At 38.3% G+C, this 144,179-nt stretch overlaps 4 protein-coding genes, 1 long non-coding RNA gene and 1 pseudogene across 30 annotated transcripts; 1 reads left to right on the forward strand and 5 right to left on the reverse strand.

The window, feature by feature from the left end:
• Positions 1-4,959: 4,959 nt before the first annotated feature.
• Positions 4,960-6,934, forward strand: LOC136211030 (uncharacterized). Its single transcript, XR_010678286.1, has 3 exons — positions 4,960-5,172; positions 5,262-5,334; positions 6,424-6,934. It is a non-coding gene; the product is annotated as an uncharacterized lncRNA (long non-coding RNA).
• Positions 6,935-14,260: 7,326 nt separating this feature from the next.
• Positions 14,261-22,510, reverse strand: LOC136211031 (uncharacterized). 7 transcript variants are annotated; one of them, XR_010678291.1, is made up of 11 exons: positions 22,355-22,510; positions 21,467-21,557; positions 20,658-21,291; positions 20,256-20,429; positions 19,119-19,160; positions 17,882-17,987; positions 17,696-17,755; positions 17,445-17,550; positions 17,033-17,083; positions 15,099-15,745; positions 14,261-14,995 (listed from the first exon to the last, which is right to left on the reverse strand). XR_010678291.1 is itself a non-coding variant. In XM_066002525.1 (7 exons), exons 3-7 carry the CDS (start codon positions 21,285-21,287, stop codon positions 17,730-17,732), a joined length of 978 nt encoding a protein of 325 aa, XP_065858597.1. In that variant the 5' UTR covers positions 21,288-21,291; positions 21,467-21,557; positions 22,355-22,510; the 3' UTR covers positions 17,695-17,729. The 7 variants fall into 7 exon arrangements, 1 of the variants encoding a protein (XP_065858597.1); XR_010678290.1 differs by having other exon boundaries at positions 15,073-15,745; XR_010678288.1 differs by lacking the exons at positions 14,261-14,995; positions 15,099-15,745; positions 17,033-17,083; positions 17,445-17,550 and adding exons at positions 18,760-18,887; positions 19,720-20,158 and having other exon boundaries at positions 17,695-17,755.
• Positions 22,511-32,037: 9,527 nt separating this feature from the next.
• LOC136211033 (expansin-A23-like) lies at positions 32,038-32,877 on the reverse strand (annotated as a pseudogene).
• Positions 32,878-74,021: 41,144 nt separating this feature from the next.
• On the reverse strand, positions 74,022-76,833 carry LOC136215332 (protein RAE1-like). 4 transcript variants are annotated; one of them, XM_066002926.1, is made up of 7 exons: positions 76,626-76,833; positions 76,407-76,468; positions 76,204-76,303; positions 76,017-76,061; positions 75,364-75,435; positions 74,896-74,976; positions 74,022-74,428 (listed from the first exon to the last, which is right to left on the reverse strand). In XM_066002926.1, the coding sequence occupies exons 2-7, from the start codon at positions 76,421-76,423 to the stop codon at positions 74,357-74,359; spliced, it is 387 nt and encodes a 128-aa protein (XP_065858998.1). In that variant the 5' UTR covers positions 76,424-76,468; positions 76,626-76,833; the 3' UTR covers positions 74,022-74,356. The 4 variants fall into 4 exon arrangements, with proteins under 4 accessions (XP_065858998.1, XP_065858997.1, XP_065859000.1 ...); XM_066002925.1 differs by having other exon boundaries at positions 76,159-76,303; XM_066002927.1 differs by having other exon boundaries at positions 74,348-74,387; positions 76,159-76,303.
• Positions 76,834-81,313: 4,480 nt separating this feature from the next.
• Positions 81,314-84,662, reverse strand: LOC136215378 (BTB/POZ domain-containing protein At2g46260-like). 3 transcript variants are annotated; one of them, XR_010682431.1, is made up of 6 exons: positions 84,401-84,655; positions 83,915-83,982; positions 83,599-83,781; positions 82,698-82,818; positions 82,329-82,545; positions 81,314-81,452 (listed from the first exon to the last, which is right to left on the reverse strand). XR_010682431.1 is itself a non-coding variant. In XM_066002929.1 (6 exons), the coding sequence occupies exons 4-6, from the start codon at positions 82,712-82,714 to the stop codon at positions 81,443-81,445; spliced, it is 267 nt and encodes an 88-aa protein (XP_065859001.1). In that variant the 5' UTR covers positions 82,715-82,818; positions 83,599-83,781; positions 83,915-83,982; positions 84,401-84,662; the 3' UTR covers positions 81,314-81,442. The 3 variants fall into 3 exon arrangements, 1 of the variants encoding a protein (XP_065859001.1); XR_010682425.1 differs by having other exon boundaries at positions 82,329-82,568; positions 84,401-84,653; XM_066002929.1 differs by having other exon boundaries at positions 82,329-82,568; positions 84,401-84,662.
• A 906-nt stretch (positions 84,663-85,568) lies between these two features.
• LOC136211034 (uncharacterized) lies at positions 85,569-108,056 on the reverse strand. Of its 15 annotated transcripts, none has more exons than XM_066002530.1 (14): positions 107,799-108,049; positions 107,357-107,729; positions 107,040-107,087; positions 106,588-106,657; positions 106,398-106,530; positions 106,255-106,313; positions 105,092-105,516; positions 104,534-104,611; positions 104,336-104,404; positions 88,910-88,981; positions 88,752-88,793; positions 88,524-88,593; positions 85,922-86,225; positions 85,569-85,760 (listed from the first exon to the last, which is right to left on the reverse strand). In XM_066002530.1, exons 5-7 carry the CDS (start codon positions 106,495-106,497, stop codon positions 105,295-105,297), a joined length of 381 nt encoding a protein of 126 aa, XP_065858602.1. In that variant the 5' UTR covers positions 106,498-106,530; positions 106,588-106,657; positions 107,040-107,087; positions 107,357-107,729; positions 107,799-108,049; the 3' UTR covers positions 85,569-85,760; positions 85,922-86,225; positions 88,524-88,593; positions 88,752-88,793; positions 88,910-88,981; positions 104,336-104,404; positions 104,534-104,611; positions 105,092-105,294. The 15 variants fall into 15 exon arrangements, with proteins under 15 accessions (XP_065858602.1, XP_065858600.1, XP_065858601.1 ...); XM_066002528.1 differs by having other exon boundaries at positions 88,752-88,796; XM_066002529.1 differs by having other exon boundaries at positions 88,752-88,796; positions 88,888-88,981.
• Between the last annotated feature and the right edge of the window lie 36,123 nt (positions 108,057-144,179).

Below are 144,179 nucleotides of genomic sequence, written 5' to 3' on the forward strand. Positions count from 1 at the left end.
ACTTGTTCTCTGAAGATTCTTTTGGTCTTATTTTTCCTTTAGACGTATGCTTGTACCGACATGAGTCAAGGTCTGAAATCGTCTTCATTATCAAGTGTGCCAGAACAATGAACATCTTACCTTTATTCATAAACACTAAATTTCTCAAATTATTTATGGTCACTTTGTAAATAAGCATGTGGTGAATATTATGATATATCAAAGAAAGAGATATGATACCGAGGCATGACATGAAAATGATAATGTGCATTCATTAAAAAAATGATAATCCTGAGAACATTTGTAATAAATATATTTTTTTACAATTTCTTTCCCAAATTTGGGCAAAATTCTAGTAACAATGCTAACGATTTACCCCTTTTTTTTTGAACAAAAAATGTACAGGTTATAAACCAAATTTCTACGGCTAAAGAGAAACATCTTCTATCTTCTATCTTGTCTATCAAACATCTTGGTTCTTCAGTTTCATTCGGCCGTCATTTCGAGTATGGTAGTAATAAAGCTTCGGAAGGTTGACATACCCCATTCCGCTCTTCAACCAAGCTCGTCATCATTTTTGTATTTTTCTCTTATGGATCCGGCATCTGAGTTACATGTTCAATATCCATGCTTACTTCTTCTAGTAACTGTTTGCCAATGATCTTCGATTTTCCTTGAATTCTATGAATGAGCCAAATAATAACCATGTGTTTTTCTTTGTTTTTTTTTCTCTCGATAAAATAGATGAAAAAAGGATTAAGAAAAACTGAACATTTATTTAAGTATTGAGTAAAAATGAAAATAATAAAAAATGAAAATGTTAAAAGAAATGTCAACGATTTATTTTTTTGAAAAATTCCTTAAGAGTTTTTTTTTTAAAATAATAGTTGCAAAAATATTGGAGTTTTAGGCCGCTTTTTATTAGAGATCTAAAGTAAATTAACAGAAAATAATTTATCCGTCAAAACTTGACCGGTAATAAACATGCATTTATTATATAGTTTATTCGTTACTATGAAATTAAGATAAACTACAACTACGAACTGACTTTCAATTTAGATAATATAAAACCGACTATCATGAATGAATAGACATATATAAATGAATCGAGGATCGATGGGTTGATATTATTAAAATATTTTTTTCATTTTTTAAGGAAAGAAAAAAAATGGTATGGCAAATAAAATTAAATTCTGAAAAGAATTTTCACTTGACATAAAGAATTCTGTTACAAAAGAAAAAGATGTCTATTTAATAAAAAAAATTCAAGTTATACTTAAAACTTTATTAAAAGGAAAATGTACTAATTATAAAAAAAATTGATTTTTTTCTTTTCTGTATATTTTATTTTAATAACCTAACATTTAAGGAAACAAATTTTACATATATCCACACCTTTGAAAAAAAAAATCTGTGTATATAAATATTTAATTCACTTAATATACTATAGTTTATTAAAAAAAATCGATTTACCTGGGGATGGGAGAAAGGTTCACCTGGTCCCGTGGAAGGAAGCTTGCCAGCCTAAAAACAGGGGGGTCTTGGTATTAGGCAGGCAAAGGACAATAATAAAGTCCTGTTAATGAAACTTCTTTGGAGAATGTGGCAATGCCCCTCCTCTCTTTGGGTCCGTCTCTTGTGCGGGAAGTATCGGAAAGATAGAATCTTTGGTGGCCCGAAGGAGAGGGTTGTTAGCTGTTCCTTCCTCTGGAAAGGGCTCAGTGCCGTGTTTGCTGAATTCTGTACGGGGATTGGCCTGGAGGTGGGTAATGGTAGATCTATTAGCTTCTGGTATGACACCTGGATTGGTGATAAACCGCTGATTGATGTGTGTAATGCCCCTCCGTCGGCTGATCTCCTTTCCTGGAAAATTGCTGATGTGGTGGACTCGGAGGGAGACTGGATCTGGTCAAAGTTCGACTCTTTCTTTAGTCTGGAGACCCTTCTTAACATTAGAGGAGTGAAGATTAGCAATCAAGAGGAGGATAAGGATAGGCATTGTTGGGCCTTGACGAATAATGGTACTTATTCTTGTAAATCGGCCTATGAAGCTTTTACCCCTAATAGGGCTGATCCTCCCTTGGAGATTTGGAAGTCCATATGGTCCCTCAAGATCCCTTACCGTATCAGGAGCTTCCTTTGGCTGGGTATCAAAGACAGGCTCCTTACGAATGCGGATAGGCACAGAAGGCACTTGACTGAGTCTAGTGCCTGTAGTAGATGCAGAGGCAATGTGGAAACCTTGTGCCATGCCTTGAGGGATTGCCCAAATAGTAAGAAGATCTGGGAAGGGATCCTCCCTCATCACATCCTCCCTTCCTTCATGGCCTTTTCTGAAGGGGACTGGTTCTCTCAAGGAGCCAAGGGGAACTTGCTGGCCAACATGGAGCACGGTGCCATCCTCTTTGCTATTACTTGTCACCAAATCTGGAAGTGGAGGAATGAAGAATTATTTGCGGGTAAGGCTGTCCTTATTCCTGATTTACTGTTTTTCTTCTCGAAGAAGCTCTTTGTTATTACTAAAAGCTTTGAAAGAGATTCCCTTGTTCGCCCCTCCCCGGATAAAGAGATCCTGCTAGTTGGCTAGAGTAAGCCTAGAGAAGGGTTTGCTAAGTTGAATACTGATGGCTCCTGCCTTAGCAATGACAGAATTGCTGCTGGAGGAGTTCTTCGGGATGCTGGTGGCAATTGGATGGCGGGGTTTACCCATAACTTGGGGACGGGCTCCTCCTTTTCTACGGAGCTCTGGGGTATCTTGTCAGGTATTAAACTCGTCATTCGTATGGGTGTTAAAAAGCTCTCGGTGGAATCTGATAATCTGGAGGCTATTAACAGGATTTCAGATAGCCAGGCTGTTTGTCTGAAGAGCCAGAATCTCATCAAAGCTATTTTGAGGCTTCGTCCTGCCTTTGAGTATCTTAATTTCTCCCATATTTTTAGGGAGCAAAACCGCGTGGTGGATCGCTTAGCAGCTGCTGGGCATGGGAGAATGTTAGGTGTTTCTACCCTATCTGTTCCTCCTTCTTTTCTTTTGCCTTCTCTCCTAGAGGATAGGATTGGAGTCAGCTTTCCTAGACTGATCCCGGTGTAGGTTTTTTGTTGTTTTTTTCCTTTCCTTTCTTACCCAAAAAAAAAAAACCGATTTACAAATTAAATAATTCTTCAAGAGAAAAGGAAACAAAAATTAATTCTTCCTTAAGAATATGATTTCAAAGCACGTGTTTAGTACAAAAAAAATTTAAAATTAATTTTTAATTTTTTTTTTAATTTTCTAAATTTTCTCTTTTTTTTTAATCATTCTAAATTTTCTTTTAAAATATTTAATAAGCCGGATTGAAAAATCAAAGAGATCAAAGGAATGTGAAATAAAAGTGGAAAGCTACTCTATATCTTTTATGATTTAGGAAAATAAATAACACATTTACATTAAAAATATTTATATTAAATTAAACGAGCTAGTATTTACATAAATAAGTAGACAACTATCGTATCTACGAGATAACAACAATCACAGTGTAAATCCTGGTTTAAAATAAAATCGTGACAGAATGATTTATTCGTAGATAGTACCATTGTATAAAAATAGGTAGCTTCTACGAGGTGGCTTTTGGTCTAATTCTAACGGGTGGATATAAGAGTTTGTTTGGGGTCTCAAGCCATTTTTGATACTAAACCCTTGAACCAAGGTTTTAGCAAAATCCTTCCAACCCAAAACCTGGCTGAAAGGCAGCTTGAGTTGAGAACGTTTCACGGGCCTAACCAGGTTCCCCATGGCGGCACCCTTACTTTGTTCTCGTCCTAAGATCCTAAAAAGGTAAGACTATAGCAGCCTTTAAGTGCTCGTGTGACAGTGGCGTTGATGATATGAAATGTACGGTGTGATAAATATTAATACATAAAATAAAAATAAATATCACACATATTAAGAAAACAACTAAAATAAAGCAAATAAGTAAATTAAAAAAACACATCTTAAATTAGCCTGACAAGTCCCCAGCAGAGTCGCCAACTGTCGCAACCGGGATTTCTCCGGGCGCGGACGCCGGGCGTTGAAATTTAACTTAATTAATAGTTTTGTCGTTTTCAAACTATTTTTTTAGAGTCGCCACCAATCAAAATTAAGGCGTGATTGGACACCGAAATTGGGTAAATTTTAATGGATAAGAAGGTCTGCGAAATAGAGATTTTAAGTTCGTTTGTCGGTTACGTGTAGGGAAGAAAACTTCAAGTAATCACCCGATCCCGCCCAAAATTGGTACTAAAAGATGTGATTTTTATATTAAACTTACTTGATTTATCTGATTCATTTCTTTTTATTTTATATATTTTTTATAATAAAAGCATATAGGTTTGAACCATTTAATTTAACCGAATTCATACCCTTATAACATAGACGTATAAATTGGAGCCGTTTTATTTCGATTAATTTGATTTTGACCGCTTTCATACCCCTATAACATAGACGTATGAATTGAGTCGTTCGTGTTATTTTAATTAATTTTATTTTGACCGACTTCGTACCCCTATGACATAGACGTATAAAGTAAGTCGTTTTCTGTCGGTTAATTTTATTTTGGCGCTTTCATACCCCTATAGCATAGACGTATGAATTGGACCAATTAATTTATATTCTTTTATTTTGACCGACTTCATACCTCTATAACATAAACGTATAAAGTAAGTCGCTTGTTTATTAATTTACGTTTGGCCGTCTATAAGGTGGGCATATATGTTGGGTTAATGGTCTATACATTTTCGCACTAATAGTTTTATAAATAAAATTACCAGAAAAAAAAACAATTATAATGCAATATAATGTTTATACTTACAAATTGATTATCAAATTTTAATTGTTACCATCATAATATAACCATAAAGAAGGGAAATATAATTTGGATTGGGCTTTTCTTTAAATTTAGCCCATGGTCTATTACATGTATTTTTTTTTTTTGCCTAAAACCCTTTATATTCCGTTCCCTAATTTCCATTCTCTGTACAAATTTTGAGAAAAAGAAAGACCACCTAACTCTTCTATACTTGTGGTGAAAATGGCGAATTTCATTCTATAAAGCTCCTCCGGCGTCGCCTTTTAGCTCCGGCGATAACTCCCTAATGATGGCTAATCTCGACGGTGATGGAGACCAACGGCGCCGTTGTCTCTTGGTCATCGCTGATCTACTCTTTCTCTCTCTGGTAGGTTTTATTTTTACTCGGATTATTTCCTTTTCTGCTTTCCGATTTCGTGGTTTAACATTTTCAATTTTCGTTCTCTGTTAGTATAGAGTAGACACCAAGACTGATATGTAATCAGTGAATGGACTCAAAGAGATGAAGGATGGGGGAGAAGTCCGTTAGGTAATTTCAATCTCTTCATCTGATTTTTCTCTGTTTTTTTCTAATCTCTCCTGTTATGCTTAATAAATCAGTAGCATGTTCGATCAAAATTAATCACTTGCATGTTCTGATTTGTGGAAGAGGTTTCGCCCTGTTTGAGTTTCTCTGAGTTTTCATGATTTTACTGTTTTATGCTATGCCTATGGGAGTTGAAGTCACATGACCGTGAACCTTAATTTCTTCTTAGCTCTCTTATCTGTTTCCACTCTAATATATAAAAGAATGATTTGATCTATGAGGATATAAGAGAATGATTTGATCTATGAGGATGAGTTTGTTCTTTGATATTTCTGTTTCATCTGTTTCATCTTACTGGTTCTAAGAACAACGAAACCTAAAAAGTTACACGGAGCTAATTTTTATTATGTGTGTGTGTGGGATTGTTGGTCCGTCTATATTGTGTTCATTTGGGCATATGGAAATGTCAACACCTCTGTTTAGCTTATTTTGATTATTGAAAGATTTTAAGGGAGTCCTGCTTTATTGTCTATTAAACTCCATATTTGTTTAATTAGTGTTAGATAAATAATTGAAAGGATTCAGAGCTTAAGGATTATATCTTTCATTGCCCGAGAGTTTAGGAACCAGCCAACTATTTTCACTCGTGTAAAATAGAAATAAATCTATGGAAATAGCCAAATGTTTCCATTTATTCATGCTTTCATTACAAATGCTTAGAAGGCACAATTGGAGGACTTTAAATGATGTGAAAGAATATAGCATATCCTTCCATTCATTTACAGTCCTCCTAAAAGAGAAAATTCAGTTTGTCCCTAATAGCATAGGAACTCCCCAAAAGTCCCCTACACTGTGTCTTCTTGAAAATAGGTGATGAACAAATGATACAGAGAATTGAAAATAGAGTTGTATATTAGGAAGAAATTCTACCTGAGGAGACGTTTTTCTGTGCTTTCAACCTTCTTTTCTATTCTTTGTCTGTACCCTAGCTTGCTTCTGTCTATTATTTTCTGTTTGATGCCTCTGGTTGGATTTTCTACTTTATTATCGTTGATTTTGTTTGTTGATACTACAAATGGCTTCCTTCAACAGGACTTTGAAGTTTGATAGTGATAAAAAGGTTTAATGAGGATGGAAAGGGTGTGAGAGGGAGAGAAAGAGGAGTCCAGTCTTAAGATGAAGAAGGTGAAGATGAAAAGAAGTGCAGATGGTGAGGTCTACATTGGAGAAATGGAGAAGTGTCCAAAATCCTGAAGAAGTGAGAGGTAAAGGTTCCGAGGAAAGAACATGAAGTTCCCCCTGGAAGTCCCCTCAGTTGTCTGCTTTTTGGCTCTCTAAATAGAGAGCCAACAGCCTTAGTGGAACTTTGGTGGCTACCTAAATAGAGAGCCAACAAATGTGTTTGTTGGTGGCCAAGCAATGGGACGTGGACACTGCTTTGGCCACCAGGAAATTATGAATTTACATATAATTTTGTATTTTGTGTGTATTTATTTGGTATTTGTCTTTGAGTGGACTTGTTGGAATTGGTTTGCACCTCAAGACCCTTTTTTTTTTGTAAATCCTGAAATTCTATAATAAAAATAATAATAAATCTTTTTTTTATCTTAACAAACTCAATTAGAATAATTAATGCTTATTATAAACATAAAGTATTAACAAGGTTTTTATTATTTGTAAATGTAAACATTAATTTGTACGTTGACGTCATTTCACACATTAGTATTTTTCTATTTTTCTTTTTGTAAGACGTAATTAAGAATAGTCTATAACAAAATATAAGTATATCTACTAAATATAGCAAAATATTGATATATTTAGTAAACACGGCAATGTAAGTATTTTATGAAATAAATTGGCTAAAAAGGTAAATTTAAGAAAAGATGAAAATTTATCCCGGACAAAATGGGTATCTACAGAACTAATAAAAAAAATTAAATATATCCTATTACGTGTTAGGCTTGTACAAAATTCAAAATTTTAATATTTTGGACCTATTAAGTACTTCCTAAATCCAAATTTCTAAACTTTTTAGCTACTTAGGCCTCCTTAAATCCAAATTATTAATTTTTTTTGGCGTGGTAGGCAATCTGAAACCAAATTTTTTAATTTTTTTACATGTTCAGCCCTCCCGAAATCTATTTTTTTACATGTTAGGACTATTAAACGCAATCTAGCTTAATTTTGAGAAATTATATATTAATACTTAAAATTGGTTCTTGACCATTCAAATTATAATATGTATATATATAAAAAAAATTAAACAAGTTCGATTTAGCAATTTTTTTTCCCAAACGCATGTGTAAAATCGGTCCCTCCAGCCGATTAATTCTGTATTCGCAATTGCTTTCGCCATTCCACTTTTGGTTTGCTTACCGTTCGACGCCGAGCTTCAGGCCATGATTTTGGGGATCAGATTGGCATGCGTCTGCTCTAGTTGGAGTCTAACTCAATCTATATGGTACATTTGGTTTCAAGTCGCTCGTCCGGAGTTCCTTGGCATATCTGGCATGCAACTGCTGGTTTCTCATATAACAAGGCCCCAGACTCGTTACCCAGCTTCGGTAAGCTTGCCCCCATTTTGCTAGTTTGTCTATTATTCTTTCATTCGTTTCTGTCGGAGATTAATATAAGATTTATGATTGGGCCTTAACCATAAGCTCGAGCTTTTAGTTCAATCGGTTCCATAATATGGTATCAGAGCCTCTAGGACCAAAAGGTCGAGGGTTCAAGTCCCGACAACCTCATTAATTTGTGGAATTAAAACACATTCATCCAAGATGGACCTGTGTTGTGCACGCTGCAAGCTCGCCTTAACTATAAGCTTGAGCTTTTAGTTCAATTGGTTCCATGACAAATTTTTGTATTCCTTTCATTTATTTTAGTAATATTTTGGACCTGCCTGTTTTTGGTTATGGGGTGGTGACCTAGTTAGTCGATTGATGGCTTCCAACCTTTTAATGAAATATATAATTACTTATTCTCTATCATACAAGTGGATGATCCAAATCTCGAAGAATTGAAAAGGGGAAGAAAAGAAGATATAGTAACTCAGTTAGTATTATATTTTTCTAATGGTGTTATACAATTTTTGTTTTAATTACACTAAAGAAAATGTTACTTAGAATTTGAGTAATTGAGAATGGGATCCTCAAAGAGATGAATCCACGAAAATGAGAATATGAATTTTTTTTTTTTATCCATTTCATCAATGGTGATAGAGAAGGGAATCCCAATAGGACCCGAATCCCCACTAGGATGGAGATTGGGACGGTTTTCCTTATTTCATTAATGGTGACGAGGACGGGAATTCCCATCTAGACGGGGATGGAGTGAGTGGTGATTGCAACTCTATGTATGTGTGATATTTTATCCAAATTGATATCGCGTGTTCTGCTCATTTTAAACAAATAAAATTAAAGAATTCCAACATTCAATTAAGCTGAAAGATATCTCATCCTTGAATATATTATGAAATCCAAAATAAAATAAATCTTTTGCTTTTTAAATCAACTCCCATTTAACTGATACAGAACATGAATAAAATATTTAAATATTTTCATAATATGTAAAATTCATTTAATTAGATCCCTCCCTAATTATATTGGTTATGACTTTAGATAGTCAAATTGTTTTTAGCTTACAAGTAAAATTGTTCTTTGCATTGGACTATTTTCATATATTTTCTTTAATCTTAACCTTTGCTTCAAAATCCAAGGTTTAATATTTAATTTTCTCCCTGAATTTGTTTAAAAACTTTTGATTGTTCAATAAAAAAAAAATACTTTTGATTGGCTTCTAAACTTTTGAAGAGTTCTAATAGCCTCCTCAACTTGCTTAAATGTCGATAGCCTCATAAACTTCCTTAAAATATAGTCAATTAATCACTCGGTTTATAAAGAAGTAAGTTGCCTATAAGTCGTCTTAAACATTTTTAGAGCCTTGTATTAAATGAAAAAATTAGACTTATTAATAAAAAAATGCTTAATACATCACCAGCTCTCTGAACTTGTCCATAATAATAGATTGACTCTCTAAACTTTACAAGTATCTTACCAGCTCTCTAAACTTACTTATTTCGTATAATCAGCTCTCTAAATTTAACGGCATTCTTTCTCCAAAAAAAGAAAAAAGAAAAAAAAAGAGGGTGGAGCACTTAAATATATTGAATAGTTTTTGGAATATTATAATAAGATCAGGTGTTATCCGCATAATATATTTAAATCTATAAAAAGAAATTCTCACAAAAATCTATAATTTTTAAATGTTTTAAATTGAATGTGTATTTTTTTTTTTTTTTTAAAAATGCTTGTATTTCATTAGATAAAAAATGGAGTACAACAAATAAAATTTAAGGAATAAAACCTCACATGATTACAGACTAGCAAATACAACATCCACAGAGGGATGAAAATGATTACAAAGAGCAAACAGAACCCATAAAAGGCACAAAAAACACAAAACAACAATATATTCTTTATTAATCCAAATCTTTAGAAAGACATCTGCAATCCAAACTTCATCTTTTAGACCAGAGTCCTTTTTTGTTGCAACCACGCAGATTTATTGATCTACGGATAAGATAAACCATTTTCGCTCTTGCTAAATCCAAAAAAAAGTATAAACGACAGAATAATAGAGAGCAGATACAATCAGACGGATAAAGAGTTCCGAAGAAATATATGAACACAGACTAAAAAAACAATAAAAATTTACAGAAATCTAACCCGGTGTGAGGAGGAAGAAGGAAGATCCTTCGTCCTCCTCGAAGTAGATCAACAAAATAGGAAGATTGATAGAAAAAAAAGGAATGAAAAAGGAAGAAGAAATAAGTTTTTTTTCAGTTTCTGAAGAGCATTTGAGCAGTTGGCAAACGTAAGACTTTTGTTGGAGTAGGCACTTCCTAAATAATTAAGTCGGTTATCAATAAATTGAATGTGTATTATAATAGGGAGTTATAACGATAAAAAGAAATACATGGAACAAAAAGTCCTATCAACGTTACAATTATAATTATTACTATAATTTGTATAATTAATATTAATTTATATCATTGCTTTGTTTTGTATAATATTCCCATCCGACCTTCTCTTCGCGCATTTGGCCGAGCTACAAGCAGCGATCGCAACAATAAAACATGCAACAATAAAACATCTGGTTAGAAAGCGACTCCGCTTATGTGGTTGCGGTTTTCCGCACTCGGACGAAGCTGATACCCTGGCAACTCTTATTAGATTGGCAAGACTGTCTGCGAGTTCTCCCTTTCATGAGGTTCACGGTCTCTCACATATACCGAGAAGGTAACCAAGTGGCGGACAGGCTAGCTTCATTCGGACGAATAAGCCCGACCCCCAGCTGGTGGTCAACGGGACCTGATTTCTGTAACGATTTAATTTTTGCAAATGCTAGTGGCTCTATGAGCTATAGGTTTTCTTAGATTGGCTTTCATTTGCTCTTGTACAAATATTTTCATTTATCTTTTAATATATTTAGGTTGAGGGCATGTTACAGGGAGTGCCAACTTGGCTGGGATGTCCTGCTCATGCCCTCCTCCTCATTTTAATAAAAAAAAAAACTTATATTTACCTCTTTAATGTCACTTTTCTTATCAATAGTTTATGTATCAAAACAAAATTACCTTATCTATTTTCTTTCCCTATTATACAATATATTCTTTCCGTGGCCAGCAGTCCCATCCATAGAGGTGCAAACCATTTGCGAAAGTGAATAGCCACTGCTGCCGGCGGTGGATACACTTACGAACAAAAAAAAAGAAAATACCATTTTTTCTTAAAAAAAATACCATTTTTTAAACAAAATAATAAAAGTTAAAATAATAGACAATCCCATTTTTGCAGCAAAAAGAAAATAATAGACAAGAAATAATTAATTGAAAACTGGTCAATGTTTATTTCATCATTATTATAATTTGATAAACAGCTAATCAAAAAAACATAAAATGATAAAATTCAACCACCAACACTAACTATTCAAACCCTAATCCTAAAAATTGAATTTCCCGTCATAAGAAAGTCCAAATTGCCAATTAGAATCAGCAACATTATCAAACTCAGGTTTTTCCATCACTAACAGTGACTTGGAAAGACAAACTTTGACCTACCAAATTACTTCAAATCTGCCAATTTTGGCCCCAATTTTTTGACATTTGAAGCCATTCATTAGTGTTTGAACCTCTAATTTTGACATTAGTAACATCTCCAGCCCCTCCAACATTATACAATAACACAAGAATCCAGTAAAGATTACCCTTAATCTCAAATTTAACTCCACCTTCTTTGGAACACGAAATTCTGCGATATTTGACAAGTATAATTCCAGCTCTGTAGATAGCAATTTTGGTGAACATATGTTTGGATAAATCAAAATGTTCTTGGGGTGGATTGCACCAATTCCCATCTGGGGAATATGATTTAAAATATTTTAGTTGACAAAAAAAATATAAGGCAAAACCTCATTTGTGTTCGCTCCACTCTGATTCTCACTTTCAAAACCAGTATCATGAGTGCCTTCTGAAATAAAAAGACCAACAGTTTAGGAAACCAAATAAGCTTTATGCCTTTTAAAAATGAAATAAATGGAAGAAAATTTGCATAAAATAGAAGAAACAAATGGAAGAAAGTTTAAAACCAAATTACTTGGATGGTCATTCACAGAGCTGTCTCCGTTGCTGAGGCTACAGTTGGGACCATTGGAGGTATATGATCCTCTCCCATTCTGATTATCTCCTGAGGCATTTTCTTCCTGCCAAATATTTTCAGAAAGATAATAAGCATCTTGATACTATAAATATTTAGATTTCAACATTAATCAATGAGGCAAATGGATCAGTTTGACAGAGTTATCAGAGCCCTCACAAATAAAATTCAGTTGTACTAAAGTTCATACCAATAGGAACAGACATTAACAGTTACTAAACAAGCATAGATTCTGATAGAAAATTCAATCCACTCATTCAATTTACAGAGTCAGTGGTCATCTGGAAAATCAGCACGGGCTTTAAGCGCAAAATCAATTACTAAACAACAATGAAACATATATTTCTCGTAAATCGGAATCTGCAGAAAAGTAGATGCAATCCAAATTTCACCATTTAGGCCACTCCGAACATTTGGATTTGAGTCCTTTCTTTTGTTGCAACCACGTAGATTTATTGATCCACGGATAAGATAAACCGTTTCCGCTCTTGCTAAATCGGAAAATAGCATAAACGACAGAATAGTAGAAAGCAGATACAATTCAGATGGATAAAGAGATTCGACGAAATATATGAACACAGACTAAAAAAACAATAATAAAAAATACAAAATCCTAACCCGGTGGGAGGAGGAAGAAGGAAGACAGACTTCTTTCGTCCTCTCAAAGTAGATCAACAAAATAAAAACCTTTGATAGAAAATGGGAAGAGAAAGGAAGAAGAACAGGATCACAGTTTCTTTTTTGTTGGTTTTTTCAAATCCATAGGACTTTGAAAACTTCCCATTTTTAATTTATATTTACCTTTTCGATGTCACTTTTCTTATCAATAGTTTCCATATTAAAAAATATTACCTTATCTATTTTCTTTCCCTATCATAGATTATATTCTTATATCTTATATATAGCAAGTAAGAAAATACCAGTTTTTCTTCAAAAAGAAAAAAAAACCATTTTTTAAACAAAATAATAATAGTTAAAATAATAGACAATCCCATTTTTGCAGCAAAAAGAAAATAATAGACAAGAACTAATTAAGTGAAAACTGGTTAATGTTTACTTCATCATTATTATAATTTGATAAACAGCTAATCAAAAAACATAAAATGATAAAATTCAACCCCCAACACAAATTATTCAAACCCTAATCCTAAAAATTGAATTTCCCATCATAAGAATGTCCAAATTGCCAACTAGAATCAGCAACATTATCAAACTCCAAGGTTTTTCCATCACTAACAGTGACTTGGAAAGACAAGCTTTGGCCTACCAAATTACTTCCAATCTGCCAATTTTGGCCCCAATTTCTTGACATTTGAAGCCATTCATTAGTGTTTGAACCTCTAATTTTGACATTAGTAACATCTCCAGCCCCTCCAACATTATACAATAACACAAGAATCCAGTAAGGATTACCCTTAATCTCAAATTTAACTCCACCTTCTTTGGAACACGAAATTCTGCGATATTTGACAGGTATAATTCCAGCTCTGTAGATAGCAATTTTGGTGAACATAGGCATGGATTTGAGTAATTTGGTGGACAAAAATTTGTGGCAGTAATTTTAATAGTCCCAGCATTTGGTATGCACCATTGTGGATCATTTACACACATTATCTCAAAACAGGCTCCACAAATTCCACCTTTGTTGAAAAGTGCTGTGCTTAAGGCTGCTGTTTCTAATCCATATCCTTGTTTGAACAGATCTCCATACCCACAAGCTCCTTCTACAGAAGATTATTCAGTAATATAAATTTACATCAGTAATTTCTTTTAATAAATATCTGTCCCAAATTTTACAGCAATGACTTGTTGATAGTCCCAAAAAAAAAGTCAGTAATTAGTAACAGATTTTCGTTTATTAGGGCATATGATTATTGTTTTTTTTGAAGGAAATAAAATGGTAGAGATAAAGTAAATCAACTTAGAGACTAATTAGTGGACTCAGAGTAGAAAAGATAATGGAACTACAGTAGATACAGTGGCGAATACATGATTGCTCGGTTGGGGGGCCAATTTTATAAGCGGTGTGTAAATTTTTTTTTTTTTGTTGTTAAATTGGTGTCGAATAGAAAAAAATCGGATTTAAAAAGTGATGAAGTGGAGCGGGCCTTGAACTATTTGGAGAAAGCGGACTCGAAACTGAGATTTTTAAGTTAAAACGGGGTTGTTGAAATTTAGTGATTTCGGACCCTAATACACTGACAGACAAGACAAGTCAAGGAAGAGTAAACTTCGTTCAAAAAAGCAAATCATTACAAAGTATTGTCAAAAGATCCTACATCAAATCGATAAAGATCACAAAATACAAAAAGGCGCTCACTGAACTCCCCTAACCAACTAGGCCTGACCACTTTTCTTCAGCGAAGTGCAGAACTGAACGGCCCTCTGCTGCTCGTCCTTATCATAAATTTTGGGAGAGAACACCACTTCGACCGGCACAGCATAACCAGCTGCATGCGAGGCAGTCAGCACCATCATACGATCCATCTTTACAAGGCGTTCATCGCGCTCTTTCGCCAGGGCACGCAGATCGGCCACCTCCTTCCGTGCAACTGCTAAGTTTTTCTCTAGCTCGATCTTCTCTTGACGCCACTCTTCCCCTTGAATCGCAGCGGCCTCCAAAGCGCGCTTTTGCTTCGCCACGGTGTCCTTCGCTCGACGAGCCCATGCGACAGCCATGCGCATGATGAGGCCGCGTCTATGTCCATCCGACCGAGCCGCCTCCAACTTGCATGCAACTTCAGTACGCTGGCTGTGCGAAACGTTCAACTCAACACGGAGCCTCTCGTTTTCGACCCGCTGAGCTTCATGAATCGCATTCGCAGTAAGGATCTTCTGTTCGAACCCTCTAGGTCCTTCACAGCATTTTCCAGCGCGCGACGCAGTGACTCGATGGTCTTTTCATCCTGACCACACAGCGTCGTGAAGCGGTGGCAATCCATCAAACCCTGGGACAACGTGAACACACATAAGAAAACAACAACAAATTAATAATTATATCAAGCTTTGTGAAAATTGACAGTACCACACCAATCACCGCCATCATCTCACCCAACAGCTCCATCTTGGTCATAGAGCGATGTCTCTGAATTTCCCCAGGAACGGCACCTAGTCTCGCGATATGACGGGAGAGCTCGGAATTCATCATATGAGAATCATGAGGCATCCCCCGAACGGCCTTCAAATAGCGCTGGATTTTGGACTCGATTCGAGCCATTATCTCGGGGTCCTTGCCTATAGGGTCACTCAGCAGGCCAAAATCGACGGCGACACTATCTTCCACACGAGCCTTCTTAGACACCTCTGGTTGGCTCTCAACCTCTTTCTCGCCCTCGACAGGTTGATCGACCTGCTTTCCTTTCTCCAAGTCGTGAGCCGCCTTCCGCTTGCTCCGATGCTCTAATTTCTCACCCTCATCTTCAAGAACGATGAGCTCAATGTTCTCAGGTTCTTTCGACACCGAGTTCACAATGGGAAAACCCTCAGGAATATCGGCTGCCGCATAGGCACCATCAGCCACACTTAACACGCCACACTTAACACGCCACCCATACTCATGGCCACCTGACTCGCATCCTCTAGTGATCCGAGTGATGCAAGTGAGCCGGAAGCAACCTGGAATGCCACTTCGGGCTCCAATATACCAGCTGAGAACTCCGCAGTGTTGAAATCTATGCTCACTCGTGGATCGCCTTCACCTGCACAATACAAAACAAAACTGCATTAACACAAAGGAATAGCGAAAACTACATTACCTCTCCCTACCTCGACGACAATCGTTTGCAAAAGCAACTATGGAGGTCGTTCTTCAACCTCGCGTCTCACATATAAAGATCGCCGGACTTACGGTTCCAGGTGGGAGGAGACTACTTAATTAGGTATATAGGAGATGCCCATTAGAAGTCCTAATCACCCAGGACGGGCCCAACACCAGAAGCGCAATGGCACCCTCTATAAATAGGTACCAAAGGAACCCACAGGGTATGCTCTCTCTCTCTCTCTGACTCATTGTCTTATACACCTCGCCGATACTCTTTCTAACTTGATAGTCGAAGTGTTCCCAGGGTCCGAACCCCAGACAAGGACGTCAGCGTTGGAGACGACACATCGCAACTGACCCCAACATTTCACAGAGCACTAAAAAGTCCATACCTAACTCCTATATATAAAGAGCCACATAGAATAAAATCCTTACTCACTGAAAAAGATACCTAAAAGGAGAAGCATTGGTTAACATATACGGGGAACTATATAGATTTTCAAGTAAGCATTATGAGACCTCTAATCTAATAAAAAGGTTCAGGTTAAACAAAATAATGAAAGGTGAAATTATAGATATGTTTGAAAACTGTTTCTTGTTTTGGGGGTAGTAGCAGCAAACAATTATTGTATAAGACTGGTAACTAATGAATCTTTTATATTAAGAAAAGTTGTGGACATTTACAAAAGCAATTACAATAAATACTTGGCTAGCTTACGTATCAGTAGAAGTTAGAACAGGAACTAAACGTAGTGAAAGGGTACCAATGATAGTAAGGCCGCAAATTTCTACCACACTCCTGGAATTATACATCCGACGACCAATCAAAAGATAGACTCATAATGAATAAACCAAATCATTTTGGTAATCCTTAGTTGCATTAAATCTTCTTGTAATTACCTAAGGAAAAGGACTTTATCTACGCCTACTAAAATCTAACTAGGACATAACTAATTAAGGTATTAGTTACCTTATTAAAGGCCAGACCTAGAAAATTAACCGTTTTGAATCCAAAGAAAATTTTCCAACTGATTAGTTTTTGTATTGAAATATAACATATCAGTTATAGTAAATATCCTCTACGTATCTACATGTGCAATTTGGATTATCGAATCGTGTCAAAATGTAAGAAAAGTGATAATTGTGCCAATCATATCTTGTCAAAAATTAGGACCCTTATTAATAAGCCTTCCAACAAAGTAAAGAGATATGAACTTTGACTCACTTGTTCCTTCTCCACCACTTGGATTTGAGTTTGTTGCCAAGAGGAGTTTCCCTAAATTCAATCAAAAACATAATAAAAATATTAGTCTAACCCATACCATTCACGCCCATAACAAAAACATACCTTAAAAGCAGAATTTGCTCATGTTAAGCAGTATTATGTGAGACATTTAATGCGTACCAGTCACCCCCATAGCCATCTAAAATGTGAACAAATATTTAAGGAAACTAACAATGAAAACAAAGATCTATACTATGTAAATATTAGCCTAACTAACCCCTGGATGCTGAAACAAAAAGACCAATAGTTTAGCGGGCCAAATAAGTTTTATGCTTTTTAAAAATGAAATAAATGGAAGAAAATTTGCATAAAATAGAAGAAACAAATGGAAGAAAGTTTAAAACCAAATTACTTGGATGGTCGTTCACAGGGCTGTCTCCGTTGTTGAGGCTACAGTTGGGACCTTTGGAGGTATATGATCCTCCCCCATTCTGATTATCCCCTAAGGCATTTTCTTCCTGCCAAATATTTTCAACAAAATAATAAGCATCTTGATACTATAAAAAAAGGGTAGCCAGGTGCACATTGGCATCCCCGCAAGGCGAGGGTCTGGGGAATATGATTTAAAATATTTTAGTTGACAAAAAAAATATAAGGCAAAACCTCATTTGTGTTCGCTCCACTCTGATTCTCACTTTCAAAAACCAGTATCATGAGTGCCTTCTGAAATAAAAAGACCAACAGTTTAGGAAACCAAATAAGCTTTATGCCTTTTAAAAATGAAATAAATGGAAGAAAATTTGCATAAAATAGAAGAAACAAATGGAAGAAAGTTTAAAACCAAATTACTTGGATGGTCATTCACAGAGCTGTCTCCGTTGCTGAGGCTACAGTTGGGACCATTGGAGGTATATGATCCTCCCCCATTCTGATTATCTCCTGAGGCATTTTCTTCCTGCCAAATATTTTCAACAAAATAATAAGCATCTTGATACTATAAATATTTAGATTTCAATATTAATCAATGGGGCAAATGGATCAGTTTGACAGAGTTATCAGAGCCCTCACAAATAAAATTCAGTTGTACTAAAGTTCATACCAATAGGAACAGACATTAACAGTTACTAAACAAGCATAGATTCTGATAGAAAATTCAATCCACTCATTCAATTTACAGAGTCAGTGGTCATCTGGAAAATCAGCACGGGCTTTAAGCGCAAAATCAATTACTAAACAAGCAGAGATTTTGGCAGAAAATCAATCAACGAAAAAAGAAAATGGAAAGACACTTGTATTTATTTCTCGTGAAAAACAATGCATTTAAAACATTGTATCTCCAAGTATAGTAAACCCATAACATGAGACAAGGCATGTTCAGTGCACATAATTAAGAATTTGCCAAATAAAAAGTAAAAACACTTGTTTCACTCCCAGGAAAGGGACTTCTAAACAATATGCCCTCTTGTGAATCCTATGGACATTTATAATATTAGGGTTCTTCTGAGTCATATGTCCTCCGACAAGTTAGAGAAACAAACAAACATCATAGTGCCTCTAGTGGATACCGTATATGACACTGGACCATTTGTATACCGTATATGGTGGTTTGATAGGAAATACATGGATGGAGAGGCACTTGCCTCTGTTAAAGAGGTCTATTCCTGTTGATGAACATTTGTTTCTGAAGTAGCATTTTGGTGGTCTGACATGGATGGTGAGGTATTTACCTCTCTTGAAAAGATCCCTTCCAATTGATGAACCTCTGTTTCTAGGTCTGGTAGCAAATACGTGGCTGCAGAGGCATTTTTCTCTCTTAAAGAGGTCTCTTCTGATTGATGAACCTCTGTTACTGGTTCTGGTGGAATAAAAACTAGATTTTATTACACAAAGCCAAGCTTCAGCTAAACTATAAAAACAGTCTGGACTGTCTGGCATAAAAGACTGAACCATAAGTAAACTATATTTTAACCTTCTATGACACAATCTCCAAAAATATTAGTTGTTCAGCCAAGCATTAACTAAACTATAAAAACAGTTTAGATAGACAGATACAAAAGACTGAACAGTAAGTAAACTATAATCTCACCTTCTCGGGCACGAACTTTAGGAATTTTTGGAAGGCTAAAATCTGCAAGAAAACATAATTTGGCATATTAAGTTTAACTATAATCACAACAGCAAAGCAAAAGATTACTGCTATGGTTAAGAGTTTGAGAGGGTTCCTTGGGTTGATTGGGTACTATAGAAGGTTTGTGAAAGGGTATGGGGCTGTTAGCAAACCATTAACTAAATTGCTTAAAAAAGATCAATTTCAGTGGTCATTGGCAGCAACTGAACCTTTCAATCAACTCAAATTACTCATGACACAAGCCCCTGCTCTAGCCCTGCCAGATTTCAGCCAATATTTTACCCTAGAGTGTGATGCAAGTGGTACTGGGATAGAAGCAGTGCTCATGCAAAATCAGAGAGTTACTTGTCAAAATCTCTATGTCCTAGAAATTAAAACAAAATTATTCTATCAATGAAATTAAAACAGAATTATCCTAGAAACCAAAAGTGAGATCTATCAATGAAATGAAATCAGAATTATTCTTTGTACTTATATCTTCTAATATGTCATTTCTCTTATAAATTCTAAACACTAGATAAACACTGAATAATGCTGGAGAAGTTTTGATTTTACTTACTAGCTCCACTTGGTTTTTTTCCATTCAAAACAGAATCGTATCTATTTTCCCAGAGCTTCAAACCTGCTTTATAAAATCTTCCTTTTTCACTCCCTTTATACGTTAAATCCATGAATTTACTTGTGCCCTTCTCCGAAATTCCCAATTGCAGAGTAGACATTTCCGGTCGATGAAAATTACAAACAGAAAGGTCGAAGATAACACAATAAAGGGCGGCCCGGTCGCATTACGCGTCCCCGCTGAGCGAGGGTCCGGGGAGGGGTCCCACCACAAGGGTGTATTGGGGGCAAGCCTTCCCTTGCCAATTTAATTGGCAAGAGGCCGCTCCTAAGACTCGAACCCGTGACCTCTGGTCACATTTCCGGTCGAAGATAACACAATGAGAATAAAAAATTCTTTGTCGCTTAAGGTGAAATCTTTTATAGGGTTTCCATTCGAACTACAAAAATATTAAAAATCAATGAGAACAAAATATTATTAAAAAGAACTACAAGTAAAAACCACAAGCAAACTAGAAAATGATTTTTTTTTCCTACCTTATCTCCTATGGCATTCAACGATGTCTCCCAATCTATCTTGGAGTGTGAAGTATGTGAGTTATCCTTCATAAACTTACTCCACATCAAGCAAGACGGATGCTCATCCGTGGAAGTGGGTCTACGATACAGATAAGCATCCCGAATGGAGGGAATACGCTCCAGGATAAACATCTGCAAAAAAAAAAAAGATTAGTTTTCAGTTAAACCATGTTGAAAATAATGACTAAAACCCTATATCTGTAGCAGATTTTACTTATATTGTGTTTTAGTTTTTGTAGTATGAATATTTTATGCCTCTGATCAATAAAAGACATAGTTTTCCCTTTTATTCTTTCATGCTTATGCTCTATATCCAACAAACCAAATTTAAAAACAATTGAGATTGGTTTCGGAATATACCTCCAAAATCCAAGTCGCTCCGCTTGTGCATTTTCCATTCTTAAATGATCCCTGAAGCTTTGCAAGGACAGCAGCACCCCATGCAATCTTGTTTAGAGAATCTACACTCAAATCCTCTAAATGATGCAAATAGACCATAGAGACTGTACCCTTTTGGTTTGAAGGCAACAAAATTGTCCCAATCGTAAAAAGAATGTATGCCCTCACATACCACTTTAATTTCTCATCTACAGATGTAATATCATCTAGGACTTTCTTGAACGTATCCAACAACCATTTTTTAGTAACAAGTGGCGAATTTTCTGTTCTTTCAGGATCATCACTCCCTAACAATCTAGTGCTAAACTTTTCATAATCATCAATCTTTTTTACGACAACCGGGCAACCATCAACTGGAAGACCAGTGATGTGGAATACATCTTCCAAGCCTAAGTACAAACTCTTTTCACCAAAAGTGAACTTGAACTCATTTTCATCAAAATGGGACATAATGGCTCCCTCAAATCTGTTGTTGCATTTGAATTCAGCCATACCTCTCAACTTTATAAAGCACGTGTTATTAAGCTTCTCTTCAACTCTAGAGTCAAGCACCCAACTCAAAAATTGACGTATGGATACACTAGCTTTCATTCTCCTGCATTGTAAGAAATAAGCCATAGTCATTAAAAAAATCAAACAATGTTGGTCGAATTTTGAAGCAATTAAGTCATGTCATTACCTAGTTTAAGAAATTAAACAATCAACATTGATACAGAAACCACGGGACTAAATTTTAAGAAATTAAGCCAATGATACAGAAACCAACTAACCTTGAAAGAGAAGCGAAATCACTGATGCTCCGATTGAGATTATCCTTCAGAACCACAGAGCCCACTTGGAAACGTCAAATTTATCTTGATACTACAACGAATTAACCAAAAATCACTTGAAATTGAAACTTAAAACGGAATTAGGTAGAATCTAGGGATTGAAAGAGAAGCGCAATCAGTACTGATGCTCAGATTGAGGTTAGAAATCGAATTTGAAGAGAATTCGGGAGAGGGGTTTTACAGCTCCTAAGTGGTGCTCCCTTCAAATTCTTGTATTATTAGATTTCTTTCTTTTTCATTACTGATTCAAATTCCCTTTTACCTACTAACATTTGTTTTTCTCATCTTGAAGGATTATGAAATGTTTCCTATATGATGAATTTCACTATGACTCCCTCATACAAAAGACAGAATTCTCAGCAACAAAAATTGCATAACTATTAAATTCGAGCACAGATTAGAGATAAGAGAGAGTTAGAAACTTTCACCTAACTGAAACTGATATTATACTCACCTAATTTAATTCAACCCTATAAAAGTACTTGCCACTGATGAAATACTACAAGCCAATTGAAACTGAAATATCGAGTACAATATCAATTAAATTACATACTAAACTGCATATCCTGTCAAAGCTCAAGAATTCGGTTCCTTTCTCTTTAATGATTTTAAACTTGAGATCCTAATTATGAGACAATTTAAGTATTTAAATGCTAATAATGCAAACATTCAAATGGTCCAGTGTCATATACGGTATACAAAAGTTGGAGCATGAAAGGTTAAGCACTATGAATCCGTGTCAGTAAAGTTGGTGAACACTGAGATACCGTAAGTCAGAGAAGTGAGAAAGTGAAAGCAGAGGAGGGGAAAAAAGGTGAGATTTCTTACCAAATTCGCTCCACACAGAGTTGAGACGAGTTTATTGCTTGAATTTGCAGTGATCGTCAAGGAGAAGAGATAAAGACAGAGAAGACGATGAGCAGCACACAAAAAGAAAAAAAGTGATGAGAAGAATTTGAAGAGTTGTGAACATTCACAGTCTATTAAAATATTTTTTATATCTTTAGAAAAAAAGAAAATATATTGATTGCTCCAACATATATTGATTGCTATTTTGGGAATAAAAAACAGTCAGACTGCCCAAAAAAAACCTAATTACTCCAACATTAACTGCTCCAACATTATATATTTTTGTGAATATATATATATAAATTTTAATTCGGGTATCACCGTACCGAGTCCAGATTTAGGATGGTGTCGTCGTGTCCAAAATTTTCAAACTTGCGATACTAGATACTCGGATCTACACCAGTATCAGTATCAGACACTCGTATCCGAGTCCATGTAACATAGGTTAAGCATTAGGCATTGCAATTAATATATACCAAAATAGATAAGGCAAGAATAAAACTAGAACATGGCCAATAAGTAGGAAGTATGACATTTAGACACCTAAAACAAGAGATAACAAAGAGAGGGGTAAATTTCATCTATGGTGTACAACTTTTGCCTTATTTCACAATTTGGTATACAACCTTCATTTTGTCTTACTAATATGTACGACCTTATGGATGACCTCCCAATATGGTGTATAGCAGGTAAAAATGACCGGTCAACGCAAAAACAACTTGCCATGTCAGCAGTTTGACCAGTTAAAAAGTCAAAACTTGACCCACCATATATATAATTATTAAAATAACTTCATTTTTATTTTACAAATTACATTTCTTAAAGTGTTTATATTTTCAAATATTATTATCCATTTTGTAAAGTATTATTTGTTTTAGAAAAAAACTTCCACTTCCCGTTTTCAATTTTTTTTTTTTTGGATTTATGTCACTTTTTTGCAAATTACATTTAATTTTATAAATTACAATTTTTGCCAAATATTTTTAATTTTACAAATTACACTGTTGAAGGCTTCCAGGTTGAAATGCTACTGGATCCATCTATGTTTTTTTTTGGCAAAGCAAGAACTTCTAAAACCTGCAACTACTCTCTCTCTCATTTTCCTTTTCTCTCTCTAAAACCTCTCTCTCTAAGCTCACACCCCTAACTCCGGCTAATTACTGATCGGTTCTCGTCATCTCCGACTGCATTCTTCACCTTCTCTCAATTGCGGCTCTCTTTTTCTCCGTCGCCGGGATCTTGTCATTCGGAGCTTGAAGCAAATCTCCTCCTCCACCATTTCCTCTCGCTTCCTCTCCTCCACAATATCTGCCACTTCTCCAAGCACCGGTGACTGTTTAAAAGTTTCAGATCTCTCATATAAGCTGGGGATTTTTTTTAGGACTGTTTAGAAGTTGCAGATCCATATCTCGTGGAAGCTGTTCTTAACAGTTTGTGATGTTTTTTTTATTTGGATTTTGAAAATAGGGATTCATTTGTATTAATTTATTTGGGTTCCATTTTACATGAGTTTTTATTTTGTGGATTTAATTTTTTGAAATTCAATAAATTTGTTCATCAATTAAAAGAGAGAGAGAGAAGTGAATAAATGAAAGAAATGAAGGAGAGAGGAAGTAAGAGGATGAAGTAAGGAGAGAAGATAGGAGGTAAAAACAAAGAGAGATAAGAGTATTTTAGATATTTTAATTTTAGGGTTCCACATTTTAAAATGGGAAAGATGAAAAAAAGATGATGTGGTGCGTTGACTGATGTTGACCTGTTATTTTAACCGGTCATACACTAAAGTCGGAGGTCACCTATAAGTTCGTATACATTAGTGTGGCAAATTAAAGGTTATACACCAAAGTGTGAAATTGGTCAAAGGTTGTACACCATGGATGAAATTTACCCCAAAGAGAGTAAACAACCAAGAGAAGAGTCATTAAGGCTCAATATCCAATTAATATATCCTATCATTTTGAGCAGCAAGTTTTATAAATTGTGGTATTATAATATAATGTAGTTGTGGAAATGTGATCAGTATATGACTTGGGTTTCGTATTTAAGTTACATCTTAATCTAAAAATATCAATTCACTATATTTAAATTCAATCCCTGTGAAAATATAGGATCATTAGTCTAAAATGAACCTAACATTCAAAAACGTCTAATGTCTCCAAACAAAATCAATATTAAAATCATGTTGAATCTGCTAATTAATTCCAAAATAATAAAGGAAGGGTTGAATTGACATCTTTAATAAGTTTTGGAGTAAATTTGGGATGAATTGAACTTCCAAAATACCAAACCAAGTTTTATGTTCTTCAGCATTATCATGGCTAGGAATTTAAAATAAGGTAATCAAGAAGAAAAACAGATAACATGCGGCCGGTAGTCGCCGTCGACCCGGCTAGACAGTGGAGGTGGTGGGGAGAAGAATACGACGAGAGCGGTTTGAGGTCCAAATAATATGTACTTGAACAGAGGCGGTTCAAATGTAATATGTATTTGAATTTTGAACGGTTATTCGACTAGTTATTTGATTGTTTTTTTTTTAATTGATGGAAAAACCTTGGAGTTTGATAATGTTGCTGATTCTAATTGGCAATTTGGACATTCTTATGATGGGAAATTCAATTTTTAGGATTAGGGTTTGAATAATTTGTGTTGGGGGTTGAATTTTATCATTTTATGTTTTTTGATTACCTATTTATCAAATTATAATAAGGATGAAATAAACATTAATCAGTTTTCACTTAATTATTTCTTGTCTATTATTTTCTTGCTGCTACAAAAATGGGATTGTCTATTATTTTAACTATTATTATTTTATTTAAAAAATGGTATTTTCTTTCTTCTTCATTACTGATTCAAATTCTCTTTTAACTACTAACATTTGTTTTTCTCATCTTGAAGAATTATGAAATGTTTCCTGACAAATTCGTTTTAATAAGTGATCAATTACCGTTTGATCACCAGAAGCTATGAGCATATTAGTATCTTTATCTTCCTAAAAAAAGTAGAGGAAATTTTTTTATAAGCATCGTATGAAGATCAAAATCATTATCTTGAATCCATGTTTCTATTTCTAACATTGATCATCAAAAACTAAATCCTAACCTCTATTCTCACAATTGATCAGGGACGGAGTCAAAGGGGACGGGAAGAGTCGGTGGATCCTCCAGCCGCCGGGAAAGCCCTGAGGCTATCGAGACACTTCGAAAGTTCAGGAGGCTATCGAGACACTTCGAAAGTTCAAGGGACCAATCAAGCTTTTTCGACAAGTTCAGGGGCAAATGATGTATTAATCCACTAAAAAAGCACACTTTCTCTCAGGGACCAATCAAGATTTTTGGACAAGTTCGGGGGTAAAAAACAACTAACATGTAACAATTGTAGTGCACCATTTCCCCTGTAAGTGCCGATTTTATCAGAGTCAGTCGGCATGCCATTGAGAGCGACAAGCCTTTCCAGTTGTTGAATTGAGCGATGAACCGATCAGTCATGCGCATCAAAAATCTCGACTTTGGAGATCCATTAAATAGCGGAACCCCAGATACTGAAAAGGGACAGCAGCTTGCTGAATACCTAGGGGCGGAACCAAGGGGGGTTGGGGTGGGCTCGAGCCCTGGCAGGTCGTCGGAGAATTGAGAAAAAAAAATTTAGTAATAGTGTCTGATAATATTTTAGACAGAATTATATTGACTCTATGTAATATTATTTCAATGTTTAAAGATAGATGAGATGGTTAAAAATGTTTACTTCTATTTGAGAGGTTTATGTTCAACTCCCTCCAATCTCATTTTCTTTTAAAAAGTTTTATTTATTTTAATTTTATTTTTCAATAATTATAAAAACATATTAGCATTATTAATTAATTTAAATGGATAACACTTATTAATTAATTAAAAAGTTTTAATTGATAACACTTTTGAATTCATTTTTTTAAGGCACTTTTGAATTCATTTTTAATATGTCTTTACCATTAAAAAAGTAAACATGTTTAATTTTCTATTAGTTCAATGCTAGTTTCTAAAAAATGATAGCATTTTTACAGTTTTAACGTGTTGGACGCTAAAAAAATTTTGCCCAGCCCTTACGGTCTGGACTTTGAAAATTTACCATCAACCGCACGGTTAAAATTAGCCCCCCAGATTATTGTGTTAAAAATTATTGAATTTTACGTGATATAATATTTTTAACGTTATAAAAATTTATTATTAAATATTTAAGCCACCGCTTAGTTTGGGTTCTAGTTCCGCCACTGTGAATACCCAATATACCTGCTAACCTCGTGCGTCTTCTAGCCATGACATTTTGACCAAAATAAGCAAAGGATTTGTCCCAATTGACGAGTTGTCCGGAAAGGTTACCATAAAATTGGAAAAAATTCCCAATGGCCCTCATATTAACAATAGAAGCTTTAGCAAATAGCAACATATCGTCTGCATATAGAAAGTGTCAGGGGAAGGATAAGCCCCTAGTGTAGGTCATAGGAGTAAAGAGCCCCTCTGATTCAAATTTACACATCCACCTGCTGAAAAAATCCTCAGCAATAATAAATAAAATAGGGGTGAGAGGATCACCATGTCTTACCCCTTAGAGAAACTGAAAAACCTTTTTGCTTCCCCATTGATCAGAACTGAAATCCGGGAGGAAGAGAGAATGTTAAGTATCCAGTCCTAAAACTATAGAGAGAAACCAAAAGATTCCATAACCGTGAGGAGAAAGTTCCAATCCAGAGTGTCAAAGGCTTTCCTGATGTTTATTTTGAGGGCCATATTACCACCAAAACAGTCTTTACTCAATAAGTTAACCCCTTTAGAAACTGCAACAATACAGTGATGGATGCTACAGACTTTAATAAAGCCAAACTGATTGTTAAAGACAATCCGAGCAGAACCTCTACCAACCTGTCTGCCAGAATTTTAGTAATAATTTTGTAACTGAAATTACTCATGACGATTGGTCGAAAGTTGTCAATTCGATTAGCCATAGGGATTTTTGTTAAGAGAGCCATCAAATTGAAGTTAAGGTCGGGGAGAGTGTGTCCCGTCCTAAAGAAATCTTGTACAATGTTGTAGACATCAAGACCAACGACATCCCAGAAGGCCTGATAAAAAGAACCTCCAAAGCCATCTGGGCCTAGGGCACTATCCTTATCAATGCTGAATACAATTCTTCTGATTTCATTTGAAGACGGGGCAACAATTAGGTTTAAATTCTCCTTATCTGAAACCATACTAGGAATGACAGCTCTAACCTCGTCCAGATTTACATTAACCACAGTGCTAGTGAACAAATTGGAGAAATAGGCAATGGCATATTGCGAGATTGCAACCGAGTTCAAAGTGAGACTGTCATTAATAATCAAAGATTGCATATTTGAATAAGTTTTTCTCATTTTCGCCACCCGATGAAAAAGGGTTGTGTTTCTATCCCCAACAGCAAGCCATTTATTACGGCTTTTGTCCCGAAAAAGTAGCTCCTGATGGAGCAATTAAAGCTCAAGGTCACCTTGAGCAGTAAGTTCCCTAGCATGAGTGGCTTCCGATAAACCCATACTAGATATCTCTTATTGAATACCCGCAAGTCGGTCAATGACCTTTTTAATATTGTCATTTACCTTGACAAAAACCTCTCGGTTCAAAGTGGCCACTGCAGGAGCCGCTCCAGTTTTCTCATGAGCCTCGGTTACAGAATTGGAATCCCCAATTACTAGCCATGATTTAATGTTGTTATGTGAATAGTCCTTTAGTTGATCCCACATAGCCCTTTTACCATAGACTGATGTAGACCCATATACCATTGAAATCAGGAACCGATTATTCGCTCTACAAACTTTCATCGTCACATGCTGATCATGAGTAGAGATGTTTGAAATTACCACGTCGGGTTTAGTCAAGACCCAAATAGAAGGACAGTCCCGCCTATTGGTAGCAACCAGAGAAAGACCAAGCAAAAACCAGAGGTTAGCCGAAATATCATCAAAGTTGACCATGGGTTCCCGTGAGGTAGACGATTTCAGCCCTATAAATTTGACAAAGCATCTTTAATGTCTTTTGTGTTTTGGGGTTACTGATGCCCTTGCAATTCAAGAATAAAACAATCGTTGATACATCTTCAGAGGCTGGCTGATATGCTTGACTCGAGTATCCACTAATTGTACTGCCCGTTTATGCTTCTTTTGTCTTATTTCGGTCCATTCCTTATCAGAGCCCAATTCCACAGCCTGCTCCATAGGTCCAGGATCCACAGGGACCAAATCCAGTTGTTGAACATGTTTTCAGACAATTTGTTCAGTAGGTGTAACTGAATTACAGTTCCAATTAAGGGGCAAGTTCGAGACAATATTTGAATACCTGGTAAATTCAAGGCCTCCAAAGGCCCTTTATAAACCTGAATTGCCATCGCATTGTTGGAGGCTTCAGGTTCAGAACCTGCTTCACACAAATTACCTAACTCAGGCTCACTAGAATCCGCCCTTCTCACCTAGCCCGATTATTCAAATTGGAACCCTTAGTGTGTTGTTCATTATCAGGTCGAAACACCTTTTCGATTTCTACAGTGTGGATGCGACTGCCTGTTGGGACCCTAGAGAATCTTTTTTCTTGACCGTCTGATGCTCCTTTCCTTCTCCCGCAACACTTTTTTTTACCTCTGTACGACCTGGATTGCTTCTGCATTGTATGATGGAGTCTCCAATTGTTTTGCATATCAATCACATGGCGAGCAATTTCTCATATTCGAGGTATACCTATTGCATCCTTAAGTTCGTGTCAACCCTTAGTTTATATTGCAGTTTCTGAGCTAAATAAACATTGATGAGAACCCGAGCATAGTGACCAAATTCTCCTTCAATTGTATTCCTGTCAAACCAAAAAGGTATACCTAATATTCTCGAGGCAAGTTATAAAATCAGACCCACATTTGAGTAGTGGTGGGTTTATATGATTCCAGATTAAATCCAGGTGACCAGTGGAAGAAGCACATAATACCTGGTTTTAGATGAATGGCTCCTCGCCCCCAGACGGTTTGCAACGCTTCTACTGAAGGCATGATAATATGATACAAGCCCTTCCCCAGTTAAATTAATTTTCAATCTGATTTGACGGTTTGCAACGCTTCTACTGAAGGCATGATAATATGATACAAGCCCTTCCCTAGTTAAATTAATTTTCAATCTGATTTGCGGTTCCAAATTGAACCCAACTATAATTTCAATTCTGAATGTTTCCATTGGGATTCCCTTTTGAGAGAGTGGTTCGCCCGATTATGGAGTTTTGACATACCTACAGTCATTCCTGATATATCGATTGTGGGATTATGATAGCACATAATCCACCCTCTTTAGAGATTTTGGGTTTATCAAAATCATTAATCAACACAGATTTTGTGTTTCTAGCCAGCGTCGGTGCAAAGGTGCGAGTCTCGGCAGTTGGATCTGCAGTTTTTTCCTAGGGAGAGGTTCGAGACCAAAGGCCTTGGAGAACCCCTCATGACTAAACAGGTGAGCAATGTTGGGATCTGATAGAGTTGGTGTTGAATCGCAGGTATGGAGAGAATTAGTCGATGGAGGAGAGGCATGGGTGTTTTGTGTGTAAATTTTCTGGTGCAATCATAAAGGAGGTGTCAAGGGAGTCAGACAGAGGAGACGGTTCCGTCGTAGGTGGCGATTGAGAATGAGCAAGTATATTGAATAGTTTTTGTAATATTATAACAAAGTGAGATGTTATCTCTATAATAGATTTAAATCTGTAGAAAACATTTCTCAAAAAAAAAAACTATAATTTTTAAATGTTTAAATTGAATTTGTATTATAATAGGGAGTTATAAAGATAAAAGAAATACCGGGAAGAAAAGTCCTATCAATATTACAATTATAATTATGACTAATTTATGTAATTTTTTTTTTTGGTAGGAAAGGAAAGGAAAACAAACAAACAAAACAAAAACCTAACCCGGGATCAGTCTAGGAAGGCTGACCCCAACCCTATCCTCTAGGAGAGTAGACAACAGAAAATGAGGAACAGAAAGGGTAGAAACGCCTAACATCCCCCATGCCCAGCAGCTGCCAAGCGATCCGCCATGCGGTTTTGTTCCCTATAAATATGGGAGAAACTAAGAGTCTCAAAGGCAGGACGAAGCCTCAAAATAGCTTTGATGAGATTCTGGCTCTTAAGACAAGCAGCCTGGCTATCCGAAATCCTGTTGATTGCCTCCAAATTATCAGACTCCACCGAAAGCCTTTTAACACCCATGCGAATGGCAAGTTTAATACCCGACAGAATACCCAAGAGCTCTGCAGAAAAGGAGGAGCCCATCCCCAAGTTATGGGTAAACCCAGCCAGCCAAGCGCCACCAACATCCCGAAGAAACTCCTCCAGCAGCAATTCTGCCATTGCTAAGGCAGGAGCCATCCGTATTCAACTTGACAACCCCTTCTCTAGGCTTACTCCAACCAACTAAATGGACCACTTTATCCGGGGAAGGGCGAACAAGGGGCTCTCCTTCAAAGCTTTTTGTAATAACAGAGAGCTTTTTCGAGAAGTAAAACAGTAAGTCAGGAATAAGGACAGTCTTCTCATCAAATAACTCTTCATTCCTCCATCTCCAAATTTGGTGACATATAATAGCGAAGAAAATGTCACCGTGCTCCATATTGGCCAACAAATTTCCATTGGCTCCTTCAGAGAACCAGTCAACTTCAGAATGAGCCATGAAAGAAGGAAGGGTGTGGTGAGGGAGGATCCCCTCCCAAATCTTTTTACTATTCGGGCGATCCCTCAAAGCATGGCACAAGGTTTCCACATGGCCGCTGCATCTACTACAGGCACCAGACTCAGCCAAGTGCCTTCTGTGCCTATCCGCATTCGTGAGGAGCCTGTCTTTGACTCCCAGCCACAGGAAACTTCTAATGCGAGAAGGGATTTTGAGGTCCCAAATGGACTTCCAAATCTCCAAAGGAGGATCAGCCCTATTAGGGGTAAAAGCTTCATAGGCCGATTTACAAGAATAAATACCATTATTCTAAAGCTTCCAAATAAGTACCATTTATGTAATTAATATTAATTTATATATTCCATCAAAAAATATTAATTTATATCATTTCTTTTTTTTTTTTGAATAAAGGCTGGGTAATACCCAATATTATTAAAAGCGAAAGCAAAAATCAACAACAGAGCATCCAGAGAACAACAACTAAACAAAACGGAAAGAATCTCTATCTAAAGCATTATCGCGAAGGAGAAAATAACAAAAATCCGAAATTCCATCCCACCAACAAAAACCTGAACTCACTCTACCAAAATCAGCCAGCTTATCTGCAACTTGATTACCTCTTGATTTCACTTTTCTTATCAATAGTTTCTATATTAAAATAAAATTACCTTATCTATTTTCTTTCCCTATCAGACAATATATTCTTATATCTTATATATATAAGAATATATATATAGCAAGTAAGAAAATACCAGTTTTTCTTCAAAAAAAAAAAAAGAAAAAAAAAAGAAAATACCATTTTTTTAAAAGAAATAATAATAGTTAAAATAATAGACAATAAATAATTAAGTGAAAACTGTTTAATGTTTATTTAATCATTATTATAATTTGATAAACACCTATTCAAAAAAACATCAAATGATAAAATTCAACCCCCAACACTAATTATTCAAACCCTAATTCTAAAAATTGAATTTCCCATCATAAGAATGTCCAAATTGCCAATTAGAATCAGCAACATTATCAAACTCCAAGGTTTTTCCTGACTTGGAAAGACAAACTTTGGCCTACCAAATTACTTCCAATCTGCCAATTTTGGCCCCAATTTCTTGACATTTGAAGCCATTCATTAGTGTTTGAACCTCTAATTTTGACATTAGTAACATCTCCAGCCCCTCCAACATTATACAATAACACAAGAATCCAGTAAGGATTACCCTTAATCTCAAATTTAACTCCACCTTCTTTGGAACACGAAATTCTGCGATATTTAACAGGTATAATTCCAGCTCTGTAGATAGCAATTTTGGTGAACATAGGCATGGATAAATCAAAATGTTCTTGGGGTGGATTGCACCAATTCCCATCTGGTTTTGAGTAATTTGGTGGACAAAAATTTGTGGCAGTAATTTTAATAGTCCCAGCATTTGGTATGCACCATTGTGGATCATTTACACACATTATCTCAAAACAGGCTCCACAAATTCCACCTTTGTTGAAAAGTGCTGTGCTTAAGGCTTCTGTTTCTAATCCATATCCTTGTTTGAACAGATCTCCATACCCACAAGCTCCTTCTGCACTCTAATTTTTTATTAATGTGAAAATGGAAAAAAAAAAATTACTACAGAATTAACAGTAGAACATTGATATGTACTTACGCATTGTTTCAGATCCATTCATGTCACCGTAGAATGTTGCATGTGCATCATGCCATTGATCTGCTGATGTTTGAGTAATAATTGTACCCAAAAATGAAATGAAAAATATTGATATGATTGCACGAAATTTCATGATGCTGGGAATTTTTTGAGAATGGTGGAGATAGGCAAGATTTAGTTCTTGCTCTATATATATAAATTTATGAACCGTAATTAGTAGGCAAGATTTTCGAATTATGGAAATAAAACAAATACATTTAATCAGCAATTACTTCTCTAATTAGTGGGCAAGATTTTCGAATTGGTGCTAACTATGGAAATAAAACAAATCATATATATTTTAATTTAATCATCAATTATTTCTATATCTGAAAGATTCCTGCTACCATTTTAGGGAATGATCTAAATGGATTGATTTCCTTGTACTTGGTCCAAAAATGGATTGGCTTAGTACATATATTGTCTTCTGTACTTAGCCAAAAATGGATTGGTAAAAAAAAATGGATTGACTTAATACATATGTTGTCCTCTATCCAAATGCATCTAATAACCCTTCATTTCTTAATAGAATTTGTTGGATGTGAAAAATGGAAGACACGCTCCCCACGTGTCAAAGTTCTTGCAAGATTTCACGAAAAAGTGCAAATTAGGAACTCTTGAAAGTTCATGGGTAAATTAAAGATTTTTGGATTATTTAATGGAATTGGAAAAAAATATGGAGTTATTGAATGTAATTGGACATAGGGTTATTGCGTATAATTGGAGAAGAATAGGGACTTGTTGAATACAATTGGACAAAAATATAAAGTTATTTGGCAGCTGAAGTTTTGAGCCAAATACAAGCGGAAAAAAATGTATTACTAGACATCCATCCGTTTATATTACGTAAAAAGTCAAATTTAACCCTAACATTTAAAAAAAAGTGCAAATTAGTCCTAACGTACTAGATTGTGTAAATTTAACCCTAATGAGTTTTAGGCTTTGTTCTATATGGCTGAAAAAAACTTAACGGAACTGAATTGAACTGAACTTAACTGAACTTAACAATAATGATGATATTAAACTTTAAAATAATTTTAATGATAATATGGGACATTAATAAGCTTATAATAATAATAGTTCTAATAATAATAATAATAATAATATCAATAATAAATAAATATATTATTAAGGATAAAACTATAGCTAGCTTAATGTATCCAAATAAAAGATCAATGGCTTAATGAACAAAAACAAATGAAAAATCAAGAGTCTAATGATGGTTTTTGTTGGAATTTTTTTTAAATAAAATGATATATTAATTTAAATACCAACATACACATCGTTTCGTGAATAGTCATGTCCGTCGTGAACAGTTATGTTCGTACATAAACAGTCGTGTCTGTCCGTGTGTAGTCGTATTCGTTCGTGGGAAAAGACATATCCTTTCAAGTTCTATTTTTATAGAATGGATTGTCAAATTCATAAGCTGTTATTGAAGTTTTTCATAATATGCTTTGTCTGTTCACGTTGTTCTTGTTTTCCTACTCCAGTGATAACTAGCCTACACACTGTTTGAGTTCGCTTTTCGTAATCTACTGTATCCTGGGAGACGATCGTTAATAGCGACGATATCTGTCTTAAGGAAACTGCTAATACAGGCCTCAGATTTATCTATCTCTTTCCTTTTAATTTCCGGTTTTACTGTTTATATTTTTTTTTTTTTCGTTTTGTTTTTTGGTTAATCACATCCAATATTTTTAAGACAGACGTAATTGTTTGTCTAACATTCTTAAGACAGATTTATTGTTTGCTGATTTTCCAAAAAAACATCTACAGAAGTATTGTGCTTACTCATACGTAAAGGAGGTTTGAGTTTTTGAATTATGTTCAAATAATTATGCAAGCAGAGAAAAAACCATGTGCAATTTAAGAGTTTGTTTTTATGAGGTTTACTAGTTCAAAATACCTTTGAGTTGAATCATAAAAGGAAAAGAAGGCTTGAATTTGGAAGATGTTATTATATAATGAAAGCCTTTGTTCATTATTTAGAAGGAATTCTATAACTAAGAACAATGTATATAACTGATACCGATTGAAAGCGATAAATGGAGGTTTTAATCGTAAACCACAACAAAGAGTTTCTTCTCTAGCTAAACTAGAAGGAGTGAATCCCAATAACAAGGTATAAACCTCGGTTCTCAAAGAGAATAATGTTTGATTGATAAAAGTTGTCGTCATTCTTACAAAATGAGGGTTTAAATACTTCCCCTTAATGATAACAAAAGACAAGGATTACCCCTACTAGGGTTACAATAAGGCTATCCCTAAAAGGGTAAAATAGGTGATACGCCCCAACAAACAGTACATTGGTACAGGTACGGATTGTCAGGGTTATTGGTGAAGTACTTCGGGAGGAAGTAAGCCTAGAGATCCGTTCAGGGTAGATGTTGGTATGCCTCTTCGCGTACTCCTAGATTCGCCCAGCTTGCTTGTCTTGGGGATCCGCCCCATCCTAGGTATAACCTCCGCGGGTCTGATGTCTGTGGATTCGCCAGAGCGCCTGTGATCAGTGATCTCAGTTAGGATGTCCGCATCATTCTCTCCTTCTTTAAAAGAACTCGGCACCGATTCACCCTGTTTGAACTCCAAAGGACCATCCGGCTTCCATGGGCTAAGGTCACGGATGTTGAATCCTGGTGAGATTTTACCAAGCCAGTTCGGCAATGCTATATGATAGGCATTGGCATTGACCTTCTTGGTGATCTTATATGGCCCGTATTTCTTAGGCTGAAGTTTGCTACTTGCGGCGTTGGCGAGTCTCTCTTTGCCCAAATATACCATAACCTCATCCCCGACTTCAAACTGTAGGTCCCTGCAGTGCTCATCTGCCTTAGCCTTTAATTTCTGATTTCTCTTCTCAAGAGTCTCTCTCACCTCTTGGTGCATCTGTACATAATCCTTGGCCAGCTGGTTGGCAGTCACGTTTCCTCTAGGAAGATGGGCTATATCAAGGACGTGATTCGGGGTCTTTGTGTATACCACCTCAAATGGAGATCTCCCGGTTCCCGAATGTACAGAGCCGTTGTAGGCGAACTCAGCTTGGGCTAGAACCACATCCCACATCCTGGGCTTATCCTTACACTTGCTGCGCAGTAAGTTTCCCAAGGTTCTATTGACCACTTCTGTCTGTCCGTCTGTTTGAGGGTGGGCGGTGGTACTAAACTTCAGAGACGTATCGAACAAAGCCCACAATGTCCGCCAGAAGTGACTGAGGAACTTCGTATCACGATCCGAGATGATGCTCTTAGGTACGCCATGTAGCCTGACAATCTCTTTGAAGAATAGCTTAGCAGTCGCTGAGGCATCATTAGTCTTGCGACATGGTATGAAGTGAGCCATCTTTGAAAACCGATCAACCACGACAAAGATGGAATCCATGCCCCTCTGAGTTCTGGGTAATCCTAGGACAAAGTCCATGGATAGATCCTCCCATATGGTCTCTGGCACAGGCAAAGGTAACTGCAAGCCCGCATTTGTAGTGCGTCCCTTAGCGGTCTGGCAAACATAGCATCGTTCTACTAAGTAGGCAACATCTCTCCTCATCTTAGGCCATAAATAGCGGGAACTCACTGCTTCATATGTCTTATCTCGCCCAAAATGCCCTCCCAGGGATCCGCCATGTAGATCCCGAACAACCTTCTCGCGAATGGAAGTGCAAGGTAGGCAAAGTTGGTTGCCCCTCATGAGATACTCATCCATCAGGTGATACGCTCCATCTCCATGCTGGTTCTTACATTTTTCCCAGATACTACCAAAATCAGGATCCGCCAAGTATTCTCCTCGGATGTGTTCAAAACAATCGGTCTCCAGGTTTACTATCTTGATTAGTGACACCCTTCGACTCAAGGCGTCCGCCACCTTGTTCTGTTTTCCAGCCTTATGGATAAGCTTATAGGGGTACTTATCTATGAAGGCGGACCACCGGGCATGCATGGATCTTCGAAGTTGTTTCTGACTTCCCAGGTACTTGAGAGCTTGATGGTCAGTGTAGAGGATGAATTCTTTTCCCACCAAGTAATGCTCCCATACTTTCAACGCCCTCACTACAGCATAAAACTCTTGATCATAAGTTGCCCACTTTTACCGTGCTTCACAGAGCTTCTCACTGAAGTATGCAATGGGCCTCTTTTCTTGCATCAAGACACCACCAATCCCAACTCCACTGGCATCACACTCAACTTCGAACAGCTTATCAAAATTGGGATAGGCCAGCACTGGCGCTATACTCAGTTTTTCCTTGATCAAGGCGAAGCTCTCTTCTTGGGCGTCCGCCCACTCGAACCCCCTTCCCTTCTTCAAACATTCCGTCAACGGGGCCACTATGGAACTGAAGTTCTTAATGAATCGGCGATAAAACATTGCTAGCCCATGAAAACTCCTGATAATCCCCCACGTTCCTCGGAGTGGACCATTCTCGGATGGCTCTTAGCTTCTCCCCATCAACTTGGACCCCATCGCCACTAACCACGAACCCGAGGAAAACCAGACTTTCCATGACGAAATCACACTTCTTAATAGGTGGTATTTCCTTAATAGGTCAAACACTATCCGTAAGTGCTCCACATGCTCCACCAAGGTCTCGCTATGAATCAGGATGTCATCAAAATACACAACTACAAATTTTCCAATCACGGGGCGAAGCACCTGATTCATCAACCTCATAAAAGTACTGGGGACGTTGGTCATCCCAAATGGCATAACTAACCATTCATACAATCCATCTCTCGTCTTGAAGGCGGTCTTCCACTCATCCCCAGATCGGATTCGTATCTGATGATAACCACTCCTGAGATCAATCTTGGAGAAGACTCGAGATCCGCCAAGTTGGTCCAGCATGTCATCCAACCTTGGAATCGGGAACTTGTACTTGATGGTGATCTTGTTAATAGCCCTACTATCAACACACATCCGCCAAGACCCATCCTTCTTCGGTGTAAGTAAAGCTGGAATGGCGCAAGGACTCATACTCTCCCTAACGTATCCCATCTCGATGAGTTCCTCCACTTTCTGTCTCATGATGTCATTCTACTTTGGGCTCATTCGATAATGTGGGAGGCTTGGTAAACTAGCCCCAGGCACAAGATCAATATGATGTTGGATGTCCCTCAAAGGTGGTAACCCACTTGGCAATTCGTTAGGGAACAGATCCTGATATTCGCCAAGTAGGCGGGTCACTTCATTCGGTATCTCCCTTTCGTCCCTTTGGGCGGATTCGTGATTCGCCTTAACCATTACCACATACACCATTTGGCTCTCTTCACATTCGCTGACAAACGATTTGTGTGTAGGACAGACTACCAAAGTAGATTTCTCGTCGGCCTTTGGCTCTCTCATCATTGGCGTAAGGACGAACTTCACCCCATTCTTCACAAATCTGTAAGTGTTCTCTCTTCCTGCATGGATGGCATCATTATCAAACTGCCAGGGTCGGCCCAATAATAGGTGGCAGGCATCCATATCGACCACATCACAACAGACTTCATCACTGTAATCACCAATCACAATAGGTACCCTGCATCTCTGAGTCACCCTAAGCTCACCCACGTTTTTGATCCATCCCACCCTATAAGGGTCGGGATGCGCCTCCGCCAACAACCCGAACTTCTGAACGGCGTTGCTGCTCACAATGTTCTCTTGGCTCCCACTATCTATTATCACATTGCATCGCCCCCCTTTCACAAGACAGCGGGTCCTGAATAGGCGGTGCCTCTGATCTCCCTCTACCCGGCTGGAGACTAACAAACGCCATACCACATGAATGGTGTATCTCCCTCCATCCGCCTCATCATCATCTTCTCCTAAGGGTTCGCAAAATACTTCATCCCCTTCGTCATAGTCATCCTCATATCTCTCCACCATGTTGGCACTCTTCCTCCTAGGACATTCGTTGGATCTATGGCCTGGCTCATTGCACCGAAAACATTTGAAAGGTGCTGGCCTCGCATACGGATTGTTGCTCTTAGGTGGTATAGGTGTTTCCTTGTATGGCCTAGTATCTCCAACAGATCCCCTTCCCACACTATTAACCTTGGCCCCACTGGCACTCGCCACCTGCTTGCCTTTGTCATAAGACCTCACGTTATCTCTTCCTCCAGGCGTATACTCAGTAGTGGCGGATCTCCTGGATCTCCCGGTCAGTTGGGATTCAGCCTTGAGGGCTAAATTCCTAGCATCTTGTACTCGAACCACCATCTGTGTGCCAATACGATCCTGGATGTTGTATCTCAATCCTTCTAGATACCTAGAGGTCTTTTGGCTTTCAGTTTCAGACAAGTTGGCTCTCACCGAAAGCCTTAAGAACTCAGAAGTATACTCATGGACACTTCGGGTCCCTTGAGAGCATCCCCTGTAGGAGCTGTAAATATACTGCTCATAATCCGGCGGTAAGAACCGCTCCCTCAACATCGCCTTCATCCGTAGCCAAGATCGAATCGGATCTCTGCCCCCTCTTCTTCTTTCTTCCTTCATCTGATCCCACCAAACTGATGCGCCACCCTTCAGGCAATACGCCACCAGCCTTACTTCCCTCTCATCAGGAATCACAGCATACTCAAAGAAACGTTCAACTTCCGATAACCAGTCTAAGAACCCTTCTATATCCAGTTCGCCTCCAAAAGATGGTAAGTCTATTTTTAGCTTAAAGGCATCATCTCTATCAAAGTTCCCTAGACCTGGGTATCCCCTAGCAACCTCCACACGTCGGTTGTCAACAGGCCCAACATCCCTCATAGTTCTAACGGTATCATCATTTCCGATACCCTCAAAGTCATCACTATCACTATCAGCGTTATGCACAATGATAAAGTTGGGTCTTCTTACCTCAGGATCCCTAGGACCCATTTGTGGAAGCGGTTGTTCAAGGGCTCCTTCCTTTCTCTGGGTCGATCCTCCCGCGGTTGGTCGGATTAGCGCCAGAACCTCCAGCTTGAAGTTTTCTAAGGAGGTGGTTAGCTCCAGGAACCGTTGATCGGTCTGCCTCTGCCGTTCATAGCTGGCTTGGATTTGCTCCGCGAGGTGCTCCCTCAGCTCCTCATACCTCCGGTCACTGGTTTCCATGGAATCTTACGGTTGTCGGGGTTGAACCATTTCCAAAAGAAGTTTCGGGTCAGGAAACGATCGACTCTGATACCCAGATTGAAAGCGATAAATGGAGGTTTTAATCGTAAACCAACAAAGAGTTTCTTCTCTAGCTAAACTAGGAGTGAATCCCAATAACAAGGTATAAACCTCGGTTCTCAAAGAGAATAATGTTTGATTGATAAAAGTTGTCGTCATTCTTACAAAATGAGGGTTTAAATACTTCCCCTTAATGATAACAAAAGACAAGGATTACCCCTACTAGGGTTACAATAAGGCTATCCCTAAAAGGGTAAAATAGGTGATACGCCCCAACAAACAGTACATTGGTACATATGCAGATTGTCAGGGTTATTGGTGAATTACTTCGGGAGGAAGTAAGCCTAGAGATCCGCCCAGGTTAGATGTTGGTATGCCTCTTCGCGTACTCCTAGATTCGCCCAGCTTGCTTGTCTTGGGGATCCGCCATCCTAGGTATAAGCTCCACGGGTCTGATGTCCGGGGATTCGCCAGAGCGCCTGTGATCAGTGATCTCAGTTAGGATGTCCGCATCAATAACCTTCTGGAATCACATTTTATTAAATGGATCCATGAACTATATCTTCCATATTTTATGATATGTGCTTTCCTAACCACAAAATTTATTGCTTTAATAAGTTTTTTTTTTGTTTCTTTTAATTAAATTCCAAATCTGCTAATAGTTTATTAAATTCATTGTTCAACAGTTTTATATGATTAGAAATCTATATTTATATATAGATTGAACCAAGTAGAACAGTTCGTGATACACTTGGATATTGCTGGAATCAATAGTTTTTCGTACACAGAGAATTAAATTGCTGATTTGTTTTATTAATTGTTTCAGTCGAAAAGGCAAAGCAAATTTATGTTAGAATGATACATGGTAAGTGTCAAATTAATCTGTCCATTTTTTTCATTTGTTAGTTCGCAGACGTACAAAAATATCTTAATTTTTTTTTTTTTTTTGTTAGAACAAAAATATCTTAATGGATTGTCTTGACAGATATAATATATAATTTCATATTTTTTAAATGGAAATTATATTGGGACAGATTGGACAATATAAAAATATATAAACAATATATTGTTTTGTTGTTAATTCTTGTTTAGTTTCTGTTTGTTTAAACAGATTAATTACTTTTGGCATGTGTTGGTACATGTACGTGAATTGAAGATGGATCGGTTTTAAGAACACGGCCACTTTAGAGGTTTTAGGCCTACTTGTACCAGTGACAACGTTTGTAAGCCACAACGAAAGTCTAGGAAAATTTATTGGTATAAATTTTAAAGACTTGGTGATAAAAAAAATAGTTTTCTTTAGAGATGATGATAATATGCACAAATTCCATATTTGATATTCTCGCGCGTAAGGGTGTGGATTTACATTAGAAATGTGAAATGTCATAAACTGACAAATCTAAGCAGTATTATCTAGCCGAGTTAAAAGTCACTAAAAATATAAAAATCAAATCGCCATACATTGTGCGTCAGTATGCTAAGCAAATAAATCACCTATGTCAGAGTGAAGTGGGATCGCTTCGATGGAGACTAGTGGGACCTAGTTATCTTAAACTCTCGCAGAACCAGGCGATGTTCATGACCATGAGAACCATACCGTGTCATGTTGGTATCTGTGTGGGGTATATCATCGTTTACACAAACGGCAGAATAGTTCAAAGACATCGCGTCAGCCAGTAAAGTAAATATACTTTCACAAAGGAAGGTTCAAGGCACATTAGTTACCTATCCTATGCAGATATCTTCTATAGAAAGTTATCACCACATCGTAATCGTTTCGTTTCTAATTTTATTCATGTGGGGGATTGTTAGAAAAAAATTGAATAAAATTATATATTAATTTAAATACCAACAAACACATCCTTTTGTGAATAGTCGTGTCCGTCGTGAACAATCTTGTTCGTACATAACAGTTGTGTCTGTCAGTGTTCCTTCGTGAAAAGACATATCCTTTCTAGTTCTATTTATATAGAATGTATTGTCAAATTCATAAGTTGTTGTTGAAGTTTTTCATAATACGCTTTGTCTCCGGTGATAACTAGGCTACACACGGTTTGAGTTTGCTTGCGTAATCTGTTGTAAGATGTAAACCATGTTATAAAATGTATTAATAAGATCTTCTGTCCCCTCAAGTTGTATGAACATTTAAACTTTAAAATTAACTTTTTGCCCTTTTATTAATATAGAAAAAATGTAATTAAGCCTATAAACTTTACATGTTATAACAATCAAACTTTTGATCAATTATTTTTCCATATTGAGCCATTAATTATTGATTTTTTTTATGGATCTGGTCCTTATTGAACTTTTCTGTCGAGTTTGAGAAATGAAAAGATAGATTTGGTGATTTTAATGCTGAAAATCGCAAAATAGGAAAGGAGAAGATCGAGTTTGGAAGAACCTACTATAAATTGATTTCTGTAATTTCTTTATACTTTTTATTCTTTATCTAACCTAGTCAATAAACTCTTAGTTTTATTTGTCCACATCAATAGGTCGATCTTCCTAAGCATATGTGTCACCCAAACTCGACAGAAAAGTTCAATAAGGACCGAATCCATAACAGAATCAATGATCAATGACTCAACGTAGAAAAATAATTGATCAAGAGTTTGATCCTTAAAAAAAAGGTAAAGTTCAGAGGTTTAATTATACTTTTTTTTCCATTAATATATTAGTAGAGTAATTAGTTGTAGTAATCAATATTTTCGACATTTTATGTAATATTATGTTAAATATTTTTTTTTTGATTTAGTTATAAAGTCTTGAAGTTCAGTTGCAACTTTTGAACAATGTGGGAAGTTAGTAATTAGGTTTAAAATAGACGCGTCTACGCTTAATCTTAGAGATGTATTAAGCCATTCTCTTATTTCCTCTTATATTCTCAATTTTATATACAAGAGATAAGGTGTAAAATAATTGACACTTATAAATATAGGGGAAACTGAACTGCAGATGTGTAAAATGAACTTTAATATCAATTTTAGTTCATAAATCGTGAAATTAGTAAAAAACATAAAATTTATACCATATGATATATGATTTCGATTTAGGGAGCTGCGTTTTGGAGGAAGCACTGTGTTTTGTCGATATGCAAGAACAATTTTTTTTCAAGATAAAAATGTCATGGGTTGTAATCAGAACATAATAGTCGAATCTGAAATACCTTATTTTGTAAATTAAATTATACCACATACCTCTATTTGCAATCTTTTAAACCAAATACCTCTGTTTGCAAATAAAGCAAACCTCAAGCATTATTTTTGTACTTTTTCTATAAATATATGTGAGAAAAATCAAATAATTATATTGTGTTCCGTACGAGTTGGGTAAATAAAATATAAATATTTCATCGAATTTGAAAATGTTAATCTCTATTTATGTCATGAAATTACAAAGACGTAAAAAAATAGAATTAATATGCAACTGATGCTGAATATGAGAATAAAACACTAGTATTTTTTTAATGATATCTGAAACTGATCCAATTTGTCAATGTTAGTATAGTAAAATTACTCTTGATATCATATATTACAAGGAGTTGAGATTATTCCCGTTGCATCTAAAAAATATTAAAATGTACTAATTTTTTTTATAAAACATCAAAATAGTTTTATCGCTAGCATTTTTTTTGAATAAAGATTGGGACGAATCAGCCACTTGAAATCGACATCCCAACTATGTTGGCATCCCGACACAAGAAATGAAAAACCTGAATATGAGTAATGCAGATTTGCATCCTTGAGCATTGTTCTAGACAACGAAGCCAAGATTGCCGAACCAACCATGGCACCAAAATAGGAGGTATCGAGAAAGCAAAATAGCCTCTAGGGAACACCCGGTCAGTTTTGAAAATTCCACCAGCACCTGCCAAACCCGGAGCTCCCAGCGCGGAGCCGTTGACATTGGCTTTAATCCAACCCTTAGCAGGCCGAACCCAGCGGACTAATTTAATATTCGGAGCAGGAGGAGGTCGGACAGCAACCCTGATGCGGCTTAAAATCCTCTGATCTCGATGGAAGGAGCACTAACCACGCTTCGAGTAGCAGCTTTCCTGAATGAGCGAACGAAGAGGGCAGATATAGAATTTTGGATTAAAGGCCGCTCCAATTCAAAAACAGCAGCATTCTCGCTAGCATTATAAATGCCATATCATATAAATTAATATTTGCAAATTGAATCAATTTTATCCTTAATTACAATTAAACATTATGGAGTCATAAATCTCAGTGTCTTCATTTCGGAAAATTATTAGAAACACCCGGTTCTCCACGTTAAATGGAGGACCTTCCATACATATTTTTGCTATGTGTAACATGGACACACATATTATAAAAGGTCATACTATTTTAATTATTAAATGGTATTATAATATACGTGTCCAAATATGAATTGAGAGTCCTTCAAATGACGTGGATGATCAAGTGCTTAATATAATGTGCAAAAAAAAAATATTCTTATAGTCAGGAGAAACTTTACCCTTAACGTTTAAATGATGCAATTTTACCCATAATGTTGACAAGTTTGGTCGATTTTAGATATTATTATAATATATATATATTTTATTTCTTATTCCGCGCCAATTACATATCAGTTTATTTAAAAAAAGATTTCATATTTTCTGTAATTTAATAATAGAATTGAAGAATAATCTTTATAAATTCAGCGATGTTTTTGAATTTTTCTTGCCAATCTTTGTACAATAGACTATATTTTTTATTTTTTATTTTAAAAAAATTTCACCTCTAATTATAAGTTTATGATTTGTTACTAATGCGTGATAAAAATGACTCACATATGAAGTGTAGATAATAAGATTTATTAGTTTGAAATTAGGGGTAACGTTGCTCCTGGTTGTAAGTGTTAGTGTATTTTTGCATTTTATCCGCAAAATAAATATTTATATTTATAAGGGGTAGCTTGAATAAACTCTGAATTACTTTCACTTTAGCCCTTTATTTATAATTGAGATAAGGTGCCAAAATACCCCTAATGTTTATAGTTAGGAACAATTTTACCCTTAACGTCTAAAATAGTGCAATTTTATCCTTTAACGTTTTCAAACATTATTATCAAACACAGATGTTTTGTTCCTTATTATGCACCAATTTGATGCGGACATCCGAACTGGCCACACTGATCGCGCGGACTCTAGCGGGTCTTCAAGAATCAAGCTCACAGAGGATGCACCTGGAAGGGCGGATCCCCAAGACATGCGAGCAAGGCGGATTTAGGAGTACGCCAGAAGGCGTATCCACATATGAGCATGGGCGGATCGCCAAGATTACTTCCTCAGGAAGTCGACCAACAGACAGTCTGACATTCCGTACCTGCGCCGTCGTACTCCTTGTCTGAGCAGACTATCCATTTTGCCCTTTGTCTTATGCCTTTTTGTAACCCTAATAAGGGTAGCGTCGGTCATTAGGGGATGTATTTATACCCTCATTTTGTAAGGATGGAACAACTTTTATCAATCAAAAATATCATTTCTCTTTGAGAATTAAGGTTTATACCTTGTTATCGGGATTCACTTCTTCAAGTTAAGCTTGAGAAGAACATCTTTGTTGGTTTACGACTAAAACCTTCATTTCTCGCTTTCAATCCGTATCAGTTGGTATCAGAGCCAATCGTTTCCTGACCCGAAACTTCTTTTGGCAATGGTTCAACCCCGACAACCGCAAGATTCCATGGAAACCAGTGACCGGAGGTATGAGGAGCTAAGGGAGCACCTCGCGGAACAGATTCAGGCCAGCCATGAGCGGCAGAGACAGACCGATCAAAAGTTCCTGGAGTTAACCACCTCCCTGGAAAACTTCAAACTGGAGGTTCGGTCCTTAATCCAACCCGCAGCAGGAGGATCAACTCAGAGAAAGGAAGGAGCCCTTGAACAACCACGTCCACAAATGGGTCCTAGGGATCCTGAGGTAAGAAGACCTGACTTTGTCCTTGTGCATAACGCTGATAGCGATAGTGATGATTTTGAGGATATTGGGGATAATGGTGCCTTTAGAAATATGAGGGGTGTTGGCCTGAATGATAACAGACGTGTGGGTATGGCTAGGGCAGAACCAGATCTAGGAAACTTTGACAGGGATGATGCCTTTAAGTTAAAAATAGACTTACCGTCTTTTGGTGGTGAACTGGATATAGAGGGGTTCTTAGATTGGTTATCGGAGGTTGAGCGCTTCTTTGAATATGCTGGGATTCCTGATGAGAGGAAAGTAAGGCTGGTGGCGTATCGCCTGAAGGGTGGCGCATCAGTTTGGTGGGATCAGATGAGGGAAGAAAGAAGAAGAGGGGACAGAGATCCGATTAGATCTTGGCTACGAATGAAGGCGATGTTGAAGGAGCGGTTCTTACCGTCGGACTATGAGCAGTATATCTACAGCTCCTACAGAGGATGCTCTCAAGGTGCCCGAAGTGTCCATGAGTATACCTCAGAATTCTTAAGGCTATCGGCTAGGGCCAACTTGTCTGAAACTGAAAGCCAAAAGACCTCTAGGTACCTAGAAGGGTTGAGATACAACATCTAGGATCGTATTGGCACACAGATGGTGGTTCGAGTGCAAGATGCCAGGAATTTGGCCCTGAAGGCTGAATCTCAACTAAGCGGGCGAACCCGGAGATCCGCCGCTACTGAGTATACGCCTGGAGGAAGAGATAACGTGAAGTCTTATGACAAAGGCAAGCAAGTGGCGAGTGCCAGTGGAGTCAGGGTTAACAGTTTGGGAAGAGGATCTGTTGGAGATACTAGGCCATACAAGGAGGTACCTACACCACCTAAGAGCAACAATCCATATGCGAGGCCCGCGCCTTTTAAATGTTTCAGGTGCAATGAACCAGGCCATAGATCTAACGAGTGTCCTAGGAGGAAGAGTGCTAACATGGTGGAAAGATGTGAAGAAGACTATGAAGAAGGGGATGAAGTATATTGTGAACCCTTGGGAGAGGATGATGATGAGGCGGATGAAGGGAGATACGCCATTCATGTGGTTAGACGCTTATTAGTCTCCAGCCGAGTAGAGGGCGATCAGAGGCATCAACTATTCCGGACTCGTTGCCTTGTGAACAAAGGGCGATGCAACGTAATCATTGATAGTGGTAGTCAGGAGAACATTGTGAGTAGCAGCGCCGTTCGGAAGTTTGGATTGCTGGCGGAGGCACATCCTGACCCCTACAGGGTTGGATGGATCAAGGATGTGGGTGAACTCAGAGTAAGCCAGAGATGTAAGGTACCTATTGAAATCGGCGAATATAAGGATGAAGTCTGTTGTGACGTGGTCGATATGGATGCCTGCCACCTACAATTGGGCAGACCCTGACAGTTTGATAATGATGCCATCCACGTCGGAAGAAGGAATACTTACAGATTTATAAAGGATGGGGTGAAGTTCGTACTCACACCCCTGATGAGGGAATCAAAGGCCGATGAGAAGTCCACCTTGGTAGTCTGTCCCACACACAAGTCATTCGTCAACGAATGCGAAGAGAGCTAGATGGTATATATGGTCATGATAAAGGCGAATCACGAATCAGCACAAAGGGACGAAAGGGAAATGCCGAGTGAAGTGACCCGCCTACTGGGCGAGTATCAAGATCTGTTCCCGGAAGAGCTACCCAGTGGGTTACCACCTTTGAGGGACATCCAACATCATATCGATCTTGTGCCTGGGGCTAGCTTACCAAGCCTCCCACACTATCGAATGAGTCCGAAGGAGAACGACATCATGAAACAGAAAGTGGAGGAACTCATCGAGATGGGATACGTTAGGGAGAGTATGAGCCCTTGCGCCGTTCCAGCTTTACTTACGCCGAAGAAGGATGGGTCTTGGCGGATGTGTGTTGATAGTAGGGCCATCAACAAGATCACCATCAAGTACAAGTTTCCCATTCCAAGGTTGGATGATATGCTGGACCAGCTTGGCGGATCCAAAGTCTTCTCCAAGATTGATCTCAGGAGCGGTTATCACCAGATACGTATTCGAGCTGAGGATGAATGGAAGACTGCTTTCAAGACTAGGGATGGATTGTATGAGTGGTTAGTGATGCCATTCGGGATGACCAATGCCCCTAGTACTTTTATGAGGCTAATGAATCAGGTGCTTCGCCCGGTGATTGGGAAGTTCGTAGTTGTGTATTTTGATGATATTTTGATTCATAGCCAGACCTTGGCGGATCATGAGAAGCACTTGCAGACAGTATTTGATCTGTTAAGGAAACACCAGCTATTCGCCAACACCAAGAAGTGTGACTTTGTCATGGAAAGTTTGGTTTTCCTTGGATTCGTGGTTAGTGGCGATGGTGTCCAAGTGGATGAAGAGAAGGTGAGAGCCATCCGAGAATGGCCGACTCCGAGGAATGTGGGGGACATCAGGAGTTTTCATGGGCTAGCAACATTTTATCGAAGATTCATTAAGAACTTCAGTTCCATAGTGGCCCCATTGACAGAATGTTTGAAGAAAGGAAAGGGGTTCGAGTGGGCGGACGCCCAAGAAGAGAGCTTCGCCTTGATTAAGGAAAAACTGAGTACAGCGCCAGTGCTGGCGTATCCTGATTTTGATAAACTGTTTGAAGTTGAGTGTGATGCCAGTGGAATTGGGATTGGTGGTATTTTGATGCAAGAGAAAAGGCCCATTGCGTACTTCAGTGAGAAGCTATGTGACGCACGGCAAAAGTGGGCAACGTATGATCAAGAATTTTATGCCATAGTGAGGGCATTGAAAGTATGGGAGCATTACTTAGTGGGGAAAGAATTCATTCTCTACACTGACCATCAGGCCCTCAAGTATCTAGGAAGTCAGAAGCAACTTCGAAGCTCCATGCATGCCCGATGGTCCGCCTTCATAGATAAGTTCCCCTATAAGCTTATCCATAAGGCGGGAAAACAAAACGTAGTGGCGGACACCTTGAGTCGGAGGGTTGCACTAATAAAAACCGTCAATCTGGAGACCGACTGCTTCGAACATATCAGAGGAGAGTACCTGACGGATCCCGATTTCGGTAGCATTTGGGAGAAATGTAAAACCCAGCATGGAGATGGAGCGTATCACATCACGGATGAGTATCTAATGAGGGGTAACCAACTTTGTTTACCTTGCACTTCCATCCGCGAAAAAGTTATCCGCGATCTGCATGGCGGATCCCTAGGGGGACATTTTGGGCGAAACAAGACCTATGAAGCAGTAAGTTCCCGTTATTTCTGGCCCAAGATGAGGAGAGATGTGGCGTACCTAGTAGAACGATGCTATATCTGCCAGACCGCCAAGGGACACCCCACTAATGCTGGTTTGCAACTACCACTACCTGTACCAGAAACTATATGGGAGGATCTGTCCATGGATTTTGTCCTAGGGTTACCCAGAACTCAGAGGGGCATGGATTCCATCTTTGTGGTTGTTGACCGATTCTCAAAAATGGCATACTTCATACCATGCTGAAAAACCAATGATGCATCGGCAACTGCTAAACTGTTCTTCAAGGAGGTCGTCAGACTACATGGCGTACCAAAGAGTATTGTCTCAGATCGTGACATGAAGTTTCTGAGTCACTTCTGGCGGACCTTGTGGGCTCTTTTTGATACTTCTCTGAAGTTTAGTACCACTGCCCACCCTCAGACAGACGGACAGACAGAAGCGGTCAATAGAACTCTGGGAAACTTACTGCGTAGCAAGTGCAAGGATAAGCCCCGGATGTGGGATGTGGTTCTAGCCCAAGTTCAGTTCGCCTACAACGGCTCTGTACATTCGGGAACCGGGAGATCACCATTTGAGGTAGTATACACAAAGACCCCAAACCATGCCCTTGATATAGCATACCTTCCAAAGGGAAATGTGACTGCCAACCAGCTGGCCCAGGACTATATGCAGATGCACCAAGAGGTAAGGGAGACTCTTGAGGATAGAAATCAAAAGTTAAAGGCTAAGGCGGATGAGCACCGCAGGGACCTACAGTTTGAAGTTGGAGATGAGGTCATGGTATATTTGGGCAAGGAGAGGCTCGCCAACACCGCAAGCAGCAAACTTCGGCCTACGAGGTATGGGCCATATAAAATCACCAAAAAGATCAACGCCAATGCCTATCATATAGCATTGCCAAACTGGCTTGGCAAAGTCTCACCAGCGTTCAACATCCGTGACCTTAGCCCATGGAAATCGGATGGTCCTTTAGAGCTCAACAAAAACGAATCAGTGCCGGACTCTTTTAAAGAAGGAGAGAATGATGCGGACATCCGAACTGGCCACACTGATCGCGCGGACTCTAGCGGGCCTTCAAGAATCAAGCTCACAGAGGATGCACCTGGAAGGGCGGATCCCCAAGACATGCGAGCAAGGCGGATCTAGGAGTACGCCAGAAGGCGTATCCACATATGAGCATGGGCGGATCGCCAAGATTACTTCCTCAGGAAGTCGACCAACAGACAGTCTGACATTCCGTACCTGCGCCGTCGTACTCCTTGTCTGAGCAGACTATCCATTTTGCCCTTTGTCTTATGCCTTTTTGTAACCCTAATAAGGGTAGCGTCGGTCATTAGGGGATGTATTTATACGCTCATTTTGTAAGGATGGAACAACTTTTATCAATCAAAAATATCATTTCTCTTTGAGAATTAAGGTTTATACCTTGTTATCGGGATTCACTCCTTCAAGTTAAGGTTGAGAAGAACATCTTTGTTGGTTTACGACTAAAACCTTCATTTCTCGCTTTCAATCCGTATCACAATTGCATGTCGCTTGGTTTTTTTTTTAAAAATCATATTTTTTTTGTGATTTATTAATAAGAAATTGAGATTAATATTTATAAATTCGATGAAATATTTGAATTTTTTGTGTCCAACTCGTATAAAAGATTTATATTTTTTAAAATAATTTAATTTTTTTCACGTCTAATCATATGTTTCTGATCTGTTACTAATGAGTAATAAAATGACGCAAATATGAAGTATATATAAATACAAAAATTCGTGACCGAAAAAACAAATTGTTAAATTATTTTTCAAATTAACCCAACTTGTTAACGTTATGAGTAAAGTTGCTCTTGGCTGCTAACGTTAGGAGTAAAATTACACCATTTTGAACGTAAAAAGATAAAATTGCTCCTAACTATAAACGTTAAAGAAATTTTTTACGTCTTTAACTTTTAATATAAAAAATCTTTGAATTTTATATTCTTAGGCCATGTTTGATAAATAAAAAAAAAGGATAAGCTACCAAAATAGGCCTAAGGTTTTTGGGGAAGTACTTATTTAGGCTTAACGTTCAAAATGGCACCAATATAGGCTTAACGTTTACATCATAATATCAATTTAGGTTTAATGTTTACAATATAGCATCAATTTAGGCCTCACCTACAAAATAGCAACAATATAGACTTAACGTTTACAAAATAATACGAATTTAAACTTAACGTTTACAAAATATATCCAATTTAAGCTAAACGATCACAATTAAATTAACCATATTATATTCTTTTCTTATTAACTTTATATGTTATCTTTTTATTTAGTTCTATTCTCTTATTTATTATAATACCAATAATTAGTTTCTTGTCCATTAAAACCTTATATTTGTTTTTCATTAACCATTCCATGACTCTCTATGACTCATGTAATATATGCAAACTAAAAGTAATTGAATATCCACGATATTTTGAACACTGGTTAAAATAATATTGATACATGTCAGTGTTCAATTACTTTTAATTTGCATAGATTACACGAACAATGAAATTTAGTAGTCATGGAATCATTTATGAAAAACGAATATAAGATTTTAATGGGCAAGAATACTAGTTAATTGTATTATAATAAATAAGAATATATGATTAGTTTAATTATGACGTTTAGTTTAAATTGTATATATTTTGTAAAACGTTAAGCTTAAATTCGTATTATTTTGTAAACGTTAAGCCTATATTGGTGCTATTTTGTACGTGAGGCCTAAATTGATGCTATATTATAAACGTTAAGCCTAAATTGATATTCTGTTGTAAACGTTAAGCCTATATTGGTGCTATTTTGAACGTTGAGTCTAAATTGGTACTTCCCCAAAAACTTTAGGCCTATTTTGGTACCTTATCCCTAAAAAAAAACCTCTTTATTGATAAGTTGAACACTTATTTATTTTGTAACGGTAATTTTTCTGTTTTTAGCTAAAAAAAATAAAAATAAATTATACACATAACCACCGAACTTTGCTCATTTTCACAATATGGGCATTATATTTCAAAACATAATATAAAAACCATTGAATTTTATACTAAACTACACCCATAACCACGATTATAGTTAACCTACCTTTTTAACCTTCGAATAAATTCTTTTTTTTCCTATTTCTTTCACATTTTGGTCTCTTTCTCCTTGTATATTTATTTTCTCTCCCCTACCTCTATTTCTCTCTCTTCTCTGCTACAAAAATAAAGAATTTGAATATAACTAAATTTTGGTGCAATGAGATCGACGTATTGATGTTTTGCTTCAAAATCAAAACAACAACCATTATATATGGTTATAGGATTAAATGTGTTGTTGGTCACTGAAGTTATATAGTTATCTCAAAATAGTAACTCAACTTCTAACTCAACTTCAATTTGAGTAAATTAAAAGATTTCAGTAAATTAAAAAGGATCGAAATGATGACATGAGTGACACATCAGCATGAGTCAACTCAAATATCTGATTGAAAAAACAACACATGACATCTATTTATATGCCACCTGATAGCCACATGTTTATTATTTTTATGAAAAAATAAAATTTAGTTATTTTTTTCATAAAAATAATTGACATGTGTCGGCCAAGTGTCATTTCAATTATATGAGTTAACTCATGCTCACATGACAGCCATGGAAGTTTAATGACCAACGATGCATTTCACCCTATGGTTATAAGAAAAATGATCAGAAAATGAGAAGACATAGTGAACGATTGAAGCGTGGGAGGAATCAGAGTCGTAATGAGAGGTTGATAGCACCAAATCTGGAAGTTGAAACTCAATGCAAGGTAATTCATTAATAATCAGAACAAAGTACAAGGACTATTTAAGTAGTGATACCATAGGAAATAAATGATGACACGTGGAACATTAGGTGCTTTTGGATCAAAAGACCACGTGAAACATTGAGAGCCTTCAGATCAAGTGACCACGTGGAGCATTAGGGTCTTTTAGATCTATCAGCTTCCAGAAACCATTTTGCATAAAGAAAGACTTATCTGCTCGTAAATTGAAACCATTTGTGTCATAATCAAGGTTGTAAAAGCGCTAGTCGGGTCGATAGGACACTTAATGATTTAATCGGGATTAATCGGATTTGTATTTATTTATTTTTTATTAAATAAAGTATTATATAAATAAAATTAATATATGAATTATACTGTGTAAAAATAATAATATAAAATATTAAGGATTGAAAAACATACATATTTTAATATTATTTACATTAATCTCCTTAAAAAAATTAACAAAATAAAATTGATATTCTTAAAAATAATTTTAATAGTTTAAGGTATTTTTTTATTTTTTGTTATTTAATATTTTTTTAAAATTAAAAAAATTGATATACAATTTAAGGAGAAATTTTTTTAAAAAGCCCGCTTGGGACCGCCTAGGAGCCGCCTAGATCCGCCTAGGACCGCCTGAGACCGCCTAGGAGGCCAAAAATCCATCAGCCGATTTATGTCGCCGGATTAGTGGAAATCGGGACAGCGTTCTAAAAATCCCGCCTAGGCGGCCGCCTTCAACCCTAAAAGTACGTTAACATCACTACTTTAGGGTATTTCATTACCTTCAACCCTTCAAACTCTTACTTAGGCATCAGTGAGGGTTCAACTGACGTCGACCCATCTCTAACTGTCTATTCTTTCTTAAATCAGGTTCGAAGAAAGACAAGAAGGGTGCGTACACTTTAAGTAAATTCTGAATGACAATAGATCATTGTAAGCAAATTCAGAAGGGTAATACATACTATAAAAAATGCTTAATACATCTATTGGTCCTTGTACTTAGAAAAAAAATTCAATTACCCCTTGAACTTTCAAAAGTTTCAAATGACATCATATTATTGTTCAACTGCATTCAATAACCTTTTACACTTATCCAATTGCATTCAATAATCCCATAGCATTCAATAACCCCATAAACTTTCAAAAGTTGCTAATTATTTGTTTATTTGTTATTTCTCTTTTATATGTGGCAAGCACTTTTACACGTGATAGAGCATGTCTCTCATTTCTGTATCCAACAAATTCTATTTAAAAATAAGGGATTCTTGAATGCAATTGAACAAAGAATATAGAGTCATTTGTAACTTTTAACAGTTTGGGGGGCAGTTGAAATATTGGGCCAAGTACACGAGTCAACAGAATGTATGAGCAGATGTATTAGTCCCATGAAAAAACATGGAAATGAAGATCAGGTTCTTATCCTGTTCATATGAGTTCAAATTTGCAGCCTACTAATACACTAACTTTATCTCAAGATCAGGTTCAACAATTGCTCTAATTACTTCACAAGTCACACAAAATCCTAAATTCTTATCTGCTATTGCACGGGCATGGACACAGAAACGGAACCGACATGAACACAGAAACAGACACAGGATAAGTTCAGGTTCTTATCCTGTTCATATGAATTCAAATGTCCAGACTACTAATACTAATACACTAACTTTATCTGAAGTTAAGGCTCAACAATTGCTCTAATTACTTCACAAGTCACTGAAAATTCTAAATGCTTATCTGCTATCTATGTTGCGCCGGACACTGACACGGACACAGAAACGGATACGGGAAACATTATTTTTTTAAAATATAACCTTCATAAAATAGCCTACAAACAAAAATGGACATGGACATGAAATGCAAAAACGCTATTATCTAGAAGTGTCCGTGCAACATAGTCTGCTATTCATATGGGAACCGTGAAATTGGCTGATAATCTTGTTTTGTATGATGCATTGTATGTTCCTTCTTCTAAAATAAGATTTGATATCTGTTACAAAGTTAATTTCAACTTTGTCTTATGATCCTATTTTTTCTCTTAATCAATCCTTAGTATACAATTCACAAACTTTGAAGAAGATTAAGTTAGTCAAGATTAGAAATCGATTGTATCGTTCATCTGACTCGAACAACTTTTCATGATATAGTTTTCTGTTTCCAATATGAATTGTAAAATGACAATGTTGAAAACAGCAATAAAGATAGGGATAATGGTCAAATTTGACCCGAACATACAAAATGATCCAAATTTAACCTTAAAGTTTTTAAGCAATATGAATTTTAGTATTACTTTATAGAATAAAAGGCAAACATGAGTTTCTTAACCAAACACCTAAAATTCTTTTTTTTTTAATATGAAAAGGCAAACATGAAGAGAAAAGTGAGTAAACAAACACCCACAGTTACAAAAAAAAAAAAAAATTGTTAAAATGCTAACAACTAAATCTGCCACATACAAGTGAATCACACGAAAAATTGTCAAAGTATCTAAAATGTTTATATTGATATAGTTAGGACCAATAAAAAAATGTATAAAACTGATTCAATTTATTGACAAACTATCTGATGTGACAGTTAAATAAAAGCCAAAAACATTATCCTTATCCCATAAAGATACTAAGACTAGGACATTTATATTAAGAAGGAATTCAACCTTATTTCAACCTGTGGTTCAAAAGGAATTCTTCATCAAAGATTGTGTCAAAAAACTATAAAAAAAAAAAGGTTTGAAATCACTTCATGTTGTACCTAAGAACATTCTTCAGCTACTTCAAAGAAAAGTACTTTATGAGCTTTTCAGGGACTATGTTGTATAAAGGGATCATCTGTAACTTTTAACAGTTTAGGGGGACAGTTGAAGTATCGGGTGAAGTACAGGGGGCGACAGATGTATTAGGCCTATAAAAAAACATGGAAATAAATGTGCAGACTACATATACACTAACTTTATCTCAAGATCAGGTTCAACCATTGCTCTAAGTACTTCACAAGTCACAGAAAATCCCTCCTAAATGCTTATCTGCTATCTATGTTGCATGGACATGGACACAGAAACGGATACGGGAAACATTATTTTTAAAACATAACCCTCATAAAATAGTCTACAAACAAAAATGGACATGGACAGGAAATGCAGAAACACTATTAATTAGAAGTGTCTGTGCAACATAGTCTGCTGTTCAAATGAGAACTGTGAAATTGGCTCATAATCTTGTTTTGTATGATGCATTATATGTTCCTTCTTCTAAAATAAGATTGGCATAATAGCTATTTGGCTCCCTAAAGTAACGCTTCAAAGTCAATAAGGACCTTAGACTATTAAAATCATCAATTGATTCCTCATCGAAAATCATTCGTTGAACAATTTCAGACCTTCTTCCCTAAATTCATTTTGAACCAACACATAAATTATTACAGTCTCTATGAAATAGTCAAAGTTTCTGAGTTTAGGATAAGGTGGATTGATGATTTTGATAGTTTAAGGTCCTAATTTACTTTGAAGCTTTAGTTTGGGGACCCAAATGGATGTAATGACAATAAGATTTGATATCTGTTACAAAGTTAATGTCAACTTTGTCTTGTGATCCTAATTTTTTTTCTCTTAATCAATGCTTAATACACAATTCACAAACTTTGAAGAAGATTAGGGCAGCTAAGATCAGAAATCGATTGATTGCATCATCTGACTCGGACAACTATTCATGATAAGTAATTTAGCCAAGAGCTACTAAAGTTGAAGAAGAAACAAGCACAACTTTTGAGACAAAAACAAAAAAGTGATGAAGCAGCACAATAACCTAATGAGGAGACTCAATTTTCTAAAGAGCACAAACTCACAATCATCAAAGAAAAAAGCAAGTGAATTACTATCTTCAAAAAATGGAACCAAAGTAAGAGTAGAGTTGATAAGATTCATTGAGAGTAAATACAAGTCAATAACTATCTAGCAATCAACTCTTGCTAAAAGTATGAGACGCCATAACCTAAGCATCCACCACACCACTAAAGTACCAACTTCCATGAGTAAAACACAAGGGAAGCACAAAATTATCATTAAAATTTGCACAATGGGTAATGTGGAGAAGATACCATTTTCTTACGAACTTCAAGCACAAAATCCATCCCATCCAGCAGCTAGGAGCTTCAAGTAAACCCATCTTTTCGAACTCTAATATCTGTTACGGTGAGCTAAAACTTAAACTCACTTGTAATGAGGATGAATTCTCAAATTTAGCTGTAAAATATTATTTTAGGCAGTTATGTTAAGAATATGCGAGAGTTGAGAGAAGCAGTTATATATCTGTTACAAGGAGCTAAAACTTAACGAGAATTAATTCTCACATTTAGCAGTAAAATATTACCTTTAGAAAGTTATATTAAGAAATCATGCGGATTTAGTTGCCGCACGTTTGTTAGGTGCCCTACGTTTGTAGGTAACAGATTTCTGATCTTGAAGAATGCAAAGAAGTATTAAATTTTTTGTCAAACAATTACCTTTAAGGAGCAATACCGAATTTATAGCTCCTCGCCTCGTCAATGCAATTTCTACCTCCTCAACATGTAGAATCTGCTTCATGGTCTTCTCAACCAAATTCATGCAATCATCACGACTAATATCATCTGATTCTAGGACGTACAAATCCAATGTAGAATGCAGTGAAGACGGCAAGTTCGTCAATTTAAGACATGTAGAACCCACCTGTCCCCATATTTTCATGCTCTCAAGATTAGGACATGAAATTTCTAGGAAAGGACAGTTCTTACCAAATTCTTCTAGAATAAATGTTTTCAAATGCTCAGAAGCAACAACAACCGCACCTTCAAAGCTACAACATCGTAATTCTAAGTATTCAAGCAAAGGACTACCAGATAAAACATGCTCAACCGCTTGATTACCCAACTCAGAATGATCTAACTGCAAACTCTTAAGAGATGCCCAATTTACTTTCCCATTAGGCATAAAATCACATGCACATAACTTCATTTTAACCAATGAAGAATTGTTAAAAACAAATTACGGCAATATGTACTCGCTTCTAAATTGCATGTTAGTACAATCACAATCCAAAATGAGCTCCTTTACAACTTTGATGGCAGCAAAGCGAATCCAAAAGGACAATCTAGGATCCAGGTTCATCAAAGGGATATTTTTGGAGTCGATAACAAATTTCTCTGTATTCAAGCAATCATGAAGAATAAGTATATTGTCAATCAGACTGATGAATTATCTGATATACATACCATTGGAAACAAAGTTGAGGATTGGATCATCAGTCCATTTATATGGACACATCTTGTAAAGGTCCCTCTCAAATGCGTCTTTTATTAATGGCAAAAAAGAAACGATCATGTGGATGTCAGAATCTGGCAAGTCATCTATGCAGTCTTCATATTCGAACTAATGCGTCTCACGAAATAACAAAAGACGAGTTATTCAAAAGGACAATCTAATTTGGTCGATATCTTAGTCACTGAATGTTGATGCGTTAAAACGAATCGTATTGTTTGATGAATGATTTATTTTTCGGCAATAATCGACGACATCACGCGTCCCCTGGACTACAATGTGAGCCCCAAACCAAAATCCTAGGAAAGAGACTTGGACCATCGAGTGTGTGGAGGAATAAGGGTGGAAGAGAGATGTGGTGATACGTGTAATTAGACTGACGTTTGTTCTTCTTATCTTATATATCCGTAAATAATAAACGCACACACCACGAATCATGCATATAAAATCATTCATACATACTAATGGGTATCGCTCACGCAAACGTCACCATTAAGAGGTCGTGGTTCCGTGAGAGTAGTCGGCCAGTCAGACAGTTCGACCAGTTACAGATTGTCAGTTCCGAATCGGCAGTTGTGGCTTCTGAATCATCTTCGTCCGAGTCTACTCAGTCTTCGGTCAGTATGTCTGCGACTAATGAAAAAGTGGCCGAATTGGAAAATTCTGTGAACAACATTAACGATCAGTTAGCCGCAACCTAGTCCAGCTAGCTGAGCTGGCTTTGAAGGATAACAAGAGTGGTAGTAAGCGAGCTGAGAATGATGTGAACACTAGTCCCCGCTTTGAGAATGAGGATGATTATCAGGATTACATCCAGAAACAGCTTGAGAAGGAGAAAGTTAGGGAAGAGGAATGGAAGCAACACATCACTCAGGAGGTGCAAGATCTGCACGGGGGAAGCTCCGGGAGTCAGGACTTTTATAATTTGAAGAACTGCTTATCGGCAACTGCGTTGCCTTAAAATTCCGGCTCCCTGACATGAAGAAGTTCGATGGAACTGGGGATCCCATGGCTCACATGAACCAGTATGTTGCGGTAATGAAACACACGATCCTAACTAAAGAACAAGTTCTTGGGCTATTCAATACTTACCTGGAGGGGGCTGCCCTCGTGTGGTTTCATACGTTACCGCTGGTGACGAAGAGAGATTGGAAGGAGTTGGCGAAGTCATTCATCACCCAGTATAGCTTCAACACTATGCTTGAGGTTACTCTGAAGAAGCTAGAGAGTACTAAGCAGCAGGCTGGGGAATCCTTGTCCGACTTCGTGAGGAGGTGGAGAGCAAAGGCGGCGGTTATGAAGCAGAAACCGCTTGAGCAGGATCGGATCCGAATGGTAGTTGGCAACACATTGCCGTATATTAAGAATGAGCTGCGGTATATGCCTTTTACCGATTTCAATCAGATGTATAGCTGCGCCTTGACAGTTGAGGGGGATGGAGAGCCAAAGAAAGCTTATACTAAGTGGACGAAGTCTGGATATAGTGCCGGAGGGCCAAGTGCAAGTGTAGAACCTGCTGCAGTGAAAGTGCTTGAACTTAATGCTATCGAGAAGAGGCAGTTCGCCAACTTTGATCAAACCTATGCAAAAGTTTTCGAACGATTACATAAAAAGGGATTGTTGAAGGCCCTCACTCCTTATAACAAGGCGCAGCCTACTCCGCAAATGCAAGCTAGAGGGTACTACGAGTTCCACAGTAATTACGGGCACACTATTGAGAACTGTGAAAGGTTGAAGCAGGAGATTCAGGATTTGATTGAGGAAAAGAAGATAGCTGATCCTTCATCAGCGAACCCCTCCACTAGGCGTAATGCACTGCCCAATCATAGGGTGAGTATGATCGGATCTAGGCTGGAAGAGAGTATGGTTGTAGAATCCTTCGGGGAGGACGAGGAGGAGTTGTTGGACTCCGATGAGAAGAGGAATGTAGGGAGCGGAGTGTATGTGTCGTTTCTAGGCGAAGAACCAGTGGACAAGGGGATGGATGAGGAATTGGACGATGGAGCGCCGTATGATGAGGATGACACCGAAGAGATCGGGCAGGGGTCATCTCGGAGGATTATTCCCGAGTTAAAGATGTTTAGCGGGGTGGAAGACCTTGAGGTCCATCTTTATGAATATATGTGTGCTATGTTCATTGAATCATTTGGGATTAACGAGATCGCCCAGTGGTTCCACCACTCGTTGATAGGCGAGCCTTTGAGGTGGTTCCGATCTTTGCCTGATTCTATCGAGGGTGATTGGTCGCAATTGGCAAGTCTATCCTTGGAGAAGTATAAGAAGGCTAAAGAGAGAGCAGCGAAAAGTAGCACAATGCAGATCGGGCCCATCAAGCGCCCGTTGCCAGCAGTTAGTAAGTATAACGGCAACAAAGACCCTATGGAGCATTTGCACTTCTACTTGTCAGCGATGGGGCTGTTGGGCTTTAGCGAAGAGGAAATCACCAGCTTGTTTTGTAATTCACTAATGGGTGAACCGCTGATGTGGTATATGTCCCTCCCGATGTACGTCAAAGGCAATTGGGCCGCAATGATGAAGAGGTTTATTAAGGAATACACGGTATGGATGCTGGCAGAGCAAACACCGGATTCGCCCTCCTATGAGACCCCTGAAGTGGTATTGGCAATGCCCAAGTATAATGGATATCGGAATCCCGCTGAGCATGCAACCTTATTTCGCAATCACATGTATGATGCCGGGTTCCCTCAAGGTGAGCTGCACGAGCATTTTTCGGAAACTCTTACGGGGGAAACTTTGTTGTGGCACCAAGGACTTTCAGAGGAAGAAATGGGCCATTGGATTCCCCTTCACGATGCGTTCGTGTCGAGATATGAGATGTATATTCCATGGACGGGGTCCCTAGAAGATCTGGATAGGATCAGGCAGTTCCCCGAGGAACCATTCGTGGATTACGCTAGGAGGTGGAGGAACCACTATGAATTATGTCGAGAAACTGTGAGTGATAAAGTGCAGCTCATGTATATACAAAGAAGCGCTATCCTGATAGTGGCAAGAAGAATGAACAGGGTGTTCCTCAAGAATTATGACGAGCTGATAGGTTGGGCGTTGTATGGATCGTCAGACCCCTCCTATATTAATCTGAATGTCCCTCATGTAATGGAACTGATGGTTGTGGATATTTGGGGAAGTTCATCGGATGAAGAGGATGCTGATCGAGGAACTCCTATCAATATTTGGGATGAATCTGATGACGAGTCGGAAATTGCCGTTACGACAAGATCGGGTCGTGTAGCCGAGGGGAAGGCACCCTTGGTTGAGACAGAGGTAGGAGAAGGATCGGCTCCCAAGCTGGATGATCAAGTCCTCGAGAAGTTGAAGAATACACAAGCTAAATCTACGGTATGGGAGGTTTTGTGCCATTCCAAGTACCACCGTGAGAATTTGATGAAGGAGCTGCAGAGCTTAGTCATTGCTACTGATACCGAGCCGGTAGCGCTAGTAGGGGCAATCATGGCCCGAAAGAGGACTGAAATCACTTTCACCGATGAGGATCTCCCGTAAGAGGGGAAGGCCCACAACAAGCCTTTGTACATCCGAGCTGAAATTAACGGGAAGAAGACTAGCTGTGTGATGGTCGATGATGGATCAGCCATTAATGTTTGCCCGTTGAAGCTCTTGTCCAAGTTGGGAGTGGAAAGAGGAGATTTGACAGCCTCGGAAACTGTGATCAGGGCCTATGATGATAGCCATAGGCACATTGAAGGAGTCTTCAAGGCTAAGCTGAAAGTGGGGTCGCATGAGGAGGAAACTGAATTCACCGTCCTAGATATCCTCGTAACTTTCGATGTGTTGTTGGGATGCCCATTGTTCCACAAGCTCGGAGGTGTGCCCTCCATGCTCCACCAAATGATCAAATTCCCCTTCGGGGAGGAGATAGTGACGATCAGAGCTGAGAAATTGAGTTCAGTAGCTGCGTTGGGGATCGAGCCTCAGCTTTTCTCCGGGTTCCAAGTTTCGGGGATCTATGAGTCTAGCATGACCGCCGATGTGATAAAGATGATGAAAGGGGGTTTCATCCCCGGCATAGACTTGGGTGCACACCATCAAGGGCTGCCAGAATCACCAGACTTCAAGAGTCAGAAAACCCGGAGCGGTTTGGGATATGAGTTGGGAGGCACGTCCAACAAAGGCTGCGAGGGGAAGGTGGGCCTAAAGAAGTATTTTATGAATGAGGGCCACGGTAAAGTTTATTCCGGAACTCCTGAGTCGTGGACTAGCACCAAGGAAAAGTTTCTGCCGGGATTCGAGATCTTCAACGATGTCACCAGCTGGGGCAAAGGAGAGGCAAGCTGCTTCATAGAGGAGATCATGATGCTGGACCTGAATGCCGAGGAGCAGGTCATTACTACTGAGGCAACTGTGGGAGCGGCAGATGAACTAAACACCTCCGAGGCCTATGAGAACCCCGAGAACCCCGATGATGACAATTATATTACTGCTTTGTTTGAATCTAACGATGTACTCGCCAATACTATCAATGAAATGAATTCTGATTTTGCTTACTTGCTTGATGTTGATTCTGATCATTCCATGCATTCTCATTCATATAACATGCCTACATTTGAAATCAATGCAATAGAAATGTCAACTTTCAATCTTGGCACGTATGAAAATCCTAAACTTATACAAATTGCTCAAGAATTAACTATTGAAGAGAGGAAAGAATTTGAGAGAATAATTAAAAAATACAAAATAGTGTTTGCTTGGACGTACGAAGACATGCCAGGAATTGATAAATCCATCGTAGCTCACCGCATTCCAACATACCCCGATGCTAAACCCGTAAAGCAAAAGCTTTGACGCATGAGGCCAGAATGAGCAGATAAGATCAGAGAAGAAGTGAAGAAATAGTTGGAGGCAGGTTTCATCGAAGTAATCGACTATGCTCCGTCGATCGCAAATGTAGTGCCAATCGTAAAGAAACACGGTAAAGCGAGAATGTGCGTCGATTACAGAGATCTCAACAAGGCTTGCCCCAAAGATGAGTTTGCGCTGCCTCACATCGACGTATTGATTGACAGTGCAGCTTCAAGCGTCTTGCACATAAATGTGGATGGTTTCATGGGCTACATGCAGGTTCAGATGGCCGAGAAGCACAAAGCAAAAACCTCGTTCACTACTGAGTGGGGGACGTACTGCTATAGAGTTATGCCGTTTGGTTTGAAAAACGTCGGGACAACTTATCAGCGAATGGCTACGGCACTTTTCCACGACATGATACACAAAAAAGTGGAGGTTTATGTGGATGACATGATGGTCAAGTCGGATACGAGAGAAGGGCATTTTGTGGCACTAAAGAAATTTCTGGCCCGAATCGCAGAATTCAAGCTAAGGTTGAACCCGAAGAAGTGCTTCTTTGGTGTTTCATCGGGGAAAATCCTAGGCTATGTAATCAGTAACAAGGGGATAGAAGTGGATCCCGATAAAGTGAAGGCTATACAGGAAATGCTGGCCCCGAAGAATGAGAATGAAGTAAGAGGGTTCCTGGGGCAGGTTCAGTATATCAGTCGATTTATAGCATGACTCACCACAATCTGCGAGCCAATCTCTAAGCTTCTGCGAAAAGATCAACCGACGGTTTGGAACGACAAATGCCAGCAAGCGTTGGAGAGCGTCCGGACCTATTTGACTAATCCACCAGCTTTGAGACCGCCTAAACTCGGAAAACCACTTCTCCTATATGTAGCGATCGAGGAGCGATCCATTGGAGCAATGTTGGCCCAGGAAGGGGACACCGGTGTGGAGCATGCGGTGTATTATCTGAGTAAGAAGTTACTGGAATACGAGCTTAAGTATAATATGATCGACAAAACGTGCGTGGCAGTAGTATGGCTAACGAAGAAGCTGCGGCACTATTTTCAGTCTCATAAAGTGATCATTATTTCCCGGATGGATCCCGTGAAGTATCTGTACCGAACTCCATCCTTAACCGGGAAGCTGGTCCGATGGTTGTTGCTCTTGTCAGAATTCGACATCGAATATGTAACGAAGAAGGTTATTAAGGGAAGAGCCATAGCCGAATTTCTGGCCAATCAACCCCTAAGTGCGGAAGAAGAGGAGATAAACTATGATTTTCCCGACGAGCACTTGAACGCAATAGAAGTTATACCGTGGAAAATGTTCTTTGATGGAGCAGTTAACTCGAATGGAGCCGGGGTAGGAGTGTTACTTATCTCACCGGAAGGGGAAAGGATCCCGATGGCAAAGAAGTTATCATTCCCTCTCACTTATAATATGGCTGAGTATGAAGCGTGCATCTACGGGTTAGAGTCGTTAGCAGCGCTGGTAGCATCGTATGTTGAAATCTGGGGCGACTCAAAGCTGATTATCGAACAAGCATAGGGAAATTGGGAAGAAAGGTTGTGCCCGTACCTAGATCAGCTAGAGGGGTTGGCACAGAGGTTCAGCGAGTACCGCTTTTATCATATTCCTCGGGTGCAGAACTAAGCGGCGAATGCTTTGGCCATTTTGGTGTCGGTATGGGATAATCCACGGAACCTTGCCTCAAAGCCTCTGGTATTGAGGAGGTCTCACAAACCATGCTACGAAGATGTAATGTTGTTAGGAGCAGATGAAAAGCCTTGGTATTTCGACATCGTGAACTTTATGAAAAGTGGAACTTATCCAGCGAAATCAGAACTTAGGGATCAGGCCGTGATCAGAAGGTTAGCTCAGCAATTCGTCATCCACAATGATTTGCTTTACAAAAGGCACACCGACGGATTACAATTGAGATGTTTAGATGAGGGAGAATCCCGTGAAGCGATGGAGTCAGTGCACTCGGGAATTTATGGAGCCCATATGGGAGGAGCAGTGTTAGCAAAGAAAATCGTAAGGCAAGGCTTCTATTGGCTCACCATGGAAAGAGATTGCAATGAATATGCTAAGAGATGCCATGATTGTCAAATCCACGGGGATTATAATCACCTGCCAGCTATGGAGCTGCACGTGTTGGCACCCATTTGGCCGTTTGCAGCTTGGGGCATTGATATCATCGGCGAAGTGAGGCATAATTCGTCAAACGGACACAAGTTCATCACAGTTGCCATTGATTACTTCACCAAGTGGGTAGAGGCAGAATCGTTTAGTAAGTTGGGATTTAAGTAGATAGGAAGTTTATCGAAAAACATCTAAGCACCAGGTTTGGGGTACCTCACCACATGATCACGGATAACGGGGTCCAGTTTCAGGGAGAAGTGAAAAATCTCTTCCAAGAATATGGTATTGAGCATCACAGATCCTCCCCATACCGTCTGCAAGCTAATGGGGCAGTAGAGGCAGCTAATAAGAACCTTAAGAGGATTCTCGTAAAGATAGTGGAGTCACATCAGAATTGGCACCAGCAGCTCCCACTTGCCTTGTGGGCCTATCGCACGACTATTAGAACATCCACTGGGGCAACGCCATTCTCCTTAGTATGTGGGGCAGAAGCAGTTCTGCCGATCGAGATTGAGAAGCGATCACTGAGAATCATGGTAGAAGCAGAGATTCCTAAAGCGGAATGGGTGAAGAAACGGTATGAACAGTTGGCATTGGTCGATGAGAAGAGGATGGAGGCCCTTTACCATGTATAGCTATATCAGAGGAGGATGGCCCGAGCCTTCAACAAAAGGGTTAAGGTTAGTCCTATCAAAGAGGGAGACATGGTGCTGAAACAGATCCGGATGACGCACACCGACCCTAGGGGCAAGTTTAGGCCAAACTGGGAAGGACCGTTTCTCGTGAAGAAGATGCTAAGCAAAGGGGCGGTGAAGCTAACTACTATGGACGGCATGGAGTTCTCCGAAACTACCAATATGGGTAGGCTTAAGAAATACTTTTTGTAAAAAAAAAAGAAAGGAAATAAAATTCCTGATAGATTGAAAACCTGCAAAGGGCGATCTATGCAACAATAAGGGACATCCCAATGGGGGAAAACCCGAGAGGGCACTCATTTGAAAATTCCGGGATAATAAAAGGGGAGTTGAAAAATCGCTGGGATCTGAAAACCAAAAAAATGCGGGTCCTGGTAACAGTAGTTATGTCTTGAGCAATTACAAAAATAATGTATAATTGGCTAAGTATTTCTGTTGTTTGTAAATAAATAAAGGCATGAATATATTTGAAGAGAATGATTGGAATTATTATGATCGACTGAATGCATTGTATTATAAATCATGAGTTATACATTTCCTATCTCTACCAAATAAAAAGCCTATATCCATATCCACCCCTCTCCCTACATACAATTTAGACATCGGGGTAATACTAATAAAAGAAAGCTACAAGACATAGTAATAATAGGCCTATCAAGGAGGAAACGGCCCAAAGTCCCAGAAGTCCTCAAAACCCCTCATATGTGAAGCTCGCTCCGCTGCTAGGGCCTCCTCGGCAGTCCGGCGTCCCTCCTCGGCAACATGGCGGCCCTCTGTCTCAATCCGCATGCTCTCCGCCCAGCTAGCATCCCTCTCCCGGTAGGCACGTCCGACCCGAGCATCGGCGTCCCACTGTAACTCGCTGACTCTCTGATCGATAGCATGAAGATCACTCTACAAAAGATAAATAAAAGGAAAAAACAGAAGTTATACATACATATGTGCATCACATGCATACATTTCACTACACTGTAACATAATAAGAATACTCACTAGGTGGCTGGCGCAACGCAAGTTGAGCTGCTCTCAGAAATAATCAGATAACCCCACAAAATCGGTGCAAGTCTCCCTTGAAGTATGGAGGGCATCAGGGGGATCAAACGGCACCATCAAAGTAAAAGCCGGAGGGGCAGTCTCAACGCCTGAGCAGGCCACGCCTGCCTCGCCATAACGGATCACCGAGTACTCTCTCCCTAAGGTAGGGAAGGGTACGCCTAGGGAGAGCTGCTTTGGTCGAGCAGCGCCTGAAGACTCGCCTGCATAGTAGGAAGGCTCGCCCGCAGAGGACGCTCTGGACGTCCGGGCCCGCGTATCGTCGAAGAAGTCCGACGTCCGAGCGCTCCTTGAAGAACCCTCCTGCGAACAAAGGCAAAAGAAACACACCCAACCATCTCACAAATAGAGAATAAGCAAAACCGAGTACTCACCGGAACCACATCAAGGTCGAAGATCCCAGCAACAGCCGCCACCGAGAACTCGTCCGCCGCGGGATCAACATCCATCACGACCTCAGGTGGGACTATCGGAGTCAGGAGCATCGATAAATAACGAGCTCGATCCCTCGTGCAGGCCCATATGCCTCGAGGCACTAAGCGGCTGACAAGGTCACGACGTATCCTCCGTAAGGGCATAGTCCTCACCGTAAACATAGAGGCGGGGATCTCACCCGAAGTCCAATAAAAGACGTCGGCCCCAGTAAAGCTCCGATCACCCAAATACCATACCCGCACGTATGGTCCGGTAAGCACGCACTGCTGCCTCTGGATGCGGATAACGTGTGCATACTCGGGACCGAAATCAAGGTCATCCCAACCGAAGGATATCTAAAGCATAAAGAGAATCAAACAAGAACGAGTAAAAATCTAGAATAATCAGGAGATGCTCACCTGCCCTAAGCTCCGTGTGTCGATCCAAGATAATGATCGTGCTAATGACGGCCTCGCCTCGTCACTCAAATCAAAATCCCTCCACCTCATCATAAGCGGAAGCGGATCCCCGCGCTGACTACTGCCACGGACGCTCGGGAGAATCCTCCTCTCATAGGCCCAAACCTGCTCATAAAAATCTACGTCAGAAAAGGAAGTCCTGAAGAGAATAAAAGACAAGCTAGTTGTAGAAAACGCACCCGGAGGGCGAAGGTATAGCCACCGAAGTCCTTGTGCTCACGGCAAGTCAGGTCCAGAAATCGATACAAATATGCCAGGCCGGCTCCGGCCCAATCGAAGGCTGACACCGCATCTAAGTCCCTGAAGGCCTGGACGAGACCTGCGTGTACGGTCCCGATCCAGTACGAAAGATCATATCGCCAAGAGCATAGAGAAGAAAACTACGTGTAGCCCTGTTCATAACATCTCTATCGCAAAAGTCTCACCGACTCAACAGTCCAAAGGTAGTAATAAACTTCGCAGGAGTAGATCGGATGCCCGTGTAGACTCCTGAACCAAGCACGGCGTCCATCTCATCGAGGTCAACCTCGGGATGCACCATATCGAAGCAAAAGGGGACCAGCACGTCACTACCCCATAGTCCGGTCAGCAAAGAGAAGTCCCTGGGCGAGATCGTCATCTCCCCGAACGGAAGGTGAAATGTATGGGTCGAATCTACCCACCTCTCACAGAGGGCTCGCAGGGCACGCCTGTCGCACACACCGTTGGCGCGTGGTAGCGCTAGGATAAAAGGCTCGAAGCCTAACTCCCGCACACGGCCTCTCACCACCGTCGGAAGCAAAGCAAACCAGAAATGGATGCCCTCGGTGGATCCCGATGTGATGATAGCTTGAGAAGGGATAGTACGAATAAGAGCGGGACTTAACTAAGGTCGTTATTCCTTAAGAGTTTCATTTTCATGTACGTCTAATAGATGTTTAGTCTAATTGGTTATTCTTTAAGTTCTTCAAAATTACTATTCTTTAAGGTTTTTATTCTCACGCACTTTCACGTGAAATTTAATGTAATTCATTATTCTTTAAGGCTACTAAAGTCGTCATTCTTTAAAAGCTTTATCCTAGCGCGCATTCACGTGGGATTTGACTTAATCCTTTATTCTTTAAAGTTTTATTCTCACAAGCATTCACGTGAAATTTAACTTAATTCATTACTCTTTAAAAATTCTTTTTGTTAAGATCATTATTCTTTAAAGTTTTGTCCGTAGGATCGTTCGCATAGGATTTAACTTAATTCATTATGCTTTTGGCATTCCCCTCTCACGCGTACTTGCGAGGAGCTTAATCCAATTTAATTTTTTGATGAAGGTTGTTTAGCACTATTCACGATTTTACTGTTCATGTTTACTATTCACGTGCACTATTCACGTTTTTACTGTTCACGTGCACTATTCACGTTTTTACTATTCACGTACACTATTCACGTTTTTACTATTCATATGCACTATTCACCTTGTTACTATTCATGTTTTTACCATTCACGTGCACTATTCACGTTTTTACTATTCACGTGTATAAAGTTCACATTTTGTCCAAAAATCATAAAGTGTTGTTCACATGCATGAAAAATTCGCGTTTTCTAGCTAAATGGCTCATAAGCGGTTAAAATGTTAGCATGCAAATAACGTTCAAACGGGGTTGCTAAAACCTAAAAGTCTTAACATAAAAAAAAGAGGTACTTACCCGATTTATGTTGGTCCTACTAAGATGAGAGTCGGGGTTCTGGAAAGGAACGACGCTTGACAAATCCTCGAAGACCACCTTCATACCCTTCGTCCCGTCGTAATTACTCGACGCCATCGCAAAGAATTCAAATGTTAGTGAGAGAGAGAGAAGTAGAGAGAGAAGGTGTGGGGTTAGAATGAACCCCCACCACCCTTTTATAAGGTAAAAAACCTTCTTTTCATTAAAAAGAAAAAGGAAAAAAGGACGATGTGACGTAAATGTAAAAAGTAAATAATTAATTACCAAGTGCACAAATCTCCGATTCGCAGTCCGTTTCAGCCTGCGTTTTTGCTAAGCAGTAACTATTATCCAGGGAGACGACTCCAGATGACAGTCAAAATTTACAGAACAGTGGCACCAGTCAAAATACAGACAACAGTCAATAAGAAAATAATTTTTAGCCCAAAAAGGCTCCAGACAAAGGGATAAGGTCATTCCTATCAACGACTTCAGTATGCAAGACAGTAACTCTAGTCAAAATACAAACGACAGTAGGCCGAAATCCAAAATCGCCCGAGTGTGCGCATTTTAGGGTCCACCTAAGGACCTAAACAAAATACATACCCGTGGTCGATGTAGAGACTAGGGTCGCTAGAAAGAGCCATATTACCTGCGGTCGATTTAGAGACTAGGGTCGCTAGAAAGAGCTATATTACCTGCGGTCGATTTAGAGACTAGGGTCGCTAGAAAGAGCTATATTACATGCGGTCGATTTAGAGACTAAGGTCGCTAGAAAGAGCCATATTACCTGCGGTCGATTTAGAGACTAGGGTCGCTAGAAAGAGCTATATTACCTGCGGTCGATTTAGGAACTAGGGTCGCTAGAAAGAGCCATATTACCTGCGGTCGATTTAGAGACTAGGGTCGCTAGAAAGAGCTATATTACCTGCATTCGATTTAGAGACTAGGGTCGCTAGAAAGAGCTGTATTACCTGCGGTCGACTCAGAGACTAGGGTTGCTAGAAAGAGCTATATTACCTACGGTCGATTTAGAGACTAGGGTCGCTAGAAGTGGCCACGTACCTACGGTCGATTTAGAGACTAGGGTCGCTAGAAAGAGCTGTATAACTTGCGGTCGATTTAGAGACTAGGGTCGCTAGAAAGAGTTAGGATTGGACGGTCGATGTAGAGACTGAAGACAAGCAAGGAGCTTGCGACATGGAGATCAGGTATTTCCCCTCCCAATCTATATGTGTCTTTTACTTTAATATATTTCCCATTGCATGTGTCGCATTCACGAAAATTCTTTTTTGAAAAAGCACACACGTCACTGTCAAAATAAAAAAGTAGGGGCAACTGTAGACACCGAGTCGGAGGACCTGTGACGAAAACCCACAACGGATGGTTAAAGTGGTTGGTTCCATTGGTTTAAAAATAAAAATCACAAGAAAGCCCCGGAGAATTGAGTGTCGGTTAGCAGGCAACTAACAGCGCCCCCTAACGGGCGAGCATCCCACGAACACCAGACACGGCACTCGACGCGTCAAACGCTCGTCCAACGAGTGTTTAATGCACACCCGATGCTCGTTGGGCGGCCATCCAACTCCCATTGGGCAAACGCCCGATGAACGTTTGGCGTCGCCCAACAGACGTGGGACGTGTGCCCGACGAGTGTCGGGCGCACGGCCGACAGTGTTGGGCGAGCGCCCAACGACGTTGGGCATGTGCCCAACGAATGTTGGGCATGCACCCAACCCGCATTGGGCGTCCGCCCAACGCCAGTTCGGCGCACGGCCAACAGAGGTTGGGCGCACTGCCAACAGAGGTTGGGCGTCGCCCAACCTGCATTGGGAGTCCGCGCCAATGCCAGATGGGCGTCGCCCAATACCCGTTGGACGCACGTCCAACCTCGAGATCCGTGCCTATAAAAGGCACAGATCCCCATGCATTTGGGAGGAGGAATTTTGGGGAGCTTCTGTTTCTAAAAAAAATTATTTTAGAGAGAAAAAGTAAATTTTTGGGGAAAAACATTTTTTTTCCTAAAAATTGAAAATTTCCAAAAAGTTAAATATTTTACAAAAACACCGAAAAACACAAAAAATCATAACTCGTGGAATCAACTGACTTCGACTGTCAATACCGATCTTGAGGTATTGTCTGAGGACTAGACTCGTTTAATTTATTTATTTCGTTTATTTATTTTATTCTTAGCTTTGTTTATTTATTTATTTTATCACATTTATTTATTTTCTCATATTTATTTAATTCTCGTCTCGTATTAAATAAACGTTTTGGTTTTAAATAAAAACCTCGTTTTAAAGTCCCAACACGAACCGTGACCCGATTTAAGGGTAGTTCGGGGTTAAAACGTTGTAAATATAGAATTTAAAAAGCTTTTTAAATTAATGTTTTGAAATAAAACATTGTTTTGGGAGGCTCCGCTATAGACCAGGACCCAATTTGGGTAGCTCGGGGACCAAAATGATTGAATAGAGTAGATCTAAAGTTTTTTGATAAATTTGGAAATTATTGGACTGTTTCTGTAATTTTCCGTTTTCTGTCACCAAAAGCGGTTTACCGACGGATTTTCCATCGGTAAAGCTGCTGGAACTAAAAAATTGTCTTTCGAGCTCTGGCCCTGCCGAGCAGCTTGATTCCGCGATTGGTTGCTTTCGGCGCCAATCACAGAATCTATCGTCAACGGTATCCACCCGCTGGGTCTTCCGGACGAGGCCGCGACACCTACACCAGACCAAATAAAATTCCTCATATGCAGTCATACATGTAATCAGCGCAGAGGGCCACTTATAAATGATAAAAGAGTGAATGAAGCTACCAGTAATTACAGAATTTACCAGAGCCACTCTCCCAGCCATAGACAAACAATGCCCTTTCCATTTAGCAAAGTGAGCAAGCGCCCTGTCCATCAAACTAGTGAGATGTCGTGTCTTTGGTAAACCAAAAAACAAAGGGACTCCAAGATAGCGTAATGGAACAGACCCTTGACGAATACCAATAATATTAGCAAGACGATTGCCACGTCCAGAAGAAACAAAGGAGCCCATAAATAATTCAGATTTGTTCCAACTAGCACACTGACCCGAGATAGATCTATACAGCTCAAATACACCCTTAATAACAGCTAGATTACCCGAAGAGGCCCTGCAAAAGAGAAGAATGTCATCAACATAAAATAAATGAGTCAGAAACACCTTTAAAGAAGTATATTGCATTGGAGCAAGTCGCCCAATATCCACGAGGTGAAGCAACCAACGACTAAGAAAGTCCTCGGCAATACCAAACAATATAGGAGACAGTGGATCGCCTTGTCGAATCCCTCTTGAACATCTGAAATATCCACTAATGGCTCCATTGTTCAAAATTGAAATCCGAGATGTAGATAAAACATTCAGAATCCAGTCTCTGAATTGAATAGAGAAACCAAAAGCGTCCATCACGGTAAGTAAAAAATTCCAATTTTTAAGTGTAAAAAGCTTTCCTGATGTCAACCTTCAAGGCTAAGTTCCCTCCAAAACACTTTTTATGAAGCATATTAGTGCCTTCAGAAGCAAGCAAAATGCATTGGTGAATACTTCGTCCAGGAATAAATCCAAATTGATTATGAGAAACAATGCGAGATGCAATAGAAGCGAGTCTATGAGCCAAAAATTTTGCAATTATTTTATAACTAAAGTTGCTCATTGCAATAGTCCTATACTGATCAAGAGATATCACACCCTCCACCTTTGGGATAAGGACCATAATACTGGAGCACAGGCCAGGATGTATCATACCACTCATAAAGAAGCTTTTGACAATAGCAAACACATCAGCACCAACAATATCCCAGAAAGACTGAAAAAAGACCCCCTGAAAACCCATCAGGTCCGAGAGAACTACTGCTATTCATTGCAAAGACTGCCATACGAACTTCATTCATATCCGGGCAACGAGTAAGCAAATCATTATCCAAGTCAGAGACAAGATGTGAAAAAACCTAGATCATAATTCTCCGACAAGACCTCATCATTTTTAAAAAGACTTGAATAAAATTCAGCAATATGTGTCCCAATTTGATTCGGATTAAAGACCAGCTCATCCTCAATTTGAAGCACTGAAATCCCAGGGGCAGCAGCTCGAATAGATGCCATACGATGGAAGAAGCTAGTATTTCGATCTCCCTCCTTAAGTCATCTAACTCTGCTCTTGTCACGCAAACACTAGTACAGAAATGGCCTATGGCCACGGTCGTTTACCATCATTAGCCACGGTTGTACAACCGTGGCTAAAGGAGGCATGGCAAATGCTTGGCGTCTTTAGCCACGGTTGTTCGACCGTGGCCAAAGGGCATTAGAGTCGGTTTTACAAATAACCGACTCTTAATGCCTTGCGTTTTTGCCACGGTTGTAACAACCGACTCTAATGCTCTGATCATTAGAGTCGGGTTGTTCTAACAACCGTGGCTAATGATATGGTTTTAATTAAAAAAATAAAATAAAATATTGGATTGAATGGAGTTCTAATATTGAAATATAATTAAGCATAAATATTATTACAAGATGGCAGATGATAAGGAAAATGAGCAGCAGCAAAATACTAGACCTAATCAGTAGCTACCATAGGAAATATTGCATTAAAACAAAACAAAAAAGCGAGAGCAAACTTGAAAGGATATGAAGGTCACAGAAAGCCGGAAATACGAAGTAGAAAATTCAAAGAATTTGAGCTCAATACACAATACCATGAAGCCACTCTTTGAGAAAAAAAAAATTAAGATATTAACTTCCAAACTGAAAAAGTTCCAATATGTAGCCAAATTAATGGCGAGATGCAGCAAAATCATACATGTCCCAATCCTTGTATTGAAGATTGTATGTATTGTTGCGGAGCAAGGAGTTGCTGTTGACTGTGAGGTAACTGCATCATCTTTTGCCTTTGTTGTTATTGCTGCTGCTGTTGTTGAGTTTATTGTTGAAGAGAATCTCAAAAACACTCTGTTTAAGATATTCATCTCTTCTACTATCATATGCAACTTACACAAGCATCAATCAAGTTGAGCTTTTTCTTACAAAAGTACAGAATTAAATTCAATGAAGGTTTTCAGGACTTTTGGTAGTAAAAATTCCCATCATCAATAACCAAACAATAATAATCACAACCACCACAATTCCTGAAGCAAAGCTTATTCAACTACTGCCTTATTAAATAGAAAAGATAAAATGTAAATACATGTTATCCAGAAAACAACAACTACTGCCTGACCCTACATGTTATCATAATGGGATGAGTATATGCACCTATTTTCTACATTAGTCAATTCTTTCTCTACCGGCTAATTCAATTCAAGAAAACTCAACTGTATATCGACAATGGTACTTTATAACTGACAAATATTCCTCCTCCTATCAACCTTTTACCGCCTGCCACTTGCTCCAACTCGAGAACTTAGAAATCAAGTTACCTGTGGCGAATGCAGATAGATGTATGTCTTTGCGGTTTGTGGGTTGTGATTCTCTGCATCCTTACTCCAGTCATAACACACCTAAACAAAACCATATCATATCAACAATTTAGAACCGTTCCATGTCTACTCGGGATGGAAATGGTTTAGATATACTAAGATTGACATTTTTACTCAACACCTAAAGGTCCAAGACACATTATGAAGAAACCATACATATCACTACACACTGCTTAATGATATGAGATTAAATATTATTCCCACTGTATCCATTGCATTTAGGTACTTTTAAGCTTTATGTAGCACACACAACAACTTTTGCTTAGTTTAGACATATGGTCCTTAATGATATGAGATTAAATATAATTCCCTCTACTTCGTAACTAACACATTTGAATGTCACATGTCAGAAAGTAAATTTCAGTGACATAATCATAGTCACAAAGATAGGAAAGTTATACACATTACCGAATATGCATATATTGAGCCATCATTGTTGAAAGCACTCGAAGGTATAGGGTGAGGGCACCGTGACATGGCCTGAAAAATTACATAAAGTCAGCTACACATTAGACTTCAACTCTTAAGAAGAAATTAACCAAAGAACCAGCATTAAGGCAATTTTTTAATTGGTGACATAATCTTATGTAAAACATTAAAAGCACACAAGTAGGCATATATATATATATTTGGTTGGTGACCATAATTTTCAATGGTGGTTCAGAACATAATGAATATGTAATCTTAGAAGTGATAACCCAAATGGTGAAAGTAAATGGTCACATCCTTTCTCGCAAGTTAGGATCAATACGAAAGGCAAAAGGCACAGCCATAGGTGGTGAATTGTACTCTTTCATATTCATATTCACTTGATATTGATGATATGGATTTTGATTTTCCATCATTTCTCCACAGCCATCTCCTTTTATTGCTGCATTTCCAAATTATCAACCAATCATTACAAATTAATCACCATTTTTTCTTTTTCTTTCTTTTAACTCCCTATGTGTGCCAAACTATATTTAATTAACAATCTTAAATCCTCCAAGCAACTCATTGTTCCTTGAATTCACTATTATAATATACACAGAATATAATGAAGAAGGAATGAGAGACTATACCAGTTCAAAGATGAGAGGATTATTTTCTTCCTCCAAATTTTCAACCTGAAAAATAAAAAATTGGAACATAAAGTTCATAAGACTGTCAATCAAGAGCTAAAGAATAAAAATAAAATGGACTGATTTAAATATTTATACATACATATAGTAGAACATTAATTAAGATTAGGGTGCTAATTAAGCTAACCCTTTGGTTAAAGACACCATCAAGGCCTTGTTTAAGGCTTCTTTCTATGTCCATGAGCTCCAAGCAGTGCATCGAACCGATATCTAATCCTTTCAAGTGCCTGCAAAATATACAAAACTCGAACCCGAGACCTTACTTGAGGGGAAAGAACGCGTTTTCTTTATCGCTCCAATGAACAACATATTAGTGAAAGAAAGATTTACCTGAGCTCAATCTCCATGTTGTCATTCTCTTTCTTGATTCTATCAATTTCATTCTTCAGGCTCTGCGTTTTTTTTTTCAAACAGGAAACCCTAAATGTTAAGTATATTTACCAGTTGTGAAATCGAACACGAAGTCCAAATAGTGAAATCAAAATAAGTGTACCAGTTGTGCTGGGAGATAAGCATAAGAAATCGAAATCCCATGAATAGAAATCTAACCTGCCTCCGAAATCGAACACGAGCTCCAAATAATGAAAGATGAACTCGAACTCCAAAGATCACGAAGACGAACTCGAACCTATCTAACTTCAACCTAGAACACCAACAGGCACTCGAACTCCAACGAACATGAACGAGTACAGAGATACAGTTTTAGCGCAAGAAGAAGAAGAAAAAAAGCAGAGAGAGAGAGGGGTTCACGCAAAGAAGTGTGGAAATACAATGTTTTATATTTATATAAGGGCTTTAGAGTCGGTTTTAAATAAACCGACTCTAAAGATTGTCATTGGCATCGGTTACAATGATAACCGATGCCAATGACCATTTAGTAGCGTCAGTTTACATTGAACCGATGCTAATGAGCCTAATTGGCGTCGGTTCAATTTAGACTGACCCTATTAGTTAGGTCGTTAGCATCGGTTTTTATAAAAACCGACACCAATGATTCTCAGAAACACACGTTGTACTTAAAAATAATATTTAGAGTCGGTTATTGAAAACAACCGACTCTAATAAGGCCTTATTAGAGTCGGTTTTTTTCAATGACCGACTCTAGTAACCTTTAGCTACGGATTTTATAGACAACCGTAGCTAATAAGACGTAGCTATAGGTCATTTCTGTACTAGTGAAAATAGCCTCCTTTCTATGCAAAATATTATCCAAGTGTGCATGAGCATTCATCTCCTCATGATGTAGTTCAAGAGTAAACCCATTCTCAGATATTTTCGCCTGCACACGGGCCAGATCCGTCTCAGCATCAGTGAGACACATATCAATGTTACCAAAAACCACTTTATTCTAGTGTGGAGCACCGAATGAAGTCACTTAAGTTTATCGCATAAAGCTTGCATAAGAGGTAAGCTAGGATGCATTCCATTCCAAAAATCAGCAATCACATCCCTAACCCCCGGATGCAGAATCCACATAGACTGAAATCTGAATCTAGAGATAGGGCGATTCCCCTTGGAGCAGCTAAACATCAAAGGGCAATGGTCAGAGTGATGTCGCGGCAAAGCCAAACTGCAAATCGATTCCCAGAAGTCCGAGAATAAAGCAGATAATAAAACTCTATCCAAACGACATTCAACCCGCGCAGAGCCAGACCTGCCCTTAGACCAAGTAAAAAAGGCCCCATGAGTAGGACCATCAACAAAAGAACCAGAATCAATAAAATCACGAAACTCCCTACAAGGACGCAAAGCAGGAGCCCGTCCCGATTTCTCGTGAGATCCAAGGACAGAATTAAAATATCCAAGAAGCACCCAATGCCCATTCAACCTATTTTGATGAGCCAAAATATCATCAAACATACTGACATGTCTATTTGCCTAAACGCTCCCGTAAACAGAGCAGACAAAAGTATTTAAATTAGACAAACTCAGAATAACAAACTGTTCATGTCTGAAACAAATATTGGTAACCATGGAAGAATTAATCTTTGCAAAAACCCATAGAGTTGGAAGCTCCTTATTGTTCATAGCAATTAAAGACAAACCAAGCCTTCTCTAGAATGCCTCATTAATAGAACTGAACTCCACCATAGGCTCAGCTAAACAAAGAAAATCTGGTTTATAAAGTGAACACAAACGATGCAAGTAACCCTGAGTATCCCTATTAAGAATACCCCTACAATTCCAGTAAAGAAAGATCATTTAAAACGGACCGAAGGTTTACTCGCTCGTTTGTTTCGAGCTAGAAAATTCTCCGTTGTTGTCATAATTTTTTCCCTCTGCCTTACTTTCTTAGTGCTAACTGTGTTCCAGCTATTGTCATCCTGCTCTGCCATATCAGCCCATGATTTAGTATGAGATGATGATTCAGATGCTGAATCAGCTCCCTCATATCTAGTGAGAATATTGTCCATTCCAGGTGAATCTGGCCTATCAGTTTCATCACAACTGTATTCATCCCCCTTCCTAAGTTGCGGGCTGCCAGGTAGAACAACCTCCGCCACACAACCAGTATCACTAGGAGGCCTAAGCTCAGAAAGAATCCGTGAAGTGGCATATTGAACAGCCACCTCGGTCTGAATTGCATTTTTCACAAACTTCATCTCATGCGAAACCATTGTACATTTTCTTTCAATAACCGGAGCCTCTAGAACCTTTTCCAAATGTTTTTTTATTTTTCCTGCAGTCATAAGCCATATGGCCAATGTTTGAACAAACTTTACAGAAGCTTGGTAATCTCTCATACACCACATCTATCCAAATTTTTTTTCCTTCTCTCTCAATACCCATTTTAACAGGAAGCTCCCAAACTCACCTTCAAGAGTGGTATTATCAAATCGTATAAGCCCTCCACCCTTTGAAATATCCGAAAAAATTTGAGGATCCCAATACTCCCACGGAAGAGAATATAATCTAACCCAAACCTGAGCATTTGTAGACTTCTCATCATAGGGGTCAAAGTCAGGAACCCAGGGTTGCAAACGGAAAGTACCTGGCTTAGTATTGATAATGCCCCATGCTAACAACTAATTCTTGATCTCCTAGGATCCCAAAACCACATGAAAAAAGCCTGTCCCAATAGATATCAGTCGCCAAGAATCCTTCAAACCCCAAACCTTTGTTAAAGTTTCCTTAAGAGAAAGAACCTTCCATAGGGCATCTCCTTTGTTTAAGATTAACCTGCCAATCAGAGATAAGGAGCAAAGGGTCGCACGCCTATCATAGGCAGATTGAGAAATTCGAACCGACCGAAGACCGCCAATATCAGAAATCACAACAGACGAGCAAGGAGTCGGATCCAGATTCCCAGCAAGGACCTTGGCAAATGACCTGCCCTGCACCTCCAAATTATGCTTTCTCAAAGGATCCTGTGAAATCAAAGCAATATGTGGTTGTGGGATACGCGATTACGAATTATGAAAAGGGGCCTTTGGATTAAAGAGAACCCCTATACCGAGGAAGTTATCTAGATAATCCATGGTGGATAAAGAGTGATTTCTAATGATTTGGAATTTAGTAAGGAAGGTTTTGGAGTGTTTTTAGGCAGATTTGAATCTCCATAACTTTATAGGATACTTCCTTTTCTTGCTATAATTGATTTATAATTTAGTAAGGAAGGTTTTGGAGTTTTTAGGAATGTTTTCTTCTAATTTTCCTTAACAGTTGCAAATGTCAAATTGTATTTCTTCCTGGAATATGAAATTGCATATCCGGCGACTTGATGATCAACAAACCTGATCTTGTGGTGGTACTTGGTGACTTGTGAGAAGATAGATCTGAAAAAAAGAAGACAGACAGATGACAATGATACAAATTTTCCATCTAGACAAGGATGGATGGGAGAGCAGTTCTCATCTCCATCCTATCGCATTTGCAAACCTAAGTATGTATCATATTTTATCTGAATTTTTATATTGTGTTCTACTTGTTTTTAATAAATAAAATAAAAAATTTCTAACATCCAATCAAATTTAAAGACATTTCATCCTTAAATAGATTATGAAATTGAAAAAAAAAATAAATTAATTGATATGTAGTTAATGCAGCATGTGTGAATAAAATATTTGATTTTTTTAATAATATCCAAAATTAGTCTAACCGACTTAGAATATATGAATAAAATATCTAATTTTTTAATAATATTTAAAATTGATCTAACTAATCAACGGTAAACCAGTAATATTAAACTCTAGTTAATTATTTTTTAGTCTTAAACTCTGCTTAAAAATCCAGTAATATTGGGTTTAATATTTGACATGAACCATGAATTCAAACCTTTATGATTTGCAAAAATAATTCACTCATATAAAAATAAAATAAATAAAGAATATACTATTCAATTTTTTTTTTAGAAAAATCGCATTCACAAATTACTCACACACACTTGCCTGCTTTACCCATACTAATTTATATCAATGTTATCCATGTGAATAAATTTTCCTGTCAAACTTGCACTAGTACAGAAATGCTTACTTGTGTCGCACTTTTTCATGTTGTTGTGTCGCACTTTTGTGCGACACAACAGGGGTGCGACACAAGAACTTTGCATCGCTCTTGAGAGCGACACAAGCTACTCATCTTTTGTGTCGCGCTTGTCACGTGTGTGATACAATAGAGCGATAACTCTTGTGACGCGCTTCTAGAGTGTGCGACACAACATATGATACTTCTTGTGACGCGCTCTAAGGGTGCGCGACACAAGCTCCCCGATTAATCTGGTACACTTTGTATCGCTCCTTCCTCACGCGCGATACAAAATATTGATATTTTTTTAAAAAAAAATTTACAAAATTTTCCAGCATCTAGCATAAAATTTTATAATCAAAATTTACTTGATTCTACATGATATTATAGAACATACACATAAAACTACAAGTACCACATTGCATAAATACATACATATTCAAAATATAATCACAACTTAATTTCTTCAAGAACTAGTTGCATATATAACAATTAATTCAACTTGTCATATTCAAGTTTGTAACCAAAAAAACTAGAAAGATGAATAAACACTTAAGCAAATATCTACCTAATTGTCATATTCAATTAATTCAATTTTGTTGCTTTCCCAGTTTCTGTTCCAACATATATATATATATACCTAAAACCTTCTTCAGTTTTCGACAGGTCATGAATGGGAAATGTATAAGCCGACCAAGTCTTGTGCCAAGAAAGGTCATGAATGGGAAATGTATAAGCCGACCAAGTCTTGTGCCAAGAATTTCCCTTCGTTCGTCCAGTTTGTGATAATGCATGCGAGCCCACTTGAGGAAAAAATCATATACAGTATCCTCTGACACTACTTGGAGATCATCACTAGATAAAACTGCCTCAATACCAGCCAACGGCAAGTTAAGGACTTCTCATGGGAACCTAAAAAGAGAAACAGAACACTAATAAAGTTCATAATTCGAAAAGAGAAACAGAACACTAATAAAGTTCATAATTCGAAAAGTTAAAATAAGCCAAAAGTTAAAAAGTATAAGCTCATGAGTAGGGGTGGCAATTCGTGTGAGCGGATCGTGTTCGTTTTTGCATTAGCAAGTTAACCCTTACCCATCCAAAAGTTTGACCAAAAATATATATAACAAATTTGTGACCCGTTAATATCATGTTGGGTTCGTGTATTGTGTTCACAGATCACATATAATTTTACTATCTCCGTTAAGGATGACATATAATTATATAAAAAATATGGGAGGTTCAAGTCATGTTCGTAAATTAATTGTTATTTGTTACGTATACATGCAAAAATATGAGAGGATGTCATAATAATTTTAAATATTCATGTCATTTGCAAGTTAGTAATGCAAACCTTAGCCCAACCCAAAAATTTGCATCTCAACCCAAAAATAACCTATTACCTGTTTAATAAAGCACTAACGGACTGAATTCGTGCTGGGTTCATGTTATGTTGTTTGGTCCTGTATAACATTGCCACCTCTAACCTCTAAGCTCATCATATTAATTTACATATCTATTAAGCAAAAGTAGTGGTAAGTAATGCCTGCCACACCATGTATCCAAATCTATGTTGCACAAACACTAACGGACACCCCGAAATGGAAGCGAACACCGGGAAACGTCATTTTTAAAGATAGCCTTCAGCAAACTGAAACGGACACGAAACATAGAAACGCTACTATAGAGGAGTGTCCATGCAACATAGATCCAAATCCAATCCATCTGAAATAATGTCTTATGTTCAAATAAGGATATACCTATTTAACAAATAAATAAGTAACTCACTTGGTTATGTCCTTGTATCGTGCCGCAAGAAATTGCTTTGCTGCATCCGTCAATGGCTGAACTGCTTCGGCCATCAAAACTGTAGAAGGCAAATCCAAGTAGAGCAAGGCAGACTCACAGGTCATAGGTAAATTTGGCAACATCCTGCTGCAATATCTCATACATGATGCTACCTCAAATTTGTCAGCATCCATTAGCACATCCAACAAAGAAGTAGCTGCAGTTGTTGATAGACTATTACTATACATAAAATTAAGAAGGTCCATCAGTGCCGCTTCTTCTTTAATTCAAATAAATTATATAAAATCAATGAACCATTTGTATAATTGGTCATCAAGAATTATCCTGAAAACATGAAGAAATACTAACCAGTTTCCCTTGATCATCAGGAATTATCTTGAAAAAATGAAGAAATTGGTCATTGTTTCTCTTGGGGTAAGAAGCCATTCTCTTCTTTACGTTGACTTCTTTTTGTGATCCAGGATTTGCACTATATATATGAAGACAAAGAAACCAGCCAAATATATCAATATATTTCGTTAGAATATCCAGCCAAATGTTCTACAGAATAAAGTAGTTTGAAGAGTGGTTAGAATTGTCACTTTCATTCAATTCATTAAATTGCTCTGTCATCTTATAGACTCGCACTAATAAAGATGGCACCCTCCTCAGTTATGACAACACAGAAACTACATAATTATATCTTTCCATAATTAAGTTGATTTCCCCCGAGTTGTCGAGTTCGAATTCTGGTTTCCCTCAAGTTGTCGAGTTCGAATTCTGGTTTAGTGTAATAGACTTTAATTAGTAAAGGAGTTACCATTGTCTAATCAAACTTCGACAAGAAAAAAAAAGCCTTGAAGTCTCCACAGCATTTGAATAAAGCAAAACACAGGTGTTAAAGTTGAGAACAGGTATGTTAAAACTTGCTGCCAACAACATGACCATAATCTCTCGAAAAGGAAAAAAAAAAAGAAAGGAAAAGCAGACCATAAACATATCCTACATACTTTTTCAATAATCAACTAAACTTTGTGCAATTTATTTTCCCTGTTTTAATTTACTCTATTTTATGATAATTAATAACTCCTTTGAGTTCAACATTACTATTCTTTTTAATACTTTCTTTCATAAAAAAAATGGCCACAGCACTGTAACCATAATATTACCTTGCATATATAGATCATTCATTATTAGATGTTAATCTTTTGTTAAAATTAACAATTTAAAGACCTCGAGGGAGAAAATATTGAGGGGAAAATAACAAAACCTTTAGATTTTGTGCAGAAGAGGAAACAACAGCTCTAGGCTTTGATTGACAACTCAATGCAACACCTCTTCCAGCAGATACACCCAGTGGAGACCTATGATTTTGAAGTGTGCCCCATAGTAACTGATTTCCCCGAGTAGCTGGAAAATCTCTCCTTAAAAACAAACTTTGCCTAGAGGTGCCCTGTTCAAATAAAAATTCCAATTACAACTTACACACACATATAACATAAAATCTACAAGTTATAAACCAAATGGAAGCAAGATGAAGGTCATAAGAAGAGGAATTTCATAGCGCTGTTAACGGAAACACTCACTTGCAAGAACTGAGTGGCAGCTGAGAGTTCCAGGGTACCAGCCATTACTTGAACTTTTGCGGTTCAGACTGAAATCAAAAACCAAAACATGTTAAAATAGAACTGAATGCAGATTGAAGGATGAACATAACAGATTAAAAAGGGAAAAGAAAACGAAGACTTCAGTTCAGCCGGTTTTCCAGTTATGTATATATAACAAAAGGTATGGCCCCGCTAAAAGCATGGAGAGTGAGAGATCAATCCAAAATCAAAAGAAAGAAAAATTGTTTCCTCGTTATTGAATCAAAATGCAGATAATATATGAAATTAAATGCAAAAAACAACAGTAGTCACGGGGCAAAAGTTTAAATCCGTAGTATCCACTTCAGTGAGTTCGAAGACTACTTAAAAGGCTTAAAAATTCAGAAAAATGAAATATGCAGCAGCAAGCCACAGCAAACGTGAAGTTTCTAAGATTTGTAGCACCAACTACGAAATTCAACTAACCATTTTTTTTGTGTGTGTAACTGAACATTTTAAATCCTTTAGATTTTGTGCACTAGAGGTGGAGATCGAGAGGTGGAGGAGGCAGTGGAGAAGCCGCTCCCTGTTTCCGTCGTCGTGACAAGTGGAATGACCGGAGATACGAACGGCGGTGTGCGAGATGGCGGTGCGAGGTGGAGGTGGCGGTGCAAGGTGGAGGTGGAGGTGGCGGTGTGCGAACCCTGGAAAATAAGGAAGGAAGCAGAGATGGGTAAAGAAAGCATACGATTACGATTAGTGAATGAGTAATGGTTAAAAAAGAAAAGATTCTGGTTAATATTTAAAAATATTAATATTCATTATAATTAGTGAATAATTAACAAGTAATAAAATGAGTTCAGGTGGTTAAGACATTTGATGATGTTTCAATTGGTTAAAGGTTCAATCCTCCAAATTTACGTTTAAAATATATATTTTTCAGTTCATTAGTTGTGTCGCACTTGTGAACACTAGTTACTCTGTAGTAGTGAGCATTTCTTTACTAGTGTTGATAAGTTGGTATTTTATAGTCTATCTAGAATCTGAAATCCTACTATAATTTTGATAATTCTATAGTTGTTGCCTTGAATAAAAGAAAAACTGAGAATATACAACAAATAAAAATAAAAGTAAATACTCTCTGATTAATTTAATCAGTATATACATGTACACTACGCCAAAACCCTCTTCAGATGACGGTCAGGGCTCGCTGCCGTCTATTGCACCTTCAAACGATGGTCAGGTTCTGTGATGTTTCGTCATCACACATGACATTAGCCTATTTTCTTACTGTCATCTTTCCCTTGTTACGATGCACCTTATTTATTACTGCCGTCACCTTTAATGTCATCACATGACATTCTGACAATTAAAACCGTCAGGTTAGCGTGTGGGAAATTGACATATTTAATTTGAGATGACAGTTTGTATAATAAATTCTGCCGTTATAGCCTATTTAGATGGCACAGGTCTTAATCAACCATGTCAAAGGAGTTTTTTCATATGACAGAAACATTTTTTTAATGTCTTTTTATTGCTGTTTAGATGACATTTTTCAAAATTAAAATGTCACTTTATGCCTTCTTCTTTGTTTGAATTTCTGGTTTTTATACCTGAATACAGAAACATTCTAAAATATGAAGATTAAATGATGTATAACAATGGTTTCAATTTTATTGGAGACCAATACTCATAACATGTTTACATTTGTGCCTAACGTCAATCCATATCTTGAATAACCAATACATTTCTGAATTAAAACACAAAAATAATAACCAATATCTTCCATAAGTCAATCCATATCTTGGAGTAATAATTAGGCCTATAATCCCAAAGGTCTTGGTATCTGCAAAAGCCAAGCAGGTCATTAATATTACACACAACCCTAAACTCAGTAGTAATTAGGTGACCCTTCCCCTTTCACGGCCTTTCACTTACCACAATCATATCACTATAAATATATGCATCATAATTCATAATCATACCTTCAACAACTAGAAAACTTACCAACAATGGATCCCCTTGTTGAAACTCCAGGAGACATAATTGCTGACTTGAATAAGTTGTACGATGAGAACCCAGGGTGGCTTCTGGCCATCAATGGTACGTATGTCAATCCATAGTTGTTCTGTTACCCTTCCAGGTTTCTTCTGTGTATTTCTAATGATTCTTTTTGGATGATAACGTATAGGTCCTCTCAATGGTAACTTCTTCACATGGTCGATCAGGATGAAAGTCCCCCAATACACCCCATATGAAAGGGGTGTATTTGAAATCAAAATCAGCTACCCTCCGGATTTCCCAAACAGACCTACAAAAGTAATATTAACTCAGATCAGTAAGATATAATCACCTATATGAAACATACACTAATACATCTCTCCTCGTATTCTTAGTTTTCTTTCCGGAATAGGATGTCATCCTAACGTGGCTCCACAGGGGTCGATTCATCTTCCCCGTATCCTTAATAACCATCGCTTTTCCACTGCCACGGTATAATGCAACCATTTATCTATTTCATTTGATAAACATACAACATCATATTTTTGTTCTAATTATTCTATGCATTTTGTAGTTTGTGGCACACATATGATCTACTTCTACAGCCCCACATTGAGGAGCCATTTCCTGGGCAAGAAGCAGTTGCTGAGCAATACCGCAGCAACAGGAAAGAGTATGAGGGGATCGTCCGGATATGGACTGAGGAGTATGCAAAGAGCATATAGGGTGTCCAAATCTACTAAACTATATTGGCTAAGAGAAAGGAGAATCGGAAGGCAATGTGAGCTCCAAATGTGGTTCTCATTCCAATTCCAAATTTCCTTTCTTTAGTCAAAATAGTTAAGGAGCTTTGGACCTTTAATTCCCCACCTTTTGTAATATATAACGTAGAGCTTTGTTCTCCTAAACTGACCCTTTTATAATGCTTCTTCCACTTGGTAATGAGGGTTATGATGCTGTCACCACAAGGGACTCTGTTTGTGCTGAATATGAAGGGTGTTCAAATCTCTTAAGCTGTCTTGACTAAGTGAAAGGAGAATTGAAAGGCAATGTGATATCCAAATGTGGTTCTCATTCCAATTCCAAATTTCCTTTCACTAGTCAAAACAGCTAAGGAACTTTGGACTGTCAATTACAACCGAAAGGCAACACTCATCCCCCCTTTTGTAATATAAAGTAGAGCTTTGCTATTCAGTTTGTATGTATGTGCAAGTAGACTAAACTGACCCTTTTACAATGCTCCCTCCACTTGGGTTGTACTCGTGGTACTCTAAACTTGGTAATGAGGTTTATGATGATGTCAAAACAAGGGACTCTGTTTGTGATGAATGCATCATAAACCTATCACCATGTTTAATGTTGTTGTTACGATATCAAACCGAGTGGAAAGGAACATAGTAAGAGTATGGCCAATGCACATATATAACCCTTTATGTAGAACTTGTTATTCAGTTCGTATGTATATGTATATTCTATCTAATCAAAATATATCTTATCATTTGCAAGCCATATCAGTACATGCAATTCGCCTAAATGTACCCTTTAATACATGCTTCATAAATGAATTGCATTCAGAATCCTTACTTATCATTTCAAATAAAAATGAGGCAGTTGAGTTCATAACATTTTCAGCTTTAAGAGTATGCCTAACATGCTATAACAAGTAGACAACATATTCAAGTAGACATGTATATTCAAGTGAACATGCTATAACAAGTATACAACTTATTCGTGCATGTCTATTCCTTACTTATTCAAGACAACTTATTCCTTACTTATCATCATAGGTCATGTTCAATTTCAAAACATGCTTAATGATCATTCATCAATGTTCCTCTAATACTTGATGCATAATTAATAAGCTACATGCCCAAATGAACAATCGTACACATACTCATACAGAACCTCAAACATAAACATCAACAGAACATCATACATAAGCATGTTTCATACACATACACATACTCAATCACTTCCAGCAGTATAACTCATAGGTGTAAGAGTAGTGCCAATCTCAATGAACATTCAAAGCTTTAGAGTATACCTAATCAGCCACATGCTTAATGATCATTCATCAATGTTCTTCTAATACTTGATGCATGATTAATAAGCTACATGCCCAAATGAACAATCATACACATACTCATACAAAACCTCAAACATAAACATCAACAGAACATCATACATAAGCATGTTTCATACACATACACATACTCAATCACTTCTAGCAGTATAACTCATAAGTGTAAGAGTAGTGCCAATCTCAATGAACATTCAAAGCTTTAGAGTATGCCTAATCAGCCACATGCTTAATGATCATTCATACATAAACTCTATGAGTCCTAGCTTCCTAAACAGTTATATCTAACCAATCAGTTCATACCAATCATTTTATCATCACCCAAAACATCATACATATATGTAATCGTTCAGTTCAAACCCACATAACAATATATATACTAAATCTGGCTAGTTTCCTAAATCAATGAGTTCTAGGTTCCAAAACAGTACATCAAACATACACAATCACTTCTAAAGGCATGACCAATCAGTTCAAACCAACATAACATTAACATATATTCAGTAAGTTAAAGAAATCTTCCCATACGCTAAAAGCATGAACCGATTGACAATCTCTTCAATCAGCCTTTCCATGTACTGAAGCATTCTTACTATCCCTACAAATAGTGTTCAAATAAAAAGGAATCAGATGAGTTCATACCATCTACTGTATCAGGCAATGTCTTGCCCTAGATTAAAAAAGATAAAGACCCAAGCTTTACAGTAGTGAATCTAAATACAATAAAATCAGTGTAGCTAAGCGAGAGATCTAAACCTGTCAATGATATGTCTGAAAATCACAAGATCCTTATACCAGCTGCTGAAATCGACATACACAAAAGTAAATCGGATGAGGAAAAGATAGAGTAAGGAACAATGATACATCTAGGAACGAAGAAAATATGGCTTACCAGTACCATGTTTCAAGCTTACCCAGTGATTGCATGTTCAAATCAACCATGGAGATATAGAGGGATGAGAGGGATGAAGCTTGCGTAACCTAAACTGGGGTTTGGGATTAAGAGAGGGTTTATATATCAGCTGAAATTTCAGTCAAAATGATATAGAGCGCCTAAAATTTGGTATGGCCGCGTAAGTGAAATCTCATTTGCCGCTTTTTTGTTTTCGGCATACAATGACATTCATTTATTAGAAGTGTCATCTGTTGAGCGCATCAAATTTAACGAAAACGCGCGTTTTCTTTGGATGACAGGATTCTGTAATCGTAATGTCATCTGAGAATCGAGCGCATTTTTTATTTCGCCTTAAGATGACATACAGTTAAAATATTGTCACGAAAAATATTCAGATGACACGAAAACAAATGTATGTCATGTATCTTGTGTCATGTGAAAGGGAAAATGGCATAGTGGTATTTATACTAATTATGTGTATATATGTATTTACAATTATACTCTTAAATACATTAATAATTGATAGGGGTATTTTACCCCTATCTTTTAGCGTGATTTACGGTTTAATTTTAGAAGAAATAAATAAGTTTAATTATAAAAAAAAGAGTGTTTTTAATAAAATAGCGAAATAAGAATAAAGTCTGTGCTTCTAGCTAATTTCCCTCGTTTTTTATTAGTTTAGGAAATAAAAACGTCAAGCTAACTCGGCTCTCAAGATTTGTATTTCAGGTACGAGCAAGGAGTGAAAATCTACTCAAATACGCGGGGCGTATCATCCTATACGCGGGGCGTAAAACATGGTGTCAGGAATAATTGCCTTATCCGCAGACACCACGTAGAACTGACTCAGCATACGCGGGGCGTATGACACCTTACGCGAGGCGTGTGACATATGTCGGAAATGATTGGCCTAATCTTGAAAGTCAGACTGCACTGTCTTCTTGAGTCAACTCTTTTACGCGGGGCGTACTTCAACTACGCACGGCGTAAAAGCTCCAATTCAAGCAATAAAACTTCAGAGACTCAAACTCGCGGGGCGTACTTTAGCTACACGGGGCGTGTTTGAGACAACAAGACATGGAATTGGTCCACATGCAGGAGATTTCTGACGGAATGGGCATATACGCGGGGCATGCCTCACCTTACGCGGGGCGTATCATGGGATTTCTGCACCAAATAATGTTGCTCCATACTTGTACCTTGTGAAGTTACAATTCTACCCCTAGCTTGATGTATAAATAAGAGTGACTAGCACTCATTTAGATATCTCTTGAAACCTTGAACATAGCTACATTTTGCTTCTTCTAGATAGTTGTTGTATAGTTTTGGTTTTAGATTCAGTTTATGTAATAAAAACTCTCCCACCCCGAGAGCTTGTTCGGTTATTCCGGCGTTCCATCAACGTTCCGCTCCATCATTCATCACCAAGCTCGAGAGTTCCACCTCCAAGTCCTAAGAGACGGCCTTGAGTCCGGTTGGCTAGTTCCGAGGGCCGATTCTTCCCTCTTCGCTTGCTAATTAGCTTGCACTCTTCCTATGTACTAGGCTTGGTTGTATTCTTCATTTATGCTTTCCACATTTATAATATATGGTTTGCAATTTCCGTTTCTATATACGTGTTGATGTTTATTACTTGTTTTGATACTCGTAATTGACTATTGTGTAGGGGAACGCGATTTCCAACGCCATTCGGGCTATCTTTAGGGGATTCATATAGGTGTTGCCTTACCGGAAGTGACGCTCTGGAAACCGTAGGAATTGACAAGCCACGGAACTTACGGGCCATAGTTTCTGATCCCCAGCATTAGACACGCCTTGACTAGGAACCACGTAGTCTAAGTACTTCACGGGTCGGTCGAACTACACGTAGTCGTCTTTGCAAGAGTAAATCGTCAACCGAATATATTCGGAGTTATTGCATATTATATTTATAACTTATCGTCACCCATATCACTCCATGGAGTTTTTAGCTACATAAATCTGTGTCGCCAATAGTTAGGAATAGTGTGTAGTTGTGTCTTACTTTACCCCAAAGTAATCGTCGCTTAAATAACATACGAAACCGAGTTGTCTAATACTTGTAGTTATAAATCCCGTGCATCCGATACCCGGTCTTAACCGGATTATTACTTGATACGACGGGGTACACTTGCCCCTAAGTAGTCGTAGCGTCTAGTAGAGTTAAGAGCAATTTATAAAGATCACATCCCTATAGAGTCCGCACTCATAATATATACATTTCATCGTAGAAACTCTACCACTAGGCGTCGCGCATATCAAGTTTTTGGCGCCATTGCCGGGGATTTATAATATCTTGCAATATTAGACAAAAACGTTTTATTGTTAGTTTAAGCATTTGTAAATATTATTTTCTCTTTTTGTGAACAATTTATTTCGTTCTATGTTGTTACTAATGATTTGTTTCAGGGTATGATGCTTCATAGTCGTCATCGGTGGGACGACCGCATGGATGACGAATGCCCACACTCAACCTCGCAATTCGATGTGGTAAACTCTCTGCTTAAAGATATTCATGAAGGATTATCTAACACTGAGACATATTTCAGGGAAATAGGAAATCTATGGGCCAGATTGAAGTCTCCTCGTGATTCCGCCGCGGACGAATCAAGTCGAGAGTCCAATTCGGTTTGTCAAAATGAGAAGCTCGAGTTAATCGGGTTTTCTCAAAAGGATTCCCCAAAGAATAAAAGTCGTCTCAGTTGTGAGGAAACGGACATCGATAAGCCGGTTGTGTGTGGACCCATGGAAATAAATCTAAAGCTAGAAGAGTTGGAGGTCCCTTCTACCTCGGAACATTTCGCTCCTTTTGAACTAGCAAAGGAGTCAAATAGGGAGCAAACTAAACTCTTCGATAATTTCTGTACATATAGTTTTTGGTTTTTGTCAAATTCTTTTGAAGCGAACAGTCCGTTTTGCAGGTACGGGTTGTTTATTCAAGAATTTGAATTCCTAACGCGAATGGAAGCATACACCTAGGAGGAAGTTCAAAGTCGAGCTACTTCGACTCAAAACGTAGCACCGGTTTGAGTTTCTCGAACCACTTGTTTATATATATTATAAACGTTTTTCAACTTATTTTTATTTTTGTTTGTCTCTACTTCTAGTATTTTTACGTATGCCATTGTTAGTTTCCGCCATCTCATCATCTTCCCTTTCAGCTATCATTTTATTTTTACCCTCATTTTATTTTCTTTTGTATCCTCTTGCATAAATAAAAATAAGAAAAACAAATCCCATATTAATCCAAAACATTTTTTGAGCTACGCGAGATGTACAGCCCCATGCGCCCCGCGTAGTTGTGTGTCTGCCCATTTTACTCAATAAAAGACACACTACGCGGGACGTATCCTCCGTCACGCCCCGCGTACCCATCGTGAGTAAAACCATTTCGAATAAGCGCCACGTGGGAGGACACGCGGGACGCGCCTCAGGACACGCCTTGCGTATCCTCGGGGAGTTGTGAATTGCAACTCCCCATGGCAACTCCCTTTTCCTCAAACTTCCCATCACTCATCTTCCCCATACACCTTTTCCACTTCCACACTCCACCTTCCTTTCCATCCAATCAACTTCCACCTTTTCAAATTCAAACTCCCTCCACAATAAATTTTAACTACCTCCTTAATTACAATTTAAATAATAAATAAAAATATTAAGCAATTAATAATTAAACATAAAAATCATAAAAACTCATTAAAAACTCATAAAACTTAAAATTAAAAATCAGAAAACTGATCAAAAACCGAAAAATCCTCCCCCTCTTACGCGGGGCGTATCTCCATATACGTCCCGCGTCCTAGCCCGTTTTTCCACCAAAAAGGGGCAGGAGGTGCGACACGCGAGGCGTGCCCTCTTTCACGTCCCGCGTACCGCACCAATTCTTGCGAAAAATAAGCTCAGGGGGGGATACGCGGGGCGTGGTCCCTTCACGCCTCGTGTACCCCTCTGGGAATCCGAGCTTTGCTTTGATTTCCCACTTTTCCCTATTTAAACCCCTCTTCTCCCTCTCTTTCTCACTCACACAACCTACCTACACTCTCTACCCCTCATCCACTCCTCTCCCATCTTTCACCACCATGGTTAGGCGAAAACATACCGCCGACATGCGTCCCCCACGATCCACTAGGGCCCGTTCTTCCCGTTCCGCACAAAATCAACAACCATCACCCGAACGGGAGGGGACACCACCACTTACCCGCCTACACCGGGCTCATTTTCATCTCCTAACCGAGGGGGAGGCCGAGCACTACCAAACACTCTCCGCCGCCCACTTTATGGAACTCCCATACATTGAGCGGAACACTCTTGACCGTTTCGGCCTAAGCGGGGCTTACGTGGAGCGCCTCTGTGCCCTCTCTTGGTACGATCACTTTCTTGCACGGCACCACGTTTACCCCTCCTTAGTTTTGGAGTTCTACACCACCCTCACCTCTAACAACGTCCCCGGTGCCGTCCTCTTCAATTTCCGCCTTCACAACCACCCCTTCACCATTGATACCCAATGGCTCCGCAATCACTTCACCAAACAAGCGGAAGATGGTATCTCCCATTGGCCCGAGGATGTTTCCGCTCGTGATTTTTAGACCTCCATCACCGGGTCCGAGGATTATGATGTCTCCAACCTCCGCCCCTCTTTCATTCGTGATCCAATCCTCCAACTTCTCCACCGCTTCATCTCCGTCTACTTTTTGGGGAAGTCGGAATCCACCAAGGTCAACAAGGACGAACTTTTGGCACTCTATTGTTGTGTCAACAACCGTGCCTATGACCTCTCCTATCTTGTGGCCATCCAACTCCACCACATCTCCACCCGAAAGCGGGGCAAGATCGGGTTGGGCCATCTAGTCACTCTTTTCGCCACTTCCGCTCTTGGCGAGGCTACCCTTGCTCGCCTCCCAAGCCTTTTGCCTCGGCCAGTGGAGAAAAATGCCTTCAAATCCCTTAAGCGCTCCACCTCGGGCCCGGGTGAAACCTCAGGGGCGGCTCGCTCTCACGAGGAGGAAGGTTCGGATTCGGATATGGGCCTCAATTTCAGTCCTCCGCCTAACCATGACTTCAATGCCATCTATGCTCGGTTGGATATCTTAGAGGATAACCAACGCCGGGACCGGGTTTATTATGACTCCCAATTCGCCACCCTCAACACCCGCTTCGACTCCATCGAAGGACAACAACGGGAGGATCGGGTTCATCTCGATGCTCGATTCAATGCCCTCACCAACTCCTTCGCCTCCTACTTTAACGTCCATGGCAATCCACCTCCCCCACAATCATAGTTTCCATTCCTTTTCTCTTCATGTTTTCTTTATGTATTTTCTTTTTGATGTTGTTTTTATTATTTCCTATGTTGTTTTTATGTTTTTAATGTACGATGCTGTTTTTATTATAATCGTGAAGTTCCGTTTGTGTTTTATGCTTTCGTTATTTTCGTTTTTTATTGTTTAGAATAACACCACGCAGGGCGTACCCCATGGTACGCCCCGCGTACCCACCATTTTTGTGCTTCAAATAAGTTCAGAAACTCAAACACGCGGGACGCCCTGTTCCTGCGCCCCGCGTATTTGAGTCTCTGACCCCAAAAACAATAAAAACGCCGCCTTACGCGGGGCGCCCTCCCTATTACGCCCCGCATATTTGAGTCTCTGACTCAAAACGCATTAAAAATGCTACCCTGCGCGGGGCGCCCCCTGGGCATGCCTCGCGTAGGGCCCCTGACTACTAAGGGTCTTCTTTTCCTTCTTTACTTTATTTTTGTTTTTGTTTTAACCTCTTTTTGCGACGCCCTTGGAATAGGCGTCATTTTAAATAACGCGGAGGGTCGTGCAACCCCGCACTTAACGTTTGTTTTGCACTAACAAAAACAAAAATAAAAATAAAATAAATACAAAAATAATTAAACTACTTTATTGAATCTTTCAAATTTTTCACAACAGGCTATCCCTCCTTCGGAAATCAATTAAAGTTCCGTTATTTGTCATCAAAAATAAGAAACGTCGACACAAGGGGATGACCTAATTAAGGAATTTTTAGTCTTGGTTTTGAAATTAGGGAATTTGTGCAAAGCTTAGATTAGTACTAAACTAAGGCATTGAGGCTTAACCTAAATGTTATCTCCATAATAAACTTTAAAAAGGCAATAGAAACGGGATAGTTGAGAATTTAGTGAAGACTTGATAGTACACAATTTAAACCCGAATCTTTGTGAGGTATTTTTGAGCCTAAAAGAGTTTGTACGAGAACTCTAATTCTTTCACAATTTTTCGAGAGCTTTGACTTCACTTGACTCATAGAATTTGCATCCAATACCGGGTTAAGTACACTTATTTTTGGTAAAAAGGCAATAGATGATAAACCGAACCCATGTAGGCTAATTTTCCTTAATTTATTTTTCTCGTTTTCATTGAACATTAGGAAACCCCTTCGAGCCTATTAACCAACTTTTTTTTAATAATACCCTTTTAACATTTAACCCTTTTTCCTCTTGTTCGAATACCGACAAAACCAATTTGCACCTAAATCACTCGGAAAAAGTCACGACCTTGGCAAATGAGCACCATAAGCTTTCAAAATTTTGTTTTGTGCCTCTATCAAAACAGAGGATACGATAAAAAAAAAGGCATTCTCAAGCTCCACCCGAGCAATTTTGAAGTATATTTTGTAAAAATCGCCAAGGCCAAAATAAACAAAAAACACGGTGCAAACACAAAACGGTATTTTCGAACTCGAGTTTCTTTAAACTAACCACTAAAGAAGCCACCCACATTACAACCCCCCTCCGGGTTCATTTTTAATGTTGCCTAACCATATTTTGGGAGGAAAAACCCGGATGAAAATGCAAATTCAACATGATCTCGAGTAAGTGCAAAGAAGAGTGCTAAAACACCGACCCACCTAAAATTGAGCGTAAGAGCGAAATCCCTTGGTGAGGTACTATCGGGTTCTCAAAGGATATTCAACCCCCGTTAATATTGCCTATTAATCTTGATCATGGAGGTTTCAAACAAGTTTCGTACTCAATTGTTTGCGTAGGTACTTACCAAAACCCTTGTATAAAACCATAACTTTGAAATCACGCACTTGGCAAAACCAACCTTCGGTTTGTTTCTTAATTTTCTCAATCCCTTGTCTTTCGATTTCTTTTACTTGAGGACAAGTAAAACTTTAAAGTCCGAGGAGGTTTGATAGGGGTATTTTACCCCTATCTTTTAGCGTGATTTACGGTTTAATTTTAGAAGAAATAAATAAGTTTAATTACAAAAAAAGAGTGTTTTTAATAAAATAGCGAAATAAGAATAAAGTCTGTGCTTCTAGCTAATTTTCCTCGTTTTTTATTAGTTTAGGAAATAAAAACGTCAAGCTAACTCGGCTCTCAAGATTTGTATTTCAGGTACGAGCAAGGAGTGAAAATCTACTCAAATACGCGGGGCGTATCATCCTATACGCGGGGCGTAAAACATGGTGTCAGGAATAATTGCCTTATCCGCAGACACCACGTAGAACTGACTCAGCATACGCGGGGCGTATGACACCTTACGCGAGGCGTATGACATATGTCGGAAATGATTGTCCTAATCCTGAAAGTCAGACTGCATTGTCTCCTTGAGTCAACTCTTTTACACGGGGCGTACTTCAACTACGCACGGCATAAAAGCTCCAATTCAAGCAATAAAACTTCAGAGACTCAAACACGCGGGGCGTACTTTAGCTACGCGGGGAGTGTTTGAGACAACAAGACACGAAATTGGTCCATATGCAGGAGATTTCTGACGGAATGGGCATATACGCGAGGCGTGCCTCACCTTACGCGGGGCGTATCATGGGATTTCTGCACCAAATAATGTTGCTCCATACTTGTACCTTGTGAAGTTACAATTCTACCCCTAGCTTGAGGTATAAATAAGAGTGACTAGCAATCATTTAGATATCTCTTGAAACCTTGAACATAGCTACATTTTGCTTCTTCTAGATAGTTGTTGTATAGTTTTGGTTTTAGATTCAGTTTATGTAATAAAAACTCTCCCACCCCGAGAGCTTGTTCGGTTATTCCGGCGTTCCATCAACGTTCCGCTCCATCATTCATCACCAAGCTCGAGAGTTCCACCTCCAAGTCCTAAGAGACGGCCTTGAGTCCGGTTGGCTAGTTCCGAGGGTCGATTCTTCCCTCTTCGCTTGCTAATTAGCTTGCACTCTTCATGTGTACTAGGCTTGGTTGTATTCTTCATTTATGCTTTCCACATTTATAATATATGGTTTGCAATTTCCGTTTCTATATACGTGTTGATGTTTATTACTTGTTTTGATACTCGTAATTGACTATTGTGTAGGGGAACGCGATTTCCGACGCCATTCGGGCTATCTTTAGGGATTCATATAGGTGTTGCCTTACCGGAAGTGACGCTCCGGAAACCGTAGGAATTGACAAGCCACGGAACTTACGGGCCCTAGTTTCTGATCCCCAGCATTAGACACGCCTTGACTAGGAACCACGTAGTCTAAGTACTTCACGGGTCGGTCGAACTACACGTAGTCGTCTTTGCAAGAGTAAATCGTCAACCAAATATATTCGGAGTTATTGTATATTATATTTATAACTTATCGTCACCCATATCACTTCATGGAGTTTTTAGCTACATAAATCTGTGTCGCCAATAGTTAGGAATAGTGTGTAGTTGTGTCTTACTTTACCCCAAAGTAATCATCGCTTAAATAACATACGAAACCGAGTCATCTAATACTTGTAGTTATAAATCCCGTGGATTCGATACCCGGTCTTAACCGGATTATTACTTGATACGACGGGGTACACTTGTCCCTAAGTAGTCGTAGCGTCTAGTAGAGTTAAGAGCAATTTATAAAGATCACATCCATAGATATAGAGTCCGCACTCATAATATATACATTTCATCGTAGAAACTCTACCATTAGGCGTCGCGCACATCAATAATCCCTTCAAGATGAAGGTTCTGATGAAGAAAACAAAGAGAGGAAGTGGATAAGGGTTTGCTAAGAAAATCAACAAGTTGAAGTTTAGTAGAAGTATGAGGAGTGGAAGGGAAACCGGAGAGAAGATGTTTATGAACAATATGATAATCAATATCCAAAAGTTTGGTTCGTTCGTGAATTTCTAGACTAGAAGCGATATGAATAGTAGTCTCTATTAGAGATTATATTGTTTTACTTGTAGATTATATCTTATATATATAGTTAGCTAGTTAGCTCCTTATCTCTATCTATTAGTCATTCACTTCAACATGAACTGTACTCTGTATATATATGGAATTATATATCAATGATTCAAACCGTTACATGGTATCAGAGACGAAAACTCTAACCTATCTCTCTCTCTCCCAAACCCTAACCTATCTTTCTCTCTCTATCTCACCGTAACCCCTCCCTCACTCCCCTTCCAGCGCCATCGTCTTCCTCCTCCACCGCAATGACCACCACTACCGCGGCGTCTAACACCGGAACCCCCAACACTGGCCATTCCAACACCAATACAACCAATACCGATAACAACCCCACCACTCATCCGTCCCTCACCATTTCCAATATTTCAACATTTTTCAATGTTACCCTAGATATTGAAAAAGGACACTACCCGACCTGGGTTGCCCTGTTTAAACTTCATGCCAAAGACTTCCAAGTTCTAGACCATATTCTTCCTCCTCAAACCACAAATCCTTCCGCTACCTCCCTTCAAAACACAAACCCTGAACTTTGGTCCCGTATTGACTCTGTTGTCCTCTAGTGGATTTACAGTACCATCTCCCTTGATTTGCTTCACACTATTATTGAAGCAGATTCGTCTGCAGCAAAGGCCTGAAGCCATCTCCAGGATATTTTTTCAGACAATAAGCACTCTCGTGCTCTCTTCCTTCAACAAGAGTTCTCAAAAATTAAACTCGATGACTTCTCTGACATATCCTCTTACTGTCAGCATCTCAAATCCCTGTCCGATCAACTCTCAAATGTGGTCTGTCCTGTTACCAATGATCAAATGGTCTTACAACTCATCTCTGGCTTAACTGATGCCTATGATACTGTCGGCACCCAGATCCGACACGGAGATCCTCTTCCTTCCTTTCACAAAGCCCGATCCATGCTTTGAAGAAACCTCTAGAGCTTGCAAACATAGCCCATCCTCCGACCCTATCGCCCTCACCGCAGCAACAGACACCGTCGACCCGCCATCGCATTACACACCCTCACGGCCTGCGCATCACTGAACGCCACAATATCATCGCGGCGGCGGACACGGTGGTCGGCACTCCCGCGACAGAGGGGGCCGGTCTAATTATCGACACTCGACAGGCTCCTCCTACCGTCAACCATTCAACCCGCCTTGGGCTCCATACTACCCTTGGGCGCCGCAGCAGCCCTGGGCCACCCTACCGTGTCCCTTCCCGACGGCTTCATGGAATACTCAGCCCCCTTCTAGCCGCCCACAGCCACATTCTGGCATCCTTGGCCCGTGCCCCAACATGCCACATGCACATCTAAATGTGGCAAGTTCATCTTATGCACCAACAGACATTGAAAAAGCCATGCACACCATGACTATCACACCACCTTATCAATGGCACATGGACATCGGAGCTACATCCCACATGACAGCTCACAAAGGTACACTCACATCTTATTTTAATTCGGTCCTCAATGGAAATATTATTGTCGGTAATGGTAATTGTGTACCTATTTGTGGTTCTAGTAATGCATCTTTTGCCACTAAACACCATCCTCTTAAATTGAATAATGTTTTGCATGCCCCCCAACTTGTTAAAAATCTTATTTCTGTCCGTCAATTTATCAATGATAACCAAGTTTCTCTGGAATTTGATCCTTTGGGTTTCTCTGTGAAGGATTTACAGACGGGAACACATATCATGAGATGTAATAGTCAAATATATTTTTTTCGGATGCAGAATTGATTAAACCGCAATGTATATATAGATGGAGCTAATGTGTCATTTTCTCCTTTTTTACTTATAAATAATTTTAATTACATTTTTATATTTATCTATAAAAAGATTATTTTATTCGTATTATATCTAAGGGTTCTACAGAATTTAGATTATTTCCTAAAATCTCTCTAATTTTTTGCATATCTATATATAATATAAAACAGTAACGATGAAGCTGATGCGTCACTTCCTTCTTTTATTAGTGATAAAAATACAATATAATATATAATATATTAATTTTAATTATATTATTATATATTCTATAAAAAGATTATTTTATTCGTATTATATTTAAGAGTGCTACAAAATTTAGATAAGTCCCTAACATCTCTCTAATATATATATATATATATATATATATATATATATATATATATATATATATATATATATATATATATATAATATAAAATAGTAGCAATGGAGCTTATGTGTCACTTCCGCTTTTTTACGGATAAAAAATATAATATAATATATTAAATTATTTAAAGTATAAAAATAAAATAATAAAATTTAATTTAGATAAGACCTTTATATTATTAAATTTAATTATTAAATTACAGATATTTTTAATATTTATATGTCAAGATGAATCCGTGCATCGCACAGATAAAAAACTAGTTTTAATATAGGGCAAAGTACGAAAAAATGCTCGTGGTTTGTCTTATTTACAAATAGAGGTCTGTGGTTTAAAAATTTATAAATAGAGATATGTAGTATGTATTTTTTTACAAAACAAAGTATTTAAAATTAAACTTTGAAGTAATTGATGACAATCAAAAACATTTTTTAATTTTTTTCAATTATATTTATATATTGACAAAACACAGATCCTAAAATCAAATTGTAACCGTGTAAAATGAACTTAAATATCAATTTAGTTCATAAACTGACAGATTAATAAAAAAACGTAAAATTCCACCATATTATTTATTTTTTCGATTTAGAAAGTTGTATTTTTCGGGGGTTGTGTTCTGCTCATATGTAAGAGTATTTTTTTTTAAATAAAAATGTCTTTGGTTGTAATCAGAACTTACATGTGTAATTGTAATACTTTGTTTAATAAATAAAACATATCACAGATCTTTATTTATAAATTTTTAAACCACGTGCCTCTGTTTGCAAATTGGAAAAACCACAAGCATTTTTTTCGTACTTTTCCCTTTAATATATATTAGGGATCTAATCCACGATTTTAGATGGTTAAACACCAAATTAACTTTAAACTTTGGATAATGTACAAAAATACCTCTAATGTTGACAGCCAGGAGCAATTTTATCTCTAACATCTAAAATGTTAAAATTTGACTCCTAATGTTGGTAGTCAAGAGCAATTTTACCATAATGTTATCAAGTTGAGCAATTTTATCTTAACTTTATGAAAAACAAAGTATGGACGACAGTGGACTGAACCTGAAATTAAGGTTTTTTAATTCAGCCATTCAGCTCAATCCGGCTCGAGCCTAAGGCATATTTAATACGAGTTGAGCTCGGTTTGGAAATATGTTTTTATTGAAAAGCCCAATACCATCCGACCTGATCCGATCCAAAATCCATTTGTAAACTTTTAAAACATGTGTTTTTGCAAATCTGTCACTAACCCTAAACCTTAGTTTGCCTGAAATAAATATTGAACTAACGTTTTCTTATTCTTTTTAAAAATTGTCCGAATTCTACCATTTTGTAGATTTTCCAATCACAAACCCATACATACACCTACTGAATAGCTTCCCAATCTCAGTTTTTGACTGTTTGTTTATGGCCGGAACGGGTGGAGCATCCATGGTGGAAAGCCAGGGAAGTGGAGTTGGAAGCTGCGATCCAGAAAATGGAAATAAAAGAATCAAATCCGGCAAAGAAGAAGAAGACCGCATTAGTGCCTTGCCGGATTTCCTTATTCACCGCATCCTCTCCTTCCTGCCAGCAACCGATTTAGTCAAGACTTTAGTTCTATCCAAATGGTGGAAGTATCAATGGACTCATGTTCCTGTTCTCAAATTCTTTCCTAATGATAGTATGTCTCACGAAATGTTTTCCAATTTCATTGACAAAACCCTAATTCTCCATGATTGCTCCAATATGGACAAATTCGTCATCAAATTGAAACGTTTCACTAAGGAGTATGCATATCCTAATTTAGATTTGTGGATCCGTTTTGCTGTGAGAAAAGATGTAAAGGAGCTCGTTCTCAATTTCAACAACAACTTCGTCTACTACCCGTTGCCGCAATTTCTTTTCAACAATTCTTCATTGGTTGAATTGAAGTTATTTACATTTAGTTTAACGCCCATTGAGAAAGTAAATTGGGAATCTGTCAAAAGTTTGTGTTTATATGATTGTGAAGTGGAAGATAAAGAGTTTGAGAATGTTTTATGTGGTAGTCCTCTCCTTGAACACTTGGAATTATGCAACTGTAATTTGTTTCAAGGGCTTGTTATTGCCTCTGAAAGTTTGAAAACTCTTATTTTGGATGAAGTTTGCAGTGAATGTAGTGTCATTGAAATTTCATCTCCTAATATTGAGAGATTGAGAATATCAGGTCTAGTGTGGTTTAAATCTCTTAAATTAGTGAATTTGCCTTCTTCACTTCATGGTACTTTTGATTTTTACTTCGACATTGAGGAGTTTGAAGAAGAAACGAGTCGTGATGACTACATCAATTTGGTACAGATTCTCAGGCAGATTGAGCATGTTGAGAAGCTAGAAATTGGGCGTTGGTTGATTCAGGTAAGTTCCATATTAGGAATTCAGTCTCATTGAATTTTTTTAAGTTTAATTTCCTTTAACAGATGAATCATAGAATTTGAAATTTGAATGATTATATAATAGTTACTCAACTTTGTGACTCCCTTTGGGCGTGTCTCGGATTTAGGCGTGGTACGAGTTATTCTTTTGGTTCAATCGTTCGTTATTGACAATGACTCATTCCCTTTTATTCGTGTGGGTTCGTGTCTCGATTTTTGGATTACAACGGGATCTTTTGGATCTATCGAGAGACGTAACCACGTGTTTATTTAGTGACAGTGTCACTTTTGGATTTTTTTAGGGAACGGACTCATCGCGTAACGGGTTTGTTTCTAGCGTCAAAATCCGCTTGCTCGTTTTAGCTACGTGGAAAGACGGCGAGTCTTATTCGAGCGCATGATAATCTTTCGGCTAGTAACAATTCTTTATTTCTTCCAATTTACGGGATATAACATCCTAGCGTGGTTATAGAAAATGAACGTTTCGTTTAATCGCATGCTTATTCGAAGCAGGGATATTACCATTCTTTTTCATTTAGGCACGAACTAAGAAAACACGCAGATCGGGCCATATTTCTTGTAGTTTTGGTAACGGTCGAAATGATCGAGCCATTAGTCGAACCCACAGTCTCGTCCATATGGTGCAATTATGCGGTTTAGCTTAATCCGGCTTCGTGATTTTTAAACGGTGTATATACCAGTTCGAGGCACGTATTTAACGACATTGGTTCATTTTCTTTCACTAGTGGAAAAAAGGCCATCTGCATCGGCCGTTTAGGACCATTTGCATCGGTTTTTGGGCGATGCAAAAGGTCTCGACGCAAATGAATTTGCATCGGCCGGCGGCCGATGCAAATGGTCGAAGCATTTGCATCGGCCCTTTAAAAGGACCGATGCAAATGAGACCGCATTTGCATCGGCCCTTTTAAAGGGCCGATGCAAATGCTTCGACCATTTGCATCGGTCCTTTTAAAGGGCCGATGCAAATGATGCTTTTTCATTTTAAAAAAATTAATTTGGATTGAATGGAGCTCTATAATATGCCAAATAGCTTTGATTCATATATATTTGGGATCGCACCTGGAAATACAAAAAAGAGTTAGTTTATGGAATAGATCATTTTTACATTTCTCTATATGATAAGGCAAGATAATGTGAACAACAGAATGCGTAGCTCAGTTAACACAGTAGCATAACATATTATGAATTAATAGCATCTGTACCTACATAAGGGACTGATCTAGATAACTAATATTGTCTTATGCTTCAAAAAATCTGCAAAAAGCTTCAATTTTTGTACAATAAATAACTAAGGGCTTACAGTTCTAAAATCGGACAAAAAAACACTATTTTGTTGTCCATTGCACAGTAGATTATACATGATAATATCCACATTTCATGACCTCCTATTGTTCCAGTAACTATACCAACTATCAGAGGCAGGAAATGCATTTATGCTAAAATACTAGTGACATTGTTAGGCATGACAAGGGCTCTTGCAACCAATCAAATATCACATATTCATTGGCGGCCATTTTAAGAAGAACCAAGCTTACACAGAAGCTATTGGCATCTAAAAAAGAAGATTTTTTTAATATGTCAAGGCCCTGTTCTTGAAATTGCATATCAGTATAACAAACAGAAAGCATTTCACCAAATGCTCATGTTTTCATTAACCAAATAACCATAAATACATTAGTAACAATGTATTATTACCTTTTCCGGCATTAGAGCGAAAATCCTCGGAATAGCATAAATATCCGTGTCAAGAGGAGTAACATACATCTGCAGCAAATGAAAGAAAAAAATGATAACCAAAATATAGATGAAATATAAGATATAAGCAACAAAATTCTAACAAACTAAAGTTTGCAAATATGAACATCGCAACAAATTAGCAAGAATACTAGGTACCACAAACATCGCAACTCCTGAACCAGGGCACTATCCCTTTCTGGATCAACAACATTCTTGGAAAATGAGACAATGAAGCTGCTACACACACCAAATTCTTATATTAGATTATGAGATTTTACAATCAAATTCTCCTGATGAATCAACAAAAAAAAAATCATCTATTAGCTTAGTAATTCCTATCACTAAGATATAACAAGACTCAAAATTCCAAGACCATTTAATATTCATCTAGACTTCTCCCAATGAAAGATTGCCTGTCTAAAGTCTGGTTCGCAGACCAAACAAAAAAATTCTAGTTGTAAATGTTCATAATTTAAGGATATCATTATCATGAAAATAAATAACTCATAAAAACCAATAATAAAAAAAGCAAATTGAGACATGAATTTGTATACCATACAAACACAATTTTGGCCCAAGTTATCAAATGGTGATCATGAAATATCACTAAGAGGAAGTTTAACATGCCTCAGGTGATCAGGCTTGACTGGCAGAATATAGTAATAAAGTTGCACAAAATTCAACAAACAAAGAAGGTGTAAATCGAAAACTTACAATAGGATCCTTACTAATTAGAGAATCATTCGCAACTAGACTTTTTTGCTTCGTATAACTTCCAAAATTAAGGAACTAGCCTGATAGGCTGCGCCTCATAGTATCCATTGAATTTCCAATTGGCCGTGATTCTTCTTTGCTTGCAACAAAGGAGTATACAAAAGCACAGACCACAAAAGTAAACAAATTAGATAATAATCACCTCAAAAAAATAAATGCAGAACTAGATGCAACAAGACAAAAGCAGCAAAGAGGGAGCATATAGATAATTCATCCTGTGTAATTTTTGCTAGAGAATGCTTAATAGAAGAACCAAAGACATTCAGTATCCTTGCCTCAAAGAAATAGCGTGTAGGAGAACCTGATGTAATACCCATTTCAGTTCCACAAAAGTCTATACCACTCTCCATCACTCTAGAATGCACCTGAAATCAGACACATTGACCATAAAGGGTATATAAAAGGAAAATATTAAACCCAATTCATCTACATTTTGAAGATCAGGTAGTTCGCATTCAAGGAAGAGGAGTTGAGTGCTTTATGTTCGGTATATTTCATATACCTGACAGCATAAGCAATTATGCAAAAAAAAAAGAATACCAAGCTACTGTTTCTATGAGCTAAACGTGTGCATTCACCTAGCAAAACCATTAAGCATCAGGTGCAATAATCAGTGAAATCCTCAAAAGAAATAAAGGAAAGATCTATGCAGGCAGCAATAGCACAAAATAGGACCAAACAGCAACCAATATACACATCATAACACACAATGAGTGAGCCCTCAAAATTTTCATTTCAATATATTTTAAACCTGGACAATCACAAGAAACTGAATATGAAAAAAAGTAATAATCAGCAAAATAATCTCGAAAACAAAATTGTAATTGATGGGGCCTTGTCAAAGTTGTGAAGAAAACAAGAGGCAAGCCATAAATTACATACTGCAACATTGTAAAGATGGATTTAGTATCACTGGTAAATAGGCGTAAAAGAAAATATGCCCTTGAGCCAAGAAGAAGTTGAGTATTTATAAACAGATCTGCTTATAAAACCCAACTAACTTGATCTGAGTTTCCACATATATCTGCTTAAAAACTGAAGTGGTAACATACCTATAAATTAATAGAGAAAAAGCAGGTAAAATTTTAAAGTTTAGTACTTACAATGTTGGTTTCTATAGCTACAACATCTACTTTTACTCCTTTGATCTGATTCAGTCCCTCTGGAAATTAAAAAGTCCATTTATATTTAGAGTAGTGCTTTGCAAAGTATGAGGGAAGTAATGATTAAATGAAGCATAATTAACCTGCTAATGTCTTGGTGTTCATGTGATCATCCTTGAGCTTTCCAATTTTTTCTTGTACAGCAACTAGAGCAGCAGCACAAAGCATACCAACTTGTCTCATTCCACCTCCTAATGTTTTCCTAAGGATTCTAGCCTAAACAAAGAGTTAGACTTCTTAAAAAACAAATAAAATGCTAAGTTTAGTTATTACCTTAGCAATAAAGGGTTTGAACCAACAATGACTGAACCAACTGGTGCACCCAAGCCTTTTGATAAGCAACCTGGTTCAATTTCAAGGAGATGCTATGAAAGTTTGTGAAACTATTCAATAAAATGAAACTAACTATTTTATTTGCCGAAACTGAATCAGCAGCTTCAACAAGCCTATAAACATGAACTCCAAGTGCCTAAAAGAGATTTATGTTCAATCAGATACTTGAAATGTATGCTAATGATACTTATAAAGGAACCATAACTCATAATTGCTGCATGAACTCTTGCTTTGGCTTCAAAACAATGCCACTTATTTCTTGCTTAACTGTACAATTGATTTAAATTAACTAGACATTGAAGCCCAAAAAAATCAGCTTAAAATCCAAAATGAAAACAAACTCAAAACAATATTATTATAGAAGCTGCTCTAACTAAAAAATGAGGAGAAACCTTTACAATCTCGTACTTGTTGTAGAGTTTAGCATACAGAGCTTCCATCTGCAACAGAATGTAGTTGTCCACTACTCAGTGACAATAACATAATCATACTAGAGAAATCAAACTATGAAACCAAGTTCCTAAAATAACGGTAGAAAAGAAACGGATACCGGAAAAGCAATTTTTAAGAAAAGTTAGCTAGGAACCGTAATAGAAACAGAAAAAAAAACAGAAACGGACAAAATGCGGAAACATCGAACTTGTTCAGTTCCATTTTGTACCATCACCAAAACCACTTCAAATTGAAAAAGGAAAGTGGAAAACCTTACCAGGAACAGAAGTGTCATAGAAGATCGTCGAGGCCTGAACTACGGTGGCCCTTACAGTAAGTGAAGAGGAATCAACTCCGATGTCTGCCTTGGTGAAAAGAGGGGATTCTGGTGGTGGTTGTGGATGTGGCGACGGAATGAGCGCCATTTTTGTCTCTACTGGTGAGAGATTGAGAGTGGTTGAAGTAATGGCGATTTGGGTAATTTTTTGAAAATTTGGTAATTTTTTTTATGAGTATAAGGAAGTTGAAGACGAACAGAAAGAAGAGAGAGAGAGGGTTTGCGAAAATTATGCTTCAATCGATTGAATTTTTCACAGCCCAAAACTAGAAATGAACCTGGATCTACGCTAGGGAACCCTAGAATCGAACCACTGCATAAAATGGATTCTTGAAATCAAAATTTTATAGATATGCAAACTCAAACTCAAATGGTTTCTTACCGGAGTCACCGTCGCCGTCGTAGGACAGCACTGCAGGAGACTCAAAGCCTGAAGACGAGCAGGAGAACAGAGTGAGGTAGTCGGAGGTGGAAAACGCCTCCATTGGAGGGAGCTAGGTTTAGGTCTTGTGAGGAGAGGAGCGAGATGGAAGGCGGCTCCAAACTTGAAACATTAACCCTAAAAATCCAAATCTATACTTAACACATTTGCGTCGGTCTTATAAAAAAAACAGATGCAAATAGTATAGTTATTTGCATCGGCCCTTAAATGGGGCCGATGCAAATAATTCAATTGATATTTGCATCGGTCCTTTTAAAAGGGCCGATGCAAATAATACAGTTATTTGCATCGGCCCTTTTAAAGGGCCAATGCAAATACTAAATATCATGCTATTTGCGTCGGTCACAAATAAGGGGCCGATGTTGCATCGCATTTTATAAGGGCCGATGCAAATAGCCATTTTTCCACTAGTGTTTAACTACTTTCGGGATTGACATATATCGTAGATGCAGAATGATTTTGGTCATTTTTATTTTCTTAGTCACTTTTGCGGATACGTCCATTTCTTCTTAGAACAATGCAAGGTGTAATGTAAGAGCTCATTTTTTATTTGGAAGGGACGGGCCACGTTTATGAAACTCTTTACGTTACAACAGGGTCGTTCAAAACAGAAATGTTCTTCGTTTTCGTTTTGTCATAATTTCGTTTTATCCCAACGTATTTAAAGAATATGAATAACGGCTATCGTTAATATAGTCTTTTGAATCGAGGTATAACTATCCTTAATACCAAACCGACTTGTACTAATACGTGCTTACGTCACAACGTATTTCCTGAACATGTGCTTTCTTCGGGAGACAGAACGGGACCAGGCGGGTCGCACAAGTTCATTCATACGAGGTGATTAAGTCGTCTTTAGTTCAAATCGTTTCGATGTTTTGGGGTAGTTTGTATATCGGTTTAAGAGTATATATTAACATCTCGTCTCATTTTCTTTACGTATTTTAGGATTAGACACGTATCATGGCAATTTGAAAACATGAACTGATTCATTCATCACACCAAAAATAGTAACGGGTAATCCTATGGCAACTTCTAAGGCTACTATATGCTGACACGGCTGATCGCGGGACCTCACAGGACCGCACAAATTCGCCCCTAACGAATGGATGGGGACCCTTTGGCGCCTTACTGCAAGGGGGAACTTACACTAGCCTCTTTCGAGCGAAGAATGGACTATCAATAGAGGTTTCGCAGAAATTACCCAAAAGGTTTGCAATAATGCTTATGAATGCATACGAAAAGAAATAATACGATCTGTCCCCGTTATGGGCTTAATAAACGCCTTTCGAAATCAAATTTCTCGCTTTCCCAGCAGAGTCGCCACTTGTAGGTGTCGCGGCCTCGCACGGAAGACCTGGGGGGTGGACACCATTGACGACAGATGCTGTGATTGGCGCCGAAAGCAACCAATCACGGAATCAAGCTGCTCGGCAGGGCCGGAGCTCGGAGTATGGAAGAGTCGCCACCCACGAATGGGAAATGAACACCGATCCCTTGCGGGAGACCGGTGAGGGTTCGGAAAATTTGGGTACGAGCCGAGAAGGCTAGTTCCTTTCCAGAGAAAGGCTACTAGGCACCCCAACATCGCCCGGTTCTGAACCACCGGCCTCCTACTTAGCATGTTAGGCGCTAACGGACTAATCGCATATTTCTTTAAGTTTAAAATTCATTTGAAACCTTTTCTTTCTCGTTTTGAAAGCCGTTTTGAGCATATTATTGAAAGCCACTTTAGTAAAGAATCACCCATTTACATGAATTAGGATATATAGAAGAAAGAGGGAGATGGAAGGAAGAATTGGTTTATTTACAACGTGAATTATGCTTTAAGCTATACATTCAATCTAAATTAATCTCACTGCCCGAAAGAAGGTTTATTTACACGGTTCGTACCCTAATCGCCGTTGGAACGATTTAGATACGTTTCAAAACCCCGTTAATTTACATTCTTTTTGCTCGAATCGCCGTTGGAACGGTTCGAGTGTTCAAAAACGTGAAATAAGAAGCTTTACCCAAAAACATGATTAAGCATACAAGTCCGTTTATTTTTGTACAAAACCATTTATAGAGGAAAACGATTCAAAACTTATTATTTACAAGAAAAAACAGTTTTAATTCAAAGGTTCGCTTAATCCGTCGTTGGAACGGATTACGGTTTCAAAACGTGATATTTTAGGAAGTCGTTTAAAAAGGATAACGAACCAAAACCTTTTATTTACATTAGGAACCTCTAAAAACTCTTTAGTTTAAATAAGAAAATTGAACTCTCTTTTTGTGGTTTATTTTTCCCTTTTTTTCACTCAATTAATCCTTACTTGAACATAATTACAACAATTAACAAGTTAAACCCAAATTCATCCAACCCAAATACATTTGAAATATATACATATAGAAAGTCCAAAAGGAGAATAAATATACATATTTATACATATATACCAAAAATGGTAATAATACCTATAAAAAACAAAATAGAGAAAGTAATATATATTAGTAAGTAAAAATAGTGATGAAAATAATAGATAATACACTTTTTATCTCAAAAATCATGTAAAATTAAGGAATGAGATTCCTAAATAAGAAAATAACATTTACCAAAATAGTTTCTTCATAAACATATAGGGAATAACCCACCCAAAATAATAAATTAATATAGTTTAAATGAATTTAAAGAAAAATCTATACATATACATATAGTTTTATAAAACCAAATTAATAGAAATGATACCCAAATATACAAAAACAGGTAATTATTAGTTATATACCCCCAAAAATGATTTTAATAAATTAGCTACATAATTATACATATATATATACAAGTATAAATGTCAAAAAGGATAAGAAAAAGGCTTAAAAAGACAATTTTTAGTTCCAGCAGCTTTACCGACGGACGCTTTTAGTGACAGAAAACGGAAAATTACAGAAACAGTCCAATAATTTCCAGATTTATCAAAAAGCTTTAGATCTACTCTATTCAATCATTTTGGTCCCCGAGCTACCAAAATTGGGTCATTGTCTATAGCAGAGCCTCCCAAAACAATGTTTTATTTCAAAACGTTAATTTAAAAAGCCTGTTAAATTCTATAGTTACAACGTTTTAATCCCGAACTACCCTTAAATCGGGTCAAGGTTCGTGTTGGGACTTTAAAATGAGGTTTTTATTTAAAACCAAAACGTTTATTTAATACGAGACGAGAATTAAATAAATATGGAAAAATAAATAAATGTGATAAAATAAATAAAATAAATAAATAAACAAAGCTAAGAATAAAATAAATAAACAAAATAAATAAATTAAACGAGTCTAGTCCTCAGATAATACCTCAAGATCGGTATTGACAGTCGAAGTCAGTTGATTCCACGAGTTGTGATTTTTGGTGTTTTTCGGAGTTTTTGTAAAATATTTAACTTTTTGAAAATTTTCAATTTTTAGGAAAAAAAATGTTTTTCCCCAAAAATTTACTTTCTCTCTAAAATAATTTTTTTTAGAAAGAGAAGCTCCCTAAAATTCCTCCTCCCAAATGCATGGGGATCCGTGCCTTTTATAGGCACGAATCCCGAGGTTGGGCGTGCGCCCAACGGGTGTTGGGTGGACGCCCAACGCGGGTTGGGCGACGCCCGTCCTCTATTGGGCGCGCGCCCAACGATCGTTGGGTGCACGCCCAACGCTGTCGGCCGTGCCCCCAATGGGAGTTAGATGGCCGCCCAACGAGCATAGGGTGTGCGTCAAACGCTCGCTTGGATGATCGTTTGACGCGTCGAGTGCCGTGTCTGGCGTTCGTGGGATGCTCGCCCGTTTGGGGGCGCTGTTAGTTGCCTGCTAACCGACACTCAATTCCCCGGGGCTTTCTTGTAATTTTTATTTTTAAACCAATGGAACCAACCGCTTTAACCTCCGTTGTGGGTTTTCATCACAGGTCCTCCGACTCGGTGTCTACCTCTGGGTCCATTAATTGCAAGAAGCATGTCACTGTCCCTTGGAAAATTTGTTGTCAAAACTTCAAGGATGGAGGTCTTGGAATCAAGAATCTATCAATTCTAAACAAGGCGCTGAATGGAAAGATGGCTTGGGGTCTTCTTCAAGAAAAGTCTCTCTACTTTAACTTACTTATAACTCGTTTTCTCAATAAAACGGGACAGTCACGGCATTATATCATGAGTTCTTCTATTTGGGGCTCGATAAAATCCATTTATTCTAAAGTTGAGCATCAATATTTTTGGTGGATTGGTCAGCACTTTGAACTTAATTTTTGGAATGGGGCCTGGATGTATCCTTCGCTGGTTGCACAGGTTGGCCTATCTGCTAGTCAACAACGTCATTGTTTTGATTTGGTGGAGGATTATTTGGATGGTAATAATTGGCTTAATCTGTCCGTGTTACCTGCGGATGTGGAGAATAGATTGCAGAATATTAGGCGGGGTAGGGACGATGTTGATATTTGTGTTTGGAAGCCTGCTACGAGTGGGGTTCTAACTGTTATGCTCTTGTACGCTTGGCTTAGATCTCCTCCTACTCAACAGCCTTGGAGTCATTTTTTAAGGTGTCAGAATGTTCCTCCTGCACACTCCCTTATTAGATGGTGGGCTTATCTTGGGTATTTGCCAACACATGACCAGCTTCAATTGCGCGGTTGTCAAGTCGTTTAGATACTAAAACACTGGACCATCTTTTTGTCTCCTGTCGGTTTTCCAAATTTATTTGGCATGGTGTTAGCTCATTGTTTGGAAGACGAATTAACACGGACTCGACTCTTAGGAATCTGGTTGATCATATTGTTATTCAACGTTTCAGTACTCAAATCGCTGATTTATGGACAGCAGCAATTGTTAATATGATTTGGGCTCTATGGCTTGCTCATAATAGGTCCATTTTTTAGGATGAGAGGGTTGATACTTCCGTCACGCTGAGACGGATTTGGGGAGATGTTCGTGAATCTGCTCACACTAGACGGGGCTCCGTTTGGAATTACTAGTTGAACTTCAAATCTTAGGTGAGCTCGGGATTGAAAAGCGTATTGCTAAGGCTCCGCACATTACTCCGATTTTTTGGCAACCACCCGGAGGGATTGGATTAAGATTAATACTGATGCGTCTGTCATGGGTGCTCCTGGTCCTGTGGGTTGTGGGTGTATTTATCACTCGCATACTGGCCTGTGCCTTGGTGCATTTGCCTTTCTGATTGAAAGTTCCTTTGCTTATCTTACCGAGCTATCTGGTGTTGTTTACGCCATTGACGTGGCTATCAGCAAAGGTTGGCGGAAAATTTGGCTTGAAAGCGACTCAATGTATGTTGTGCAGATGTTCAAATCTAAATCTTGTTCGGTTCCTTGGTTGTTCAGACAAAAATGGTTCAATTGTTTAAATCATATCGATTCTGTGGCTTTTATGGTGTCTCATATTTTCCGTGAAGGAAATCATGTTGCGAACTCGCTTGTATGGACGGACGGCAACAGCTTCGACTTGGTGGGATGTTGTCCCGGATTTTTGTGGATCGGTCTTTTTTCATGATCGTATAGGACGTTACGTTTATCGCTTTTCCTAATTCTTTGACTTTATTTTATTCTTTATTCTTTTTTTATTATGACATTTATTTACTCTTTTAATAAATTTGGTTCGGGGCTTTTTTGGGTCTGTGGTGGGGGTGCCAACATAGCGGGGATGTTCGCCGCTTACCCTTCCTCGCTAACCAATCTTTAATAAAAAATAAAAAAAATATTCCCTACAATATTTTTTTTATGGAAACACTTATATCTTTAATAGATGAACAAGTAAGTACAACAAAAAAAAAACATAAGGAATAAAACCTTACAAGATCCATAAAGACACTGAAACGACTACAAAGATTAAAAATTAATTTTACTTTAATTTAAAAATAGTAAAATTATTCCATACAAATTTACTTAACACATTGTTTAGTTATCATATTTTAATAATATATTGTTTTGTCTTTAATTTTTCTCATATTCAACAGTTTAATCTTTTATATATTTGAATTACTATGCATTTTAATTCCTTAGAAATACTAAATTGTAATATAAAGTTAACTAAATAGTATTTGAGTATAAAATATAGGTACTAATAAATTATTTATAAAATTAAAATTATGTTCAGTCAACACTGTATCGTATCTGTATCTTTAATATATATCTGTTTGAATTCAAATAAGGAAGGCCACCAAATATATTCCTTTCTCGCCAATTTCCATTTTGGCTAAAATGCTGGCAATAAAGGAACCCATCCATCGTATTGGAGAAGAGAATAGATCCATTTTGAATAATCATTTTCACAATTCTGATCATTCATATTCTCTTTCGAAAAATGGCTGGTCCAAATGAAATTGTAGAGGTTAAGGAGGAGGTGGAAGGCTTGACAGTGTCAGAGCTACTGAAAACATCTTTTGCTCCCGTGGAAGAGGTTTTCATATCTAGAGAAGAGAAATTGAGGAAGGAAATCAAGGAAAAGCAATATGAATTGCAAAGGTTTGAGAAGGAGTGTGGGGAATTGAAGGAACTGGTTAGTCGATTGACCGAAGAGCGGGATGGATTGCAGAGGTTTGAGAAGGAGAGTGGGGAACTGAAGGAACTGGTTAGGCGATTGACAAAAGAGCGAGATGAATTGTTGAAGAGAGTGAAAGAAAATGACGATGACCAGGAAGTGTGCTAAGTTGAATTCTAAGACTTAAATCAGGAGATAAATGAGACGGTTTTCTCTTTGGAGAAGGATTGAGAGATTGAGAAGGATTCTTTTCATTCAAGGGTTTCAAAATGAGTTTTGTGTGTCATGTCGTTTATATATTCCATATGATTATATATGATATATAAGCGGGTTTTATTTTTAAATCGTAGTATTATCGTGTCTCATATTGTATAATAAGTGAGCTATATGGCTCCTTATATTTGTGAAACAATGCTTCTCTTTTGATGTATTTTGGATGAGTTAAGTTTTATCTTCAGATTGATCCCCTGCTTGCCAAATCTGCTTTATGGATGAATCAAACATTTAAAACTGATTTTTTTAGTCATTAAAGGCTTATAATCATTAATTAGCCAATGGCTTTGAGTTAGGCTAATAGTTACGTAGTACAGATCTTTGTATTCAATGTTAGTTTCCTTTAATATTTGTTCACGTTTTAGATGGCTATAGGCATGAGTGGTATGCCTTAAATGTCTCACATTATATTGCTTCTTCTATATAGGTATGCATTATACTAATATTTCTATTATGTTTTTGATTGAATATATCAAATCCAAGTGGTGGGAAAGAAACAGGTAAGTAAATTCATATATCTTGACTTTGTTGGAAGGCTTATTAACAAGGGTGGTAATTTCGACATGATATGATTGACACAATTATCACTTTTCTTACATTTTGACACAATTTATCCAATAATCCGAATTGCACCTGTTATATTTCAATACAAAAAATAATCCGCTGGCAATTTTTCTTTGCATTTAGTTATGGCCTAGTTATATTTTAGTAGCTGCAGATAAAGTTCTTTCCCTTAGGTAATTACAATCTATTAATTTCTACATGAAGATTTAATGCAACTAAGGATTACCAAAATGATTTCGTTATTCATTGTGCGTCTATTTTTTTATTGGTTTGTCGGGTGTATATTTCCGGGAGTATGGTAGAAATTTTGCTATCATCGGTACCCTATCACTACATTTAGTCTAAATACATAAAGTAACTAAGAATCATTAACTGTTAATGTATATATATATTTCCTTCCTAACCAATCCAAATCCTTCTTTAAATCAAAGCGTTAGAGTTAGCCAATACTATATCAAATTAATTGTTCTTTAATGGTTATTGTATTTTAATTAGGACTTCAATTTCTAAAACCTTTTCTTAATATACAAAAGTCATTAGTTAGCAGTCTTATACAATAATTGTTTGCTGCAACAAGTTTCAAACATATGAGCGAATTTTGGAACTATAGCATATGTAATCATGTGTGATGTCTCATATTGCTTAATTAAATCAGCTGGTATGGTTTCACCCTCCCAGTACACCCTTATGGTGGGACCCCTCCTCAGACCCTCGCTTAGCGGGGATACGTAATGCACCGAGCCGCCTTTTTATGGTTCGCATATATGCAAAGCAATCCTTCTCCCTTTAGGTATCTTTTTGTGTGAGTTACAATTTTCGCGTTATATATACTGACAATTTGTAAGCATTTGATTGAATTTAACGGTTGTTCGCATTTGATTGTTATATCTCTAATATTCATGGCAGACATGGTCAAAAACATAGATAGTGATGATGAATCTGTTGGGTATACATCCCAAGTCCCACATTGGAAAGATACAAGGGAGTTGCATAGTTTATAAAGAAGTTCACCAACTACATTAGTATGAGGCCTTTTGGGAAGGAGCCCAAAAACAAATCCGTGAAGGCTTGGCCCAAAGCGGACAATATCATACTAATGGTGGAGTTGTTGGTGAACTCGTGGGCCCAACAGAATCTTCTTCACCCAAGAGAGCTAAGCCATTACATGTTGAATTCGGAGACTCGTCTCAAACTTAACTTGCGAAGATACATTGAAAATGTACATAGATAAGTAATGTTGATTTGAACTTTATTGTTACATAGTAAAATAAAAATTCACCTGTGCCTGTTGCTCTCAGTCCCTAATTCACCATGCGCGAGCTCGTGTCAACAAGGTAGGGCTATGTTCTGCACTATCTCATCTTATTTCTCATATGTTTGGTTGTTTTGAATTGTCATTTTTCAATGTGTAATTATTGATTTTTCATATGCCATATATTTTCAATTGTAGCTAAAGCACAAGTTTTAGTTTAACACAAATACGAGTTGAGTTGAGAGATATCACTACTGAACTGAACTGGTAGCAATAATTGTGAGTATAAAATTTGTGCTTTAGCTACAACTGAAAATATATGGTATATGAAAAATCAATAATTAAACATGCCTTAATACTGTAACAAATATGAATTTCCAGTGATTGTTATTGATATGTAATTTAGTATATGTACATAATACAATTCACTCTATAGTGAACGACTAACCTTATATTCTAGGCTAGCATTAGGGAAACTAACTGTGTCAAAGATACAGATAAATCAACAAATAATATCAGTACAACAAATCATCACTTGCGCCACGAATCATGCCACAGAAATTCAAAATTCATGGCATATTTTCATTTAGGCACGGGAAAAATAGATTCCACTAGAAACTTAGGATTACCTGATTTATTTATACTACATGTAATGTTTTTTGGTGGCAAACACACACTCATCCCACAAATTTTGCCATAGTAATTCATTTTCGTGGCTAAATCTACTTATGCCATGGAAATAATTTACTCATACCATAAAATCATTATAAAATAAAAAAACAATCATTACTAACTATAAAAAAATACAACTATTATTATTAAAATATCGATGAAATTAATTTTGGACTTTCAATTTTTTAAAATTACCCTCAAAATAAAAATACTAAAAAATTGAAAAGAAAATTTAAAATTAATTTCGGATTTTTGTGGGTTTACAATTATTTTTAACGGTGCATATTCCATCCAAAACAAAATACTAAATAGTTGAAAAGAAAAAAACACCACCCATATCTTCTTCCCACCCTAGAACCTTTCTTGTTCTTTCTGTGACATTGACAGGAAAAGACGATGTAAAAGAAAACCTCTTTAACTTCTAGGGTACCTGTTTGTCATTCATGATACCGAAATAACTTCAGCAACTGTGATACCTAGACAATTTCAGAGAGAAGAATAGAGAGAAGAATTCAAAGAGAGAGAAGAAGATTCTGCTATTTCATTTCTTAATTTGGGACAGCAACACAGCTGCTACGTGTACAAACGTCTCTCTCCTCTAACTAACTTAAGAAACCAACAAAATAACAAAACGATAGTTCAAAAGCATAAAACGCAACAACAGTAAAATATTAAAACTTGACAAATAAAGTTAAACAGTAGAAGAATTGGTAGCAGCAATGCTGCACACAACATTCCACTCCCCTTAGGACCCTGCCCCGATGTTGAACTCAGGGAATCGTTGCTTGATGTCAAATGCATACTCCCAAGTAGCGTCTTCTACTGTTCCTCCCCCCAGTGAATGAGAAGTTTAGTAGCAGCTTGATTTCCTCTCTTCACCATTTTTCTAGACAAAATTGTCTGAGGTAAGAGCAGGGTAGCATTTGATTTTGGCAGGAAAGTCTGAGCAATTTGCTGATCAGCCACCTTTTTCCTTAGTTGCGAAATATGAAAAACAGGGTGTATGGCGGATGTTGCTGGAAAATTGAGCTTATAAGCCACTTGGCCAATCTTATCTGTCACTTGGTATGGACCATAGTACAATGGTGAGAGTTTGTGATTGCTACGCGGGACCAAGCTGTGTTGCTTGTAAGGTTGGAGTTTAACGAACACCAAGTCTCCAATCTCAAAGATTCTCTTTGACCTGTGTTCATCAGCCTGTTGTTTCATTCGACACTGAGCTTTCTGCAACTGCTGTTTCATGATTTGAAGAGCTAGTTCCATATCCTTCAGCATTTGATCAACTGATTCAATGTTGGAATCGCCTGAAAAATAAGGAATGTGTAATGGTGGAGGTATGCCATATACAACCTCAAAAGGAGTCATTTGAGTTGAAGTGTGGTAGTTGGTGTTATACCACCACTCCGCTAGAGGTAACCACCCTTCCCACTGCTTGGGATTAGCGTGTGTCATACATCTAAGATAGGTTTCCAGGCACCTATTGACCACCTCAGATTGGCCATCCGTCTGTGGATGATAGGTTGTTGACTTCATCAGCTCCACTCCCTACAATTTGAAAAACTCAGGAACACAGGATCTCTGTCACTGACTATAGTTGATGGGAGTCCTTGCAACTTATAAATGTTATTCAAGAACAATTGAGCCACCATCTTTGTTGTATAGGGGTGGGACAAGCTCATGAAGTGGGCATATTTACTCAACCTATCCACCACAACTAAGATCACCTCCTTACCATTGGACTTGGCTAAGCCCTCAATAAAGTCCATGCTTATATCAGTCCATATGCTATTGGGGATTGGCAGGGGCTGTAGCAGGCCTGGAGAACTAACATTCTCATACTTGCAAGTTTGACAAACTACACAGTTTTGAATATAATTCCTGACATCCTTGTCCATTCCTTTCCACCAAAACAGGAACTGCAGTCTCTTAAGTGTTGTTTGGACCCCAGAATGGCCTCCCAATGATGAATCATGCATCAACTTCAAAAGTTTGACCTTTAGAGCTTCACTATTCCCAACCACTAACCGCCCCTTTCTCCTTAGCATAGTGCCATTCCAAGTATATGGGCTGTCAGACTTTGGTCCTGCATCCTGCAATCCCTTGATGATCTCCTGCTGCTTGGTGTTAGTAACCCAACTAGCCTCTATCTCAGGTAACAAGTAACCTTGACAATGCATCTGCAGCTACATTCTCATTTCCTTTTTTGTAAGTGATTTCAAAGTCATATCCCAGCAGCTTAGCAATGTACTTCTGCTGTTGAGTGGTAGTGATTCTCAGCTCAAGCAAAAACTTAAGGCTTCTGTGATCGGTTTTGATAACAAACTTCCTGTGTGCAACATAATAGTCCCACTTCCGGACAGCATAGACCACTGCTAAAAGTTCATTGCTAGGACAGGAGCAGAGGCAAGTGCCTCATTGAGTTTGTGGAAGGCTTCTGTTGCTTTTTCTCCCCAGTGAAACCCATCCTTCTTTAGCAAGTTTGTTAGGGATTTACTAATCACTCCATATTGCCTAATGAATCTTCTATAGTAGCCTGCCAACCCTAAGAAACCTCTCAACTATTTGATGTTAGTGGGCATTGGCCAATTTGATACGGCCTTAATTTTCTTTGGATCCGTCGAGACCCCCCTTTATGGATCACATAGCCTAAATAGTCAACCAAGGTACTCCCAAAGGAGCATTTGCTCCTTTTAGCTAACAACTGGTGCTCTTGCAACTTAAGAAAGACTGCTTTGAGGTGGTCAATGTGTGTTTTCATATCAGGACTATACACTAGAATGTCATCAAAGAAAACTAAGACAAACTTTCGTAGATAAGGTTTAAATATTTCATTCATTAGACTCTGAAATGTTGAAGGGGCATTGGTCAAGCCAAATGGCATTACCACAAATTCATAGTGGCCCTTATGTGTTCTAAAGGTAGTTTTGTGTATGTCTGCTGGGTCCATCCTAATTTGGTAATAGCTAGAAGTAAGGTCGATCTTAGTAAAAACTGATGCTCCATGTAATTCATCAAAAAGTTCTTCAATCACATGTATAGGAAATCTGTCCTTGACAGTCCTTCTATTTAACTCTCTATAATCTACACATATTCTCCATGTATCATCTTTTTTCTTGACTAGCACCACTAGGGATGAATATGGACTGACACTATGCTGGATTGTGCCATTGTCAAGCAATTCTTATACCATTTTTTCCACAACATCTTTCTGTAAAAAGGAGTGTTTGTAGGGACGAAGGTTGACTGGGGTAGATCCCTCTTCAAGGGGTATTTTATGATCATGACTTCTGTGTGGGGGTAGAGAAGTGATTTTTTCAAAGAGGAACTGGAATTCATCAATTAAAGGGGCCAATGCTTCAGGGGTTACTGATAGGGGTCAAAAAACCCTATCTTTGGGTAGGGTTTTAGGACGGGTTTTAGCGTTATTTAGTTAATAAGCGAGCAATTCTCGCATTTAAATGCTTTTGTGTGAGTTAGTTAGAAATTGGAAATGTTTTATTTACTTTTCATTGTTCAGGCTCATTTTATGATCAATTTAGGCAAATACGGCCAAAATGGCATGCATATTATAATTCTGTTATCTTTTGAAGCTAATTGATCCGTCAAAAGTCACACCAAATGAAGCGTTTGCTCAAAATAAGCGATTGGCGGGTCAATTTAGCCTTTGGACTAATGTTGTTTGGAGTTTATGTGCGTGTGCAGGTTAAAACATGATCAATTTCAGGCAAAAATCGTGTCTCGGGGACCCCCGGCAGTCTCTCGGTGAATTGAGCATCGGTGAGCAGCCCAGGCGCTGCTCGGTGCGCAGCCCGGGCGCTGCTCGGCGAGCAGCCCAGGCGCTGCTCGGGCACTGCTCCTGCTCGCCGAGCAGGTTGTGCCTGCTCGGCGAGCAGACCTGCGCGAATTGGTCAAAAAGACCAATTCCGCCCCCACGACTCCACGACCGGTCCCACGACTTCCTACCTGCATAAGGACACGAAATAGGTCAAGAAGAGGGCCCGAGCCGCGTTTATAAATAGGATTTTTCCAATGTAAATTAGACATCTTTTATCTGTGTAATTTTCTTAGCTTTTCACCTTGAGAAATCCTCTCCACCTCCTCCATAACCTTCAAACCTCCATTGAAGACACCTCCGAAGCTCCGCTCACCGAGGATTGCTCAAGCTCCATCCTTAAGTCCTAGGAAGACACCTGCATTAGTAGACAGGTTCCCTGAAAGGGATTTTTCTTCTTTTATATTCTGTCTAGCCTCTGATCCATGTTATGAATCCTAGGCTCATTGTATCTTCGTGACAATACTTTCATCTTTGATATATATTATAGTTTTGTTTATTCAATTGTTTTATTGCTTTACTCTTTGTCTTACGCTTTGTCTAATTGGTTTAACTCATTCGATAATCCCAAAATTAAGTTGGCACATATTGCGAGCTGAATCTGACCTAGTCAGTGCCTATAGGATTGACGACCCTATAGAAGATTAAGCCCAAATTGCTGAGCCTTAGAGCTAGTTTCGGCCTTACAAGGGAATCACGAACTAGGGACCTCAGGAGGATAGGTAGGGTTAATCGCCTCGGACACAAGTGACTTAGATTAGGTTTTAATTCAATTGCTTAAACAATCTATTTTCATTATCATCGTATCCCTTCATGTTCCTTCGGATAATTGCATTGGTAAAAGATCACCTAGGAGTAGTTTAACTTAATTAAGGGTAAAGTAACTTAATTAGGCGTAGAATAACTTAGTTAGAATTAGATAACTTAGCTAGGAATAGTATAATTCAACCTAGGAGTAGATTAACTTAAGAAAAACCAAACTCAAAACCCCCAAAGCCTATATAACACCTGAGACCAAGTAGCTCGATACTTGCAGGAATAAATCCTGTGGACGATACCTGGACTTTTCCAGAATTTTATTACTTGATAACGACGGGGTACACTTATCCCTAAGATCGGCCTCATTCGCGTGAGGCCGCGTTAGTTACATGGGTGCTACTTTGGGTAGTATTTTTAGGTAGTTGTTGTATCTGGGCTAAGAAAGCTGTGTGGCCATGGTTTAACATTCGAAGCATATTACCTTCAGAGATAAACTTAACAGAAGTATTTATCATACCCTGTAATTTGCATTGAGAACCATTTCTATCAAATGACATGATCAATTTTTGGAAATTCCAGTGAATGTCCCCTAGTAAGGTTAACCATTGTACTCCTGAGACCATTTCACACCCTCTCAATGTCATAACTAAAAAGCTTGCTGTTAGACAAGGTGCCGAACGGCCTCGCCCGGGCGGACCGAGGGGTGGACACCTCATGGCGACGTAAGCGGTGATTGGCGCCGAAAGCAACCAATCATGGAATCAAGCTGCTCGGCAGGACCGGAGCTCGGAGTATGGAAGAGTCGCCACCCACGAATGGGAAAATGAACACCGATCCCTTGCGGGAGACCAGTGAGGGTTCGGAAAACTTAGGTACGAGCCGAGAAGGCTAGTTCCTTTCCGGAGAAAGGCTACTAGGCACCCCGACATCGCCCGGTTATGAACCACCGGCCTCCTACTCAGCGTGTTAGGCGATAACGGACTAATCGCATATTTCTTTAAGTTTAAAATTCATTTGAAACCTTTTCTTTCTCGCTTTGAAAACCGTTTTGAGCATGTTATTTGAAAGCCATTTTACTAAAGAATCACCCATTTTGCATAAATTTAAAGTATATAGGAGAGAGAGGGGGAGAAGAAAGAATTGATTTATTCACAGTGTGATTTTATGCTTTAGACTATACACTAACTCTAAGCTAATCTCATTCCCCAAAAACGAGTTTATTTACATGGTTCGTACCTTAATCGTCGTTGGAACGATTTAAGTACGTTTCAAAACCCCGTTAATGATGTTCACTCGAATCGCCGTTGGAACGACTCGAACGTTTGAAAACGTTGAGCAAACAGTTTCTATCTAAAAGCGTAATTAAGCACACAAGTCAATTTGTTTTGTACAAAACCGTTTAGTTAGGAAAACAATTCAAAACCTCATTATTCACAAAAACAATTTTAATTACAAGGTTCGCTTAATCCGTCGTTGGAACGAATTAAGGTTTTAAAATGTGATGTTTAGAAAGTGGTTTAAAATGATAAAAAAAGCCTTTTATTTACACTTTAGGGATGTCTAAAAAACCTTAGCTTAAATAAACAAATCAAACTTTCTTTTTTGTGGTTTATTTTCCCTTTTTCACTCAATTATCCTTTATTTGAACATAATTACAACACTTACAAATTAAACCCAAATTCACCCAACCCAAATACTTTTAAAACATATATATATATAGGAACCAAAAGAAAAATAAACATATAAATAAATATATATATATATGTTTTGGGTAAAGATGGTAATTATACCTATAGATTGAAAATAAGTGAAGAAATGATATATCCTATGATTATTAATATGTAAAATAGTAATGAAAATACTACTAGACACATTACACTTTTATTTTAATAAAACAAATGTAAAAAAAGAATGAACAAGGTTCATAAATAAGAAAATAACATTTAACCCCAAAATAGTTTTTTACATAATAACTATATGGAAATTAACTCATCTAAATGTACATCCCAATATCAATACACAAAATAATATCTAATAACCCCAAAAGCATTTATTAATTATCCCAATTGGGCCAAGCAAATAATCCACAAAAATAATAACTAGATATAGCTTAAATGAGCTTAAAGAAAACCTATATATACATACATATATATATATATATATATATATATATATATATATATATTTACAAAGTTAGAATAATATAAATAATACCCAAACACAAAATGAGTTAATATATAATAAATAAGTATTAGTTATATACCCCCAAAATAATTTTAATAAAATAATTACATAATCACATATACATATACAAGGGACCAAATATCCAAAAGTTAAGAAAAGGGGCTTAAAGGAGTATTTTTAAAATTTCAGCAGATTTACCGACGGAAATTCGTCCGTAAACTGCCTTTAGTGATAGAAAACGAATAATTACAGAACAGCTCCTATATTTTCCAGATTTATCAAAAAACATTAGATCTACTCTATTTTATCATTTTAGCCTCCAAACTACCCCAAATCGGGTCATGGTTTGTAACGGAGGATTCTAAAACGACGTTTTATTGAAAATAACGGTTCAAAACATTTATAAAACAACGGATCTACGACGTTTGGATCCTGAACTACCCTTGAATCGGGTCACGGTTCGTATTGGGATCCAAACGAAGTTTTTATTTCAAAACTAAAACCAAATACTTGTTCAAATGCAAAACCAAAAATTAACCTAACAAATCTAAACAATAAAAGTGTAAAAAACAAATAAATAAATAGATTCAAACAATAAAAAGAGATGAATAAATAAATGGGTCTAGTTCCTCGGATTATTACCTCCCAATCGGTAATAGGGATGCCAAATCAAGTCGATTGATAGTGTTTTGAGTCGGATTTTTTTTTTGGTTTTAGCTTCGTTCGGGTCTCGGAGAATTTTTACAGGGGTTCGGGTTTTTTTTCTCCCCCTTAATGCCTTGGGCTCCATCCTATTTATAGGCAAATGGAACTCTAAACTTAGTTCATTTTTGGCTCCAAGCCAACTTGGAGCCAAAGATAAGCCAAATTAGCCTAGGGAATTTCATGGAAATATCCATGGCTAATTGCTATCATTACTATTGTTATTATTATTATTATCATTATTACTTATTTTAATTATTATTATTATTATTTGATTTTAATTAATTTTTTTTTTTTAATAAATCCTAAACTAAAATTGCACTTGGCATTTGGCCAAGTGCAGCAAAATGCACTTGGCCAAATGCCAAGTGCAGGGGGCTGGGCCTGGGCGGCCCAGCCCCGTCACGGGCTGTCCAACAGCCCGTGACGTAAATACCGGCCCCCAACGGGGCCACGTTTATATATACTAAAAAATAAAAAACGTTTAACTAAACAAAATACATCTAAAAATAACCAAAATCAATAACGATTTTCATCGAAAATGATTTTCGTCAAAACTGATTTTATAAAATTAACTTTTATAAAATCGATCTTTTTACAAAACCATATATATTTTTTGGATTGCTCGAATACCAAAATAAAACCCTCTATCGTCCCGAGACTTTATTAAAAATAAAATAAATAAGAAAAGGGCGTGAAAATACCCCGAACTCGGCGAGATGATTTAAGATTTCACTCGCGGAACCGATTCGCCCGTCATCTCGATTCGATTTCCGAATTCGATCAAACCGGTCTCCACGGTTCCTTCGAACAACGTTTTTTTTTATTTATTATTTTTTTTATTGACTCATCATTTATTTCAATCGACTGATTTGGATGCCTTTTTATAATTTTTCTTCATCGGTCCTCCGACCCCGGTGTCTACAGTTGCCCCTACTTTTCTATTTTTGACAGTGACGTGTGTGCTTTTTGAAAAAAACGTTTCTAGAATACAACACATGCAATGTAAAACATATTAAAGTAAAAGACACATATAGAGTGGGAGGAGAAATACCTGATCTCCATGTCGCAAGTTCCTTCTTCGTCTTCGATCTTTACCTTGGCTGTCCTGTCCTTGCCTCTAAATCGGCTGCGGACGGACGCTCTTTCTGGGGAACCTAGTCTCTAAATCGAATGCAGGTAAAGTGGCTCAATAGCAACCCTGGTCTCTAAATCGACCGCAGGTAAAACGGCTCAAAAGCAACCCTGATCTCTAAATCGACCGCGGGTAAAAATGGCTCAAAAGCAACCCTAGTCAACGACCGCGGGTAAAGATGGCTCAAAAGCAACCCTGGTCAACGACCGCGGGTAAAGATGGCTCAAAAGCAACCCTGGTCAACGACCGTGGGTAAAATGGCTCAAAATCAGCCCTGGTCAACGACCGTGGATAAAAATGGCTCAAAAGCAACCCTAGTCCACGACCGCAGGTAAAAATGGCTCAAAAGCAACCCTGGTCAACGACCGTGGGTAAAAATGGCTCAAAAGCAACCCTGGTCAACGACCGTGGGTAAAATGGCTCAAAAGCAACCCTAGTCTCTAAATCGACCGCATGCAAAATGGCTCAATAGCAACCCTGGTCTCTAAATCGACCGCAGGTAAAATGGCTCTTTCTAGCAACCCTGGTCTCTAAATCGACCGCAGGTGTGTAGTGATGCATATAGATGGGTGAATGTAGCCTAGTCTATGGATGCATGTAAACACCTATGTGTGTGCAGGTGACTGTGCGTGTGTTTGAATGTGCATAAGTGTGGCCTATGTGTTTTGCTTTATGCGGATGTATGGACATGTGTGTATGCAAACTATGTATGTGTGGCTGAGATGGTCGAATGGATTCCCTTTTCATAGGCTGGAGGATTTCGGTAGCTTTAGATCGATAAATGATGCTTCGGGCCATCCCCAAGGTGTGCAAGGATGAGGGTGAGGATAAGTTTGAAACCAAGGGTTATAAGGATGGGGATTTGGTTTTGATGAGCTTGTGTCAAGGGGAGGTATGTAGCGATGCATATAGATGAGTGGATGTAGCCTAACCTATGGATGCATGTAAACACTTATATGTGCGTATGCAGGTGACCATGCGTGTGTTTGAATGTGCATATGTGTGGCCTATGTGTTTTGCTTTATATGGATGTATGCACATGTGGGAATGCAAACTATGTACATGTGGATGAGATGCTCGGATGGATTCCCTTTTCATAGTCTTGGAGGATTTTTGTAGCTTCAGATTGAGAAATGATGTTTCAGGTCGTCCCCAAGGAGTGTGAGGATGAGGGCGAGGTTAAGTTTGAAACCAAGGGTTGTAAGGATGAGGATTTGGTCTTGATGAGCTCGTGTCAAAGGGGCTCTCGCTTTTAACCAGAGTTTGATGTATTCATTTTTTTCCCTAATTTTTGCCTGAGCCGCCCTTTTCGGGTTTTCAACTCAACGGGATCTCTCCGATATTCTCTATCTCTCCTTTTGCATAAACTGCCCCTAGGGGTTTTCAATTCATCTTTTCTATATCTCACCGATTTTCTCTATCTCTCCTTTTGCTTGGATCGCCTCTTTTGAGGTTTTCAATCCAACCTTTTTGTTTAATTTTTCTTCTTTTTTTTTCTTTCTTGATTGTGAATGATACCGGATAGCACAGGGGGTTCATATCCACGGGCCACTTCTATGCTGAGCATTTGACGATGAGTTCATGCCTGATGCCTTCATTAATGGATAAGCTTCTGGAGTGAGATGGATGGTGATCTGATTGCATGGTCGTGCCTGCGATTGAAGTTACCGTCTTGGTGTGGGTTAGAAGTTGATGTGAGCGCATGCCCCTGCCAACTCGAGGTGAAATTTCACGTGCGCTCAGGCTAGGGATACTGCCGTTGGGAGTAGTTATGGAGGAGAGACACTTCGGTCGAAGTTTGACTCTTGAGAGGACCACATAGGAGCAGAGGAACCAGACTTCATGGAGCATGAGAGAGAGGAATAATCTTCTTTTTTTTTAGTTTTTTTTTTAGATTTTGGATCGGTTTATGGGCGTTGAGGTGATTTCAGTTGAGATGGGGTGTCTATTGATGCGGGTGTTTTCATTGCAAATGCAACCGTCTAGCTTAAGTAAAGCACTTGGCAAACACACATTGAATTGTTTACTGCTCAGTTTATTAACCACTGTTACCAAAGTATGCCCTTTCGGGTTTTCACATTTCAATTATTTTAACTCTCTCCTTTTATGCCCGGAATTTTCAGATAAGCGCCCCGTGGGGTTTTCACTTATTGGGGTGTCCCTTATTGTTGCATAGGCCGTCCTTTGCGGATTTTCAACCTATCAGGATTTTCTTTCTCTTTTTTTTTTATAATTTTCATGAGAAGGATTCCACGATTCTCTCGAGATTGATTAAAGTTCTAAACTTTGTCGCCGCCTTCATCTTCATCCGACTACGCATTTGATCTTTCTTCGTCAAAGTGAGATTTCCTCGTACATTTTATTACACATTTGATGGATACTGTCAACTGCTTTTGCCACCTTGGCTCCCCTTGGTTGATCACGTCAGCTTTTGATTTATTTGAATAATTTTCTTTTACTTCTGACTGGCTTGACTTTGCCCCTGGGCCCTTTTAACATCATTTTTTTCCCTTTTTTTTATTTTTTTTTACTTTGAGTCATCATAGATCTAAACCTTTTCATTGATCCTGGAACATGGTCTTTTATCGTTGATAGGTTAGTTGCCACGGTCTTGTTCTGAATGGTGCACTCATGTACTTGTGTCCCCTTTGGGGGGAGAAATTTTTGTCGGTGCCTTAGTGCTAGCATGGTTCTAAGGGCTTGTTGCTTGCTCCTTTTTTTCTTTTATTTTTCTCTCTTTTTGGACGTCGTTGATTATCGCTCAGTCTTCTTTTCGGCACAAACCGGTGAGAACCCTTCGTTTGATGGGTCTACGCCCGACTTATCATCATAGAGCCAGGGAATCACTTCTCATGAGTCATTTTGTTTTTTTGTTTTTACTCTCTTAATTTTCTCTCTTCAGTGGTTAAGTACTGAGCAATAAGTATATTCTAGAGTTTACGTCCGTGCCATGATAAGAAGCGGGAATATCTCAATTGGGTGAATGTCAAACGTAATTACATATGTTTGGGGATAAAATTTGCGGAAACGAAATTTCATTGAATTCAAAGGAGGTTAATTAATAACGTCTTGTGGAATAAAAGACAAGGATAAAGACTACAAGTGCAATCCTCTCTCTCATGCTACTTCAGGAAGCTTCAGGTTCTTCCACTTTATAAGTGTCCTCAATCTCGAGAACTTCTTCTTTAGCTCATCGTGATCCATTGTAGACTTCACCATTCAAGGAACAAGTGGAAAGTTTCATCTGCTGAGAAGGATCTGGATCACTTATCTTTCCAGCTTCGATGAGATCTTGGATTTCATGCTTCAACCTCATACAAGTACTTGTTTCGTGACCATATTTCTGGTGGAAGTGGCGGTAGCCCCTGCGTTTGACTAACTCAGTGGTTTGACCTCCCGTGGCTGGTAGCGGATGAAGTATGTCATGCATTCGTAGATCCTCCAACACTTCAAATAAGGGTTGGGTGAAAGTGGAGAATTCCCTTCCCTCCCTTCTATACTGAGTGGGCGATGGAGGGCGAACAACCCTGGTAATCTCATGTCCCCGATGGTGTGGATCTTGTTGTGTTCGTGAAACATGGTGTGAGACTACCCTTGGTGGAGTGAATGTTTATGGATTAGCTTGTGACGCGAGCTGGAACATAGGTTTCTCCACAGCAGCTTTTGGGATCTCCGCAACTAGTGACTCGCTCAGGACCTCCCTGACCAACCCTTTCAGCTCTACCTTGAATTCATCTGAAGCAAGGATATCGGGAAGAACTCGCTCGATTTCTGCTCTGAGATTGAAATCTCCTATCATCTCTTGGGAATTTTCAACCCCATCATGCTTAGTAGCCTCCGGATCATTAAGAGCATATTTGAACTCGTCAAAAAAGATGTATTTGGCTAAAGCCCCTTGCACACGGCTCTCAAGATTGTGGTTTGAATTGTTGGATTGGGCCATGAGTTGGGTTTCTAATAAGGAAAGAGAAAGGATCGGTGAGTGGAGCTTTTTAGGCATTATGAATTTTGATGATGCGATGCACGTGTGATGCGAATGCCAGAGCTATCTACTTGTGCCTCCTATCGATGGATGTATGATTTATGCATGATTCATGGTGTGCGCTTTATTTTTTACAACATAAACACGATTTTGAATAGAGCTAAACCCCTTTTTTACCAGCGTTGTCGGCCGCGCTTCGGTCGTCTGTGCTAACTTACCTGTTTGGAGGTGCGGATGCTCGAAACCTATTCAACTGTTATACACACATTAGTATGAACCCTACGAGTTTACTATGCAATGCTTTACAAGATGTACAAAGTTGAATGACGCTTGACATGACTGACACTTGTGAGATTGAGACGACCCTCATGATAAGTGAAATTTCCTAAGACGCTAGGTAGATGAGAGTGTACCCCGATGGTATCCGTGACGTATAGATACGTTGGAGGGGTAGCGACATGAGTGGGGGGAATGACATACTTGGTACATCGACATGACTCACGATCTAAAAAGAACAACATAAGCGGCTATGCATGGGGTGTATGTGAGGGATTGTCATCATCGGTTGTAATGATGTACTTCGAACATACGGGGTGTTACCGGGCTAAGGTGACGCTCATGGTACATCTGAGATTTGAATAGACGGAGGGTCTTGAGATGCGAGGCGTTTAGGAAACGCGATGACATACACGGCATGCCTTAGGGGCAGGCAAACGATATGACGAGAGTCATGTTCGATGTGCCCTAGGGTTGACTTACACCAAACTTTCGAGCGATGTGATGTTTTGCTTTTGGAACAGCGACTATCACGGGAGAAATCTGACACATTTGGTGCGTTTGACCGATTCGAGACACGAATACGGTACATGGACGACATACGCAGTATCCGGCCAACTTCGGATGTAGATGACCATAGAGATAACTCGAGAGGTACGTCCTAACAATGTTGGAGACGTCGGCTGGACATGACACCGACTCGTAGGGTGCAATTGAAGGGTCAACTCGAGCCAGAGACACAAACATATCGATGTTTTTGTGGAGCATTGGTGCGTCCGGCAGAATGAGAGGTGTCCCAGTCCGATCAAAGTACCAACGAGATGCAAACGACAACTTACCTGGTATAGGTCAAAGGTCAACTTATTTCATAGCGCAAACCAGACGACGATATGTTTTATGAGAATTCCTAAAGATCTTACGTGGATACTTATGACGTATTTGGTCCATCACCGATGTTTGAGTTACCAGTGATGACACACGGGGTAGACGTTAATGGTTCGACCAGAACTTATCACTATGAACAACCTCAATGCTTGAGGAGCGACGAAGACATAAACCAAGACCTTCGAGGTAAGTGCCAACTATTGGACTTAGACGCGGTACGAACAACTCGATACTACCAATACGAGCGAGACCCAAATAGCGACATATAGGGTATATGTCTCAGACTCGTAAATAAGGCAATTCGAAGTTTTGGGCGCCTGGATAATGGTAGCAATGATATAGGGGGAGCGTGTCGAGGATTTGACAATATAAACAAACCACTGTTTGAGGCGTACTCAAGACATGAGTGACGATTTACAGGGCGTACGTCAAGAGTTTGATAGGAGCCTCACGACATGAACGACTCAGTGTGTCAAGGTATGAGTGGGATGCTCGAGACGGCCCCTAGGGTACGTGCCTAAGGGTATGACTTGGACTCGACGACGTGAATCACTCTATATGACAGGTACGTGCCAAAAGTTCAACTCGAACTTGACGATACAAATGTAAGCGAGATGCACATGATGACATATATGAACTTGCCCCAGATTCGACTTGAACTCAATGACATGAATGACTCGACATTTGACTTGCGAACAGGACGTACCAAACCACGTATGGGGGTGTGTGCCACAAGCTTAACCCTGACTGGATGGTATAAACGACTCAGTCTGTGATATATGAGTAAGGTGCGAGGGATGACACACGGAACGTGTGTCAAAGGTTGGTCCCGAATTGGATAGCCTAATGACATATTCGTGGACTACAAATATTGCCGATGACAAGGCGACATGTGGGGCACGTTTTGACAAGGCCTAACGTATGACTAAAGCGCAAGCGGTGACATAAGGGATATGCACCGAAAGCTGATACGTGTTTGAAGCACTAGCGTCACATGTTTGGAATACTAATGTGTTACGATATATGATGACACACCTGGTATGTCTCATATCGATTTCCCCATTTTGAAGATGCGACAGGGTGTCTCAAGAAGGCCAAGGATGCACGGGTTACCCTAGTACAATGACGTGTCGATATATAAGGTACGACCGAGAGTACCAAACGGGCATCAGGATGACCTACTAGCTAAGAGGTTACTGCAATGACGTATGGATTTATTAGATGTGACGAGGTGACATATAAGCCGCCAGTCAAAGTGCGGATGTCACGCGATGACTTCGTATAAAACGTGCGTCCGAGGGTCAACGTGAACCTGGGGTCCGGATAGTGGGACGATGTAAATACGAGGGGGCACCATGACGACCCCATGGCACACCTAAAGGTACAAATGGGAGGTGCGGACAACACATGAGTTAAGGGATTGTTGCGGGGCTCAAGGTATTGCTCACAACTCTGAAATGCAGAGGTACTATGTATGGACTACATCTTTAGATGCGAATGACGACGGTAAGCGAGATTCGTGTGAAACAGTTGACTCGACCACAAGGTACCGAGCGTAACTTTGGAGTATAGGTGCACGGTGCACCGACATATGTGGCATATCTTAGTGTACGAAGGTCATGATGATGACTTACGAGATGAGAGGTACGGATAATATAACGACGTAATTCAGAATCACATGGGCATGGCGACATATGTGGGTATGTTTTGAGATACAAAAGGGAGGTGACGATGACCCGGGAGATTATGGTTCCATTTGAGTCCAAATTACCGGTCATAATCTCGAGATGTGTTGGCTAAGGTGTAGCGACATATATGGTATATCTTGGGGCATAAGTAGGACGTGTATGAGACATGCGATGAATGGTTAATTCGAGTCTCGGGGGAACCGATGCCGTGACAATGTTTCCTTTTTTCTTGAACTATCGATAAGTTGTCAGCGACGTGGCGACACACATAGTATGTCTCGAGTCGACCATGCGGAAAGTGAACGAAATTTGCCCCACGATGCGAATGTTATGACAAACGAGGTATGACCACCCAGCAGTTTGGATCCGGCAAGGATGCATATCTAACGAACAATATTCCTAACCATGATAGAGGGAGGCGGAGTACGTCGTGATACATAGGACATGTCTCCGGATAATTTAAACACGGTGGAAAAGACGCATGTGACACATCGCGATGCACATGGTGTACCCCCTAATGGTATAAACAGGACGATAAAGATGTGCACGGTGTATCCCACACAAATTATAACACGACGAAGACATAGGGAATACCTCAAGGTCTGAGGGTGCTCCTCCGGACTAATATATGAGACACATCATAACGTGCGGGGTAGACCTTTTGACGGGCATGCGAGACATGGTAAAGACGCGCGAGATACATTGTGATTATGGGGTATGTCTTCCGTTAGGCACCTAGCAATAAGAGAACTCAGGTCATGATATACGGGGTATGGCTCTGGACTAGCGTATCCGATATGGAAGACGCATATGCGACCTATCACGATGTACGACCTTGGCAATACCCGGATACACGCGATGCATGGCGACGCATCGAGTATATGTCTTGACTAGTGTATATCTGACATGCATGGGACACTTCACAATATGGAAGGTGGGACGAGGCCAGGACGTATAGGATACGTCACGGCCCAAATGGCATGCCTTTCGTATATAACATGGTGAAAAAGCCCCTGATATGCCATGACATACGGGGCGTGAAGCTCATGCCCCTTGCTTGGCGTAAGTGATGAGGCGAAGATATGTGATGACATGGTAGAGACACAAGGAATGGATCACAGTATACAAGGCATGACCGGGAAGAGACATATGGGATACGTCATGACATAAAAGGTATGCCTCCTGATCAGTGTCCAGATGATTAATGGAAGAGGCGGTATTGGGGCATCACATCCTATGGGGTACGACCAAGTAAAATGCAAAGAATGCGTCACAGCATGATGGGTATTGGAGGTGCCGTGAAATACGGGGTATGCAAAAACAAAGGCGTATGGGATACGCCATGACATAAGGGTTGTACCTTCTGACTAGTGCCTGGGATACGAGAGAAATGTACGAGGTAAGCTACCATACATACAGTATGCTAAGGCGAAGACGGATATGATACGTCACAACATAATGGACATGCCTCCTAGCTAGCATACAAACGACATGGTGAAGATGCACGAGACGTGCCAAGGACGCATAGGATGCGTCCCAACACCTAGGTATGACAAGGCAAAGACGTATGGGATACGTCACGACATAACTAGTATGCCTCCAGAATGACACGCGACGCTGGGGTCGACTCTTTCTCACATTCCTAATAAATACGTCCTAAGTCTACGAAACCTAGAATGGCTGCACGCAATTTGGTTAGCATGCAGCGCTCTATATGGTATGACTGCAATGATTCGTTAAGCATAGAATGCGTTATAACTTAAATCTGACTCGACTGATGTACAACAAGATATAAATCTATACAAACAAACTAGTTAGCGAAAATCGTACATAACGCGTAATCAGATCGCAACAAGAGAAAGAAAATGTTAGATATCAATCACAATTATCACATCATCTCTCTTCCATCCTTATTCCTCCACACACTCGTTGGTCCAAGTCTCTTTCCTAGGATTTTGGTATGGGCTCACATCGTGGTCCAGAGGACGCGTGATGCCGTCGATTATTGAGGAAAAAGTAAATCATCCATCAGACAATACAGTTCGTTTTGACGTATCAACATCCAGTGACTAAGATATCGACCAAATGGATTGTCCTTTCGAATAACTCGTCTTTCGTTATTTCACGAGATGCATTAGTTCGGGTTTTGATTCCCTTTTGAGCGTATCTCAGATTTAGACGTGGTACGAGTTATTCTTCTGGTTCAATCGTTCGTTATTGACAATGACTCGTTCCCTTTTATTCGCGTGGGTTTTTGTCTCGATTATTGGATTACAACGGGATCTTTCTGGATCTATCGAGAGACATAACCACGTGTTTATTTAGTGATGAAAGCACTTTTAAGGAACGGTCTCATCGCGTAACATGTTTGTTTTTAGCGTTAAGAATCCGTTTGCTCGTTTTCGCTACGTGAAAAGACGGCGAGTCTTATTTGAGCGCATGGTAATCTTTCGGCTAGCAACAATTCTTTATTTCTTCCAATTTACGGGATATATCATCCTAGCGTGGTTATAGAAAATCAACGTTTCGTTGAATCGCATGCTTATTCGAAGCAGGGATATCACCGTTCTTTTTTATTTAGGCACCAGTCAAGCAAACACGCCGATCGGGCCATACTTCTTGTAGTTTTGGTAACGGTCGAAATGATTGAGCTATTAGTCAAACCCACAGTCTCGTCCATATGGCGCAATTATGCAGTTTAGCTTAATTTGGCTTTATGATTTTAAACGGCGTACATACCGGCTCGAGGCACGTATTTAACGGCATTGGTTCATTTTCTTTAACTACCCTCGGGATGGATATACATCGTAGATACAGAATGACTTTGGTCGTTTGTTTATTTTTGCTTTCCTTTTATTTTCTTAGTCACTTTTGCGGACACGTCCATTTCTCTTAAGAACGACACAAGGCATAACGTAAGAGCTCGTCTTTTATTAGGAAGGGACAGGCCACGTTTGCGAAACTCTTTACGTTACAACGGGGTCGTTCAAAACAGAAATGTTCTTCGTTTTCGTTTCGTCATAATCTCGTTTTATCCCAACCTATTTAAAGAATGTGAATAACGGCTACTGTTAATATAGTCTTTTGAATCGAGATATAACTATCCTTAATACCAAACCAATTCATACTAATACGTGCTTACGTCATAACGTATTTCTTGAACATGTGCCTTCTTCGGGACACGGAAAGGGACCAGGCGGGTCGCACAAGTTCATTCATACGAGATGACTAAGTCGTCTTTAGTTCGAATCGTTTCGATGTTTTGGGGTAGTTTGTATATCGGTTTAAGAGTATATATTAACATATCGTTTCATTTTCTTTACATATTTTAGGATTAGACACGTATCATGGCAATTTGAAAACACGAACTGATTCATTTATCACATCAAAAATGGTAACGGGTAATCCTATGGCAACTTCTAAGGCTACTATATGCTGACACGGCTGATCGCGGGACCTCACAGGACCGCACAAATTCGCCCCTAACGAATGGATGGGGACCCTTTGGCGCCTTACTATAAGGGGGAACTTACGCTAGCCTCTTTCGAGCGACGAATGGACTCTCGCTAGAGGTTTCGCGGAAATTACCCAAAAGGTTTGCAATAATGCTTATGAATGCATACAAAAAGAAATAATACGATCCGTTCCCGTTAAGGGCTTAATACACGCCTTCCGGAATCAAATTTCTCGCTTCCCCAGCAGAGTCGCCACTTGTTAGACAAGGTGCCGAACGGCCTCGCCCGGGCGGACCAGGGGGTGGACACCTCATGGCGACGTAAGCGGTGATTGGCGCCGAAAGCAACCAATCGTGGAATCAAACTGCTCGGCAGGACCGGAGCTCGGAGTATGGAAGAGTCGCCACCCACGAATAGGAAAATGAACACCGATCCCTTGCGGGAGACCGGTGAGGGTTCGGGAAACTTAGGTACAAGCCGAGAAGGCTAGTTCCTTTCCGGAGAAAGGCTACCAGGCACCCCGACATCGCCCGGTTATGAACCACCGGCCTCCTACTCAGCGTGTTAGGCGATAACGGACTAATCGCATATTTCTTTAAGTTTAAAATTCATTTGAAACCTTTTCTTTCTCGCTTTGAAAACCGTTTTGAGCATGTTATTTGAAAGCCATTTTAGTAAAGAATCACCCATTTTGCATAAATTTAAAGTATATATGAGAAAGAGGGGGAGAAGAAAGAATTAATTTATTCACAGTGTGATTTTATGCTTTAGACTATACACCAACTCTAAGCTAATCTCATTCCCCAAAAACGAGTTTATTTACATGGTTCGTACCTTAATCGTCGTTGGAACGATTTAAGTACGTTTCAAAACCCCGTTAATGATGTTCACTCGAATCGCCGTTGGAACGACTCGAACGTTTGAAAACGTTGAGCAAACAGTTTCTATCTAAAAGCGTGATTAAGCACACAAGTCAATTTGTTTTGTACAAAACCGTTTAGTTAGGAAAACAATTCAAAACCTCATTATTCACAAAAACAATTTTAATTACAAGGTTCGCTTAATCCGTCGTTGGAACGAATTAAGGTTTTAAAATGTGATGTTTAGAAAGTGGTTTAAAATGATAAAAAAGCCTTTTATTTACACTTTAGGGATGTCTAAAAAACCTTAGCTTAAATAAACAAATCAAACTTTCTTTTTTGTGGTTTATTTTCCCTTTTTCACTCAATTATCCTTTATTTGAACATAATTACAACACTTACAAATTAAACCCAAATTCACCCAACCCAAATACTTTTAAAACATATATATATATATAGGAACCAAAAGAAAAATAAACATATATATATATATATATATATATGTTTTGGGTAAAGATGGTAATTATACCTATAGATTGAAAATGGGTTAATACACATATTTGCCCTTGTGTTTTCGCAGAAAAACAGATTTACCCTTAAATCAAATAAACCCACAAAACTATCCCTGAATTTTCCATAAACATGCAATTATACCCTAATCTGACGGAGCTGCTAAACGGCAATGACATCAAACCTTCTTGTCTCCAAAAAAAATTGGATGACGACAACCAAAATTCATTTGGTTTCTTATTGTTTTCTATTGCTATTGCTTTTGGATTAATTGGGAGGTTTAGACGCCATTTTATTAGGTTGATTGAGCTTTTATGAAAATGAATTTTGACCAATCTGTTCTTCTAACTTGCATTTAATCGAAATTGAATGTGCATTTTTTTTCTGTCTGTGATTGGTTGTTCTTTTCTGAAGTTTTTCTGGAGATAGGAAGGTTTGATGTCATCGCCATTTAGCAGCTCCGTCAGATTAGGGTATAATTGCAGGTTTATGGAAAATTCAGGGATAGTTTTGTGGGTTTATTTGATTTAAGGGCAAATCTGTTTTTCCGAGAAAACACAAGGGCTAATATGTGTATTAACCCGATTGAAAATAAGTGAAGAAATGATATATCCTATGATTATTAATATGTAAAATAGTAATGAAAATACTACTAGACACATTACACTTTTATTTTAATAAAACAAATGTAAAAAAAGAATGAACAAGGTTCATAAATAAGAAAATAACATTTAACCCCAAAATAGTTTTTTACATAATAACTATATGGAAATTAACTCACCTAAATGTACATCCCAATATCAATACCCAAAATAATATCTAATAACCCCAAAAGCATTTATTAATTATCCCAAATGGGCCAAGCAAATAATCCACAAAAATAATAACTAGATATAGCTTAAATGAGCTTAAAGAAAACCTATACATACATACATACATACATATATATATATACATATATATATATATTTACAAAGTTAGAATAATATAAATAATACCCAAACACAAAATGAGTAAATATATAATAAATAAGTATTAGTTATATACCCCCAAAATAATTTTAATAAAATAATTACATAATCACATATACATATACAAGGGACCAAATATCCAAAAGTTAAGAAAAGGGGCTTAAAAGAGTATTTTTAAAATTTCAGCAGATTTACCGACGGAAAATCCGTCGGTAAACTGCCTTTAGTGACAGAAAACGAATAATTACAGAACAGCTCCTATATTTTCCAGATTTATCAAAAAACATTAGATCTACTCTATTTTATCATTTTAGCCTCCAAACTACCCCAAATCGGGTCATGGTTTGTAACGGAGGATTCTAAAACGACGTTTTATTGAAAATAACGGTTCAAAACATTTATAAAACAACGGATCTACGACGTTTGGATCCCGAACTACCCTTGAATCGTGTCACGGTTCGTATTGGGATCCAAACGAAGTTTTTATTTCAAAACTAAAACCAAATACTTGTTCAAATGCAAAACCAAAAATTAACCTAACAAATCTAAACAATAAAAGTGTAAAAAAACAAATAAATAAATAGATTCAAACAATAAAAAGAGATGAATAAATAAATGGGTCTAGTTCCTCGGATTATTACCTCTCAATCGGTAATAGGGATGCCAAATCAAGTCGATTGATAGTGTTTTGAGTCGGATTATTTTTTTGGTTTTAGCTTCGTTCGGGTTTTTTTTCTCCCCCTTAATGCCTTGGGCTCCATCCTATTTATAGGCAAATGGAGCCCTAAACTTAGTTTATTTTTGGCTCCAAGCCAACTTGGAGCCAAAGATAAGCCAAATTAACCTAGGAAATTTCATGGAAATATACATGGCTAATTGCTATCATTACTATTGTTATTATTATTATTATCATTATTACTTATTTTAATTATTATTATTATTATTTGATTTTAATTAATTTTTTTTTTGTTTTTTTTTAAAATCCTAAACTAAAATTGCACTTGGCATTTGGCCAAGTGCAGCAAAATGCACTTGGCCGAATGCCAAGTGCAGGGGGCTCGGCCTGGGCGGCCCAGCCCCGTCACGGGCCGTCCAACGGCCCGTGACGTAAATACCGGCCCCCAACGGGGCCGCGTTTATATATACTAAAAAAATAAAAAAATGTTTAACTAAACAAAATACATCTAAAAATAACCAAAATCAATAACGATTTTCATCGAAAATGATTTTCGTCAAAACTGATTTTATAAAATTAACTTTTATAAAATCGATCTTTTTACAAAACCATATATATTTTTTGGATTGCTCGAATACCAAAATAAAACCCTCTATCGTCCCGAGACTTTATGAAAAATAAAATAAATAAGAAAAGGGCGTGAAAATACCCCGAACTCGGCGAGATGATTTAAGATTTCACTCGCGGAACCGATTCGCCCGTCATCTCGATTCGATTTCCGAATTCGATCAAACCGGTCTCCACGGTTCCTTCGAACAACGTTTTTTTTATTTATTATTTTTTTATTGACTCATTATTTATTTCAATCGACTGATTTGGATCCCTTTTTATAATTTTTCTTCATCGGTCCTCCGACCCCGGTGTCTACACTTGCTACAAATTCTTGACCCTGCATAGTCTAACAAAAGTTCTCACACACATAGCAACCCATAATTTCATGACCATTAGCTACAGTGATCCTTACAGGATCTATCACCTTCAAAACCGAGCCTAATGCTTTAGCCAGGGTAAGATCTAGAACATTAAAGGTGCTACCTGAGTCAATCAGTATGTGTAAGGCCTTCTTCTTGTAATTCCCCTTGAGCCTCATAGTTGCAGGAGCTGATTCAAGCAAACTGCCCATTGCACACAGGGAAATAGTGGGTATCTCCAATTCGTTGTCCTCCACTTCTTCTCCTCCTTCAGTATCTCCTTCTCCAGGGCATTCCTGAACTACGATCATGTGCATGTATTTCTTTTTGCACTGATGTCCAGGAATGAATTTGTCATCGCACCAAAAACACAGGTTCTTAGAGCGTTTGTCTGCTATTTCTGCTGTTGTCAATCGCCTAGTGGTAGGAGTATTTATAGGTCGAGGGTTGGTGTTTGGTGGCGGTTTATAGGGGCCATTTGTGAGTAATTTTGGGACTCCTGGGGTAGGAAGGAGGGGTGGCTTGGAATGGTTACCTTGAGTAGTGGGTATGGATGATGGAAAAGTAATCAATGGTTTGTTGTTAATGGATTTGCTGGGTCTGGTAGCTGTAAGGTAAGCATCTTGCAGTCGAGCTAATGCCTAAGCATGTTGCACAGTTTTGGGGCCTGCATCTGTAAAGGGTAGCTATACTCATCCTTAAGTGCGCTTAGGAAACAACTCAGCACGTACTCCTCCGGAAGGTTCACCTTATGGGAACAAGTATCAAAAGCTTCTATATACTCCAACAATGATCCTGTTTGCATTAGTCGCTTGAGATCTGCCATGGGATCTTCATAAATGCGCTCCCCAAATCGCCCTTTAACTGCAACTACATACTCCTCCCAGGGTGGCTCGTCCACTTTTCCTCTATTCTTCAAATAAGACTGATGCCAGTCAAGTGCCTTGCCTTCCAGATGCAGAGATGCAAGCTTAACACGAGTGCTAGCAGGGGTGGTATCAATCTGAAAAAATCAGTCGCAACGGAAAAGCCAGTTTTCCAGATCAGTGCCGTCAAATCGAGGAAACTCGACCTTGGTGAACCGGGTTGAGTTATGCTCTTGGTGGTGTTGGTCTGAGTTTTGCTTCAAGTTAACAGAGGAATTAGCATTAAGGGTGGTGGTGTTCATACCTATAATCAAGGTTTTGAGTTAGCTGATGATGGTGCCCTGCTGCTTGGAAAGGAGCTCTGAGAACGTTTGCTCTTGTTTTTTTGTTGTTTTCAACTATCATGCCTTTCACCATAGATTTGATGCTTTCTTCCATTTTTTTAAGCTCTTGAGCTCTGGTTTCAGTCATTTTGAAGGTTTGGATATGGCCGGATTGAAATCACAGGGGAGGAAAGAAACTCTGATACCAAATGATACCCAGAGAATTTCAGAGAGAAGAATAGAGAGAAGAATTCAAAGAGAGAGAGGAAGATTCTGCTATTTCATTTCTTAATTTGGGACAACACCCAACCCAAGGCTAAATAGCCGTTGTACAAAAGTGACGCAACACAGCTGCTATGTGTACAAACGTCTCTCTCCTCTAACTAACTTAAGAAACCAACAAAATAACAAAACGATAGTTCAAAGGCATAAAACGCAACAACAGTAAAATATTAAAACTTGACAAATAAAGTTAAACAGCAGAAGAATTGGTAGCAGCAATACTGCACACAACAAACTGATATAAGGGCTGCAACTTCTAGCGCAGCGGCTATAGGATAGGATAAGATTGAAAACGGGTCAAGTCAGATGTGGATTTGTGTACTTTTGTTAAGTATTGTGAATAGAAATATCTTGAATGAGAAAGTCAGTTTCGATGATGCCTGAGCAACTGTGATATTAGGGGAATGTTCATGTAACCTACAAGAGATTGTCCAAATTGTTGGATCTTGATGTGTTAAATCATTTTCATCAACTAGTTAATTAATTAAGATTTATGGAAAATGCATCAGATTCTTTAGGCATTTGGCAGCTTCATCTTAGAAGCAGAGTTAATGGAATCGGAAGAGAACAAATTGTGATGCTGCCTTTTATCCCCAATTGTACTGAGATACCAAGCAAGACAATGGGTTCGGGGAGATGTGCAAATCAGGTCTGAGTTTGTTCCTAATTCCTATTACTTCCTATTACTGACTATTTATTTGTTTCTCGATTTTTGGTAAATTACTAGGCATCTGCTCATGTAGTACTTGTATTTTTCTTGAGTCTTGAATGTTATATTTTATCACCACATTAGTTCTCTCTAGCTTTTAGAAGCCAGCAGACATATCCCCATTTAGGCATAGAATGAGCAGCGAAACTGACTTCTCTGCCTTCATGTATGAATATTAAAGATTTAAAAAGAGATACAAGAGACTTTATTTCTTCAGTAAGATCAATCATTAGAAAACTAGGATCAAACTGAGCATTGAGGGTATAAGGTACCAAAATAGGTGTATGGTTTTTGGGGAAGTATCAATTTACGCTCAACCTACAAAATAGCACCAATATAGGTTTAAGTTTAAAAAATGTACCAACTTAGGTCTCGATAACGGAAAGAGACATGTCATTGATATTACTCCAAGTTCTGTTAGTTGTACGTGGTGGGAGAAATAAGAACTTTACAGAGTAATAGGAATGGCGTGTCCAATCCGATATCAATGCCTAAATCGATACATTTTTTAAATGTTAAGTCTATATTGGTGCTATTTTATACATGAAACCTAAATTGATACTTCTCAAAAATCATAGGCTTATTTTGGCACCTTATCCCCTTGAATCACTAAGAGTGAATTGGAGGCTATTACCACACCCTTCATGAAACAATCTATAGCAATCCATTATAGAATGCTAACAACTCTGCTTTTTTTCCGGATTGACACAGTTAATCATCTGAAGAGTAGCGCTAATCATAACATGGCCCAAATAGTCTGGAGCTACCACCCCAACTGTACATTTCAGGCCATTTAACAGGAAAGTGGCATCACAATTGAATGTCACAAGCCAAGAAGGGCGCTAAATGCGAAAAGCATACGGGATAGAATTGGAGCTGCAAAAAACTATTTTTATGTTACATTTTATTGGAATTGAAAGCTGCCACAATTGATTTTCTTTGCACATGATCCAATTGAGTGACATGGATGGATTTTCTTATGATTTCTTTTGTACCACAAAAGCCAACAATAACACAAAAAAGCTTAAAATCCTCCTAATCTGTTTGGTCAAAAACCATTAGCCATCCATCCATATAATCTCTTCCACCCATTTTATAAACTTTCAAAGGAATGCTACTAAACTTCCACAACTCTTATTAAGAAAAAATCGTAAAATCCTTCTCATCTATTTAGTGATTAGCTTTTATTTCCAATGCTTTCTTTACTGACTAATTTTATGCAATTTCCAATTAACATGTTACTTGGCTCAAATTATATATGTAAATGAAAAGATATAGTTAATGTGTGATTATGTAGTTAATCATAGGTGGGGAAGAGGGTATACTAGGTTCGTCTTCAATTGATCCTTCTATAAGGAGAAACTCCGGTCAAATTACTAGTTCATGGAATATTTCTAAACAAAAGGGTCATGTTGCAAGTGATATACCCTTATTCAAAGATCCCATGGTAAGTTATTCAATCACAGTGCTATGCTTATGTGCTATGTTGTCAATTAGACATGGTCATTAGTTTGTCCTACTTTTGAAACTTGCTTCTACACCATCTTAAGATTGATTAGAAGCTTAATTAGATGTAAATTCCAAATGGCATGATTGAGATGAGTAAACAAACTATTAAGTAAGTTACTTAATTTATGTTCTCTGTGAGGGTAGGGAGTCACTACAAGAAATCCTTGTTTATGTGACAACTATTTAATTGTCACATAAATTGTTGTAACAAAAAGCATATTATTTGTGATAATAATTTTTTAATTATCACAAAAATATATTTTGTGACAATTTTTATAAAATTATCCCATATGGATAGATGAATTTGTAACAATAAATCTTTACTTGTAACTTAAATTTAGATGTGACAATTACAATTGTAACAATAAATATAACAAATGTTACAACTCATGTCTAGGCAACTCTATAGTATTTAATATTTGAGAGTTTGGAACCAACATATATTTCTATTGAACTTCAGGAAATTTATACAGAAATACAGACATCAGTTACA

This window comes from Euphorbia lathyris, chromosome 1 (assembly GCF_963576675.1).
Source record: "Euphorbia lathyris chromosome 1, ddEupLath1.1, whole genome shotgun sequence".
In the NCBI taxonomy this organism is placed as follows: domain Eukaryota; kingdom Viridiplantae; phylum Streptophyta; class Magnoliopsida; order Malpighiales; family Euphorbiaceae; genus Euphorbia; species Euphorbia lathyris.

What these genes read in the sequence shown, in the direction of transcription:
- LOC136211031 (XM_066002525.1), bottom strand. Translation starts at nt 21,287, where the DNA reads ATGAAAGCTAGTGTATCCATACGTCAATTTTTGAGTTGGGTGCTTGAC. An exon ending in GAGCGACTTGGATTTTGGAG is followed by an intron (nt 20,430 to 20,657) that starts GTATATTCCGAA and finishes TTTTTTTTGCAG; the next exon opens with ATGTTTATCCTGGAGCGTAT. An exon ending in CTCTGTGAATGACCATCCAA is followed by an intron (nt 17,756 to 17,881) that starts GTAATTTGGTTT and finishes TTTTTATTTCAG; the next exon opens with AAGGCACTCATGATACTGGT.
- LOC136215332 (XM_066002925.1), bottom strand. An exon ending in GCTCAATATATGCATATTCG is followed by an intron (nt 74,977 to 75,363) that starts GTAATGTGTATA and finishes GGTTTTGTTTAG; the next exon opens with GTGTGTTATGACTGGAGTAA. An exon ending in TCTATCTGCATTCGCCACAG is followed by an intron (nt 74,429 to 74,895) that starts GTAACTTGATTT and finishes TATCTTAAACAG; the next exon opens with AGTGTTTTTGAGATTCTCTT.
- LOC136211034 (XM_066002532.1), bottom strand. Translation starts at nt 106,497, where the DNA reads ATGAGACAAGTTGGTATGCTTTGTGCTGCTGCTCTAGTTGCTGTACAA. An exon ending in GAACACCAAGACATTAGCAG is followed by an intron (nt 106,314 to 106,397) that starts GTTAATTATGCT and finishes TTTAATTTCCAG; the next exon opens with AGGGACTGAATCAGATCAAA. An exon ending in TAGCTATAGAAACCAACATT is followed by an intron (nt 105,517 to 106,254) that starts GTAAGTACTAAA and finishes GTCTGATTTCAG; the next exon opens with GTGCATTCTAGAGTGATGGA.